The sequence below is a fragment of the Lonchura striata genome, chromosome 3, assembly GCF_050655825.1.
Source record: "Lonchura striata isolate lonStrDom1 chromosome 3, ASM5065582v1, whole genome shotgun sequence".
NCBI classification, from domain to species: Eukaryota; Metazoa; Chordata; class Aves; order Passeriformes; family Estrildidae; genus Lonchura; species Lonchura striata.
Genome location: NC_140705.1, coordinates 64146479 through 64279950, shown reverse-complemented (window position 1 = coordinate 64279950; position 133472 = coordinate 64146479). Strand labels below are relative to the sequence as shown.

General features: G+C 36.7%; 2 long non-coding RNA genes across 6 annotated transcripts; one reads left to right on the top strand and one right to left on the bottom strand.

The window, feature by feature from the left end:
- The first annotated feature begins 37440 nt into the window (after positions 1 to 37440).
- LOC146767923 (uncharacterized) lies at positions 37441 to 92330 on the top strand. 5 transcript variants are annotated; one of them, XR_014953804.1, is made up of 6 exons: positions 37441 to 46263; positions 46466 to 46567; positions 52645 to 87309; positions 88131 to 88229; positions 89305 to 89365; positions 92193 to 92330. It is a non-coding gene; the product is annotated as an uncharacterized LOC146767923 (long non-coding RNA). The 5 variants fall into 5 exon arrangements; XR_014953803.1 differs by having other exon boundaries at positions 37441 to 46567; XR_014953802.1 differs by lacking the exons at positions 37441 to 46263; positions 46466 to 46567 and adding an exon at positions 46585 to 52527.
- Positions 63134 to 133171, bottom strand: LOC110483304 (uncharacterized). The gene is made up of 7 exons (XR_014953800.1): positions 129633 to 133171; positions 118648 to 118823; positions 115956 to 116263; positions 101889 to 102050; positions 93688 to 94069; positions 63829 to 92616; positions 63134 to 63427 (listed from the first exon to the last, which is right to left on the bottom strand). It is a non-coding gene; the product is annotated as an uncharacterized LOC110483304 (long non-coding RNA).
- Positions 133172 to 133472: the final 301 nt, after the last annotated feature.

Genomic DNA, 133472 nt, shown 5'->3' with positions numbered 1-133472 from the left:
CCAAATCACTTTCTGATTCTTTGATTCTTATGTGTGTGGGAAAAATCTTGTCTATCAAAGTGTCATAGTTCATACCTTTCAAGCTGAGCAAAATAAAGAGTACTCTCTTTTGCTCTGGAAAGGATCAAAGCTGTTGCTAAGGTCGTGGAAGTGCTCTCAGTATGTCTCGTGTCTTACCAGTTCAGGCCATGTGACAATGTTACTTTTTAACTAAAACCCACAGGCTTTCATGTCATTGTGCTGAAGGATGCAGCTCTTTTTTTTGAATGTCCTTCTGCTAGATCACTGGCAAGACAACATTGTATCTAAAACATTCAGGCCTTTAGCTGTTACTTCTCTGATGTCAATTTCTTAGAAAAACCATAGCATGAAACTAATAAAACAAGTTAAAAAATACCGAGGATGAAAGCTTATGTGGCACCTGCCCCTGCTTACCTCTTTTGTGGAAATCATCTTCACATTATAAGACTCAGAAATGCAGATTTTGATGCAGATTCAGAACTTTATATTTTAAAAGCCTAAGAGTGTGTTTGGTATTATCAGACCACTGTTTGTGATGGTTCAAGAGATGGCAATAACTGGGAGAGCTAAGCTCACTGCTTCACCTGCAACTGCTCCACAGTGCCTTTTTGGGGCAACTTTCTGCTCTTGGGACTGGATTCTGCAAGGTACCACTGGGTCAGACTTGGCTGAGCAGGGCCTCCTTGGGCTATCCTGAGAGTGTGCCAGACTGGGAAAGTGGTCTGTGCTTTGGGAGAGCTTTGGGACTTTTCTAGGCCTTCATACACATATTGTTTAAAGTAGATTCTGCTTTTCATTGCTTGTTAAAAAGTTTTCCTCGTAAGACACTGATTCTAAGACAGATATCTGCATAAAAATCTGTGAGCTCTGCTGCTGGCCTGGGTTGAGCCTGGGACATTGCAGTGAGGGAAGGCTTTGGCAAACAGTTCCCCCAATGCTCCACTTTGTGATTTTATTCCCAGTATTTTGATTGCTTGTTTATTATGAGGAATTAAAGGAAAGAGACTATCCATATGCTCATCAAACAAGTCACAGGAAGCAAGTAGTTCTGTAGGATCTCAGCAGCAGGATGATTTTCTGGGTGGAAAGTGAAGACTTTGCAGAGCAGTGCATGCTCACAGGCTGACCCTATAAAGCCTTGCTCCCTTGCAAGCTGGGATTTACCAACCTGCTGAGCATAGCACTTGAACATTCAGTCTGTCAGTCACCCTGGCCTGGATTCTGTCCAGCTTTCACCATCTCATCTGGAGATTCTCATTGAATCACAGTGTTTAACCACTCAGTGTCTCCCTTTAGCTGACTTTTCTTCTCTGCTGAGGCAGGTTTCTACCCTGCCAGGTACTTTGCAAGCAAGGGAGGAGCCCCAGTAGGGCCTACAATCTAGTCAGAAGGAATGTGTATGTGAAGCCCAGTGTAAAAGAGGATCCCTAGGAAAGCTGATGGAATAATGTCCAGTGACATCTCTTTCTAGATGCATACCAAAGTTTTGTGGCTGTTAGCTGCAGAACATGGGCCTCATCCTTCCAAGAGCATCACTCTGAGATGCCGCTCGCCTCTCAGAATATGAAGCGTGGTGCAGATGAGACAGTGAAAAGCCAAACTTAAAACACTGAAAACTAGTTGAAGCAACATTCCTAACACATGCACTGGTAAGACTGCCAGCACCAGCAGAAAGGTGGGCTGAAGTCAGCAATGTACAAGAACTGTATTATCTGTTGGACATGATGTATGTTTTCTAGGAAATGAGGCAGCAGCATTGAGGGATCACAGTGCTTAATAATTCTTAGAGGAAGAGATTTATCCTTCATGCTGCCCTTATGGCAGTTAGCTGTAAGCCTTTTTCTGAAAGCTTATCTACCCCCCCCCCACACTTCTCCAAGGATGTTACCACAAAAGCTAATGTCATGAACCAGGAACAAAGCATTTTTCTTGGCAAAGCTGAGCAGGGAGCTTCAGGCATTGTCTACACAAAGAAAATAAGGGAAGATGTGAATGCAAAGTAAAATGCCTGTTCCTGGCTATCACTTGTGAGGATGGTCTTTTCGTGCAATAGAGATAACTTAAACTGAAGATAAGAGCTGAAGAACAAGTTACTTGTGGTAAAGTGACAATGAAGACATACCTACTGCGCTGCAGATAGTGGCCATTGCACATCCTTTCTTTAGGGTCAAATATGGGATCTTCTTCCTCTTTCTTGGAGGAACTCCCCTTGCATCACTGAGGCACTATAAGGAAAAAACAGGGCAGAAAAAACTCCCTCCGGCAGTTTCCCCAAAGTAGGTAAATAGTGTGCTCCAAGTTCAAACCTTGAGTTCCCTGGCTGCAAATTCAATGCCTTTGGCATGAGCCATTAAGGGAATCAGTTGCAGTAACTCAGGGTTAAGTTTCTCCTGCAGAAGGGTAGAAGTGCCTTGGCAGACTGGAGAGCAAAGGGCTGCAGAGAATTTACCAGAGCTCTGTGACTGTGTCCCAAAGCACAGGGAATGGCAGCCAAGACAGGAGGGTGTAGTCCAACAGCACTGTGACCATCTGTGGGTCTCCCCCATCTGTGTGAACAGAAGCACTGTATAAAATCAGAAAGGTTAAATGAAAATATCTTCTGCCAAGGGAAACCTCTTTAGTCTTGTGAACAGCTTTCTTCTTTCTAATGTGTTAACTCCAACTCAAAATCACATAATGGTAAGAGATGGTTCTTGCCCCTTACAGGAAGTGCATATGTTCCAGATAGAAGAGCTGTTTCAGATGCTTGAGGAGGATGAAATATGAGTCTGCTCAGTCAGTTGGAGAGAATTTTACTCTGAAGTTTGAAAATGGCACAATCTCAAGTTTAGTTCTGGAAATACCCTAACACTTAGGCATTTTCAAGGCAGGATAAATCATATACATGAAAGAAAACTTTCAGGGTTTCTGGGCTTCCCTCTTAGCAAAGATGACATCCAATTTTTACTTCATCTGTCAAGATGGCTTTGCAGCCAAACATAGCTCAGTAATGAGTAAACTCTAGGCTGGTTGTTGTATATATAAATAATCTCTGTGGATTTCTGGAACTGATCCTCATTACTTGTTTGCTGTACTTGTACCTTAAAGTATAGGAATTTACACAGCACACAAGCTCCCATCCTGGGCATCTCCTCCTTTGCTTCAGAAAAAGATTATTTTCCTAGTTTGGCCAGAAAATTTGTGCATCCATTTTCCATGCTCTCCCTCAGAATAAAGGCATGACAAAGACTAGGACTGAAGACATTATTAATTTATGTAATACTTGCATTAAGATAGTCCTCAGTCATGTTGGGGATTGTTAGAATTATATTATTTCATTACAGTCAAGCACCTAAGTGTTTGGTTTTTTTTAATTCTGAGAGAGAGCAGGTCAGTGGGTTTGTTCTTGCCTTTAGTCTGAGCACTGCCTGGCAATGCAAGGGAAGCAGCACTCGGGAAAGGCTCGGGGCTGCTCATGCCTTCCCTGCTGAGGTGAGTACTGAGGCCTCGGAGCCTCCATCCTGGGCACACCTGTCCTGTCCCCACCCATCCCATTCCAAAATGCCCTGTGCCTGGACTGGGCTAGGCCAAGCCCACAGGAGCCTGGACCAGGACAGAATTTGCTCTGCTTTGCTTTGCATTCAGCTGTAGATACCCTTTTCATCTGGTTGAGTCTGGGGCAAAGTTTGGCAGGGGAGTCTGCTTTGAACCCTGTGACTCAACAGGAGGCTCTCCCTTATTCCCTTTAACCCTCACCCTTTCTTATCCTTACTCTTGCCTCTGTCTCTGCATAGATAATTTTGGGGTTGAGTTAATTTTTTATTTGATTTGATTGATTTCAGATTTCAGATTTCAGTTTGCTTTTTCTCTGCGTGCTTTTACCATCTTGCAATCTGTAGAGCAAACCTTGCCAATGAACTCTGTCATGCTTTCTCTTTTACCTGTTTTTACTGATGAGAAATTTTGGGGATTTTAATATAAAACATTTGCTACCTTCTTAGTAACAGCCATACCTGGCACCTGTCACTAAGAGATAGTTTGCAAAAATTACGAACCTTCAATTGTGTGATACTTAGGTGTGATATGGAAATTGCTCAGATAAAGGGACAATTAAAAATCACTATTCTGGAGTTAAGAATATTCCATATAGAAAGCTACTGTAAGCCAAGGTTTGATATGCTGGTCTGAAGAAGACTTTTTTTCCTATGTTACTTCTTGTGAGGGCCTATGTCTTACAATTCTTCTGATGTACTTCCCATAGTGCATAATATGATCTGCTGATTAAGCTGTTCCTGAGGTTTATAATCACACTTTCATTACAGCTAAAGATGTGGCAGTATATATTTCAGCCTCATTGTCACACATCTATTTTTTTCTGTTTCCTGACAGTAAATTTTTTTTACAATATTTGGGCTTTACTCATCATTGCAAAGGCATCTAGAATGATGAACAATAGATCAAGGTTTTTGTCACAGCCTAACTTTCAACACAAGGTAAAATCTGTCACATCTGTCACATGCAGGGACAGCCCCTAGGTGTCACTTGAGTATGCAAAGTAGGAACAAGGTTTGGGATTGGATAACTAAGAGCTTTCAAGCTACAGTGCTATTTTGGTAGAAGTTAATTGTTTAACTGATTATTTTCTCATGATAGCAAAATATAATCAAGTTTCTGGTATTTGGTATTCTGAGCAAATGATCTGATTGTTTCACATAAGTTGAAGCTTGAGCAATTTATGGGGCTACCAAAAGAAGAATTTTAAATATGTGATATTGATAAGAAAAAGAAGCGTCAAAAAGTTAAAGTCAGTCACCAATTTCTTTAATAATTAGAGACCAGTTGTGCAAGATGTTTTGCATCCTGAGATTACTGCATTACTTTTAGTGCTTTGAAAACAAGTCATAAGGGCTAACCATGCCAGAAAGTTGGTGTGTCCCAAATATGTGGATATTGGCAGTAGAAATGGCTGTATGTGGTTTTTTTTTGAAATCTAAATGTCTGTGGCAGGTTCTCAGAGATCTGAAAGTCTTTGACCTGAGAAGAGTTCCGTGTTAGTTCAATCCTTGACTCGTTTCCTACTCCTTAAATGAGTGTCAGTTCAGGAGGGGTGTCTAAGCAGTCCTTCAGAAAAGAGTTTTGCATGTGTTTAAGAATGTCTTTTATCCTCATGGACTTTGTTCAGCCATAGACTTTGTTCACTATGTCAAAGTGTTTCCTGGAGTAGGTACAAAACCAATTATGACCATGGGTCTTCTTTTTCTTTATCACCTTTGTGTGAAGTGTTGTTCTTCATTGTTCTCATAAATTCTGTACTGCAGAAAACTTTTTTCACAGTCTACTGAATTTTTTACTTACAGGCCAAATGCAAAAAATTCTTACATTACAATTCAGCAAAGCATTTAAAGAAACCTACTCTTTTCCCTCCTCCCACCCTATTTGAACATATTTCCAATTCAGGGTTTTAAAATCTTTTAAGGCAATCAAGTCTTAGTCATCTTATTTATAAGTCATCTTACTTATCCATTGAAGCAAGGCTGAAGCTATGAGGTGGCACAATCCTAGGATCTGGTATTAATAGGAAATGTAAGACTCTTTTCATTTTAATTGGACTGAAATTATTAGTAAAGTCACATGAACACTCCCTTGTATCTCAGATGGTATACCAGTATTTTCAACATACTAGAACATATCTGTTTATTTTGCAACATGGAGAAAAGAAGGTAAACTCATTTTATTTAACTGCCAGAAAACTAGGTTTCAGAAGACATGGGTTCAAAACTTGTGTCCAGACAATGAGGTCATGAACCCTCTGAAGAAAAATTTTATTGTGTTTTCACTAAAGTTAGTGCTTCTTGAGCAGCATTTCCTGAAGTATAGCTAAATCTCTACTGATGTTTTCCTGTCTTCAGGAGTAGAATGTTAAGTCTTTTTGAAAGAAGATTATCATTTGGAAAACTTATGTTCACAGAAACCTTTGGGTACTCTGCCACAGGATGGCAGTGTAACAGCATATGATGTTAAATCTAATTTTTCTGAAGTGTTCTCAAATCATTGAAGATAGAATTTGTCTGTAACTAAGTGCAGCAGTGCTGCTTTTTAACTTTTCAAAATACCATTGTTCCCCTCGTATGGTTAGTGCATCTTTACAAATGTTTCAATTAAATTGTATTCCTTTTGTGCTGTTTATTAGCCATACAATAAAGAGTAATAAATAAAGAGTAATGAATCTCCTGAATATCCCTATTGTATCCTACAGTTAATAGTATTTTATTTGTAGACTACTTCCCACCATGTTTTTTTCAGAACAGTAATTTATTATTTAAAATCTGCTTGTTTTGTTTCAGACTGTAATTGTTGATGTAATTAATCTCGTATATTTTTTTTTTTTTCAGGGTTGGGGCTTTTTATGAAATCAGTTTGGAGACTTTTGTTTGTAGTCCTTTGGTAGGTTCTGATAACTCTTCTTTTTCAGTCTTCAAGCCTATCTTTTTAAACATTATTATTTATCTCTCTGGGATATTTTATTCTTCAGTATTTTATTAATGTTCAGTTCTTTCTATGCTTTCACTGCTGTGGATTCTTACTTTTGTTTGAGTAAGAATCAGTATTGTCAGCAAAAGAGTGGCCATATTTAAACTTGGGGAATACTTTAATAGTTCTATTGCAAATATGTTGTGAATCCTTGCTGTTATTTTAATCAATCTGTTGTGGAGTCATGCTAGACCTTCACTGAAGATAGTTGAGAAGTAAATGAACCAATGTAAATTTGTTTGCCTTCATGACAAATTTTCAAGCCATATTTATCAAAAACATTACTGTTTTGTGCAATTTATGTTTTTATATCAGAGCCATTAAAATTTATAATCTTTTTGTGATTAGCCAAGGGGTAACATAATTTTGGACTTGTACTGAAATCTGAGCCCTTTCTAGGTGGACTCTGGGGATCCACTTGAATGTGTTGCACTTGGCCAATGCATAAGATGGAGCTGGTGTTTGTAGAGAGCACTTTGTGCTTGAGCATGTCTAAATAGCAGTCAAAGAAAAGACAGCTTGAAGCAACTTTTAAAATTTATTCAGTCTGCAAGAAAGATGGAATAAGTTTTGACTGGGACCAAATAACCTGAAAAATCTCATCTTTGTTTTGTACTAAAATTTTGCATTCAACCTAACATGCAGATTATTTCTGCAGTGATGGGCACTGCATTATGTGGTAATTCTGCCTCTGCTAGGATGATGTGCTGGTACTGTGCTATAGTCACTTTTGGTATCTGCCAAGCAAAAACAAAAACCTCAGCTTTAATTTGTCTCACTTAAATGAACTGCTCTGTTAAAGTTTGAGGTTTACATATGAGGTTACATATGAGGTTTATCAAGATGCTTTAGAAGTCAGTGCAAGTTGACATTTAGAGTAATTTCTGAGTAATATGAACTCAAAATGAAAGTTAGTGAATTACTAATTAAACATGCAAATGGTTTGATGATTGAAAGCAAAAGGAACAGAACACTACTTTTCATAAAATGTTTCTCTTTAACTACTGTGCACAGCAAAAACACAAATTGCTTGTAAAGACGCTTGTAGTTTTAAAAAAATTCCTGCAATTCATATACTCAACATAGAAAACACCTAAGACTCTTCTACCTGTTCTGTTGAGCAAGAGATGAGGAATTGACTGAAGATACTTTTGTGCTATTCAGTTTTCAGTGTTACCTAACCTTACAAACATCTGTTGCCATCTCTAGAGTACTTTAAGAATTCCATCTGGTCAGGGAGTTTTAATATATCTTCACCCTGTCACAATTCATAATGAGTATCTATTTTAGCTATTGTTTCTATCTACATTTTATCAACTGTACACTTTCTAAATCCTACTTACATGCCTGTCTTGATTCTGTTACCTTCTGAGTACAGGCGAGACTTCATTTATAAAAACATTTTTGGCAAAAAGTTTTCCTTTTGTCTGTTTCTCATTTCATTGTGCATTTATTAATTCAGTTATTTTTTTCTGAAAGCAGAAATCTAATAGCTGTCCTTGATCCTTCTTATTTTCCTTCTGTTTGATGTTTTTCTGTCAAGGTTCTCTGTCTACTCTTCAAACACAGACAGAATTTGTACTAAATGTAGTATTGCCTCTTTTCTTTTGTATTTGTAACATTTTTTTCTTTCCTGATACAATTACCTATAGCCTTTTTATATCTTCTTGCTATTAAGCCATGTAATCTAAAGGCAGTTTGTCCTTCTTGTTACTTAAATTTTTTGCTTCAGGATGCAGAATTTAATACCTATATGTTTTGCTACTGTCACTGCAAAAAGGCTTTTCAAATTGAGGGCATAGCAGCCTGACCACATCAGGGACAAAGATCTCAAATGCAAGTACATAAATCACTCAAATGGAAAACCTATTATATAATACCAATGTATTAGAAAATAGCAGGATCAATGTTAATTGATTTACTCCTGAAATACTTACTAGATACTTCTACCTATCTCTTTGGTATTTTGTTTCTTGCTAGGTGTTTTTATGATTTTGCAAACTGCTTAATGGCTAAGGTTATTTTACTAGCAGTCTTTTCCCAAGATCAGGGGTATCTGGTTCTACCTATAAATGCAGTAATTTTCTATCATTCTCCATTTCAGCTCTTGATTCAGTTATTCTACTTTTACATGGCAGATCTCTGGTCTCTTGATTATTTCTCTTACCTGGGCCTGCAGATCCTCAAAGAGCTAAAGATTATTTTTGCATTACCTCAAGTCTCTCAGGCTTTCATATACAGCTTATTGAATCACCTTCTCTAAATGGTTTTGGTTTTCTATTTCCCACTGCAGTTCACTTCTCTGCATTATTAGATAAAGCTGGAATACACTTGAATCTTCATTCTTATATACATAAGTCCAGTTACTAGTGAATGGTTATGAAATTGCTTATAGTTCTCACTTTGCTTTTTACTGTACTTGGAATTATTGTGTAATTTTGATGTTTCATAGCTCTCACGTTTTGTTTGCACTACCCAAACTTATTTATTTTTTAATACACTGGTAGAGCCTGCCTTTCTCAGCCTCACTGTATTAATTCTACTTACCTCTTTTAGTAGTTGCAGCAATTGGTACAAATCAAGTGAGCAGTGGAGAGAAAAGTCTATTTCATATGCTTGTGCCAGAATCATAGAACACAGGACTCCAAAGTGACCTGCAGTCTCTTTGTCCTCTCTAAGGCAAGGCAAATCATGTACATATCATCATAGACTATTCTTAAAAATTTTCCAGAGTTGGAGTTTACACATCCTCTTCACCCACTGTTTGCTGCTGCATTTTTACTTAAGGTCTGAAAAAGTTCATAGAACAACATGTGTTGGAAAAGATCTCAAAAGATAATCTGGTCCAATTTTTCATGTGAAAGGAAGCCTTCCTAGATGGGCTTATCTAGCACCCTGTCCAGCAGCATCTGGAAAACCTCCAGCAGTGGGGCCTCTACCATGTCCCTAAGGATGCTGTTCCATTGATTGACAACTTTCACAATTTCTGTTTTATTTAGAGATGAACCCTCTCCCAGTGCAACCTGTACCAATTGCCCTTTGTCTTTTCCATGCGGCTCTTTGTGAAGAGAGGTCCTCTGGTCTCCTTGTAGACACCCTTTAAGTACTGTAATACTGTGATGAGGTTCCTCTGAGCCCTGTGTTCTCCAGGGAGAAAAGACCTAACTCCTTCAATCTTTGATCATCATTCTGTCCCTTCTTTGGACCCTCACTAGGCTGTCTGCATCTTTTCTTTGTTTGCAGGCGTAGCCTGTCAAGTGCTGAGTAGAGTGGGACAATTGCATCAGCTAATAATGCCTTTTATGCTGCCATGCATATGCCTATTACTCCTATTACCTGCAAATAGAGTATATTATTGCTTTCCTCTATGCATCAGTTAGGAGGAATGTTCTTCAGAACTTGAACACTGAAATTATTTTTCCCCTTGGTCTTTTCTTCAGCCCGAACAATCTTGGTGCTTTTGGTCTATCCTCATAGATGATGTGTTAGAGATTTTAGCCATGCCTGTTGCTTTTTGTTAGACTCTGGAATTTGTCCAAATCTCTCTTAAAATGTACCTGAATTAAGCACAGTACTGCAGGTAAGCCCTTAGAGTTGAAAAAGGTGGAATAACAACTTTATCAATCTCCTTCGTGGTAATCATGTGTGCTTTTTATCAATGGCATTGATACTGTTGACTCACATACAGCATGTCAGTCCTGGAGTTTCAGATCCTTTTCAGCCCAGCTGCCAGCTAAACATTTCCCAACTTGTATGTAGGCTTGTTGCTCTGCATCTACATCTTGTACATGTCCTTACTGAATTACAGTGTCCTTTTTCAGATTTATTTCCTGTTTGTCAAGATCACTTTGAATTATAGCTCTCCTGCTCAAAATGCTTGCAGTTCCTCACAGGCTGGTGTGTAACTGCCAGTTTAAAAAGCTTCCTCTTTACTTTACAACCCATTTCAAGAACTAATGCATCAAACAGTATCGGCCGTAGGGCAGACTCCTGCAGATTTCATATTAGTAGTGAAATAATGATACTTCTAAAGCTACTTCTAAATAGGTTTTCTGCAAGTTTTGTACCTTCAGTGTGCATATTTCCTCCAGAGTATGTAACATCTGCATGAACAGACTAGAGATATATGAAAAAGTGTCAAAAACTCTACAAAAGATGGATATATGGCATCTGCTACCTCTTCCTTATGCACAGTGTTACCCTCTCAAAACATGTTACTCATTTCACAGAAAGAAACTATGATCTGACCCAATGTATTTTCAACAGAAATGAGTGCTACTTCAGTCACACAGTGGTTTGATTATTCATTCCATGATGTGTTTTTCTTTTTTAATAGGAGTTGCTGCTAAACCGATGGTTAGGTAATTTCCAAACAACACTTTTAAGCTTTCCCCTATGCTATATTTGTCCTTGCTCAGCCCTGAAGTTCCTTGGGATGGTTCAAAGGTGGATCACAAAAGCAGAACTGCAGAAGAGTTACAAGGTAGGACTAAATCTCTTTTTTAGAAGGAAAGTTGTGCTGAGGTACTTTCAAGGCTGAGATGTTTACTAGGCTCATACTATTACGTGCAGAACTAGGAAAGAGTTTTGTCTCTGGGTAAACAAGAACTTTTGCTTCCTTCAGCAGTTACTCAAATGGTTGCTGCTCACATCATCCATCTTGGCTTAGCTAGCATCTGTCACTACTGAGAGCCAAACCCTTGTCTATACTTGGGACATGCAACATAGTTATCTGAGAATACAAACATTTTTATGAACAGATTTATTTACAGGTACCTGGGTAAAATCTAACATAGGATCAAATTAAATTATTTAATGCTATTTCAATAGCTTCCAGCTATTAAATATTATTAAGTTTAAGAGTAATATAGCTAAAAAAAATTCTTCAGATTTTCTGTTTTGTTTCATTTCATGGTGCTACCAAGTATGCCCCTTTTGATTATTTTACTCCAAATTTATATTAATGCGCAGTTCTGAGTTTCGTGGGAGACATCCATATTTCACATAATAAAAACAAACATTTCTTTGCAACCCCTGATATGAAGCCACATACTGGCAAATTATAGTTGTGGGTTGCTGATTTAGAAATTCTTTTCATACACTTCAGCAACACAAGATCCATGTCAGAGGCAAATAATAATTTGGGTCAAATTCTGCTGGTTCAAGTAAATGGAGAGACATTCTTTCTTGCTTTACAGAATTAGTCTTTTACATATTAACTTCTTAAAATCATGGATTTTTACATAAAGCTGAATCACAGAGTCTTAATTGTAATATTAAATGCTAATATTTCTTTTATGCAATAAAAAGTCTGGATGCTAAATTTTCTGAATTCAGCATTCAGAATTTTCTGAATTTTCAAGGTAGCTGAATGCTATTCCCATTTTTACTAATTCATAGACTGTCTAAAAAATGCTGGGAAAAGAACTCCAAAAGTATGCTTTGCCTTCTTGCAACCACTGCACTGCAGTTCCACAAAACCCTTTTTGTGGAGTAAGAGAGTTGGCCTCATCTCTTAAACGCACCTTGAAAAGGAGAATTCTCAAGATTGCATACATAAAAATGGAAAAATGTATTTTCTATGTTTTAATTAATTAGATGCTGATGCGGAATGCTAACAATAAGATACTCCAATTTTGCAGTCTTCTTTGTTCTTAAAAAAAGAAACCAAACCAAACCTATACTCAAAATATAACCATGTTTCTTAGACAGAGAAGTACTAAATTGTCCCCTAGTATGCACCATTGTTCCAGTGACCCACACGTACTGTGGAACTTCATAGTCTTTTAAGTAGTTTGCAGCTGATAGCATTTACTTGCTTCAGTCTTAAGTTTCTCTCTGTTGATAACTGATAAAAATATTATTTTCAGACAAAAGCAGACTTTTCAATAAATACACTCCTTATTTTCTTTTTAGTAACTCAGAGTTATAAAATTATATTAAAAATAAGGGGGGGGGTATTGTTCACTGGAAAACCTTGCTCTTTTAAACTTACTTTAGTTGTATCTTAACATATTTATCTCTTTTCAGTTAAAAGACTTCAAAGAATTTCTGGTTTTCTTGTGATTTTCTGCCCTGTTTTACTCAGCTGTGATATAAGGCAACTTGAATGACAGAAGCATGGATGTCTTGAGCCCTTGTGTCAGATTGGTTTTATTGGTAATACATTTAGTCAGACATTTCATCAGCTTTGTGCTCAATCATACAAATCTCATGCTGGTCCAAGACCAGAGAGGGAAAAGAGCTTAACCTGTTATCTGTATTGCTGTTTAAAGCTGTTTTCTGTACTGCTGACTGTCACAATGTTTTAATGAGTTGCTGGGTTTCAGCTGAAACTGTGGTGCCTGTTCCAATGTCTTCCCAAGCTGCCTGAAAGAGCAACCTTAGCCCCAGGCCAGGCTTATCTTGGTCATCTCTGTGGTGTTTACAGTGTCTCAGGAGACAGGCCATGCTTGCTCCTTACCACTTTGAGACCTGGATTGGTCTCAGAGCTGGAAAGGGATAAGTGAAAGGGCCCATCTGCCTGAGGGAGTTGTTTTTTTTTTCTTAACCTGTAACTGATAGAATGATTTTCTTCATCTTTCTTTTTAATCCTGATATAGAAGATGGAATGTTCTATATGATAGCTTAGAGAAAGTAGAGGTGAGACAGAGAAGAGTAGAAAGAATTTGGGGGCAAGTTTGGTTTGGGTCCATATACTTGACAACTACAGAACAACAACTCTTGTTACAAAAACTAAAATTTTCTTGCTGAGGTCATATTTGAAATAAGACTAGCTGTGATTAAGATACAGCTAATAAAGGTGTGCCTTACCTCCACCATTTTCTCATTCATGATCACATGTAGTTGTTAGAAAAAGCCAATAGAAATATTATGCAACTATACAACAGCTCAAATTGCTTAAATAACTCAAGTGTGTACAACTTAGAAAAATTATGTAGTGAAATGACCTTGTGTGTGCAAATTCTAAAAATTTGCCTGTCATGCCCAGTTTACACAGAAAAGCCAGTATAACCATGTGTTTCTTTGTTAATAACTAAAGTATTAAACCTCTCTAGGACAATCCAGCAACAGGCTGCACTTTAGGGAGCAAACTATATTTCATTTGCAGAGAATTTGAAATTTTTCTCTATTAAATTAACTACCAAGATTAAAAATTACAGGAAAAATACAATGGTGTATTTACACTCAGGTTTTCTTACTATTTATTCCATTAATAGTTCTTACTCAAGAAAGCTGTGCCAGTTTTTTCAAGAGCTGAAAAATGTCAAAAATATTCCACTAGTTTCATGTCTTGGTTCTGCCAACTAACCAGAGAAGAGACACTCTAAACAGAGCATCTAAGGAGCACTACGTGTATTTTTGTAATTTTTCTTTATGTTTTTCTCCAAAGGTAGTATGTATTCCTTTTAATATAATCTTTGTAATGTATTGAAATAAATTTATTCTTAATTTTCTCTCACATCTTTTCTGGTCCCTGGTTTGATTGCATGGTGAGAAGTAGTAGATTTCCAAAGGGTGACATTCATCAGCAAGTCCTGACTCCTCTTAGACATCATGCCATTATAGAGGTTGAGAAGTCGTAAAGAATCTGGTGGAAACATCTCAAGTGAACTGAAATGCCTTTGTTACTGCTGGCAACTTGGGTGCAGATTTGGAGAAAGAAGCTTCTTCATGAGTAAGGGTAAATGTGTTTCTCTAGGGAGAGAGGTCCGATATTCTGGGATTGTCTTAGATTGTCCTGTTCATACTCTGTATAAGACTTACAAGTTAATGAGCAGACATACATCTTCCAGAGAAAAGAAGCTGAGAAAAAGTGGATTTTCAAAAAAATAAAAGTTTTTTTTTTTTTCTCCTGTAGTGTTGGACCACTTCCACTGTCCATAAATACTCAGACATGCTCTGTCACTTTTCCTTGTGAAGGATGATATTGTGGAGACTGTAAAACATAAGCATTCTTCAGGAAACAGAAAAGGAGTGATTTTTTTTTTTTCTGAAAAGAGAAATCAGAGTATTCATGTAGGTTTCTCTGAGGCTAAGAAAGGTCTAGAAGTGAACCAAGTGGGTATTTTAACCATGTGAAAATTGTTTATGAGAACCTCAGGACCTCCCTGAGGCATGAAAAGATCCAGAAAGGAACTAACAGGAGGAAGAACAATTTGTAGTTAGTCCTGGTTTTGATGTTCACATGGCACTGGGGAGATGAGGGGAGGTCTAACCCAAAGCCTTATAACATCTCCTTATAACATCTCAGAGCAGTGAGAGGACATTTTGGTGGTTGTAGTTCACTCTTCTCATATGAGGATCACACAAAGGCTTTTAAGTCTGTCCCTTTCAGCTGTTTTGCCATAGCTTTGCCTTTCACATTTGGTGAATAATACACACATAGGGATTTAAAATTAATTCACAAAAATCCATAAAGAAGTTTCTTTTGGAGCAAGGAGAATGCTAAGCCATAATTTCTTCTTTTTCTGTTCAAAATTGCTGGAGTTTTAACAGAAACTGAATACAATATTCTTAAATTTACTTTTTGTAGAGTGGTGTTGTCATCTTAGATTCTCTACACATTTCTTTTCTCAGGGGAATGAAACCAAATTTTTTTTTTTTTTTTTTTGTAACTATGACTGTTTTGTTCAGCTCTATCCAGTACTAAAATGGATGGTGGAAAAAAAAACCCAACCAACTGACCAAGCAATCAAACAAAAACAGCAAACAAAAAAACCCGCAAACCACCCAAACATACAAAAAAACCAACAAAACCCTCACTCCCCTCCTCAAAAAAACCAAATCCAAAAGTGAGCTAATACCTCTTTTAAAGCAAATAAATTTTATCTGACTGTTATATTCTGAATGGAAGCAAAAAATCATAAAAGTAATGATCCTTTTCCAAAGAAATAGGAAATGGTTGAAGTTAAGAAAACAATATTGTTGCTCTTGTGTACTTAGAGTTCTGTATGAGCAGTAATTTAAAAAGACAATGTATTCTTGTTTAAAAAAGCAATCTATTTCCAACTTCTATGTGTGGCAGTCAAGCAAAAAGGATTGTCACCTTTTTACAATTTTAAAATGCTGTTTCATATGCATCCAGCTTTTGTTTAAATGCCAGCCCTTCTCAAGTGCTGCATTATTATTCTCTGAACAAAAGTGTGTTGATCAAGTTCCCGAATAAATTTTTGTCCTGTTTCCTTGTGATTATCATATTAATTTCCACTTATTACTTTCAAAATTCACTGAATTGAAAAGTTGAATAAAAGTTTATGTGACACCTTGTTCTTGTCTTCCGACAGACATCTATACTGTACTGTAGAGAGAAATTAGCAGGTATTCTATAAGGTGATGAAAGCTGTCTGATTTTCCTATTTTTTTCTCTGGGTTTAGGTTTGTTTTGAGTCCTTTCTCTTCTGGGGCAAACCACTGAATACTAGCACCTTGGGGAAAACATAGCAGGTTTAATGCAGAGATGAAATATTTTCAGCTTAAAAATAGTAATAATAACTTTTTTTCTGTAAATATATATTACGAAGTGGGACTAGGTGTTAATTGATACTGAAGACTAATGATCAGTGGTGAATCAATCCAATGATAACCTGCTGGATGCAGTTATTTGTTAAATTTTTCATATCAGTTTTGTCACCTTAAACTTTTTAAAAAATAGGTTACAGGTGTAAATTCATACATTATTTGGTTTTACAAAAGCTTTGTAAAACAGGTTTATGAAGCTTTCTTCTTATCTCTTTCCTAAGGTGCAGTAGTGATCTATTTGCTCCCATGGTCTTCATATTTGGACAGCTTTGCAGTCCTACAGGGTGAAATAAAAATACCAACTCCCAAGTATTTTATTAAAAGGAAATGGGAAAACTGCTACAGAGACTTAAACCTTGCACAGTGAAGCAAAGCAAACTCTTACAGCTTTTCTGCCCTACATCCTAAGCATAGCACTCATTTTGCTATCTACAGCCTGGCGAGCACCAGCTACCAAATAATCTACCATGACTCTTTCATTTCTGCTGCTTGCAGCAGCACCAGGTTCCTTGCAATTCCCAGAATAAATATAGGTCTTCAATCCTTACTGTCATTAATTCAAAACCTGACCCAATCAGGCCTGAATCTTGGCCTCAACTGCAGGCCCACAACCCATACACTGTGCCAGATGAATTGTGAGCCAAAGCCCATTTGCCAGCTCCAGCCTCCTGCCCAGCCTTCCAGGCTCTAGCAGAAAGCCTGTCTTTTCAGTCCTCTGCTTCACTGGCAACAATGCCTCCAGCTACATCCTAAATCTGACTTTCAGAGGAAATTTCATGTAGTGTTTGGTGTCCTTTGTACTTGAGGAACTGGATACTGATTTTGGTGAGAAAAATTAGACTAACTCTCCACATTTCCATAATTCTCATTTTGAATAGTGCCAGTAAAGCAGAATTCTTTCCTACCACCATAGGTTAGCTGGAGTATATTCGTACTATATTTGAACTTCAGGCCCATTTAAAGTAAATGGAAGCAGCAGAGGATACATGTTGTTAATACTTACCCCATATTTTATTCTCTTAAATTAACAAGTTACTTGTCTGCAAAATTTCATTCTCAAATTTGACAAGCAGGTGCTAATTTTTTTAAATTTTTTGCTATGTATACCTAGAATTAGTTTTTATAGCTTGAAGCTATACAGCTCATGGGAAGAATAACTGGTACAGAAAAAAAATTGAATGTCATCCTTTATGCCCACCGGTACTTGCAAATAGTTTCAGAACGGCAAGATTAGTAATGTCTTTCTAGCTGTAGTGATTATACAATTGCACCTAGGAACTGAAAAAATAAGCAGGTACAGTAGTACTTGAATTGTGATTTTTAATTATTAGTACTTCATATTTTCAATGATTTTTTGGGAGGAAATTGAAAGTATCAAGTATTTTGCTTCATATATTTTCTTCTGCAGAAAAGCTGTTTTGCTCCATTCTTGGGATCTCAGATAGGAAGAGTAACTTTAAAATTATTTACTAAAGTTGCTTTTTTTTTAAAAAAAAAAGTTTTTGTCATCTTCTAAGTACATCTATGTGCAGTTACAGTTTCACTAGGTGAAAGGAAAAGCTGGTTGTTAATATTTGGTAATGTGCGTTAATAACCACATACAGTAGCAATATTAAATGATGCTTTATAGTACTGATGTTAATACTCTGACTTACTGGGAGACTTTACAGCCCACAAAATAAGAAAACATAACAGGTTTTACTGAAGTCTCATGGTGCTGTGTTATTCAATTGATGTTGCTCTTAACATACTGACCTTTATCAGAACAAATATGTCAATACACACATACATTGCTTCTTGAAAAAATCATCCTAAAAGTATAATGGTGTGATGACAAGACTTCAATTTTCAAGTTTTACAGTGAATTCTTTCAGGTGTATACAAATTACAAGGGGACTGTGTGCCATCTGACAGCTCCAGGCAGGAAGAACAATCAGCCAGAGCCAGTCCAGATCACCTAGCAGAGCCTGAGCTTAGATGAGGCTCCTGAGCCAGTGGTCAGGGGGTGTGTGAGAAGTCCCCAGGTGAGGCCAATAAAAGCTATTAGGCCCTTTCAGAGCACTTAGGGTGCTGGCAAAGGCATCATCTCCCTCTCCTGAGCCAAAGCTCTGTGCTAGCAAAAGTGTTTATAGCAGTTAGTTGTGTGCAGTATTGCCCCAAGAATCTCCTTGAACTCAACAAGCAGCTCATAGGTAAATACCTATTACACACTCAGAGTCTGAGAAACCTCAAAGGTTTTCACTTTATTGACATTGGAGATGTAGAATGGGCCTTCAGAGAGCTTCTTCCTTCCTACATTCTGCTATGCAATGAGCCCATAACAGGAGTGATTCCAAGCACCGCATCTCAGTGCACTTCTGAGCTCAGTACGTGCAAACAGTGTCCAGACCTCTTAGGCTCACTCCCCGTGACTATGGAAGTATTTGTTTGTTGAAAAAAAACAACTGAAGTTTGCTTTAGCCCTTTGTGTTCTAAAATATGTGTTGTTGTTCCTACTTACATCAAATAGTTGTATTTTCTTTTGAAATTGCTTTTGTGCTAACTAGTGCAAGATGGCAAACCTAATTTCAATTCCATGAAAATTTTCAAGATTTGGAAATATTGTTCATCCCACATTGGGACAAAATGTCTAGATGGCACTCATTTGCGAAGAACAAAATTCCCCACATATTTTGCTTTGGAGAAAGTATCTCAGAATAGTATGTTCAAAACTGTTGGATGCTTAAATTCAAGTTTTTTAAATCTTTAGTGGCAATAAACATAGATAGATAGATAGCAGATCCTCACTGCTTCTATTGTCTGGAACAACCCCCCTGTTTTATCAAAGTAAGTTTTTTTGTTTGTTTGGTTGGTTGTTTGTTTGTTTGGTTGGTTGGTTGGTTGGTTGGGTTTTTTTGTAAATTGAAGTTCCAGTTTATTCTGAATTCTAAAATAAATCTGAGAGGATGCTGTGGCAATAGTTTTATCTGTCATGGGCAATTCATTACTACAGATGTGCCTCCTGATAGTATGCCAAGAATATTAGTTCAGACTCATGACACAGATTTTTAGTCCCATGTAAACTAGACAAAACAATGCCCACCTGTAAAGTCAGAGGGCTGAAAGTATGTAAAGGCAAATCATTGCTCCTCATTTTTCTGGATCTTGTCTTATTATTTCTGAATTGTATACAGTGAACCACATTTTCTCTGATATATGTACTAATTCTATCAATAGCAATGAGAACTTCACATTCCCCGGTCAAACACTGTTTCTCTTTCACTGTCTTTTCATAACCTTTCACATGGCATAGTTTAGTTAATTTTAGTTCTTCCTTTATTATTAAATGTTCAGTTTATTATTCTACTTCATTTTAAACAAGACTCTTCTTGTATTTAAAGTATTTTTTCTTCCTTATCATATGTGAGAGTCTATTTGGCATTCTGGATTAGAAATATTTTTCTTACACTATTTTCTCTATCTCATAGTAGTTTGTAACAATCTAAGAGTTTTAACATTTATTTTATTTTATGAGCAGAACTTTGAAATGTTGAGTTTTATTTTGTTTTGACCCTTTTGCCTGGAGAATTACGTGAGCACTGTAAAAAGATACAAGAAAAATATTTGGTCACATTTTTACCCTATCACTTCTGACGATATCTGTCTTAGTCTAAACAGGGTGTCAGTATTTTAAGCCAAATTCTACCCATCATTGTGCAGGCAACCTTTTCATTGCAATGGGAAAAGTATATGCTTATTGAAAGGACATGGCATAACCTTATATATATATAACTTTTCTTTTATAACATAGTTACTTTTTTGAATGGCTGAAATAATTTTTAAGTCCAAAGAAAAGAAAAGTAATATTTTAAGAAACTTACTGTCTTTAAGAAACTTTTCTTTTGCATAATATGATAATTATTAAGGACTTGAATGTCTGGATCCTTACACTCTCCACCAAAGGCATCTTAGGAATTTAAGAGTGACACACCTGAGGTGCTAACAATACCATATAGGCTCTTTAAAACCAGCTGCTGATGGAAAGTAAAAAATATGAATCTGTCATAAACATTAAGCGATGACTTCTACATTAATCCTATTGGGGTTTGGATGTTACAAGGGCAGCTGCAGCCATGAGCTAAGTGAGACCTGCTCAGAATGTGTTCAAGCAGTTTCAAGGTCTCATTAGCAGAGGTTCTTGGTGTAGGACCTTGGTGAGGTGCAGAAGAATTCTTCACCAAGATTTCTTCTTTGAAAGGGCTATCCAGCACTGGAGCAGGCTGCCCAGGGAAGTAATTCTCCATCCTCAGAGGTATTTAAGAGAGCTGTAGATTAGGTGCGTAGGGACATGGTTAGTGGTTGGCAGTGTTGGGTTAATGGTTAGGCTTGATGATTTTAGAGATCCTTTCCAAACCAAGGATTCTATGCCTGTGGTGGGTTTCCAGTTGCTGTAGATGTGATGTGTGAGTAGTGATGGCCTCCACAAGTGATCAATGCTCTAGGATTGGTTTGCTAGGCTTGCTTTGCAAGAAGGGACACAACCAATGAGGTTGTGAACAGTTTCATCATGGAGAGACAGCTGCCTGTGCTTGGCTTCCAGCTGCTGTGAGGGCAGTGCAGAGGGGGAGATTGAGTTCATCAGCACACTGCTGTCAGGATGTCCAGCCTCATGAGGAGATGCCCCATGCTGGAGCCAGGCTAATTCTGTAACAGCAAGGTTCTTTTGGGAATGCAGTAACAAGGAGCTGCAAACAGGAACTTGGCATTCAGAGTGGCAAGTCATGGAATTGGCAACATGCCATGGAGCTGGGGTATTTCTTGGGCTCTTCCAGTGCTTTCAGCTTGGTGAGCTGCTTTGGACTTCATTCCTAGCTCTTCTGGGGTATTTTTTTCTGTTGTCCTCAGTTTCAGACTCTACTGCTGGGAAATATTGATCTTGGTTAAAGATTCAAATATCCATTCAGATCATGTTAGCAGTCCCAGAGCACAGGTCCCAGGGCACAGCTCTCAGAAGCAGCACTTTGCAAGGCACATAGAGAAGGGGGCCAGAAATCTGCAGAAGGCCATGTAGGACTCATCAGCAGTGTTGCAACACAGGGCATAAGTCCCACTACCAAATAGAGTAACTACCCCTGGTGATGCTTCAGAATTTAGCTTTTATATTTTTCAGATTCTGTACTGTTTTAGTGTGTGGTTCTGAGCTTCATGTTAGAGGATATTAAGCTCTCTTCACAAAGTAGGTAGACAAAACAATTCCTTCTCTAGCTGAGGACCAAGGAGAAATGATCCAAATTTCAGGCCCAAGAGCACAGACAATGTGAAATGAAGAGAGAAAAACAAGAACAATGGGATTTCACCAGCAAAAGCTATTACTGAACAATTAACTCCAATATGCTAATGGACCAGAACTTACAAAAGTGAGAGACGTCATGACTGGTCATCCAATTTGTGACCATTTTGTGTTCATCTTGGGTGTAGCTCTGGCTGCGGTCTTGTACTGCCAAGCTATATCCATCAAAGCCTTTAATTAATACCTACTTTATTCTTTAACTCCATCTAGCTTCTGTTCTAGGTCAGCCTTGACAAGGCAACACTGGCACAGCAGGAGCCTCTATTTGTGTCACAGCTCCAGTGGAAGAATAAAGCTTTTCAGATCTCTGACTGCAGAGCACACCTGGTATGTCTCCCCAAGGCTGGAGTAGGAGAAAAGAGTCCTTGCCTGCTCAAGGTGTGTACTAAATGGGGAAATATTTTGCCAAGACAGGGAGCTGTGGGAGCAAGGACAAAATGCACAGCAGCAGGGAGAATAAATGGCATCACCATAGACATCCTGCAGATGCAAAATCCTGACCTGTAACTTCACAGAGGGATGGCAGCCAGAGACCACAGTCAGTTGTGGGAGTGAAGTCGAAAGCCCCAGCCTGGGAAAGGCAGGAGTCTGGTGACTCCTGGTGAGGGGAGGATGGCCAACCTGCATTTGCAGGGCTGGTTCAGTGTGCTGGTAGCATAAAGGTTAGAGACAGCCTCCTGGTGAGCCATGCATTAGCAGCAAGGGGAATCCATGACTGATGGTAACGTAGGACTCACCTCTAGGGGTACAGGAGGCTCAATATGTTTATCCAACTTGCTGTCTAAGAAGTCTGGTGCTTGCTGGGATCTCAGTTCCAGCATGCTGCAAAGAAACTGCCAAGGCTTGTCTGGCCTGCTATTTCTCATGCTGCTTAAGTACATTGGCAGCACTAATACATCTGGAGCAGGAACCTTGAACATATCAGGAGGGATCGGACAGCTGTGGCAAGGAGGGCCAAAGTTATGGAGATCTAGGTGATGTTATGTGAGCCTTGCCAGTGCAGAGGAAAGGCTTGGAGTGGAGGCTGGATTCCATGGGTCAATGCCTGGTTGCACAGCTGATGTCACTGGCAGGAATTTGGATTTTATGAGCATAAGACCTACTTTGGACAGTAGGAACTACTAGACAGAGATGGTCAAGGCAAAAAAGGCCATGGGAATGTTATCAGACAGCAAGCTGCACATGAGCCAGCAGCATGCCCTGGCAGTAAAGAAAAACAACAGCTTCCTTTGCTATGCTAACAGGATCAAGAGAAGTAACTAACCTTCTTTGCTCAGTACTCATGAGATCTCTAGTCATGAAATGAAATCTGTAAGGCTATGTCCCGTTTCAGGCCCCTCCATTTTAGGAAGACATTAATAAACTTGAGCAAGTTCAGCAGAAGGCAACCCAGATGGTCAGGAGGCTAAAGCACTTGCTTTGCAGAGAGGCTGGAGGAGCTGGGCTTGTTCATTCTGCAAGAGAGAAAGCTTTGGAGAGACAAAACAGCCTTGCTCTTGCCATGATCAAATTATTATGAAAAAGTAGACAGATCCTTTCACAGTGCTGCATGGTGGAGGATCAAAGACAGAAGGTATAAACTGAAGCAAGAGAGATTCAGAATGGATATAAGAAAAAAACTTTTTTGCCATGAGGACAATCAAACACTGTCATAATTTTCCCAGTGGGGCTGTGTCTTCTCCATTGTCTGGACAGATAAAGCCCTGAGAAACTTTGTCTGACCTTACAGCTGATCCTGCTTTGAGCAGAAGAGTAGAGAAGGTTATCTTGTCATAATATGAATATGCTATGAGCCAATGGAAATTAATGGCCCAGTAAACTTACTGAGGAACCCCAGAGTATTTACACATTGTAGCTTTCCCTTAATATCTTGTTGCAGAGTTCACAGAAAAATAAGGTATTGGCTGTTTAGATTCAGCCTGGAGGCTTGGCTTTAACAGCAGGGAAGGGGAATTCACTCTGAATGGATGGATTATGCACAGTAATAGTTAAAAAGTGCATGTGTCTTCCAATTTACCAAGTCTGCTAGGCTTCCATCAGGGATGAGAGAGGGATGGGTAAAAGGGCTAGCATTTTAAATACCCTGTTTATAGATACATCATAAACAAAATACATCATAAAATACAGATACATAAAACATCATAAAATACAGATACATCAGTATTTCTCTGCTAGAAACCCTTCCTTCTGTGTACAGGAAACTAGTTTAAATAAATATTAAATTGAGAAATACAGATGGCTTGAAAAATACTGGTAGAGAGCAGCATACTCTGTATCATTCATGAATTTTATAAAGGTGCCAGAGAGACAACTGTGATAACTTACATTAATGTATTCATTAAATTAAGAATTTGGGTAAAAATATGTATGTGTTTACACAGAAATATTAATATGCCTTATTAATATTATAATTCCAAGTGGTGCATTCAAATAAACATAAGCAAGTAAAGGCACTTGTATAGTTTCTAAAATTTGATCAGTTGATTTGAAAGCGCTTTGCTAAGAATTAAGTTGCTTTGTTTAATTTGTAGGGAAATTGTGGCACAATGAAGTGATTTGTTGAAAGTGTCTTGGCACAAGCTTTTCTGAGCCTCAAACCTGTGTTCTGTTAAACTGTAAGGGGAAAGCAGATTGAATCTTTGACCTGAAGTGGTCACAAAGCTAGTAGTTGGATATTGTAATACATTAAATTGTGTTTTTATTCAGTGATTCTGGCACTAGTTAAATATGGAAGTTGAGCAATAACTGCATTACAGCATTTGACACTGCCTTAAAATCAGTTATCCATTCATCTGATGAGTGTCATACTGACCTGTTTACATATTTCTCACAAAACTATTCTCTGATTTGCAACAGCTTAAAACCATGAAATTTTGGACAAAATATCCCAAAGGATGCCACGTCTTTGACAGGCTGTTTAGCAAAACTGTATTTTCCTTCATATTCTCACTCTCTCATCTACAGTCATACTGTCCCTGTACATATGGCTAGATATTTCCTCTGGGAGAATTTTTTGCTTGATATGGCATGTCCACAAGCCCCCCCACTTTCAAATCTTTGGAATTAAGTAGGAGATACTCAATCTTTTTTACTGTCCTCCATGTTTTTTTAATCTGGATGCTTAAATATGTGACATTCATTGTTTTGGGTGAAAAATTATTAGTTCCATTTGAAGTTATCAAATTCTCTTTGCAGTGTTATTCTTAGGGGTCTAGTGTGAACAATATCAAATATTCATTTTTATGGACAGTCCATGTACCGAAGTGGGTTTTTACCTACCATCAGAGCAGCTTTCACTGGTGACAAGCAGTGACTTTCTTGGACCAAAAATGGCTTTCCCCTGCCTTGCTGCAGCTATCTCTGTCATGGCATAGTGATGCTCCACAGTAGCTTCTCTATCACATTATGTAACTGTACTAACTCTGCCTCACCCATTCTTACCATGTCGGTTACGTAAAACAAGGAGTGTGAAAAACTAAGGTATAAGACTCAAAAAACATTATGTACACTGCAATTTACACTTGTTTATTTCAAAAGCAGTTACTTGTCTATTAAAAAAAAAAGAAGCAGAACATATACACCTTTTCCCTACAATAATTATTTCCCAATGCTGAAATATCTGAAGAAATAAAAATGTAAGTATTAAAGCCAAATTTTAATTTTCTTATGTTCTCAGTTATGGAGGATTGTTGGACTAAAGGACTGACTTAGCTTCTTATTTTCCAATGTTGCTACATCAAAGTAAGTAACTAATAGCCAGAATTGACAATATGCAGATAGTCAAACCTTTGAACTAAACAGAATTAGTTTAAGCTGTCAGCAGAGCACCAAAGAGGACACATCCTTCTGTGTATCTTATTCAACTAGTATCCACTTAAACAAATTGGAAAAAATTGTTGTAAAGCTATAAAGACAATAAAGGCTTGTGCTTTTGACATAGTTTTTCAGTTGTCATTACAGGCAGGGCATGTTGATTTTCTATTTAATTATGGGTTCAGTTAGAAGCTTTGGTTTCAGATTTCCCCCTTGGTCATTTAGCTAAGTTCCTATGAAGACCTGCAGAAGGGTGTTCATGTAGTAAATATTTTTGCAAAACTTCCTTTCCGAATTTCTCTGACTGTCTTAGTGGCATACTTTGGGGCCCTTCTGCTACTTTTAAGGAGGCCTGAAAGGATTGAATTTGGGAACCACAAAAGCTCTCTGGGATGGCTGAATCAAAAGAGACTTGAAAACATGGGGAAGTCAAAACTCCTGACTTACTGTAGTGGTGAAGAGCAGAAGGCCACCCAAAGGAAGTAGCCCCCGTGTGGATGAGGTGACGGTGCTCTTTGGTGCACAAATCCACTGAAGATCACAGCCCATCCCTTTTTTGTTCTTCTTCCCATTCTCTCTGTGCTGGAGTTGGGCATCCAGGGAGTTCTGCTATCTTCAGCACAGTCCTCATACACTAAACCATGGCCAAATTACTCCTTATTGTTCCTCATTGTTCTTCCCTCCTGGCTGCGGGAGCCAGCAGGACCAGAATTCCTTAAAGCCCAAAGCCTGTGGCACAGCCCTGAAACCACAGACCTATTCCAGCTAAATCTCTGGCTCATTCCTACTCACCAGATCCTCTGGTGTGGCAGATTTCACCAGCTCTGTTAACACTTTGCAATGCTCCTGGAACACAGTTCCAGAACAGAGGAGTGCTGATAAAGAGGAAGATGAAGAGATATTTATAAAAGCTATTGAATTAAATCAAAACTCCTTTGCTTCTTTCAACTATGTTTTAACACGGATGACTAATAAAGACTCAATGAAAACTGTCTCTAGTATTTGCTGTTGTATTATACTTCTGAAAGTAGTATAACAAGTCTCTACAGAATCTGCTATTAACTTCAAAATGCAGGTCAAACTCAGCAAACCAAGCTGCCATGTGATAAATTTCTCTTTGACACCATATGTTCCAGCTCCTCTTGAAAGAAGTATCTATCAAAAGTGATGACTGCAGGTTAATACCTTGTCAGTCAGGATACAGTATGATGTTTTGTGTCAACATACAGGAGAGGGGGAGAAAGGAGAAGTTCCTCAGGATGAGAATCTGTGCTTGGACAGATATGGAGGTCAGCTTTTTTACTTCATAGGGGCAATACTGCACATCCCTCCAGGAAATTATACTCACTACCAAATGAGTTATTCCTGCATTGTAGAATATTTTGAGAAGTGTAGAGCTGCTTCAGCATCTCTTGTGATATTCACTTCTATTTTCTGTGCAAGCAGCAGCATTATTTCTGTACACATTCTGCTGTAGTGAACCAAATGATTCTGAAAAATTTCTCTAGACTATACAGACTAGGAAGTGCTTTTCCCTGGATTGTTCCTGGACCCAGTGTCTAAAAATTGGATTATTGTTCTTTGCAAGTCTTTTTGCTTTGGTGGGTCTTTCTGGATTCACTTGGTAGTCTCTAGAACAGCAGCTCCTCAATCTAAAATATGGTATATTATCAGTATAACCTAGGGAATAATCCTTCTGCTCAAAAATTCAAGATTTTAAAATCTGACTTCATCTCACAGTGGGCAAAAGCTAGGTATTTTGAAATTTTCAGAAAGAAAAAGAGAAGTAAAATATATTGGTCAAAAGATTTTAACTGTAGTATTTTACTACAAGTAATCTTAATATCTTAAATTTGACCAAATTTGTCATTTTTAAAACAGAAAACCCACGTTTTATATAAAGGAACATGCTTTTGAAATATTTTGAAGCTCTTGGAGCTGCTGTTTCTTATGGGAAGTTTGCATAAAGCAAACATGGCTTTGAAAACATTTTATTTTGTCTTATGAAATATGTCTATTAAGTTGTATTCTCTTTGTTTGTTCACTAGACCTCCTATGAACTATCAGAAAAATAGAAAGGATTGCGAGGCTTTTTTTTCTGGAAGCTTGAACAGAAAATATGAAACAGAACCTCACCTGAAGTAAAATATTTATTGAAGTCTGCCCTCAGAATTCCAGTAGTCCCTGATAAGTGTTTTGAAATTTTTGCATCTGGAATAGCAAGAAGGCATAATTCCTGCAGCATTCAGTTAAATAGGTATTTTAATTAGGCAGTTCTGTATGTGTGAACATGTGCCATCTAATCATGGGCACAAAGCTTAAAGTGTAACTTTGACTTCTGTATGGGCAGCCTATGTGGTGAAAGCAGAGAATCTAAGTTATATTGTGGTCAATATTGCAAATGGTCAGAAGTTAAAGCTTAAATATTCAGGATTTACTTTTTAAAATTTATAATGAGCTAATTGAAACTACAGCTAAAATATTATTTTACATCTCAAAATAAGAAATTTCCCTGCACAACACAGTAAGTTTGCAGTGGCTCAAGATGCCTCTACTAAAAACTTAGAGGAAATGAAGACATAAGGTATTTTGATTCCTAGAAATACACACCCTTTAAAAAAATATATGCAACTTTTGGTAGCCCTAAAAATATGTAGTATGCGCTTTCTTAGTGCTACATTTTCCTATTATCTGAATTAAAAGCTGCTTTGCATCAAATCTAGAGTTCACCTCTCCTGGCTGCCTGCAATAACTTCTTAGTAGGGTTGTGTGCGGTGTGTATGCTTAAGAAAACAACATTAGGCTGTGCTATCTGATCTTAGCATGCTGTACTGTTGTGGTGAATTTCTTAATGCACCAGGGTGTCCATCAGGCCCCAGATACAACCACAAAGCCAAGCCAGTGACGCAAATCAGCAGCTGATATAAACAAGTTGACACAAACCAGAAACTAAGCTAGCAGTAAACCTCCGGAGATGCTTCTTTCTTCCCTTCTCTTCTTTTTTTTTTTTTTTTCCCTGCTGTTTTTTCTGAGGGCTTTTTTTAGTGAAGCGAAACATTTCTCAGCAACTGAAATATTTTTGCATTTGTCCCCAGCCTCACTACTAACCTAAATTTGGCCCTGTAATGTGCAAGTTTATGAGAAAGAATGTGATGCAGCCTGCTTGTAATTAGTTTATAGACAGGCTGTGTGTCCTAAACTGTTTGGTGATTTTTTAAATCACCCCAATGACATCTTTTCTAATTTGTATGCCACTTAGTAATTCATAAGGATACTCACAGAAGAGACCATAGTGCTTTATTTAAGTCCTATAAACTTTTCTTCATCTCCTTAATTTAAGTTATTAAGAGTGTAAAATCCTATTATTTATATTTAGAAATATCTCTCTCAGTTTATTTCTTTCCAAACTATATCCTTCTTTTAAGGTTATATTTAGCACTTTATTGTTACTATTTACTTCTCACTCCTAAGCATAAGCATCATCTCATCTGGATTTACACCAGGCATGCTTTGCCACTGTATTTACTGCAGCTGTATGTTAGTAGGATTATGTGTCAATTCAGCTTTGAGTAGCAGGAGTGCTTTTATTCCTTGATGTACCTTGTCCTGCTTTCCTTCTCCATCCAGGCAAGTAGGGTCTTCCAGCCCAGGTACAGGTTTGTCTGTGTAAGTGCATCTGCAGCCAGGCTCTGCAGCTGCAGTGTTGCAAACCCCTCACCTGGCAGACACAGCCAAGCTGGCAGGAGCACAGGGGAACGTGGTCAGAACTATCCACCTCCTCTCTTTTCCCTGTTTATTCTGCTGTGTGTTTTTATGAAGTTATGCAGCCATCTGATTCTGTATCAATAAATCATTATTAGATGTGATTATAACACTAGTTTCCACCGTTTTGTGACTTATGCTAAGAAAATTCCCTCCTGGAAAGCTGTGGTTTTATTGTACACGTTTTTCTGAATGTGCAACACTCTGGACTTATTTTATTAATCTTCAAGTTTTGTTTTCTCTTAAAGAGTATGGGACAAACAAAACAGAAGATGCAACCTGATCTGAAAGACTGACACTATCTAAAGTCATGGCAGCATGATATGTATCAGAATTTTCCAGTTTATTTCTGACTGACACTCTTGCTTGGAATGACATCAGTTTAATTGATTAGCCTTTGTTTGCAAACTAGAATAATTGTATTTACAAAGCTTAAAGACTGTACATATATTAAATAAAATATGTGTTTGTTATATTTGTTACAATTATATTTGTTACAAATATATTTGTTACAAAAAAATTATTTTCACTTATAAAAATGATGTGTGTTAATATAAGTTCTAGTGGAAAATAATGCTTGTCTCCTGCTAGGGAAATGCATATATGACCTTGCTAATGTGTCTCATCATGCTACAGATCTGCTCCTATTAAAGGGATAATAAAAAGGATGTAAAAGGTCTGGTCCTCAGAGCTTCTGTATCATGTATCCAGGTCCTCTGGAAAATATAGGAAAAGTTGTCCGTCAGGCCTCCTGGAAATGAATGCCTTCTTTTTCAAAGTCCAGATAATACTGTAACAGGAAATTGCTTCCATGTGTGGCACACACATGTTAGGAAAAGCAGGACATTTTTTGTATCTATTAATAGAGAGATGTCATCTACTGGATATTGCAATTTACTGAGGAGTTCCCAAGGTTAGTTAGGAAATGTTGGCTGTTGTTGCAATTATGACCTTTTGCAAAATTGCTTTTAATGCTTTCCCATAAAATTTAGGCTTCTGAGAGAAAGTGAGTTGATATACAAAAGATAAGGAAACAGCAGTTCATATGTCTTTTTTCTTATGACTTGTATCCATTAAATAAATTACAGATAATAGTGCCTGCAGTTTTTTCTCTTCTGTCGTTATTGTCCCTTGATCACAGTGTAACACAGAAGATGATGATAAATAGGTATCTTTAGAGGCAAAAGTGAAGTCTGACTTTTTTTTTCTTTCCCATCCAACTTTTATGGGTTTATTATCAATTTAAAAAAGATTCCCAACAACAACAAAAAAAAGACAAGAAACTAAAACTTGAAGCCACTGTCATTAGCACTGATCAGCTTTGGGAAAGGGTTGCAGGGGCTAAAATTCAGGTCTACAGATTATGTATTTAAATTCCAAAATCTACTCTTTTCTACTTAAGCACCTATTTTGCCTACTGCTCAGTTCATTGTGGCATTTGTAATACACAGTATAGTACCATCTATTTATTGAATAAAAGAATAACATTATCCTCACTGTGTTGTTGCTTTTAGCTCTGGATTTTATATTTTATCTGTTCTAAGAAGTGCTCTTGCCATTTTGGGGAAACTGCTTCTTGTGAATCAAGAATGTTTTCATGTGTGTGGACTCAGCTGGATGCTGTCAGGCTCCTTTGCCAGACAGACAGAGTGCAGGATCATCGATTTTCAGTCCCTCAGATGCTGATGGGAGGACATTGAAACTGTGGCTGGGTATAAGCATCATCAGACTAGAGCTGGAGTCTGCAGAGGCAGACTAAGAGGAGTGGCCAAATCATGTGGTTAAATAAAGGACTGAGAGGGAGTGTCACCTTGAGCTGCAGTTGTTGCAGTTTAGCTCTGTGACCATGCCATTCGCTGGGGCAATAGCAGCAGCAGAGCAGTTCTTCTAGACAAGGTTCTCACTGAGCAGCCCCAGCAGAATCTGCATTACTGGGTGCTGGTAGCCCTGCAATGTGGGCGATCAGCCCTGTTCTCCATGGTCCTCATCTCCACCTCTCGCAGCTAAAGGAGAGGTGGTGTCGTGCTGGACAGGATGGTGACAGGATGGGGTATGGAGCTGGGGGCAGCTACCCTGCCTCCTCTATGTTCAGTTCTGGCTACAGTGATGAAAAAGCTTGAATTGTCCTGACTTACAACAATGAGGTAGCCACATCCTTCATGAAGTCAGTCTTCTCCAGAAGCTCTGCTGGGGACAGTGGTTTGGATGTGGAAATCCCCCAGAAAGGAAGACAAAGAAACTACGGTCTAATGCAGAGTCTTAAAAACTGAACTGCTGGCAAGCTCCAGTGGATGGGTGGAGGGGCAGCTAAAATTTCATCTGGCCATCTTTTGACAGTTGTCCTCAGCACAGCATGTTTGGTCATTAAGGACAGCACGCCACCAAATGCAGTCCTCGAGTCAGCAGAGGGACAGCAGGATGCCAGCTACTCCGTGTGTGAGCTGGGCTGGCCGAGCCAGGAGGCCACCTGCAAGCAGCTCTGTTAGGAGGTGGGTGGGCTGCAGAGGGTGCTGTGCTCAGGACCATAGTTGCAGAAACCTGTCCACCCTGTGTTGACTTGTCCATGGAAGCTCTCAGGCAGGAAGCTTAGGAAAGGCAGAAAAGCAGAGATAATATTTTTATTGTAATAGGGACTCTATGGAGTCAGTCAGGAAAGAGGAAAGTATGCTGCATGGAAGGCAGATCCCATGATACAGAGGAGAAACTCTTGGCAATATTAAGGATGGGTTTGGACAGATTTGGACAAGAGTCCTATGATCTCACCTGAAAAAATGCCCAATATCAATCTAAAAACCATCTAGAAAAAGGAAGCACATGCACATAATGGCTCAGCCTCCCATGTTCTTGCAGGATGAACCCTAACAGTGAAGTCCCCAGAGGCTGATGGAGGACATGTATCCTGTCAGCCCTTGCCTGGAAGTCTTGCCTGGGGGACATGCAGAAAATCTAAGTACGGGAAATATTCTAGAGCAGGCAGGGGGAAGCCAAACTGCAGTTCCACAGCCTGCAGGGATCAGGGGAATATTGACAGCATGCTGGCCTAATGTGACTGTGTCTAATACAGTCTGAACAGTCTGCAGCTGAAAGGACCTTATCAGCACTGCCTGACAGGATTTGTTACAGGCTGGGATATGTGCTAACACCGCCGTCTTGCACCAGGGACATTATTCAGATGACAAATGATGCTGTCAAAATGACAATCTGTAACAGTGCTACAAAAAGGTATTTAGAGTTGTATTTTTGTGCAGGACTTGTATAAACTGACAGAAAAAAGTTACATTGTAAAATTCTGCATGCTTCTGGAGTGGAAACAATGTCAAATGTGAACATGAACAGGAGAAAAATGAAGGAAATGGACCAATAGGAGAGTACAGAATAGAGAAAGGTGCTGTGTAGAAGCTTAGAGAAAGTGGATCATTTCCAAAGTCTAATTCGAAAGTAATCATCCAGATTCTATGTTTTTCTAAATCTGGTTAAAAATATCTGAACCAGTGGACCTTTAAAACCCTGAGGCAGAAGTGTTCAGAAGCTTTTTTGTAATCTAGGCTAACTTGTAGTCATTAGTATTTCTGGGGAACTCAAATTGTCATAGAACATGTTGTACTAATGTGTCTTGTTCCAAAAACCAAGCTAAAAACTGAATGCAATGAAATTAAAATCATTAAATAATAATTGATTGAAATTTAGCATGTAAATTCATTAGATTTAAGACATTTTAGATAAAAGTAGTAAGTGAGATAGTTACATATTTGTGTATCTTCTCTCAGAATATAAACCCGAGTATACTAATGGCATTTTAAGGTAGTATATTTTAAATAAATTTTAAAATAGTAACAGATTTTAAATTTACTATGTAGAATGGATTTCCACAAGGCAGAATAGTCTAGAATTAATAAGGATTCATGATAGTATAAACTAAGAATACAAAAAACTTTCTAAATGATATTTAGAAAGTTAAGATAATGAAGTTTTGCACTTTTCTATAGTCTTTTATTCTGAATCTGCAGCATATCAGCTGAGTGCTACTGCAAATAGAATAGTAATCACAACTCCTACTCTGACCACATCTTCTGATTTGGTAAATAGGTTCCTATGTTCTGTGTTCTTACTCCAAAACCTCTTTAGGAGTGAAAACCTTAGTATCAAAGAATTTGAACATCTGTCACGATTACAAAGCTCTTAGGAATTTTAGGAGCTTCCTTTAAAAATGTATTGATGTGGTAGTGCTGTCCATCTTGAGTGGTTCTTTCAGTGGGATGAGGATAGAAGTTTTTCCTCTACTTGCTGCTTCACTGAAGCTCTCTACAGACTGTGTTAGCTTCTTTTGTCACTGACTAAGCCCAGCTTAATCTTTTTCTCAAAGATACATAATTCTCTTAAGACCTAGTCTAGCTGCTTTTGTGAGAGTTTTCATCTTCATGTTTTAAAGTCATAGAAAATGGTTTTACCAAGCTATCCATATCAAATCCAGTCTCTAGTAGGGGTGCTATCAAGAAGCCATGGGAAGATGCAGCTCTGTAGGAGAATAGCAAAGCTATCTATAGGATTACATAGTTAGGGAACCTGTAGGGTTGTTTTGTTGGTTAGGTTTTTGGTGGTGGTGTGGTTTTTTTTTGTTTTTTTTTTTTTTTTTAATGCCAGTGTATCATTGTATTTAAAAAAAAAAAATTAAATTATGGGTAAGAGTAATCATCTTACCAGAGCCACTCTGGAGTTTTAAAAGAGCTCAGGTATTAAAACAGTGAACTAAGAACCGTGTGTAACATGCCACTTGTAGCAGTTACCCTGTCTGAAGAGGTTCAGGAGGAAAATATGACAGCACACTTTAGAAATCCTTCAGTGCTCTGGCAACCTACAGTCTCTGTCTTCATTACCAGCATTACCAGCCAAATCTTTATAAATCATAATGAACAGAACTATTACCCAACACCAAAACCCTTTTGTAGAGGGAAGTCACTCCTGCTCATGTATTGAGCTTCTTAGAAGGAATCAATACCAGGTGAATGGTGGTGGGCTAATGAGTCAAGCATACTTGTATTAAAAATAAGTGTTCACAAAGTCCATCACAATGGTTTGTAAAAGGCAAAATTTCTGCAAAAATAGATCCTTTCAAGCATAATGGTCAAAACAGGAGTAAGTTTTTATGGTGTTGAGAGATTTCCATTGGAGACTCACAAGAGTATGTGCTGGAAAACTGTCCAGCTATTCATAAGGAGACCCAAAAAAATGGAGGAACAAGGATATGAAGAAATTTCCCAACAATCAAATATTGTTCAGGATGGCCAGAACTAGGGCTAGTTGCCAGAGGACTTTGTGATCCTTAACAGTGGGTAAAAATATTATTCTTGAGTCTTAATATCTGTAATGTACGAGGGTGGGGGGAAACCTCAATTATGTTTGCAAAGCAATCAATTGTAAATGAGCAGACTTCGAAGGAAAGACATCTTGGACTCCTTGGTCAGTCCTCTGAAAACATCAGCTCACATATTAGTAGCCAAGCCAAGAAAAGAATGAGGAAAGCAGCGGAGAACAGAATAAACAGAGTCATTACACACAAAATAAATCCAGGATATTCTCACATGTTGAACATTACTTGCAATCACAATTACTGCATTTCAGAAAGTGGGTATTAGGATATAAAGTACAAAAGTAAGGGGTATGAAGCATGGTAAGGAACATGGAACATAAGGAGTTAATAGGTTAGGAGAGATCCCCTCTAGTATGGAAAAAGACCAGAGGTGAGTTGAGAGGAAAAAGCATAATAAAATCACAGAGAAGGCGCGTAAGGAATCATTATGCACTTTGTAACACAGGAACTCTGAAAGCAAAACAAAGGAAGCACTCTTTCACACAATGCATAGTTAAGTTGTTGGATTCATCACCACCAGATTCTGAGGCCAAAAATATGATTGTTTTCAAAATGAAATTTAAGATTTATATTGCCAGTAAACATAATGACCCAAAAACGCCTTCTGTCTCAGAAGGCCCCTTACTAGATTGCCAAAATCCTTTCTAGAGAAAGGATCACTCTGTTTGTCTTTTTTATACTCTAAGCAACTGCTGTTGGCTGTTGCCAGCATTACTTTTGGCACCAGCATAGCCACTCAGCTCATGAATTCTCTTGTTGTTAATTGAAGTTGAATACCTTTTGAGTTTTAAAACTTTTAATCAAGGATTTGAAAACTGGAGTTCACAGAGGCCAGGGTTTTGTATGCTTATTGGTAAAATTTGAAGGATTCTGCTTATCAGAAAAGGTACGAAAAGACACCTCTGAAAAATCTAGTCCCTTGAAGCTATTGCAAAGTAAAGACATGAACAAGCCCCTGTTTTAAAATATTTATTTTTATTTATTTGTTAAAGCATATTTTCAATATCTGTATATAGACCTGGAAATACTTCCATTCAATGTTAATAGTAAAGGCTTGTTGTAGCCATGTCAGATAAATAGTATTGTTTCACTATGTGTTTATGAATGTCTTAAAATGATAAAGCTCCTGGATTCTGCTAGGATTTTTTGCATCCCACAATTTCAAGAAGTTTTCAGGCTCAGCTGGGTTTGTGCAATAATCCCCACTTGAGCTGGGGATCTGCAGAGAACAGGAACTCTCATGAGACTGCTGGTATTTCCTGTTTCTCATCAGAGCAGAAATACAGTAGCAGAGGAAGAGCTCTTCTCTTAGCACTGTATTTGAGCTTCTGCTAGGAAGTGCCATAGTGCATAAAACTGAAAGAAAACAAACAAGCAAATTTAGTGTAACCTTTTCAAACCCCAGAAAACATTCCTATTTGGCTTTTGTTTGGACAGCAGTGGTTCACCACTCCCTACTCTTTTGTTCAGAATTAAGAACTAATGTGCCTGAAGTTTATGTTTATGAAGTTAACTATGTGATTTTGGCTATAAAGCTCTGACAAGTATTTTATGTTGTAAAGAGGTATTGTACAATGGCACTCAACAAACGAAACATAATGTAAAACTATTTTGTATGACTAAAATTATTTGTCTATAGATATCACCTAATAAGTTATGCATTAAATTAAAAAAGGGTGTAATTGATTTTCATTATAGCTGTCTAGCCATGTTTTTATAAAATGTGCAGTTATGGATATAAATTGATATATATGTAGATTTTAAACCCAGAAGGTCAAACATCAATTTCAGGCAGTTGGAGAGTAGACAAGTTTGAACAGAAGGTTTCTGTTGACATAAAGGATTACAGTATCACAGAATGACTAAATTACATTTGAGTTCTTCTAGAGCTCAAGTGCATTTTACATTGCAATGATTTTTAAAATTCACATTAAAATTATTGTAAAATTCAGGGGCTTTTTATAGTTGTTTATTTTAATGGTATGTTTGTGTATCTAGATTATATATTTATAATAAAATGCAATAAAAGATAACTTTTTATAGAAAAAATAATGCTAAGGAGTAGGTTGTTTTGTCTTTTTATATTTCAAATGCATTCCAGCTGCATCAGGCTTCAGTTGTTATTTTCACCTTGCCGACCATGTGATTTTGCTGTGGTGAATATGTGCGTAAGTGAGGTTTTTCTTGTGGGTTTCCTGCAGATACTGGGGAGCTACAGATTGTGCAAAGGTAGCAAGACAGTTTATTATTCCGGATGTTAAGAGATGTAGAAGGTTTCTGAAATTTAAAAAAAAAATATTCTTCTTTGGGTATATTAGAGGAAAACCTACTGTGAGACCCAAAAATAAAGCACCTAATTATCCTATCTGTGGTGTGTTGCTATGCTTTAAAGCCATTTCCTGTGAATAAATCAGTAACAGAAGCAAATTTGTACTGCTACTGCTAAGCTGAGACATTTTAGAAACTTTATTCAAGATCTTTTCTTTAAAAAAACATAAATACGTGGTCAGATTCTTAATTTTCTTTTTCACTAGCTTTACAAAATTGGAAAAAAATTATCTTAGAGTTAATAATGGGAAGACGTAAATTTGGGTGAAACATATTGTTCTAAATCAAAATTCAGATAGCAAAATTTTGCTATACTGTGCTGTTTTTTTGCCTCGATGATAAAACTCCTTTGGCTTGAAGAAGGTAATTCAAGTCAGTAATTACAGGAAATGACAAGGGAATCTAGAGAAGATGAAGGTTCTTCACCATCTGGAGGTGGGCCCTTTCATGCTTTTAGCTGCTTCTCAGGTGAATTCAGAATTTGCACCAGCCAAACTTAGATCCATCTATCTAACTTATCATTTTCCAGTTTATCTAACTTTATCATTTTCCAGTCCATTTCTCTTGGTGAATTCAGAGCACTGAATTGGCATCATGTCTCCCTCTGCGGTATTTCTGACAATGGAGTGCACCAAAACAAAATTCTAAACCTGCATCAGTTTAAGAATGTGACTGCCTAAAATCAAGAGACAGGTGCCTGAAACTAGAAAAATGGTCAGAATGCTAGAAAAAGAACTGCTGAGAGTAGACAGCTTTTTGAATGTCTCCTTTTTCTGGAGCCCAGATATATGCTCTGGGCTTCCAGAAGGATCTCCTGCTCCTCTGCAGGTCCCCTCTCTGAGCAGAATGAAACTTTGCTACCACATTTGTAGAGACCCCAGTGCTCCAGGACAATTTAATGAATGCTTTGAGAATTCCAGCAAGACTGGTCACCTCACATATTTTTGCAGAAATAGATGTCTTCTGGATCCTGAAATTGTTCTAGGCATCAAATTGTGTTCATTGTGACTCGGAAAATTCTCATCATCCTTAGAAGAATGCAGATGATTCTAAGGGAAAGTATGAAGAGTGGAGAGTACCTGCATTTGAGAACCAGATTTAAATACATAATCACCATCTAAATCCTAAGTCCATGCTAGGGACCTAAGTTTGTTGCATCTGACCCACAAAGCCATTTTTACTTGCTGCTTTGCTTTCTTTTTTTTTTTTTTTTTTCAGTCTGTTTTGCTATATGTCTGTTTCCTCCATTTATGATGGATTACTGCAAAGACTTAAAAATCCTCAGGTCTGCACACATGTGCACTCGTGTTCAGTCATTGTACGCTCCCGCAGAACTTCCTTACACGGGATTGTATGGATTTTATTTCATCAGCTCAAATTTATTAGATAGAATACATACAATAATGCTGTAGCTTAAACTGCTTTATCATCATATCATGAGTGTACTGCTGGACAGTACTTTTAGTGATTTTAAGATGGCTTCATTTGTTGCAATACTACAGGAATGTGAGGCCTTTAGAGGGGGAATTCCCGGTCCCAGCAGGTTGAAGTCATATGAAATCATAACCAGATATCTAATCTTTAAGTTTTCTCATGTGACTCCAGGTGCTCAAAACCAGGTAATATGTTGCTGCTTCTCTGGCAATCCTTTGTAGGCTTTTAGCTCTAAACGCAGCAGTGCTGCCTTTGGTATCTTCTTTAAAGGGCACAATATAACCTCTTTTAGCAAAGTGTCTCAATTGTGGTGCAGAAGGATGATGCAACACGTAGGCCGTATGCATGGACTAACTGTATCAATCACTATATGCTTCATTAATTATTTTTACTAAACTCTTAGATTGCCATGCCTTTACTCAAAGTTTGTCAATAAAAATGATACTTGCAAATATCAGTCTTCACAGAAAATTTCTTTGCCCTCAGTTAAGCGTGATTCTTATTCTTATTCAATGTCTTATTCTCAAGACATTGCTACATGAAATTTTCAGCAGGATTCAAGATTTCATATGTGGCAACTCTTCAGCAGCACAAAAGGCTTTTAACATTTATGAATTACAAAAATTTTTATCACCCTCCCTACTCCTCTGCACCCTCAAACAACTACAATTCCGCCCCCTCCTCAGTACTTTAAAAGCAGCTCTAAGGGTTATACTGATATGAGTCTTGGAAGAGACTTTTAGCTAGGGCAGAGTGTGGCAGAAGTTTAGGTTGTTTGCTTTGCCATGTCAGCAGAACACTGCTTTACTCAATAGAGCCCAAAAACAGGATCTATTTTTTAAATGGAAGTACAGCTCCCTGTGCTCTGTGTTCCCACCAGTCCCATGGTGAGCATTTGTAAATCAGTGTGTTCCTGAAGTGGAAGAGAAATGAGATTCCTTTGTGAAATGTATGTCATAACCTATGGGAAAATGAAAACTTCCTGGTTTGTTTTATTCTCTCTGATCATGTTTTCTGTTCCTGGCTAGAACTGTGAGTGCAAATAGGTGGAAAAAAAAACAACAACCAAAAAAAGAAACAAAAAAACCCCAACCAAAAAAACCAAAAAACAAACAAAACAAAATATTCCAGGAGTAAAATACTGGATTGTTGAAGGCAGAAGGAATGAGCTGAGCTGAGCTGAGCTGAGATGAGCTGAGATGAGCTGAGCTGAGGTGAGATGAGATAATGCTCCAAGTGGAGGTATGCTCATTTATATGTTTATGTAGAGAGGGGATAAGGGAAAAAGACCAAAGCAAAGAGGGTAACAAGAACACCAAGAAGGTAAAAAGCACAAGATAAGTGATATTTTTAGTATTCTTAGAAGGTTTTTCTCCCAGATCATCAGTTTGCAGCATAAGCAAAATCTCAGTAATATCAGCAAGCTGTACCCACACCCAGCTCATCCACCTCTGGAGACTGGGATTGAATAGAAGGATTTCCTGGAATGAAATGTGGAGAAATGTTGACCAAAACATTAATAAATGAGTGCCAGGTAGTTATCAAACATACATCAGTTGTCAAAGCCATCATGCACCCTGTAAACTAATTAAAATGGTTAGTGTACATTTTCATTCTTTTTATGGTAAGAGAAGAGACAGTAATACAATAAAAGGAAGATGTGCCAGAGTAAGGTCTATAGTTCAAGCAAAATACTTGAGTGTACTCTGTTAGCCTCAGCTTATCTGAAGTAGTCCTAAAGATAGTCTGCTCTCAATGAGATGAAAAAAAAAACAAGAGAGAAACAGGGGGGGACATCTAGCGTGGACCAAAGATATGGAAGAACTGATTTTTGTTCCTCTCTCTCCTGTTATCTTTTGGTGGACAATAATGATGGAGGAGTGAAAACGTTTTCCCAGCAGCACAGATGGCCTAGCAGCACAAGAGTAAATACATAGTATAACTTTCTATCTACTAAATAATGATATGCTGCATAATAATATTTCCTTCTGTACACACATTTATAATATTTTCTTTAAGGGGATAATGCAATGAATTCTGTTTTCTACATTGTAATATTCCTCTTTCGATATTTATTAAAAAAAATTTAAACTTCTAACTTTCCAGGAAAGAGTTACTTCATTATTACAGAGTTACTAGCTGTTGCTGCACATCTTGGCCTGTTTCCACAAAAATAGGAAAATAACTTTACCAGATGCTGAGGAGTCTTTTGCACAGTGGGAGCAAGTCTATCTGAAATAGTGGAACAACATGAAGAATGATGCCATCAAAAAGTGTTTCCTTAGGAAAACACTGAGACTCTTCCTTAGGGTTCAAAATGTAAATGCACATTTTTCCACTTCAGTTCTATGAAAGGAATGCTCTGTTCAAACAAGGTGATGGTATCATTTAAAGGTACAGCACCAAGTAGTTAAATATGAACTAAATTATTTTTGCTAGTGCTGATTATGAGTGGAAGGTTACATCTTCCTTCTCTACTTTATTCCCTTTACATCCTCAGTTTTTCAAAGAAAAATTATCTTCCTGTAGCTACTGTCTGGAAGAGGTCAAATGGCAACAACCATACCACTATTGCTACTGAAAGATTTTCAAAATATATGTGAAGGAATATTGCATTCAGAGGATTAAATCTTCAGCTGACAATCAGTGGTATTTTATAACCTTGTTTAAATCAATAGATAATAATAGTGGATAACAAAGACTAATAATAGTTACAATAATAGTTACAAAATTTGGCACATTTTGTGTTACTAGTTTATTATGGCTGTGTAATTTCTGATAATAAATTTAAATTAAAAGGGGTACATTGGGCCTTTAAAGTTTTGTCTCTGCAAAAGAGATTTTTGGTTTTAATCTCCTACTGACATTATTTTGAAACAGCTTTTGTTCCCACATTTTCTTGCTCTCATACCAAAACTCAGTCTGGATTTTAATGCTTATGTCAAAAAATCTCTCATATTAGTCTGTAAGATGATGTTTAAATTATCAAAAACTGATCCACGGAATATCACAGAATTTTGTGACAGTCTGAATGGAACCATATAAATTAATGTCAAAATTGTATTTTGTAAGATTGAAGGACTACTAACGGAAGTAGTAATAATGAACAGAGCACTATAGGTTTCCTACAGTGGGATAACTAGGCAAAAAGAGGAACAGAAAGACATTCATGCTGGATTTACATTGCATGAGTTTGTGACTTCTCTAGGTTACGTGAAGTACTTTCTGAACATCTCTTCCAAAGCTGCCAGTCTCTAGGCAGAGTGACATTGCTATTCCGAGACTGTCCTAAACACATGTGTGAGTGGTATGCCAGTATGTCAAGCCTGGCTTCTTGAGATAATTGGAGTCAGCTTGGAAAAAAAACTGTCAGTGGAAAAGGAAGTTATTCTAAAACACATATTAAGTGCCACTACTATTTAATACACACATAATTAGAAATACTATAAATAGACACGTTAGTCTTCTGGTTGCTTCAGCTGTAGCAGAAACATTTACAGTGAATGATTGTGTAAGTCCCTTCTTGCCTGGCCATATGATGAAGGTTGGACATGACCTATTCATTAGCATGCTGACATTTGTATCACGAGGTTAGAGTAATGTGAGATAGATGATAACTTACGTAATGATCTCCTGAAAACCTTTTTAGAAAGGTTGGCTTATTTATTATGGAGAATCCAAGGCTGGGCCCACTGGGGAATTTGAGCAGGGATCCTGAATATGTCCCCCAATCCTCTTGCAGAAAAGAACCTCAGGAAGAGTGTTGGAAGATGAGAGCAGGATATCTTTGGAAGATTAATTACTGAATGTGGAAAAAGAGTCTTGAAGAGTATCAGTTCTTCCCTCCTCTGAAAAGTATTTCCCATGACCATCAAGATTAATCAATCATAAGCTCTAGTTCCTCTGTGTTCTGTCAACTGAAATCTTGGAGCTTTTATTGTAGACTGCATTATTAGAAAGTATATTACTTTGATAGTTTAACAGATTCCTAGTAAAAATATAATAAAAAGTGTAATAAACAAAATTTTGGAGATAGCATGAAACAAAATCCCCTTTCTGCTTCACTGTAAAAGTTTTGTGAGATTTTTCTTTTTCTATCTTGTATTAACCCATTTTCCTTTCAATTTTTTAATCCATGGTTTATACTGTGCATAACAGAATGTATTTCTAATTACTTTAGAGGTCTCAGTGTAGTTATATACAGTCATGTTTCTTGAAAACTATTTGTTAAATCAAGTTGTTAACAATGTAGTCATTAAAACACACTACATTATTTCCTTTCTTCTAATGATCAATAGTTAAATATAGCACAGTTACAACATCAAACATCTGAAAAATAAACTGAGATCTAAATTGGTAAACTAAATTATACAAAAACATGGAAACATCTGTCTTCTATTGTATAAAGCATACTTGCTTTGAAAAAAAGAGATCTCAAATCCTTAATTTGTAATTTGGGATACAGTGCATTATTTTTTTACACAGTATAGATGAGCTAATAAAAACAATATGCATATTTTTCTAAATCAGAATATTTTTTGCTTTCAATTAAATATGATTTAAAAAATAAATTTAAATCTGAAAATACTGTCCTGTAATTATACTTAGGGCTTATTTACTTTTGAATTACAGGATTTCCTGCAAGGAAGAAAACAGTATTCTTAAGAAACATTTTTGATTTTGAGTAACAAGTCCAAACTTTTCCAGCACCTATAGGTCTCACCTGGAAAATGGTACAAAATTATTCAAGGGATGTATAAGTAAGGAAAGAAGGTAAAGAAAATTAACAATGAACATGTACCAGGTCCATTTTCCCCCCTTCTCATTCCCTAACTGATAAAAAAGTTGGATCTTGAACTGTTCCCACAGGTTTTAAATTCTTTACAATCCTACTGTTCTTGTCCTCGAAAATTATTTTTTCTTGAGCTTTTCTGAAAATTTCACAAACTTCTGAGTGTTGAATAGTCAAATTGATGTCTTAAGGCAAGATGAAACTCAACTTTACAGTAGGATTTATCTTATTATCTTTATAATAGGATTTAAACTCTAATGAGCATGGAGTAGAAATGGGTGTAGAGCAAAGTAATGTCTCTGCAACAATAAGTCACACAAATTCTAGGACAAGGACTAGTCCTTGATCTTATGGCTCAAAAACATGAGTTTTTAACTAGACAGGTTAATGTCATACCTTGGTAAAATGTTGGTTTCAAAAGGACTCTTGCGTATTCTGAAGGCGGAAGACAATCACATGAAAAAATCCACCAGTTGTGTGCCACCTAAAGGTGGAGGAGTCCTGAAGAGAAAAGCTCTGTTTAATTGTTACATATTTGCTTTACACATAATGAGCAAGTAATTGTTCAAGAAATGAAGCTTTGTGGAAAGTTTGAAAGGTTAATAATTGAGTTTCAGCATTTCAAAAGAAGTCAGGGAAAGAGAAAAGAACAGAATCTTAATCTCTGAAACAATAACCTTTGTGTTACCCAGGAAGTCTCAGTGCCTTCTTGCTAATTGCTTTAAATCTATACCCATGCTAATGTAAAACCAAGCTGAACATAATCTCTTTTCTCAAAGTACTTGAATTTATACATTATAAAATAACTTTTTATGTGGAAAGAATTAGGAAGCACAGGGGGTTTTAGATGTGGGGTTTCTCCTAAACACTCATCAGGGTAATATTTAAGCAGCAAACCAGTATTTTAATGAGTAGTCTCTCTGGAAATGTGTAAATAAGTTTGGCTTGCTTTTTTTTAGCTTGTAATTTTCTTTAAATAGTTTTATAAATAAATGTTTTGATTGTATTTAGTAAGCTCAGCTTTTTGTAATTAATAGTATTTGTCCATGTCAGAGCTTAGCATGTTATTTTGTTAAGACAGACTGAGTTTTAACCCAGAATTTAATTTTTAGGATCTCTCACAAAAGAGATCACATCTGTGATACATCATCCTATATAGAGACAATTGGCCTTTGTACATCAGGAGTGAAAAAAGAAAGTGCCTTTTTATTTATTTATGTTAGCTGGAGTTCATAGTAGTATGTCTTAACACTACTAGAGTGTGAAGGAAGGAAGATCCAATATGCATTAACTACAGGAGCCATATCTCACTCTTCCTTGTATTATATCAATGTCCATAATTATGATAAAGGTCAGTGTCACATGAGCACCATGTCAGTTGGCACTCAGAGATGAAATGGACTTTATCACCTACACCCACAATGTAGTTTGCACCTAAGTCATCTTGGACTTTCTCTGCTTTTCAAGTAGCCCAGCTGCATGTAGTAATCAGTAATTTAATTCATAACTTTTATTGTTGTTTTTTTAGTCTCTTCATAGGGAAGAAGTTGCCATCCATTGTTTTAGGCATAGGATTTTCCCCATCTTGCCATGATCCTCCCTTTTATTAGAACAAGCTTTATATTTCATCTGAAGATGAAGCAGAAATTTTATTGATGTGTGATGTATGATGAGTGATGGTTGGCTTGCAGAAAATATATTTTGTTTCATTAATGGCAGCTGCATACAAGAACAGAATATGACTTAATCCCCTCCACAGTATAAAACAGTTTACCATAACTTAAGGATAAGTATGCTTAACAATTTTGCTTTCAGTTTGAAGGCAAAGTTTTCTCACCCCTGTTAGCATTAACTTCTAGCATTTTTGATACCTCTGTATTTCAAATACTTCTGCACAAAAAAATTTAAACTTTTAAGTTTAGTTTCTCTCAACTTCAGAGAACATCTTTTCCCCTAGTAGAACTTAGTAATTATGATAAATGGGTGTACTTACATGTACTCTCGTTTAACAGAAGGGCTTTCTAAATTCACTTCTTCACATGAGCAATTTACTTATCACTGTCATCTTCAGGTTTATTTAACTGAAGTTTAATCTTTTCAATTGTAGGAATAGCTGCAAAACTTATTTCTGAACTTGTAGTGTGGGATTCAGAGATTCTTTTGCTAATAAAGAGCATTTTGCTTTGCAAATCAAGGGCAAATAATCTTGGGGACACAGGCCTCAAATAGATAATTCTAAAGATGAATGTGACTCTGACTTTTGTTAGCAGTTGAATTTCATCCACACTGAATGTTAAGAACAGCAGTAAGACAATTTAATTCTGAGGGCTTGTCATATTTAGGAGTGTATCTCTTCAGCACAGTGCAGCATAGTACAGAGATACTTCTACTTTCTCACGAATGCCCAGATTCTGGAACGCAGTTTACCACTACCAGATTGTTTCAGGACCTTAGCTCTTCCTGACTCTAGGCTATGTGGATGATTTAGATCAGGTTTACACTGGCACTGAAAGGTCTCTATCACATGGTAGAGATACTCCTTTAATCCTTTTGCAATTGCTGTGTCACTGAGCAAACCTTATGTAACACACAGATTCTACTGTCATGTCCCTTTTAACCTGGAAGGCATCTGACATGTCTCTAGGGGTTGCCTGGGACGTTGACCAAAACTCCCTTGCACTGAACTCCCTTGCATTTAAACACTGAACTGCACTGCTGTGGTTACTGGCTGATAGGATAGCAAGTACTACTTTAATTAATAGCTTAAATTTAAAAATTTGTGGTAAGAGTGCCTGGTCTTACATGAGAAACTTTAAGCATTAACAGTGATTATCAGTCCTCATCATTAGATACCTGATGCACTACACAAATAGTTTTTAGGTTACACAATGTTTCCTTTTAAAATATGGATTCCATTTATATTCCATGTTGTTGTCACTTCTACACTTTATGCTATTTATATTTTTTATACTTTTGATAGGGAAATACACATCATCTGAAGGAAACACTGAAGGTCAGCAAAAGAATTAATCTGGTAGTATCAGTAAAACTTCCTTTGTTTTATATCACAGTGTATTGACCACTAAATGCCCTCCCTGCTGGAGGAAAAATTGCTGAATATTGCAATATCATCCTTGTGGGGCAGCAGGAAAAAAGACATGGTTAATAGAAACATGCATGTGGCCAGTGAATCGTTACAAACCCCAACAGGTGCTGGGCTGTTTCCAGTGGAATAATCTGGCCAGCAGCTGAGGTCCTCCTATTTTAAGGTCACCCAGTGCTACTGGCTTTTCAGCCAAGTCCTCTTGGTATGGTGCTTCTCAGGGGAGTTGATTGAAAAGTTTTATAGGCTAACAAGGGCCTGAAGGGGATTATCATTTACAGGTGACTAGGGGCAATATGGTAGATCAGACCACATCTCAGTGTCTCAATTAGCTAGAGATTTTTTCAACAACTGTTTGCATTTTTGATCTGTGAATGCTTTCTTTCTTATATTCTAGAAAGAAGAAAACATATATTTTTATGATACATAATTATGCTGATGTGAAAATTTCTCGTTTGGAATTTGCTTTTTCCTGTATGCTAGGATCTGCTTGTTTTTCTTAGAACTGGAAAGAAAATATAGAAGCCTATATTTGTGAAGATCTTGCCTCTCTATGTCAACTTGCTCTTCTGATCGGCATATAAGGTGAAGTTGTGGAAATACTTTACAGAATAATTAAAGTGATTTTTAATAATATATATGATTGCAGAAGAGATAAAAATATCAGTAGCTTCTTAGCATACAATAATTGATTTTCACAGTCATCCAGAGGTAAGGGCCCAAATCAGTCAATACTGTTTTAATGTATGCTTTATTTCTGTATCTATTTTTCCAACAAACCGATACCTGCTAGACTAGCCTGGATAATATTTTAGGGTGTTTTTTGAGATATTTATTTGATAGTTCAGTTTGTAGCCAAAAAAGAGACAACACATAACATCATTCATTGAAACAGTGGCTAAAATATTTTCCTCTTTGGCCTAAGAATTGATAATTCTTTCAATTTAAATGATATATCCTTAGGGCATATTATGTTCAGAATAATTTTTTCTTGTAAATCTCTGGTATATTCTTTGACACACAGTCTAGAAAACTCTGTAGGGATTGATAATAAATGTTATTCTCTTTCAAGTACTATATCAGAGCCTCTGCAGGGGCAGTGTCAGTATTGTATTAAATTGCTGCCACTATTGACACATCCTACTTTCTTCCGTGGGCAACTGACACAGAGGTACCAATTCTACGTCACACCTCTGAAAAATAACCCCAGAATAATATACACTTTTGAAGATGTGTATATACTTTTGAAGAAGATACTCACTGTTAGTTATGTCAAAACTACTACAGCTGCTGCTGTATTTGAGCTTTCTTCTGGGATAATGCAGGAGACCTTTGGTTACTTTTTGGACTTGATGATCTTGGAGATCTTTTCCATGTCTTTTAATGATTATAATGCTGTCTTTGTAAGGTGCTATATTTGTAGCTTTATACTCAAGAATAAATTATGAAACCAAGCAAAATAAGAATAAAAATATGCAAATGTGTGACTTGTTTTAAAAAGGTACACATTTTTTTGTAATATAACGCTAGGTTTTTGTGTCATGTTCTTTTCAGCATCTCCCGTAGCCTTTCTCACTTTTCTAACTAACTCATTAATCTTACTGGACATTTCAAATTTAAGCAGCTCAGTATGAGGGGGTGCAGTAAAAACTGTCCATCCACTCTACTGCAAATTACTAGGAGTGCTGAGTTCCTTTAATATATTGAGGCAGTAATTTTTGTTAAAACATTTTATAAAGTTGTATATGAGTGAATTACTTGTTTGAGATGGCTTTGTGGCTCTAGTATCACTCATTCCTACCACTTTCATTTCATAGGCACTGATTTCATAAATGCTACATCTGTCAGTTAAGAAAGAGTCTGAAGGAAAAAATAGTTGTTTATCACCTTTAGCTTACTGTCTTGCATAACATAATCTTTTGTTTATCTATATTATATCCATATCTTAGTTGTAAGGACCACAAAGCCCTTGTGAAAGAAAGGCGAATCCATGTTTTATCACTGTCATGGGATACTTAATCCATATTTTCTCCACCTTTAGAGGCCCATCCCCTCCTTTTCAAATTGCAGAGAGCTTTCTGACTCTTTACGTTTTTAACTCATCGTTCTAAAGCAGCTGTTTCAATCAAAACACAATTCTCAAACTTGTGTTTGCATTTTGAGGGGCTCATAGGGAATACTTGACCTTGAAGGGTGTGTGAAGGAGTGAAGGGCCAGGATTTCTAAGTATCTTCTAAATAACTTCTCTATATCACAGTCTTCAAAATGGAAAATTTCCATGTCTTAGTAGTCCCCTAGACTTTCATGATTCCCTACAGTTTGCAACCCCATTAATATGACAGGTTTTAAACTGTAAGTCTCCCTGTATTTAGTAGTCATTAAGCCTACTTCTTTGCATGCCTGCTGCTGATATACCCTTTTCCCCTTTTTCTTAGTGTATTTTTTAGTACAACATCTCATTATTTTTTCCATTGAGCATTTATTATCTTGAAGCCAAAGCAGGTAAATTAATTTAAACAACAATACTTCTTGATGCTACTCCTCTCTATAGAGAGACTCCCACACAGAGTATTGCCTGTTTCCAAGTCAGTTTCAGACCTATTTCTGGGCATTTCTCTTTGAGAGCATAAACAAATCTCCTTCTTTCAGCTCTATCACCATCTGAAGGGAAATCCTGTGTGTGCCAGCATTGTGAAGCAGTGTGTTGTAACACATTAGTGAGTACCAGGAGGAGCTAGAGGTAGCACAAGAAACATGAAAGACTAACCCACCCCTCTGGAGCAGAAGACTCTGATGTTCTTTGCAAGGCCAGCTGGACACCATCTGATCATTTATTGGAGATGCATCCCATAACTGCACTCCCTTCTGAGACTCAGGGAATAGCTGGAGATTTTGGAGGGTTTTAGCAGTGGGCTCAGTTCCACTGAATCATGATTGTTCTGATCAGGCATCACGGTCTTGGCCAACACCACATATCCACTCCCAAGGTGCTGCTGATTACCAGTCATGGCTCAGTGGCTGAGTAGTTCAGCATTGCCAAGTCCTTCTGAATGGCCATCTCTCCTTTCATGGTTATTCTTATTCAATATCCAAGACATATGTCTCACGTTCCAGGGTCATGTCACACCATGCATCCCCACCTGGGTAGCCACAGTATAATTGTGATGGGCACCTTTGCATCAGATATCATTGTAGGATACTGTAGGGCCCAAATCAGTCAATGCCATCAAAATATGTGGGGAAAGGCAAGCTCCTCTTTTTGGGAACTAGCTCAAATTCAGTACTTATCACTAGAAGTTATAACGTCTAATGAGAGGTGTTTGGTTTATGCCCAGGAAATGTCTGGTTGTGTCTGGCTTGACATAATCAATGTCTGGTCAGTCATTAGCTTGCCTACCAAAATAGGCTCTGACCTTTGCCTGGCTTCTTTTCTCTGTTATTACCACTGCCAGTAGAATAAGGTGTACTTATGAGGCAGAATGTATACAAAACAGTAATTTTTCAGAACCATTTGAAAATACTTTGATTAGGTAATGTTTCATAATAAACACTATTTAGTTATGATTGCATCTCTTTACAGGAATGGATCAATTCTGACTCCATTTTGATTAAGAAAAATTGAGTCAAAGCCAGATGAAATTGCCTCGCACCTGAATAACCAATTTATTTTTGTCCAATAGTGACTTGCTCTGTGGCAAGATAGCGAATAGAAAATGGTCTCTCTTGTCTCAGATTCTGTCAGCTGAAATTAGATAATGTTTGTGGTTATTGAAATATTTAATTGTTTTTGCTATAATGTGAACTGTAGCAGTATTGTATACTTTGGCTAGTGGCAGTGCTCTGAAATGAAATTGCTTGGGAAGTCCATCCCTAGTTTTCTGACAGATTTGTAAAAACAATTGTAGGAAATTTTCCCTCACCTTGTAGCTAGATGTCTGCATGCATATAACAGTTGTTCATCTACTTGGACATCTCAGTTATAGTTTGGGGCATTTTATCACTCCTTGTATTCTGACTACAGGCTTCTATATCAGACATAATCTTGTTTGCAATGCTCTGGGTCTTCAGTCTTTTTGCTTCTGGCTTCTTTATCTCATCTTTGTAATTGCAGCATTCTTGTAAGACCTGTGTAATACCTTTACTATTTTCTGACAACCAGAACTATGCAGATGTCAATTTATTTCAGTACATAATTGCTTTGCACTTTTTCCCAGTTCTTTTTAAATTTAGGTTTAATTTAATACATAACTTGGCTGATGCTTCAAAATGAGTTGAGAATCCTGTTAATCTGCCATATTTTCATGCTTAAAGACTGGCTTTGCCTAAAATGTAGCTGTGCATACTAGTGATTTGCTTAAACTGTATTTGTGTAGTTTTGGTATTAAGATCAGAGTGTGTGTGGCTCTCAGTAATCTCGGTGGTCATGAATCACTAATGATCTCTTTTTCCTTGAGCATAATGCTTAAACATTTAACATATGCAAACATCATTCCATATTAGTTTTTTATATCTGAAAGGCTCTGGTAGTTTAAAAATTCCAACAGTATCTTCATTAATTAGTACCTGTAGACCTTTACATACACTGAAGTGCCTTTGGCTTTTGCTTGCTGCTTTCTCTGAGGGGGTTGCCCATTTCAAAACACAGATTACTTTGGTTTTGAAAGTTGAGATTCATTTCCTTGCCTCTTAATGGCACAAATAAGAACTTTGTGCTCATATACCAGAAATTGAAAAATATACCTGAAAATGCCTTTAGAATGTGTCTTACTGTCAGAAACAAGTAGCCACACTATTTGATTGTAACATCACTATATTGTCAGTCACAGAAAATAACAGCAATAGTGCTATTGTTCCACTGCAGATTTCTAGAATCCTCTTCTGTCTCCTGAAATAAGATGAGGAATTATGTAATTATGTAATTGTCACTTATAGGCATGTAATAGACATATCTCTATCCAAAATAGCTTACACTATTTGGGCTTTGCCTTGTTTCATGGGATGATAAGTAATCTTAGAGGTTTGTTGCTCTAGACAGGAAGCTTTATTTTCATGTGGTTATCTACTAAAATTATATTCATTAACTCCTAATGCATTCATTGTATTCATTAACTGCTACTCCTATTACATATATATTCCAGAATTCATTAACTGAGAAAATAGTATTGAAGGCAGATGATGTTCTGGGTCAGTCAATTTATTCAGTTTGAGATACAGGATATCTGAAGATTGAGTTCTTCAGAAACACCTTGACAAATGTTAGCTATTTTGCTGCAACTATGTCAGGCTGAATTGTTCTCCTGGATAATTTTTGGTTTGTTTGCATATCTATTACAGTAATCATTTCTCTCAGATTTAATCTTAGGTTTCTACATTTTCTGGTTTTTTTTTTTTTTTTTTTTTTTTTTTTTTTTTTTGTGGAGATATTGACTATTGTAGTTTTTGCGCAATTTTCGTATTCTTCATACTTGTGATTAATGTTGCTCCTATGGACTTAAATTTGATTTGCCATTACTATGCATAGATATGTCATCATGTTAGAATGTCCTCTTCTGGAGAGATTTCTGCCACAATACTGGAACTGGAATATAGCTCATATGAAGTTTATTATGGCATCAAGAAATTGAAGGGAAGTGCTTTTTAGAACCCTACCAAAGTTGATTTTGAACCATGTTTGCTTTTAAATATTGTTGATGAAACCAGTATAAATATATACATATTTAAGTATCAAATGCTTTATGTAAAACTGATAATCTGCATTTCTACATCATGTCATACCACAGCGATGCAAAAATATTATTGATAGATGTAATTAGTATTTGTTACCAAAATACAGGTAAGTGCTATCACGTCTGGAATACATGTAGCTGCTGGGTTACCAAAAAGTTACTGCAGCTTGTGATTTTAGCTAGCCTTTTAGTTGGTAGTTTAAACGTGAACTTGTGGAGTATATATGGGTACATCATTAATTAATCTGGTTTCAAGTGATTGAAATAGCATAACCAAAGGAGAATTGTTCAGAAACATTTTGGCATCTAAAATCACAAAATATCTATTCAATAATAATTCTGGTACTTTATTATTGGCCATAGTGTATTGCAAGAGGAAAAATGCTATCACAAATACAAAAACACTCCTCTAGATACTGAGAATTTCTATATGGCAGCATTTAATACCAGTTATAAACATTCTGCCTGTTTGGAATGTCAGTGATATAGACTTTCTGTAGGAACAAACAATACTTATTTTGGGTCTGCATTTAGCAAACCTTAGCCTGGATAACACCTACAGATATGCTATCTTAAAGAGGAAAACATTTAACAGGTGGTTTAGTGGTGTATTTATTTGAGAAAAGTTCTGGGGAGAAACAGTCTTCAAAAGCCTTGCATGTTCTCACAGACAAGAAGTGGTTAAACTAGTTAGAGAAAACAAACAAAAAAAAGAACTATAAAATTTTTTCCCAGGTGCAAAAGCCTTTTAAGTTTTGCAAAGACAGCAAGGAGGGTATTTTTACTTGTTTCCAACGCAAGAATGGAAGGGTTTGCTATGTAAGCCCTTTCTAGCTGGGCAACTCTATTAACAATATTACTATGCAAAAGGCATTTGTTTACTTTGCTGGTGTTGATCTCTTTTCTTTTGTATTTGTTTTTTTTTTTTTTTCCTAGGGTGATGGGGTTGAAGCAACAGGATGAGAGATCTCAAGCATGTTGCTAAATATTTTAGTCTGACAAAACTGTACGGCTTCCTTTATCAAGACAGCTGTGTTTTTACATAAATAATCTTAATTTGGCCTGCTTAAGGATTATGCCTTGTACCCAAGTGCACAACCTTGAAAGGTCACCTTGACTTCCCCAAGGAGTTTACTTGGAGGCATTCAGGATGCCAGTCCAGAAAGCCTCACAGATTGAGGTATGTTCTTATTTCCTACTTAAAAGGATGGTCCTGGAATGAAAAGGACATCTTCCAAAATAGCAAAAAAAGTTATTTGCCTGTCACAGAATCACTTTGAAAGAAAAACTGCTGAATGTGCTGCTTCATTTTGACAGGCATACCTGGTATGTATCCCAAGGAATAGTTAAACTTTCTTAAATTCTTAAATTAGGCTCCCATTAAGCAGATTTTTATCTTTGTTAACTGGCTTCCCATTGTTCACAGGAGCAAGATAAGGCTGGGACAATGAGTAATTCACAGTAGTTATATGTACAACACCACAATTTGCAGCAATTAAAGAAATTGGTATTTTATTTTAATTACCATGTATTATAGGTAATTTGGCCAATGCTCAAAAAAAATCATTCTTAGGAATGTCAAAGATGAAGATACTGCCCTGTTTATTAAAAATCAATGCCATTAATATAATTATTTTATACTTTCATACCAAGCTCTATATTCACCACATAATACAAAAAGGGGATATTTATGAGAGGAATGGATCTATTGCTATTTATGGAAATATATGCTTTTCTTTGTGCTTCTGTGCCAGGCAATATCTGTAGATAACCTTTCATGTCATGAAAATTTTGATGTTCTCTTAGATCTAAATGCTGAAAAATTAATTAAATATGCTCCTGTGCCCTCTAACTACAGACTTCCATGTCCTGTGATTTGACTAGGTAAGATGCTCACAAATCATATGCTTCAGTGGTAGAATTCACAGCTGATCATGAGATCAGCAGTATTGAGGCTTTTATCCAATTTGGAACCTGGCTGAGGCTGAGGCTTTAACTTCACAGTGAAGGGTGCCAAAACGCGTGAAAGTTGGACATGTTTTTAATTTAGTGACCTTAGCAGGATGGAGAGGCTCACAGTAACCCATTCAAGTTTTCTTATTTCCAAGTTGAGATTGAATATGGGTGTAGTGAATTAAACAAAGACAAGCCATGTCCCAATTTTTTTTTATTTCCAGTTGTTTGGCTTGGTTTTTGTATACTGCCCAAAATAGTATTTGGACACTAAAGCAGTAGTTTTGAAACCTTCTAGTCTGGGTATTTTTTTTTTGCTTTGTTTTGTTTTGTTTTGTTTTTTTTTCTATGTGCATAACAACTATAAAAGACAACCCAAGTTTTTACAGTCAGATGCATACTTATTATTTGGAACAAATTGCTAGTACACTTGATGAAAGTCTTATTTTTCAGTGTTATTGTTTCATGTTTCCTTAAATATGATGTTTGTGTGGCAAGAAGCAGGAGGCAAGATGTTTGAAATGTAACTTGTAAAGTTTTCAGTATCTTATGCTTTTTTTTTTGCACAACCAAGCACAGAAAAAAATGCCCAGAAAAACTTTATGAAGTTGTGGTTAATACACCAAGCACCGTGATTAAGATACCCATGAGTATTGTGTAGAATCAGATGCATGATCACAAAACAGAAGATTATGCAATATAAACTTACACCTAAAAGTAGATGTAATGTAGCATAACCACAATTATATGCTTCATTATTTTTTCTTATCAGTAAATGTTCAAAAACACAGAGTAGGGGTTCCTTTCTGTAAGAAGACTGCCTGAAATGAAACACACGAGTTGGAATTCAATTATCCTGGTGGATCCCCTCCAACTCAGAATAGTCTGTGATTTGCAGAGTCCCAGAGAAGGGCTCTCCAATGAGACAACACCTTATTTTAGTGAGTGTTGATTTCTAAGCAAGAGGGAGTAATTTGTGTCTCAACTGAAGCTTGTGAACAAATCTAAATAATTTAGTAAAGATTATTAATATACATACTAGAATGTGCATAGTGAGCAATTTAACCTCTTCTTCTTCAAAATGGTGTCCCGAATCTGTTAGGAGCATAATTATTGCTGCAATATCTGTCATGAAGTCTTACACCAATTTTCAAAAATTTGCAGCTAGCTGAAATGGAAAAAGTGTTCTCTTGAGTATTCAAAGATACACCTGTATGCAAAATATAACTTTTCAGTCTGCTACCACAGGGATTTTATTCTTAAAATCAAAATAATTACTTTATATGTAACTAGATGCTTGTCTACAAGAACAGAAAAAGATGAACCATTTGTTCTCAAACTTACAAGTATTTCTATTTGTCCTACAAGGAGAAATTGTGTTTGCATAATCTCAACTAAACAGAAATTTTCAGAGTGATCTTCAGAGAATAATTGACAGAATAAATTTTAAATGAAAACATTTATCTGCCTTAGTTATATCTGTCAGTAATACTTCAACTAGAGCTACATTCAGTGGTTCAGTTCAAAGTATTTCTCCCGCACTGTCTACCACAACACTGTCCATGACCTCCATTATGCCCTAAGTTTTGTGTAAATTTCTACAATATGTTAAATTTGCACAAAATTCATCAGTGTAGAGTAATACCATAACATTTTGTTCCAAAAATATTGACTCTGTTATTCATTCTTCATGATGCCTTCTTCCTGATGAATAAACAATCAGGAGAGACAGTAACTACATCAAGGAAAAGCGAGGATTATTTTTATGCACATATACAGATTAATTAATTTTTAAATGTAAATTAAGTTAATTTGTAGCCAATTTAAAAATTATTTTACCAGGAAAGATACTGAACGGAGAATGAGGAGACAATAGCTTATCATATCACTCAAGAGGCTTTGGCTTTTTATTGATATATATATATATATACTGGATTTTATGGTGTTTCTATAACAGACAAACAAGACGCAATTCCAGAATGCTTAATTTTACTGAGTTGTTGGTAACTTAAAATAAGTAATTAAATTGGAAACCTTTTAGACATAGTGCCACTTAAATCACAAAATCATATTATTAAATGTCTTCACCAGAGAGAAGAGAGATCCACTGTAACTGTTCAGCAGTTTGAACTAACTCATGGAAAATTAAATCTTCATTATGGTGAATATTAAATGACAGTTAAGTGACCTGAAGTCTATTTTTCAATCTCCTAATGTTACATGTACTTTGATTAGAATATAATGAAATATAATATTTTCATAATCAACCACTGGATTGTCTTGTCAATGGAAACAAAAGGGATTCTCACATAAACTAGAAAATTGTAAGTCCTATCTCCTCTATAGAGAAAATATAACCATGCCCCAACAATATGTCTTCCTTGGGAAAACTGGGCTATGAAACCATAGGCCATTTAAAGTCTTACCAGTATTAGTCCCTGTAAGACTTCATATTGATCTTCCTCGGCTCATCAATGACTAAATGATCTGGAAAAATTTCACTTTTTATTAAGTATGCGTAGGCTGTAAATTTGGGCACCTGTCTTTGCATTTGAGATAGAACTAACCTATAGCAGTTTTCTGAAGCATTTTCACTGAAAAACTGAAGAGCTTCTTGTTCTGTTTCTGTAAAGCACATCTGCCTCACACATTTAGATGTTGACAGCAAGTGACTGGTGAAGTTTCAATCTAGGTTTCATGGGAAAACCTCTGCTTCTTCGGATGTGATTGAATCTTGCAGTACTAGAAATTGAGAACTTAGAGTCTCTAAGAGTTGGCTAGTATGCCTTTTAATTTAGGTACTTGCAGCAGAGATATTTGAATGGCTCTTAATGTTCCTCTATCATATGAGATAGAATTACAAAATATCCTCAATATAGTCCTTATCATCTGATAAGGAATTTGATAGAATATGATTTTTTTCTATGTTTCTAGAATTATTTTTTTATGACTACATCAAGAAAAGTCTTTCATCTCGACTTGCCAGAATCTGATCCAGTCAGTATCACAGATTTTACACAAGTAAATTCTTAACTCTACCTGCTGGTTTCCATCATTACCTCTCTAAGATTTCTTCTAAGCAATACTGCAGGAGACCTAATAATGGTATGTAATCACATCTCTTCTTCAAGTGAATAATTGCTAGGTGTGAGACCACATTACAAAAAAGCATCATAGTTAAAGCAAGAAAAACATGGCAAAACTGAAATCATAGGACCTCTGAATTGTTTTATTACTGAGCAGTATAACAATTTTTTACCCATTCTTTGCAAATAGTCACATAGTGTCACACACTGTTAAGACATTTCTTTGGCAAATAGCTGTGTTTATGTTGTGAAAAGGGAAATTGGAATATGAATAGGTAATTACTGTGTCATTATTCACTTCTCTAGTATTGGACAGCTTGAAATATTTCAGATATTTTTCTGAGATTTATAAGGAGATAAGTCACATAAAATCAATAGCTACTGCTTTTCAGGAGCTCAGGCCATATCATTATTAATACGTTAGCCTTGTTAATATGTTACTTTAGAACATGTGTAAAACCACAGTTTCTGAGTGCTATATTCAATGATAGACCTGAACATCAGGTATAACTACTTGACTCCTTAGCAGTCATGATATGATTTAATTTTTACCAGATGCCAAGAAATTAATTGACACTAATTGCTGATCTGTTTTTTTTAAGGACTGTCAGTTCTGTTTGGAATGTTTTAACAACATGAACAGGCAAAAATAGCTCTGATATGGCTAAATAGAGGTTAAATTTATTTCCCAGTACTTTCATTTAAACTCTTACATGGTCAGTAAGTTGATTTGATATATATTTTTTTAAATTAAGGGGGAAAAATGCTCTAAAGCTCATTTTTGTATTCTGCTATGGTTTGCATTATATTGATGAGTCTGCTGTTTTGTCTTCAGCAATTAAAAGGTGCACACAAAAAGATAGGATCATGGTACAGCATAGCTGATTTTCATGTTCTCAGAGCACCTTTCAGACCAAAAAATTTATCATAAAATCAATGTTGTCACTAAGCTACATAATACAGAAGTGTGAATCAGTGGTCTGGAAATAGAGCAGAAATCATGCAGAGGCACAAAGTAATCATAGTCTTCCTAAAAGACACATGGTGAGATCCAGTTAGCTTAAATCACATGCAGGCTTTGGCTAACAGAATTGCTTCCAGTGATACTGAAAAACACCTTCTTTCTTGACTGTAGAGAAAGTGAAATGCTTCATTTACAAAGACTGCATCAATATATATTTATCCACACTGGGGGAGAATAGACAGCCACTCGTTTCTCAGCCTACACAAGGCTAAGAGACCAGCTACTTAAGAGGCAAACCAGATTATAGGTGACCTCATCAATAGTCATGAAGGCTAAAACTAAGGCAGAATCCATAATAAAGAAATGTAAAGTAGAAAATACAAATGTAAAAAATAAGTTTACAGAACCAGAAGTAGAAAAATCAGTCAAGTTTTAAAACAGAAGTTCATCAGGATCTGTATATAGTGCTCAGATTTCCAACCACCCTGACAGAGAACTGGACAAGGTTGTAATATGTAGTGCAGAGCCTGGGAGTTTAAAAAAATCCCAAATGAAGAAAACATAACAGCAAATAAATGCATTAATAAATAGATTATGTACCTAAACCAGATAGGCTTGTGTCCATCAATATAGCATAAAGACCATTACAGTGCAAAATGTTTTCAGATTCCTAATAAATTCAATATGCAACTATTTTTGACTTCTGTGCTATCAAGATCAGATGGCATTTTCAACAACATAAAATTAAGCCTGAATAAAGGAATCCTGAGATGAGACTATTTAGCCTGTGATTTCTAGGATCACATGACCTGGTCTAATAATTTCTTCTGTTCTAAATCTAAAAGTGTCACATCTTTAGGTATAATACATTCTGTTTTGACTCATGGTTTGTTTCTTTATGCCTTTAAATCTTAATATTTAATGTATTTTATTAGCATTATGTGTATTTATTATTGTTATTTTTCAGTCGTATCCAGTGAATACACAAATAGCGGTGGGCACAAATTGAAGCACAAGAAATTCCATTTGCTCATAAGAAAAAACATTTTTTACAGTGAGTGTATTCAAACACTGTAAGAAGTTACCCAGAGAGACTGTTCAAACCCCATCTGGTTATGCCTCTGAGCAACCTGGTCTAGTTGTCCTTGCCTTGAGTAGTAGGCTTGTACTTTATGGTCTCTAGAGATGCTTTCGATGTTTAGTTGATACTAATAGTACTATTATGGGAGATTTGTAATTATAGATCTGTGTGGAATTAATGGCAAGAAAGGTGGAAAATAATGAAAATGCAATTTCATGTTAGACTTCAGAAATACTCTTTATTGCAGTACTCACAATAGGTCACTCTGAATTTGAATGCTTTTTGAAATTATTCATTTATGAGGCCAAGTTTGGAGGAAGGTGTGGGGTGGGGGGGTTTGTACTCAGATGAGAAACATCTCCCCTGCATTGATGTAGCAAGAAATCAAATTCCAAAAGTAATTAGGGAGGGTTACACAACAAAAATGTGGTATGGACTTGCATCAAAAAATGCAGTAGAACAAAGGAGACAGGAAGGACGTAGTCTAGAGCAAGTATGATCCTGGCACTGCGGGTATCTGGATATTATGAGCAAGTGATCTTTCTCAAGATAGATTCCCAGACTAATTAGTCTTGTTTCCACCATTTGTACCTGAGGTCAACATTTCTAATTTTCAAGAATGCTCCATTTTGGGAAGGATGGCAGAGTGTAAGAGTGTATATGCAACCCTGATGGGCCGCCAGTCGGAAGTGGCTGCAGTGTCTGAGCGCCTGTCAGTTCCTGTCGTGCTCCTCCATCACAGCTCTTGGCTGTCTGTTCATGGCTGTCGAAGAGTCAAACGTTTCCTGCTTGGCAGCCGCATGGAAAGGAAGTCCCATCTGCTTCCTGGTGCTGGAGGTGGCATGGAGAGCCAATAAAAGCAATTGTACAAAGTGAGACAGGATTTGGTGACCTCTCAGAGTGAAGCTTTGTGTCATCCTGCTGGAAGGCAATCGTTGTTCCTGTGTATAATTAATTGCATGACTAAAACCATATCCATGGTCCCCAAACAAAGCAGATTAGAGGGTTTAAATATTTAGGTATTCCTGAGTCTTGTTTCCGTTTTCTTTCGTAAATGTATCTTATGATGTATTACTGGACTTGGATCAGTCAGAGTTTTATCACTTGCATATTACCTCAGGGAAAAAAAAAAAAGGATTTTACTGATTGTTTAAGGTAATTTAATGCTTATGTAAAGTGCCAGACAACTTGATAGCCTTAAAGCCTTCCTCTTCTGGAATGATTATCCTCTGAATTATGTACAGTTCCTTCAGATGCTGCTTGAAACCAGTTTCCTGCATCTTAAATCTGTCTCTTTATTTTCTGACCAGTCTTGGACCCTATATTGATTGGTGTAAGTCTTAATAACACTGCATCTTGACTTACTTTTAAAGAGCAGTAGAAGTAGATTGATTTTTGGCAGTCTTAAAGTAGATAATTTACTATATTGCTCTTCATTTCTTGTTAACTTCATTCTTTTTAAAAGCTAGGGATTTGGGCTTGGGATCTTTTGTTTGGTTTGAGGTTTTTAATTTGGTTTGGTTTGGGGTTTTTTTTTAATTTCTTTGTTTGTTTGGTTTGGTTTGGTTTTTTGTTGTTTTTCTCTTCTTTCAGTAGTCTTCTTCTGGTATGCATTTGAAGATGATTTTTACCATTATCTTTGATTTCACTATTATTCTTCACATCAGTACAGTCAACAAAGCATACAGAAAATGCTACCAATGTCAAGTAACCTTATGCTTACTTTAGGGAGTTCGTTTTAGCTTTTCCCAGGGAAAAAATGAAACAGATAAGTTGGCACTGTGAATAGTTTTTAAGCTAGAAATTTTATTGTTTAACATTTTTGCTCTCTTTCTCATAAAAAACAGGTCACAGACAAAACCATGGCAATTAGCCTTTTAAAATCTACATCACACAAACACTTTCATAGCCATTAATTTTCTGTTACAAGCGCTTTATCTGAGTGTAGTGTCTATTTTATTTGGTTACATTTTATCTGACACAGATGTTTTGCTCTGCAGTATTTAACAATATAAGACTTAAACAGTGGGGAAGAAATATGGATTTGAATTGCAGCGTTCTGTATTTCTGCAAATACTGGCAGCAGGGTGACTTGGAAGAAAAGAAAACCTAGAAACATCTACCAATAGGGCATAGGTGATGATGAGCAGTATTCAAACACCATATAATTGCTACACCTTAGTGAGGTCTTGAAGTGGAAGACATGGTGCAATACGACTTAACCCTTCAGTTTGCACTGTGGTACAATGTTCTTCAAGAACATGTTCTCCATGATATATTTGGAGGTAAGGGATGTCAATAAAAGAAGAATGGAATCTATGTTCTTCTGGAATTCCAGCAGCCACTTTACCAACAACATTTAATAATAGCAAAATACTCAGTGGCATCATGCTTTTTTGGAATCAGTCTTGTGAAAGGTTGAAATAATACTGCCCATCATTTGATGAAGCTGATACCAAACATGTCCAGCAACAGTTTCTGAAACTATGTGTGGGGAGGTATAATCATGGCCAAATTGCTTGTCAGAACTCCTTCAGAGTCCAAAAACTGATCTTCCTGATATACGATGAGAAGAAAGAAACTATAAAAAATAGTAGAAAGAAAGACAATAGAAATAGTAGTAACAGTAGAAAGAAAGATAGTACTTAAAGATACTTCTGGGAGCAGAAACAGTGATTGACATTGGGCTGACTTATAGGCAACTTTATTCTCATACTGGTGTCACTTGGAACACTTGAACCAGTTTTGGCATAGACTTTTATGTGGTGAATAACTGAGGGCTGAACAGCAATGAGATTTTAAATCAGGGCCATGCAGTTTCTCTTTCTTAAAGTATGGAGTATTTCTTGGTGCAGTCACTATCTGAACTTGAATCCATTTGAATTTTGCTGTCTTAGACTTCTTGTTCTGAAGTTGCTTGCAAACATTGAAGTGTTTCTGTTCTTTAAACCTGAAGTGCTTGGGATTAAAAGTTATTTATATAATTCACAGTACTTGCCCATTTTCAATTATTGAAATAACTAATTTACAATGGGTATTACTGGGAGATTTCAAGAAGACCTCACTTGAGGTGCTCAGACTTTGTACTTGGAGCACAAGTCAGGATAATATCATGTGCAATCCCTTACAGATGGCAGCTCTGAGGAATTAAACTGTTAAAATCTTAATCTGTTGAACAGGTGTAAACTTCCTTCTCCACACACACACACACATACACACACACACCCCACCCCCCAACAGTATGAAATTTAATCAACTAGGGTCAGATTTCAGAGGGATGCCAAAAGGCACATCCTTGATATGAAGTGTGCTTACTCCTCCCTCTGTCCCAGGTTTTAATCTGAAATGTGAAACACTCAGTTTAAGGTCACTGGAATCAGTTCACATGGACAAAACTTCTTTTTCCATAACCTTGTCCTTGAAAGCAGTCAAGGTATTTTTGCTGTAATATACCCAAAATAAACAAACAAAAAATTTAAAACTCATCCAATGAAGATGGCTAAGATGGAAAATTTTATCTAAAATGATTGAAGTTGGTAATGATATAAGTACCTGGAAAGAAGAACCATTAAATGGGAGGTGTCAGGGAATCTAAATAGGTTTGACTGTTATCTTTGGCTTTGAAGTATGTATTAAAACCGCTACTTTACAGTTCCCAAGGTGTTAATAAAATGCATTCATTTTCCTTCACAATTGACTGCAGACACAGTAACCTAGGCAGCAGCTCTATCACAGGTAATGGTGACTAAATATAAGTGATAAAACAGTGCCTGTGCTTTGTTTGGTCTTCTGGTTCTCTCTAAGAAGCTCAGCACTATTTCTATGCTTTGATGACCTATGGGATCCATATAAATCCTTAATGCATATGGTGAACTGAACTGAAGTACAAATGCTTAGCTAGGATGTTAAGGTGGCCAGAGGATGGAGAAGTACAGGGCACAGGTAGAGCAATCAAAATTGCCTGCTGTTGTCACTGAAGGCCACTAATAAGAAGAAATCCTATGCACTAGTGATAATTATCTTGAATAGATTCATATCTCTGGGTTTTCAGGCATCCTTTGGCCTAAGATATGACATAGAGGGTTAAATGGCAGTGAGATCAATGGAAGTGGTCAGTGCTATAGAATCACTGAGTTTTAACTATTGCTCATGCTAAAACTCTCAGTTCTGCAGCTACTTCTGCCTAAATTCAGTTTTCTCAGGCTTTGAGCACCTTTTGAATGGTTCGTTCCAAAAATTCTGTAAGAATAAATTTAATTCTAAAGTTTTTAAATAAATAATGTTAACCCATCCCCACCCCCCTATTATTTACAAGAAAAAGAAAATCAGTTCTAGTCTAAGTTACTTTTAAAATTGTTTTATTTGAGGAACTCGTGGATATGTGAAATTATCATTTGCTCACAACATGTGCTAATACAATTAAATCAGAGCATCCAAACGTAAATGCATTGCTCTTTTAGAGTTCAGAGGATATTCACATTGGCTCCAGTTCCCTAAGACAAGACCCATACAGTTTTTGCTTTCCCTCAGCACAGTTGATATCTCAAAAGTACTGAACAGGCTTCATTTTTGCTTCTTTTTGGAATTTTTTTTTTCTTTTGGCATGGTCATCTGTAGATATGGTGGTTCCATTACCTTTTTGAGAAACAAAACAAAGATACTGAATTTTAAACACCAGTCTGTTTCCTTTGTTAATAAAACAAACAGCCCAAGTAAAAGATTTTCTAAACTCTGTAGGAATAATTTCTGTCTCCATGAAAAATGGTTGAAAAATCAGGTGCTGTAACTCAGTATTAACATTTCCTGTGTCACCTCCCTCCACGAACTGCTGGGCAGAAACAATCCCTGAAGTGTGTAAATAGCAGCTAAGATTTCTGACAGCTGTAGAGAATTCATTTTCATCCCAGGATAATTTGTTGGAACTATAGAAAAATTACCATACTTGCAAAATGATGCCATTATTAAACTATTTAAACCCTGTATAATTTACCTGCTAATTTAGTTCTAGTAAAAACAATTTAGTATATTTTTTATACCAAAACTGTAGGCCCTGAAGACATCAGGAGGTAGGGAAAGTCCAATTTGCCCAATGCTTGTGGTTTGCTCTCCACCAATGTTCTATCACAGGGATCCCAAAATCATTTGAGTAGACTGCATTCAACTCCAATGCAGACAGTGTTTCATGATCTCACTTACCACATGATCACTGAGACCATTTCACATACCCTGTCATCATATAACATTCTCTGGAAGGAATGATTTGTTTATATGGGAAAGATCTTATGTATTTTAAGGGTTATTTTTTTTTTTCATGTGATATAACAGAGGAAAACAAAGGTAACAGTAAATTTTCAAAGAGAAATACAAACAGGCACCAAGTAGCCCTTTAGAAATACCTTTCCTAGCTTCAATACCATCAGAAACATTTACTTTGGATTTTGGGACATTTGAGATCAGATCTCCCCTTTGCAGCAAGAAATCTGAGAGTGGCATATACAGTCGTGCCAATAGCTGGTAGTTCAGCACGCTGTTTCTGACAGGGACCTCTATCAGCTGTCTTAGAAAATGTTTCCGAATCAACTAGCCACAGCAATGTTTTCCTTAACCCATGTTTGTTAGATGTTGATCTGTCTTGAAGCCTAACTCCCCCCACAAACTCCTTTGGGCTTTTAGAAATGCTTATTTTGGATGTTCTTCTTACCCACACATGTCCAAGATTTTTTTGAGTTCTTCTGGACTCTTGACCTAAATCATATTTCATGGCATGAATCCCAGACTGATTACATGTTCTTGCTAATTGTTTCATTCATAGTCCATTCCCCACACCACAACTGGGAAGCAAAGTTTAGGTTAAGAAGTTAGCTATGTATGCCAGAGCTGCACTGTTGGATTTTTTTAATGTAAAAGATTGTTGCCTGCTTTGCACTAGCATTGCAAGTATCTAATACTTAATATTTGGTTTATGTCACTTGATTTAAAAGAAAAGTTTTTCATTTATCATCATTGCAGAAATCCCCTCTATTTTAATAGCTTTGAAACCTTCTGGCGAGAGTCCAAAATTTTGCACCCACTCTGAATCTCTTAAGTCTACCGAACTGAAGTAATGTTCTAAGCTACAAATTAAATAACTACTGGTAAATATCTACAGCATAGTTAATCAATATATATATAAGATTTTATTGTGCCTTTGGCCTGAAGATTTTTACAAATGTTAGTTTTGAATCTTTCTGCTTAGCAAATGTTGAATAACACTGAATTGGTATGATAGTAATTTACACTACATCTGCATTCTTTAATGTAATACAAATATGATGCAGAGTACAGAATGTGATTACTGTAGTCATCTGTATCCACATATTTATTTCCTATTTGATTTGGAGACTGATGCTGCCTCTATATCCACAGAATGTAAACTGCTTATAATGTCACTGCTCTACTTGTAGGGGTCATGGGGACATTTGCAGTAGAGACACCAAGACCTGTGTGACATTTCCTTAGTGATGCATGAACAGGTAGATTTTCAGGGATGAAAAGTGCAATTGGAACATACCCGCAACTCAGAGTGGCCATGCAGCTGCAGAAAATACTAATTTCTGGACTACTCATCTGACAGGGTTTGCCTTCTGTAGTTTCTGACTGCTTTTTCCAGCTCCACCTTCCCTGGCTCACCCATTTTTCAAATTTATCCCCCTCTAAAATAAGCCCATTTAAACATTTTGTAAAGCCAGAGATGAGTGGGTTAACCTGAATGTTTCAAGGAAGTTTCATTTTCTCATACTTGGTTCTGTTTGTTTTTCCAGCTTTAATTTTTCAAAAGGGCTTCAAGATGAAAACATTAAGAGATTATCTTAATGCTTGCAAATTATCTAACACAACATATTAGACTCAATATTTTTGTCAGAATTAAGAAGCAAGATATTTTTCAGACACTACAATGCACCACCATTGTCTGTGCCTACTGAAACATGGGATAATATGCAATTTAAGAATTGTGTAAGGAGAGTAGTGTGTATCCCTTTTTTTTGTTAATTATTCATCTGGATGGTGATTCCATTCAAAACTGTATATAAAAAGATGCCATCATAGCTTTGCTAATTAGTCTTAGTCTGAGTAGAGTTTCAGTGTTTGGAATACCCTCCTATTAAGTTGGCCATATGTTATAACATGACATCTGTTCGTGTGCAGAGTACCCTGTACTGGCTGTGCAACCCAGGGTCTGCACTCTGCAAGTGTGAATTCTCACCTCGTACACCTGAGGTATTTCAGAGAGACAAGGAAAGGACCAAGAGAAAATGCTGGCCACATAACGTTGACCCAGGGCATCCCAGATAAATGGTCCTCAAATAGAGAGGGCACCCTCAAAGCAAAAGGGAAGAATGAATGCCCTGACAGAGACTCACACTAGTACAGAGCCCATCCTTCCTTTCACAAAACAGGATCTGACGCCGGATTGTGAATCATAGTGAATGTTGCCCATAGCCAGCTCTAGACCTGACCTGGAGTCTGCATTCACTGGGCTTGGGTGTGGAAAGAGCTAACGTGGAAGTGGTTATCTTCTCCTAAGACTGCTCAACTTGACTTTCTTGGCTGCTTCCTTTTCTCCTACGAGGTCTTATTTTGTGTGATCTTTTCTTCACTAAGTTTGTGTCACCTTTCATGCAGAGAGAGAAGGAAAGGGGAATGCAGGCATGACTAGATAGCTAAGGTTGCAGACACACACCCCCCTGCAGGACTGAGGACTGACAGCTGTGCTACCAGTGTGTCTGGAAAACAACACATCCATGTGGACTGAGGTAAAAGGAGCTGGCATCAGCATTTCAGTGTAAGAGATAGAAGGAAGCTCTTCCTCACTATACTGGGACAGGAACCTGAGGTCTATATGGAAAGGAAGGTGGTAATGTGACTACAAAGTTTAAAGGGAATAGTTTCCTAATAAGAAAAAAAGGAAACACTCATCCTGAGGTGTGATTCTTTTCATCTATGTTGGTGGTTGCAATAAAGTATTTAAATTATTGGATGCGATGTTTTAAGTAGTGGATATTGTAAAACTGCCCAAAGAAAGTATTAATGCTGCCTGAATTTCTGCCCTTCAGTTTTGCATTACGCACTGCTGAAATGCAGACAATTACATCAAAATGATTCAATAAAGGCTCTTGGAAGGAGCCAAGCTTGGAAAAAAGATATGCTGCATCTCAAACAGTCTCAGATAATTCACCTTCAAAGCAACTCAGAACTGTATGAATAGTGGGCAGCTCCCTCCAAACTAGGATAATAGTGTACAGGTTTGGACAATAGAAGGAGGAGAGTGAATCAGGGGTGAGGCAAATGCTAGGCTAAATATATTGTAAGAGAATGGGAGACTGATTCAAACCACTGTATATTTTTTCCAGTTATATCAATAGTACCAAGATTACATAGAATTTGTTTTGCTTCAAATATTTATTTTTCCTCAAAAGATGTTTGTATTAGTATAGCATTTAGGAAATATGCCTGTTTGATCTCCAGAGCACTAAAGAGGTTTACTCCCAGCACAAATGCGTCAAGGGCAGCAAAAGATCAAAATGTTTTATAATGACATACTTATGGTCTACTTAGGATCCGTTGTCCTTTTTTTGACAAATACTCTGTTTTTCATGTAATCCTTTTGAAGTCATGGGGCTATCCATTGTTTCAGGGATTCAAAATCTGACAACAGGAGATTTCCTTCTAAGGGGAAAATGCTGATTATTTGTTCCACCCTTGTTATTTTGGATAGAATACCTCACAGCCATGCTAACTGTGATGACTCTTGTTTTCATGATGTTGAAACTGTTGGCCAAAGCCTTCACCTGCGTAATTCAGTATTTGATTTTTCATCTGGAGGAAGGAGAGGAAGGAAGAAAGGGCAGTCTGATTTTCTTTAGCTGAAGAGTTTTTTTTCACAAATAATAACAAGTGTATTAGCTTAAGAGTTAAAAAATAATTAGAGATTTATGTTACTTTCAGAATTCTTTTATAGTATGTGTTGTTAAAAGCAAAGAAGGCTTGATATGGCCAATGCACAAAATTAGTCTATGCTTGATGTAAACATATGTGGTATCAGTAGGAATTCTTTTTATATACAGAAGGATAAGCAAATCTCTCCGTTTATATATTCTAGGAAAACATTTATTTGCTGAGTACATGCTGAGCATCTTTCCTGCCTTTTCTCAGAATAGGCTCTTGTCTCCCTGTGGTTAGCCAAACTGAATACATAGTTCATGTAGTTTAAGGATTACTTAATTTAACAAAATTCTTTCCTTTGTAGTTTTCATTTGTGTTGCTGGCACATCACTCCAATGGCCGGATGTGCATTACTAATACAGTGTTTTTCATTTTGATTTTGCCAGCTTCATCTGATTCATATGTGCAGCACTGGATTGTTACTGAGCCTGTACATATAGAAGGAAATTATTTTTCTTCCTTTCTTATTAATAAAGAGAGTCCTGATGGGAATAGCACCAAAATAGTTTAGTAGAAGCAGAGATAGAGTAGAATCTGGTCAAAAACCCCAAATTCTGTCTTTTCAATTTAGCTCCAGATAGTGGAACTGGCTGGCTGACAGGAGCTGCAAAGCTTTGCCAGCAAGCTTGTATCTCCTAAGGTAAATGGCAAGGCAAGATCTACACGATTAAGAGTGGCAGCAGCAACATGTGGGTGAAGGTTTTCTTGACCATTTCCATGATGAAGTTTATTAATTGATGTCAAAACAATTTGTGTATCAGTAGTTACAGATTGCTACATTAACAAATCATAGAATCATTGAGTTTGGAAGAGACTTGTAAGATGATCATATTCAACTGCCAACCCAGCACTGACACTGTAATGCCCAAACCACGAAACCACATCACCCAGCACCACATCCAGACTCCTCTTAAACACCTCCAAGGTTGGTGAAGGAACAAGCAGTGTGGAATAATAACTGCACATAACCTCTTAAAGTTACAAAGGTTTATTATCAGAAAAACAATGTACCTGGAACCCAAGTCTAAACCTCAAATGTTCATCTTCCTCTATCTTACTCCTTGCCTTTAGCTCCTCTGCCCCCAAACAACTAAGTTCTGTATATATCAGGACTTTAACCCAGAAAAATGTTTATGACACAACTATTTAAGTTACCTCTCTTGTGAATGTTCTGCATACACTTCAAGTACACTTTCCTGGGTCTATCCATGTTTCAGTTATTCTTACCTGGCAAATTCATAAGCCACAGCCTGGACACCTGAGGAGCCATTCTTCATAGTTTGCAGTTCCAGTTCAGTCATAGTCACAAAATTGGAAGTGAGATTTATTTAGGAATGGGAACAAAGGCTCATCCATCAATTTAAAAGCCACAGGGCTTCAATTGATTCAGCTCTTAATTTTCATAGTGAGGGAGGGAATGATCCAAGAGACAGACAGAGTAGCAAAATTATTTACTTAGAGCAACTGGAATTAGATTTGCTGTTAGGAGATGTTGACCTGGGACAACAGCAGGTTTAATGACAGTGCTATGGGAACATAACTACATTGATAGAGGCATTACGGAGAAGTTAGAAAAGACTTTTAAAAGGCTGTGAAAGGGATTATATGAGCAGGAAGACTGTAGCAGGTCTTCAGAGAGCACCTTGTTCTGTAAATTTGGTTTAACATGTCTTCATACCCCACTCTTTGGAAAGGTAGATACAGGAAAAAAAACTGACAAGTCCAGGAGCTGGATGTGTTCTACCCATGAGCTGGCCTTTATACATTACGTTTTTAAGGTCTTTCTTAGCAATATTTCTTTCATAAAGGGACTTATCACATAATATTTGGGCAAGTTCTACTTTGAGTGTGTCGTGCTGGTGATCATATCCTGTGATCAACTCTCTGAATTCAGGGCAGTTTCAGAATGAGTCTGATGCCAGCCCTCACCCTCCAGAAACTTGAGGAAGTTGCTGGGTACGTGCTGCTTACCCATCTCCCTGGTTATCAAGTTGCTCAAGGACACAAGGGTTCAGAGAAGGACTATACATGGACTAACATTCCTTGGGCACTAGGGAACAAGAAGAGAATATTAATATCAGGAAACCCAATACTGGTTTGCAGATCATCAGCTGCCATGTACCTATGCATGAACTCACTTGATGGCATCTGTTATGCTAATCCTAAAAGTTACAGATATCTGACCTAATTTCATCAGTCTGGTCTTCATTACCACTGCCTGACTAAATCTCTGGAGAATGCTATAACGTTCAGGAAAGATAAACCACAGGGATAGGAAAGGGAATGGAAAATGGAGAGCTGCCTGCAGTGCAAGATGAAAGGGAAGATTACAAGGCCTTCTTCACTAAAGGGACAGAATACATTAGAGACCAGCCCTGGTCTGTCTAAGGAAACAAATCCAGGAATACACTGCATAAGAGACATTAAGGTTGAATAGGAGGAACTATGTGATAGTTGCCTGCTATACAAGAAGTAGATGTGAATAACTTTTCAAGAGAGAGTAAGAAAGATCTTTCAGGTGAATAAAAGAATAACAAAGTGGTGAGTGCTTAAAAAAGACACCCCAAATATAAAAACTAATATTGAAATCAGATGAAGACTAAAATTTAATAAGAATTATGCAGTTGCCCTAAAACTGTCTCAGAGGAAGCTCTGATAATCAAATTGAATTTTAATATTTGCTGCTTTTTCTACCTTCAGCTCTGACCAATTTACTTTGAAATTACTGACATCCATCCCACCAGATTTTTAGGTTAGAACTCAAGAGGCAAAGTTAAAGTTCTTTATTATTAGACTCAAAGATGTCATGCTACCAGCACTGCAGAGGCCATGAAGGTGCAGTGATATGTGAGAAGCCAAGCTAATACAGAGACACGTAGTTTCCTTGGGTAGCTGAGAAAAACAGACAAGCTTTACAGTTCACATGCCTTTCCCAGCCAGTGCTCCAACAGTCTAGCTGGTTGAGGGTGGTTCAAGCATTCAGTTCACATTGCTGCCTGAAATTGCTAAGCAGAATTCTAGAGCCTGGTTTCTTGCAGCACTGGCTCCCTCCACCTGCTGTTTGCTTTGTCTCCTGCAATGACAAGATAAGCCACCACTGAAGTACTTATGCACATGAGCAGGGGGCAAATGTGGCAGCCAGTGCTTGTCTTTCATTGCAAAATCCATGAAAGAAGATCACTATAAAAGATGTTGGTATTTATTTTATGGTATTAGTCGTACAGCAGCTGCTAGATAGTATATGACATCATTTGAAATGTTCTCAGTCAAAGTTGCTATTTGTTCTGAGCACTGATTTCTTGGATAAACCTTGTGAGAAGTTTGTGTGGGCAGTATGTGTGCAGTTTGATCTGGGCAAAAACACTTGTTTCATCAAAAATGACATTAGTTTGAATAGAGCTATAAAGTGTGCTAAAAGTCTTTCCTTGGAGGTTTCAGGTCAAATAAACTGCCTAGGCTGTTTGTCTTGAATTTATACCTAAGTGAATGATATATTTTGAATAATTTCAATGCTACTTCTTTTTCTCCTCACAGGATAATCAAAATATATCCCGCCTCCCTCAACTGCTTTTTGGAAGTATTTAAACATTCTGAACTTTAAATCCTATGTGAGCATTTGGCATTTATTTCAGTATGTTATTTCATTGTTAATGTAAGATGTCTTATGGATTCATTATCACTCTCAAACAGGTTAAGTATAAAAATTATTTATTGCAAGTATTGTGGTCTGTGATTGTAAACCCAGCAGCTGTCAGCACTAGCACATTTAATGCAATATATTTAGATTTTGTACTCTTCCAGCCCTAGCTGCTCTTCTCCCAGATGACCCTACAATGGTGACAAATTAGAAAAGCAGATCCTAATCTTAAGAGAGCAGATTTATCCAGCCAATACATACTTTCAGATTGTAATCTGTTATTCTACAAGTTACTTCTTTTGAGTCCTTTGGAGTATTCTTTCTCAGACCTCACAAATTGACAAGTCTGTAAAATTCCCTGTTTGTGGATCAGGTGAATAATTTTACTTTTCCAGTGCTTAGTGAGGGTATTGTGTACACAAATTGTCAGAATCTACCACCGTTTACTTTGCCATTTACCAAAGGCTGTGTTAGAGCAGTGATTGCAAACCCCATTCACTATTAATTGCAACACTAAGTTCTGCACAGTGTCACACTTGTGGGGTGAGATCTGCCCTGGTCCCTACACTCCTCTGGGAGAAAAACTGGGTGTATGTTTTAATTCTTACAGATTTCCCTGAAATGGGATCAGCTGCAGGAGAGGACTGGCCATTGAGACTTAAACAGTGCAGAGTTGAGCCACCAGCACACAGATAGTAGATTTGAAGTGAAGCTTTCAGACTTCACCTAAGGTCGGATGGGTCAGCTTTGCCATAACACACTCGATGAGAACATTGCAGTTCATTGTGGAACAGTAGTACATAAACTGCACACTCCATAAAATGAAGTGGAATAAGGTGAAATTATGACATCTCTAAGTTATTGTCTCTGTTCAGTACCCATTAAAATTCCATTTTGGAAAGTGTTTTTCAGGAACCAGGGCCTGAAAAAACACACTTATTGTATAACTGTGTATTGTATAACTGTGTTTTGTAAATTGATTTTATAAATCTACTGCAGGAACACATTTATGTAAGGGCCTACAGTAGGTTCTCTTCTTTTCCTCGCTATAGATGTATGATTGCTTTCTGAGCTCCCAAGCTTGGCACAGGCAGAGGCCTTGAGACCTATTGTAGGTCACACTGCTGTCTTCTCAGAAATGCAAATGGGGGACACAGTCTCTTAATTTTTCCAAAAAAATCTGTAAATGCTTGGGGAATGGTACTGACATTAAAAAAAAAAATCTGTCTAATTAAAAATCTGGTTTTAGGCAGGGCCATCCATTGTGGAGTTTAAATGACCCCCCCGTGTTTTACAGCTGGCTTTAAAGTAGCTGAGCTAAGATGTGCAGAGGTTCAAAACAAGTAAGGCAGAAAAGGGAGAAGCTGGTTGAGAGAACAGGGGTGTTAGGGCTCTGGGTGACGTCAGAAAGTGGCTTTCAGAAGAGAAGTATAAATGCAGCTATTGAATACACCATGCAGACTTATTCCTGCTCCCTGAGAAGGTAAGATGGCCTTAGAGTCAGCATTGCCTTACCACAACCCTGGCTCCAAATTAAATTTCTGAATTTCTGTAAAAGTGAAATATTTGGAAGCTAGAAGTGGTAGTAGATGTTGATTATTCATCAGACAAAATGTATAAATCTTTCTCATAGTGTGAGAGGTCTTTTTAGGAAAACCAAAACCTTTCAAAAAGGTGCTGATTAAATTCTGCTTGTTCATGCTAGTAGATGCAGCTCTTTAGTCCCTGCAGGAGCCAAGACAGGTGGTAGCTTTCCTCTAGGGGAAGTTAATCCCAAATAGGCTCTCCAGGAACATTACAAGGAGAGCCTGGTTTAGGCAGGCAGCATTCATGGAACCACAGAATCATTAAGGTTGGAAAAGACCTCTTAGGTCATGAGGTCCCTCCACCAAACTGTGCCCAAGGTGCACCATCCACGCATTTTTTGAACGCTTCCAGAGCTTGTGATTTCACCATTTCCCTGGGCAGCCTGTTCCAATGTGTGACCACCCTTCCTGTGAAGAAACTTTTCCTATCGCCCAACCTCCCCTGGCACACCTTGAGGCCTGTCCCTTGTTACCAGGGAGAAGGGCAGACCCCCACCTGGCTACACCCTGTTTTCAGGCAGCTGTAAAGAGTTATAAGGTCACTCTTGACCCTCCTTTTCTACAGGCTAATCTGCCCCAGCTCCCTCAGCTGCTCCTCACAGAATTTGTGCTCCAGACCCTTCCCCATCCCTGTTGCCCTTCTCTTAGACTTGGTTCAGCACCTCACTGTCTGTTCTGAAGGACCCAGAAGTGGACCCAGGATTTAAGATGTGGCCTCACCAGCGCCAATTACAGAGCCTGCTATGGGTATGCCTTGTAGTTCTGTCCAATGTGAATCCAGCAAAATAGTGAATTCAGTTTTAGGGTTTTTAGTGTGGGTCCATTTTAATGAGGGTCCAGATTGGAGGATGCAATTTCCATTTGTTGTGAGCTGGGAACGACAAGGGAAGCTTTGCCTTTGTAAGCCCTGCTGAAAGCATGACAGAAACTCTACAAGCACAAAGGATGTGACCCTGAAATCCTCTCCCTAGGTGCCCTGCCCGTGGGAGGGCTTGCTGCCCTGGAGTCTGGCCATCACTCTCAGTTTGTGGGTGTCATCATTAGTTGCTAACCTTAATAAAACTGAAAATACATTTGCACTTTACTTTTCTTAGAAACCCAGATACAAGAGGCGCTGGCTTTCATAAAGTGCTTTGGCAATATGCATTCCCTAGTTTATCCCATCAGATTGGACTACAGCTGTGTGGGACATGCTGTACTTCCTCAAGGGCACTCTTTTACACAAGCCAACAATATCAAAACCTCGTGAGCAGCATGAGCCACAGCTGCACATGCTTTCAGACTGCACAACCATTTAATCAGCAAGTGCTGCAGTATCTCTGATTAAAAATGGTACATATAAAACACTTTCTGATTTTTTTAATGCATTATGGGGTCCCCTTAAGAAATGCAGGTTGTCTCCCAGGGCCTCACATCACAGGGAGGAGTGGGTATCAGCAGTGGCTCTGACCTAATCAATACCCAAAGCAGCATAGGTGTGATGATGTAAACTGTCCTAACAGTTTAATTTATTTTGCTTCTGCCAAGTTTTATGTTTGTGCTCTGAAGTTTGGAGGCAATAGAATTCACCAGTGAAACATTTGCAAGTGTTGAGTAAAATAAGAAAGTTTACATTTCTTCAACCATATTGAAACAAACAGCTAAACCTTTTTTTTTTTTTTTTTTTAATGGGAAAAAAGGTCAAGTATGAAGAAATGAGAAAAAGAAAATAAATTTGAATAAGATCATTAAGGTCTTAAATTCTGGCTAAATTTATAAGCAACTTGATTGGCTCCAATTTGACAATTTTTTGGTTGTTAGTGTTAGTCCATATATTAAAGAAAACAAAATCCTCAGTGCACTTAATAGGGACACTGTGCTTAAGGCAACAAGGTAAGTCCAGGCAATTACTGCAGATCTGTTTATCAGCAGTAGCAACCTATGTGTAATTTCACATACAAATCTTGGTTTACCTAATTGCTAGCAGATGCTGCTGTCTGGATAGAGCATCTTCCCTGTTTAGGCAGCAGTCCTGTAATCTGAGCAGCCTGAGGAAAATCAAGATTACTGGTTAATCTGGTAATCTCCCTCCTTGAAGGCATCTTTAGATAAATTCAGGAAGCACAGGTATTTCCAGACAAAGACAGTAAATATTAAACAAATATTGAGATTATTGCAAGGACTTTATTCTTTGTGATAGACAAACTTAAGACTTTGTTTCAGACTTGCAACTCTTGAGCACTCTCGATGGAACAGTTCCTGACCTCAGAATGAGTAACCCTTTGGGTTCCAGAATTTTTCACATTTACAAGTACTCTTGTCTCACTGTCTCAGCCCTCTACTTTTGTTTGGTTATTGCAGCATTAAAAGAAAATAGTCTTGTCACTAAACTGACATTAATAAGTTGTTTCTTAAAAAAAAAAAAAGGAGATTTTTAATTCAGACTTCACAACTGTTTAAAAAATGTACAATGACTTGTTAATCAAAAACCGATTAATTTGCTTTTTATATGGAGAGACGATAAAATGCACTCACAGCAGAGAAAGTGGCAAGATACAGATTAACTTACTGGAGATGTATAACACATTGCAATTTAGACAAGCAGTAAGTGTGACAATACTGAGCTTTCATATGACGTGTCCCAAGAAAAATATAGTTCACAAAGAAAGAGATGAAACATATAATTGAGTTGACATAGTACACTGAATAAATTTAACAAAGTTGTCATATTCAGTAGAATAAAGAAAATGTAATATAATGGGAGCCAACCATACTGAACAGGGTAAAAAGTCTTCATGAAGCTGATATGGAATTCACTGCACCAATACAAACTAATGAGTCAATAAACAAAGAAACTGAATAACACTTGTAACAAGCATGTGAAAGATACTGACTCAAAAGGACCACAGTAACTGAGGAGCTATGCAGTAAAAGATTTCGCTTTGCAAACTCTATAGGTGTGTTGGTTTTGAACTGTGTATCAGTTTCATGAAGACTTACTCTATTCAGTATAGTTGGTACCCATTATATTGCATTTTCTTTATTCATGTTACTCTGCTGTGGCAATAAAAGACATATCTTTGGAAACTGTTCTAAATGAGGGTTCTTACAATGTCAGATGGTGAGGAGCATTTGTGCCCCATAATTTCACTTGAAAAGGGTCTGAAGGTGTGTGGATGCAGTGTTCATAGAATTTAGGAGTAATTCAGTGACCATTTTTCTTTCCACCTTGTTACACTGTTAATTGTGCAGTAATTACTTTTTTCTGTCCTCACCAAGATGTCAGTTTTTTTCAGCACTATATTTATATTTTTACTCCTTGTAGGCTACTTGTCATTTCAAAATTTTAATAAAAATAACCAAAAGAAAAGTTGCTGGTCAGTGTTTGTATTCATGGTTTTCATTCCTTTGAAGACAGTCAAAAGGTGTGCCTGTGTTAGACAAGCAATTTCTACCGCCATTCATTTTAGTTCTTCTAATTTTGTCTGTCTAGATCTTCTAAACAGTGTTGAAAAAACCATGTGACCATTCAGCTTTTGCTAGCAAGACAGAATCCTGGAGCACAGAACTTTTATCTCCACTTTCAGCACTTCTACCACCATCAGAACAGGCTGTATCTCCACCTTTAAGCACTGACTTTTGTGAACATGGGGAGAAGGTTTAATTGTTCTGTGTCTTTGTTCTTCCACCTTTAACATGGAAAAATCAAAGTATCAACAGTTTTCTTAACATTTGAAATACATAGATTAAAAATTCTGGCTAGAGACATGTTAAATTCTAATAAAACTGCAATTCCAGTGTGCTGGGGAGATCGGCTTCTTTAAACATCCTTAAAAAATCTAAGTAGTTTTCCAGAAGGAGGCTATGTGACTTCTGTGGAAACTGACTATTCAAACTAATTTTGTTTTTTCTTTTTGTGTTGATAATTTCTGTACTTCCATTCTATGTTGACATAGTTCTTTGCATTTGGTGTGAAAATTTAATTTCATTGTCAGTACTGTACAGTATAATCTAGAGTGTTCTAATATATAATCATTGTTGGAAATAATCTAGAGGAAAGCCTTTTCTTAATAAATTCTTTGCTTTATACCTTGGCAGGCATTTTAGCAAGATTTAGTCATAAAAGGTTTCTGAAACTTGAAAAAAGTTCTCAAGGGCAGTATACTTCAATGGAGACTCCTGGAAATGGTTCATAATTAATGCAGCCCTTAAATCATTATGGGAAGGGCTGCTATCAAAATGAGAACACTTTGATATCACTGTTATATGACTGTTACCTGGTTTACTGCAGAAGAAGCTTAGAGTGAGAAGGGTGGCTGAATGACTGAGAAGTACTTTTGCCATAGTCACACAATTAAATTTCAGATCACAGCAGAACCAGATCTAGAATTTCTGGCACAGCGTCCTGACAGGCTAGAAAGCTGCTATAAACTTAAGACCTCCTACCATGATCTGATTTCAGACAGCTGTGTTAGTTTAACACTTCATTATTTTTTTGTTGTGGAATGTGATAAAATAGAGGCAGTGTATTGAATTTTCTCCTTACAAGAAATTTGTAACACAGAAAAATGACTCAAATTTAAGTATTTTCAGATAAAAACCATGTTTTACAGATGAAAAGACAGTTACATATTTAAGCCATTGCCTCTTGATTTTTGTCTACTCCATTTGCACATAATATTTGCACTACAATATTTAAACCTTGCAGAGTATTCATCTTTGCTAGGATACATATTTGAATAAATATATGAATGTTCATAACAGAAAGAACTCCGTCTTGATAAAATATTTTTCTTTTCTCTCATGATTAAGTCCAGGAAATAATTTTATAGGACAGAGAAATTTAACAAAAGAGAATTTACTTTAAAAAGAAAATTCTCCTCACCCATGAAGAGTCTGAGGCTGAAGTGTCTGTCAAGATTATAATTCAGTGTCTGGAGCAGGTCAGATCTGGAGTAGATTAGGAAGAGTGTCAAAGAACGAAACCAAGCACAATTGCTTCTTGTTTAAAGAGTGGTAGCCTTTTGCCTGAAGCCTCTGTGTAGTTTCTGACAACTTGTATGCAAGAAGACATTTTCTGAATAAACAAATTACACAACAAAATTACTTATGATTGCTCATAAATGATTTCTGTTCTGAATGCAAAATGCTTTCCCAAAACATTCATGCTACTATTGTAAGCCTTACTGCTTCCTTATTCATTGTTGCTTGCTTTCTCTCCTCATTGGATTCACATATTTGGAAATGTTCAATGGCCAACAGTGAAGCAGAAGATGAATATGTTAACAGCCTAAACAACCCAGAATCATTAATCCTAAACTTGGCTTTGGGATATGAGTCAACATCATATATGAAAAAATGTTTTATCAAGGAAACTAAAACAACAGCTTCTAGAAGTTCAACAGCTAAAATGGAGGGCCCACAGATAGAGCAGTTCTCCATTAAGAAATTATTTTAATTAAATATACAGATAAATAGCAAACAACAGCAGACTCAGTAGATCAAGAACAAATTACAGATTCCATCAGGTGAAAATGTCTTATTTACATGAAGATTTTACTGACTCAAATTCATGCCTCTGAAAAATTCTGGTTGTGTAGGAGAAAGTAGTGAAAATGCTGAACTTTTTATGACCAGAAATTAAGTTTTTCTAAAATTAAAAAAAATATTGTAAAAAATTTCCTCCATGTAGAAAAAGAGGAATTTTTTATACTGCTAGATAAGTATTCTACAATTTATCTTCAAGAATCAGGAATGTGCCATAAAAGGTAATAAAGACAAAAACCACACATTTATGTACAAATAAAAATATTTTATGGATATAATATTTTGTCTTACTACTGATAACGAGGATAACCACTGTCATAGGGATAGGCAGTATCTTGTTAGAAGAAAGTAGAGAAAAAAAAATCAGCATAGATTAGTTACTTGGACTGCAAGTCCTGTACTTGTCGTGGCTATGAAGAAAAGCCAAACAGCATCCCAAAATATATCCAGAGAGGTATCTCCTGGAAAAGATAGCATGTGGAAGACTTTATGTAGAAAATTTGGTGCAGTTTTACTCCTTATTTTTTAGGTACATTTGTTCAAGTGAAATACAGATGTAAAGGAGGCCTGCAGTGGCAATCAAGGACATGGAGAGATTGTTAAGACAAAATGAGAAAAAAAGACTTGGCCTGTACACCCTAGCAAAGTGAAGACTGAGAAGAAATAACAGGTTTTCTCTATAAATGCATGGGTGGGCCAGAAAGAGAATACCTATTAAACTTGTCATAAAAAGCTTAGGCGGGAGATTAGAATAGAATTTCTAACCACCAGAGGTACAAGACTCTAAAAGAGGATCCCAGTAGGAGTGGTGTAGGTAGGCATTGTAACCACTTTTTGATTTCTTCATGAAAAGGACAACATGACATGCAAAAGTAAGAGATTGATATGCTTTTATGCTGTCAGATATGTAAAACTAACTGTATAATTCCACCTAAATTTCAGTTATAAAACTTACTTTTTAGAGAGAGATGAATATTACTTGTTTGAGTAAAGGAGGAAAATTCCAGAATGCTCATGGTTTAAAGGGGGAAAAAAACTGAGAAGAACTTACTTCATACAATTTTCTAGGTGAATGCTTTCATGGACTATTTGATATTTTTGAGAAAATACATCTCTGGACACATCTCAGGATTGTGTATTCAATAGCATTTTCATTAGTTTCATAGAAACAAATGGTTTGGGTTTAAAGGGAACTTAAAGAGCATTTAATTTCAACCCCCACTTGCCATGGGCAGGATCGCCTTCCACAAGTTCAGGTTGATCAGGTTGATCTCATGCAGCCTAGCCTTGAACACTTCAAAGGATGGGACATTCACAAGGTCTCTGCACAATCATGTTGCAGTGTCTCACCACCATTACAATGAGGAATTTCTTCATAATATTTAACCTAATTCTCTCCTCTTTTGATTTCAAACCGTTCCCTTTGGTCCTATCCCCTTGGAGGAAGTCCCTCTCCAGGTCTCTTATAGGTCCCCCGGGGGTACTGAAAGGCTGCTGTAAGGTATCCCCAGGCTCTTCCCTTCTCCAAAGTGAACAATCTGAGCTCTCTCAGTCTGCCTCCATAGGAGGTGCTTCTCCATAGGAAAGGTGCTCCAGCCTTCTGATTGCCTCCTCTGGATGTGTCCCAGCAGGTCCTCATCTTTCTAGTGCCGAGGGCCCCAGAGCTGTGGTCTCAGGGGAGCAGAGCACAGGGGCAGAACCCCTCCCTCTCCCTGCTGCCCACACTGCTTTGGATGCCACCCAAGTCTCCCAGTCTGCGCTTATATCTGGATTTGTCCCAACTCAGGTGCATAACCTTGCACTTGCAGAACTCTTCAATGTTCTCATGTGCGAAGTTAGTTCTCATACTCACTTCTCAAGTGTGTCCAGCTTTCTCATCCTTTCTTCACAGTAACAAATAATACAAAAAAATAGTTTCTAATTAGCTAACCTGGGTTGGGGTTTCTTCATTCATTGTTTTTTTGGTTTTTGTTTTTTTTTTTAAATTACCCAATGCAGTTTGTTGCTTTGTTATGCTTTCCATGAGAAAGACATTATGATGCAATGAACTGTCTGAAGATTATGATTTATTATAATATGTGGAGAATATTTCAGAACTTCACATTATTGGTTCCACTCATATAATTCAAAATTGTTTTATTTAGAATTTTTCTGGAATTTAATATAAGATAACAATAAATTAGTTCAATGCCAATGTTTGTAGTGTTTGAGAGTGATCCTAACCATCCTTGTGCATGATGTTAGCTAATTGGCTGGCGTTCAGTCCAGTCAGCCTGAGGTAATCTTGGTGAGCTGTAGGAACTGTGTATATGGAGTGACCCTATCTCTTCTTATTATTCAATGTTTCTGTTTTTCATAACTTATGTTTACCAAATACTCTAGTGTTGAGGCCAGGGTGCTGTAAAATTATCACATTCCAGTATTTCTGGGGAAAGCTATTCCCGTCTTTGGCTTACAAATGGCTTTGGTCTGCTTTGAACACAGACAGGACTTCTTCCATTTTGAGATAGATTGTTTGCACATTTTATGAGCCTTTGAATTTAAATCAATCCAGAACCCACAGCTGGTACGGAATGTCACACCTGACACTTAACCACTGCATTTTGGCAGCATAGAGGCCAAAATGAATTCTCACAAATGACCATGTGGGTTTCCAGATGCAGTTGAAGATATGGATTATTTTGCAAGAATGAATTGGAACCTACACATTTCAGTTTTATGTTCTCAATCATCCTGCCACAGCTCTGCCCAGTTGAAGCATTCAAGCTGGATCAAGAAAATAGAAAAAAGGAGTAAGTGAAAAAAGAAAGAGAACGTTTCTTTCAGGAACTTTCAGCTTTGAATTTAGTTTTTTCTTTCTCTTTTTTTTGGTCCTATAGTATCAAAATTTAATTTTCTTGTGTGTTCATGAGAACATTAACCTCTTTACCCAGACTGTGAAAAAGACAAAACATAAAAAATTGACGTTTGTAAAAAATGGAAGTATTGTTGGATTTCATTTTTATAGCAGAGTTGTTTTGTTGGTATGAGTGTATAGAAGGAACGTTTAAACACCAGGTTAAAGATTGGAATACATACTTGGCTTTTACATGTCAGCTTTTACAACAGAAAAATATGTGTCTGCTTGCATTTTAGTAGGTAATGTGTGACTGAATCCCAGGAGACTCAAACTATCACTTCTCTTTTCCAGAATACAAGATTTCAGTCATAACTTATTTTCCCCAATATCTTCACTACTGGTACTAAAAACACTTATTTATTACACTCAGGATATGAATGATATGTATAAAAATCTAATGTCAAGGCTTCTTCTGTTTGTTTTTAATTCCAAAGAAAGGCTCTCATTCTTTCTTGTGTGGGGATTTTGAGGAAGATGACAAATAAATTACAAAGCTTGAGAAAATTGCTTCCAGACAACAGTAGAAAAGAACAAAAAGCCACTGAAACCATTTGACTCAGCCTTGGTTTCTTCCAATGTTTAAAAAAATTCATCTGGTCTCAGAAACAGAGGATTAAGTTTAGAGTAAACTGAGATTGTGATGAATAAAATACAGGTTAAATAAAAAGCTTTGCTTGTGTTCATATGGGTGAAAAATATAGACATCTAATTGCAACCTTCCAATACCTGAAGGGAGCCTACAAGAAAGCTGGAGAGGGACTTTTTACTGTCACTCTGTCATGTGGTGACAGGACAAGGGGAAATATCTCCGAACTGAAAGAGGGGAACTATAGATTAGATATTAGGAAGAAGTTCTTTGAGGGGAGTGAGGTGCTGGAAGAGATTGCCCAGGGAAGCTGTGAAGGCCAGGTTGAATGGGGCTTTGAGCAGCCTGGTCTAGTGTAAGATTATCCCAGGCTGTGGCTGGGGAGTTTGTACTAGATGATCTTTAAGGTCTCTTTCAATAGAGGCTGTTCTATGGAACTATGGTTTTAATCAAATGTTGAATTTTCTGGGTGTTTTTAAAAGTGTTTATAGTCAGTTCTTCTAGGAAAATATATATAGAGAAAAATCCAACATTGTGGTACGCTTTTCTGTATGTGGAGAGCTCTGTTAATCTCTCTCACAATTGTCTCTTTATATGTTTTCTGTTGGCAGCTCTGCATTGCAAAACTTACAAATTGCATCAGAGCATCATCAGATCACATAATGAAAGTAACAAAACAACTCATAGGGGAAGGGTTGCACATCTCCTTGCTGCATTTATGTGCCTGGGCTTCTCCTTGTTATGACCTAAAAATCTAAATGCATCTAGTTAACAGGTTGCCAATGTGTCTAGCAGATGGCTGTCAGAATATGCCAGAGATGCTTCAGAACTGCACAGCATAATGGTACAATGTAAGTCTGGCTGGGAGAGTAGTCCTGGGAGACAGTGGGAGTCTCATACTCTATGCATGAGGCCTGACATCCTGCTTTCAGATGAGAGACTTCTTCATGAGCAGGTGATCATATCAAGAAAGGTATTAGTATGTTCAGTATTTCAGTGATAGCCTCTTCAGAGAAACTGTATTAACATTTAGTACAAAAACATTGGTATTTTTAAACTAACCATGCTGAACGCAGTACAAAATTTGTTTATTTGAGAAAGTGCCCACACTACCCAATCCACAATAGAGCTTCCAACAGAAAGGCATCACTCTTGGAAGCTGGATACACAATGAAGTGAAAGGCCTTGCCCAAGTAGCTGGTCAGGGAATACCACTGCCTAATGCTACTCTCCAATGCTACTGAATATGGGACCAGCAGTTTTCTAAAACTTGTTCTTGCTAATAAATGAAATTGTGAGAAGCTTTCTTACTCTAAACATGTTCCAGTTTATGAAAACATCAATTTGTCTGGGGGAGATTTGATTGTGATTTTCAAGCATAAAATTCAAACTCTTGCCATATTTAAAATAAATTTTCAAATGAAAAATATATGTTGTCTCCTTACTAAGCTACAAAGGCAAATGAAAAATGGAAGATTTTCCTTTTAGCCAATTCTTCTCAGACCAGAAATAAGCCCCAAAGAGAAACAGCAGGGCTGACTCTTTCAAAAGCAAGGGCCTGAGGCAAAGCTAGAGCCTGGTAGTGCTGCTTTCATCTGGCTCAGCTCAGGCAAACAAACGCACTTCTCAGCTGAGGAATGCAAGGTCCTTGCCACTGGGTCAAGTCCTCGGAGAGGAGCGTGGGCAGTGCCCTTTCACTCCACTTTAACAATGCAGTGGAAAAAAAGACATCCACCCAGGGACTCGCACGCACGTGCCCACCACACACGTGCACTAAAGTATGAGCATGCACATGTTCTTCTCAGTGTTTGCCAAGATACCCAACCTGCTGCACTTTCCTCTTGGTTTTTTTATGTAATCCAGCTAAGGCAGACTTCTCTGAGTCGGAAAGGAAGTATCAATAATGAGAGTTTCTGTCTCACTGGAACAACACCTGACAGCTTTGTATGAATTGCCTGTGCTGCTGGGTAGCCACTCCTACTTCACAAGGACATTCTTCTGGCATTTCTATTGTTATGAATTTTTAACCATCCTCCATCACCATCTGAAGTGAACTGACATTAGTCGTGGCAGAAAAAATTACAAGGCAGAAAAAACACAGTTCAAGTAAACCTATTTGAACCTTCAAAACTATTTGATGAAAAATCAAAACACAAATTAAAAAAACCCATATTTTTCAGGAGAGGTCCAGATTAGATATTTGCAAAAGAAAATCACCAAAAGGGTGGTTTGGCATTGGAATTTGTTGGCCAGGGAGATATTGTCTCTGTAAGTATGCAAGAAGTTCTAGGTTGATGGTTGGACTAGATTTGAAGGCCTCTTTCAGCATTGATGCTTGTATGATTCTGTGATGTGTAAGAAGGTGTTTTACAGTTTCCTGTGTGATCATAGAGACACACATCCTATAAATCACTGAAGCTGCAATGGGGATATGACAAGGGCAGTGCCAAATGACACTGGGATGCTTTTAATCATGATTCTCATCTAAGCCTATGGATATTTTTGAACTGTGGGATTTACACTGAAAGAATCCTTAAATACAGTTATTTCTGTGATCTACTGCAGTGGGGCACTTAGAAACTTAGGCCTACATTTTGTTGAAAATCTCATCACTTTCTGGCCAAGAATTCTTAGGAGAAAACCCCGAAGTTGCAGATGAGGACTCTGTTTCTGGTTATCAGTGGTAATAAATCAGCAAGTACAAGGTCAGAAATGAGGTATTTGGATTGAGTGAGTTTGACAGCTGATTCTGTGAAATCTTGTTTCCCAAAACAAATATGCACACTTATTTCTTTAGGCAGAAGATTTGTATCCTCTCAGCCCCATCTCCTTTATTTCACCAGCTGTTCTCCCTGCTTGTGTGGTCCTAGCATACTATATATTGTTAGTTGTTTTGATTGTCCCTAAAGCAGAAAATCTTCTCTTCTTTTTGGTTTAATTTTCATTCAGGACTTCATTAGCCCTCCTGGAAAGCAGCAGAGTACAAAACTGATGCCGTGTGACTGCTTTGCATAGTCACTCCATTCAAAGGCTGCAGCAGACCAGCTGTACCAGAATGCAAATGATCGTTCCCAGCACAGCTCACTAAAGCTGGAAGCAAGCTGTTGGTCATGCTTTCCTCTGCCTTCCCTTTGCCACTCAGTGTACGGTATGGTATCAGCACAGCAGCCGTTTGGAATAAAGGAGGGATGGAGTCAAGATACCAACATTCTCAAGAGGATTTTGTAGTGGACTTGCAAGATCTTCTAGTATTTGATATTAACTCTTGGTTCTGAAGCCCTTTCTCCTTCACTGTTTTTCATTAGTTCTTTCTGATTCCAAGTGAATGGATAATAACACCTAAATAGCAGCATTAAGTCAAGGACAGAGTGCATACCATTCCTTAAAAAAAAAAAAAAAAGAGCCATTGATTTTGTTAGGATGATAGAGAACTGTACACATTTTTAGAAGTAGGTTTTTCCTATAATCACTGGCTTATCTCACAAGACATGAAAGCAAAAAACAAACCTGGTCTTTGTGTGATCATATTATAGCAGCCAGAGCATCAAATACTACCTTCTGATAAAATGCAACCATGCAACCCATAGATATTCTTTCATTTCTGACCTGCATTTGACACATTTTTTAAACCAGACAGCGCCACTAAGTTGTCTTGTTTGACTTCCTGCATAAGACATACTAACTCCATCTTTCATTCTCTAACTCCAGTAACAGGATGGTTCTATGGTAAAGCATGTTCTTAAAGACACACTCAGATATAATTTGAAGACATCAAGAGAGCAATTGTACGTTGCTGAAAAATTATTCAGTAAAATTAAATATTTATTCTTTGCAATACCTATGAAATTCTGGCCTGGGCTCAAACCTCATTATGACAGGTTCCACATGCATGTAGTACAAAAAGAGTGAATGGATGGCCAAACAATGCAATTACTCAAAGTGCTAATCCCTCTCTTTTGGCTAGACTCCTATCCAAATTGACTCTAAATTCTCTTTCAGGCTGTTTTGCTGGGCTTACTTATTTCTGTTGATTTAGCCCACAAATTCAAGTTTTAGTAATTCATTATTTTGTTGCCAAATTGCACAGTGTTATAAGATGTTTTCTTCAGACTTACAGATTACATTTTGGGTAAAGCAAACTGTAATATGGAAATTTTCTGTAGCTGTACTTACCCACCTGGATCTATGTAACCTAATATTTGAAAGAATTCAGTAGAAGAGATAGAGATGATTGTGTTTCTGGTAAGTAAAAGCTAATGAATTGAGTGTATAGTTCAACTGGACAGTGCCAATCATAACTCTTAAAACACTTGCAAGTTGCTTAGGATAGAATGTGCTTGTGTTTGGATGGGGTATAAGTTTTAAAAAGAGGAGATCAAACAAAGCAGTAATGTGTATTACCTTTGTTTACTTTTCAACACCTATACATTGTACACTACAAGCATTTTTGCCTCTTCTTCATAAGTCACTGTATTTTGAATATATAGTCAATCACAACCCCCTCATCTGCTGTTCATATATCTCAAGTCAGAGTTCACTGCTTCATTGTATGTGAGTTATTTCATGAACATTTTTTGCAAAGGGAGATAAGACTACAGTGAAAAGAGCAGTTTTCAGGACTAACAGTTTGTACAAATTCCTTAATAAATTTAAGAAATAATGTGAAGATTTTCTTAGACTAAATATTATATATAGTGAGTGTCAATTGCAATGGAAAACTTAAAAAAAAGCAGTTTTGATCTTTTATCTGGAACTCAGACGTCTTCCAGCTTTGCCTTTCAGCATGTTATACTAAGTATTGGCCCCAAATGATTGAACAAACCTGTACTAAGACATCTTTTTAGTTTTGAAAAACATAGATTTTGAAACCTCTGAATGTTTGCTTTAAAAATGAAATCAAATTTCTGTGTGGTGTATTGTGAAAGAAAATTTTTGCCAAATGCCTCCTATGTTTCTCATTCAGTTACTTAATTTGTGGGTTTTGATCTGTGCCACAGGCTGCCCTCAACCTTCTCCTTTGCTTTGAATATTTAAAAGGAGAATGGATTTAGTTGTGCTGTAATGCCTGCTGAATGAGAAGTATTTACTGATGGAAAACTGAAGTAGCAAATCTTTAAATCCTATTGGAGCAAGAATATAGCCAACAACATTTGCATACAAAAATACCTTTTTAAAATACATGTATCATTTTTAGTACAGTCTAGCCCTTAAATGTCTTACTTATGCTAACAGTTAGTCTTAGATGGATACATTTTGGATGTCAAATTGGACAAATTCCATAAGCCTCCTCAACTGAAACATGTAAGTAAAGCAATTCTCTGTTGAATGTTTTCTACATGTTTATTCATGTTATGATGTGTTTTTATTTTGAAGGTGATTAAGTCAGACCCTGTTTTGCTTTAGATATGCCTGGAAGGAGCTGTTCTTTGTGCACATGCCTGTATCCCTTGCACCATCTAAGCTACTCAGCTGAATTAGAACACTTAGACAGTGGAGAGAAATATTTTTGACAAAACAAAATTCTTTCTATATTATGTCTTTTTGCCAAAACAAAATGTTTTTCATATTATTTTGTTCACGGGTTTTGGGGTGGAGTTCTTTTTTTTTGTTGTTCTGTTTGCTACTAATTTTTCCAGCTCTGTAAAACAAAATTAAGGTTGCACTCAGCTCTTACCCCACAGTAACGTTTTGTGCCCTTTTTGCTTATTGTAACCTGAAATGTCCATTCATGTTAATTAATATTTTACCTCTATATTTCTATCATGATCTTTCCAGTTTCTGCAGCTGGTTTCATCTTTCATCATCACCCTTTTTTGGAAAGATGACGTAAGACATAAGAAGACATAGACACAAGTTTAGGTTTTGAACAGTAGTTACTGTTCTTTTAATTCCTAGGTACAAACAGTGTGATCTGCACATGCATAAGAATTTCTTGCTTGGACACAGTTTTCTTTTTAATCTGGATAGTCAATAGACTTTCAAACTGTCAAGAGGCTTTGGTACTCCAGTTGACTACTAATCCATCTTTATTGTCAGTTGTGGAGAAGACTGATGACCTCAGCTCTGAGAATGTCAGGTCTTCTAAACTGATCTTGCACCTTCATTCTCCTTCTATTTTCCAGGTAGATAAGAGGACACTTCCCTTCAACCACAGGAGCACATGCAGAAGAAACATGGACAGAGCTCTGAAGAAAAGTGCAGAGGAGCCACAGTCACTGAAAGTAAGTTTTCTTTCTCCTTCTGTACTCATCCATATGCATTAACACTGTGGGTGATCCCATGCACTTCAGATACTTGCTAATTATCTAAAGGTAAAACTCGTGTTATAGCTTCTTCTGAAAGACAGGGTGGGGGGACAGGAGTCAAAACACCCATTATTGTGGAGATCCATAAAGTGTATTCCTACACAATAACAATGCCAGAGAAGAGATGAGAAAGGGAGGATAAGGTTCTGTTCTGAATAAAGAGAGAAAATAACTCACAAAAGAATTTGATGAACTCTAGCAGTGGGGGAACTTCTCAGGTCTTCAAACTAGTTCTAATTCATACTAGGAGCAGCAGCAAGGATGAGCATGAAGTGATATGAGATGAAACTGTTCCTTGAGTAAGAATGTTTTACATAATCCCTCAAGGCTCATTGTGTAATACTGCCAGGTACAATCTATAATTACTTCTTTTTTTTTTTTTGTTTTGTTTTGTTTTGTTTTTTTTTTTTTTTTTTTTTTTGGTTTTTTGGGTTTTTTTTGTTTCCTTCACTTCTATAAATTTCCAGTCTTGAAACGAAGAACTTTAGCTATTGCTTTCCTTGGTTAAAATTTAGTTTTTGTTTCTAATCTTTGTGGTGAAAAGCCTGACTCTGGACAAAAATTCAAAGAAAACCATCTGTCTAGAGAGAAACTAATCCAGTAAAACTGTTTGTGCAGGGAACAGCCTTCCTCCTGTGATAAGCAAAAATATGACTTCAGCAGGGTATAAGGACAAGTTTGAAAGTGCAATGAGCAAATATTCGGGTTTAGTGGCAGAAAGACGATGTATAGCAGCAGATGCATCTCAGATCATCATTGTGCTAATATTTAAAATTAAAGTAGCATGTTATTGAAAATTTCACCCTAAATCTTCATGATTTTTTGAAAAAAACCTTTTAAATCTCATGGTTTTGGAAAACAGAAGAAAACTTTGGAATTAGGCAATGTTAATGAATTACCAGAAAGATTATGTAATCAATCTTATGAAAAATGACCTGGTAACAAGCTCTGGTCTTGTTTTTCAATTGTTGTGTAATTTTTTTTCCCACAGGTCCAGTAGTATCTCATTACCACTATTTCTAAAATCATCTACCATCAGGAATGGAAAATAGGTGAATAATTTTTCTTCAGTCCTATGGTCCTTCAGGACAGAACTTAGTACATAGCTGGGAGTGCATTACTACTCTGATTAGGATTTGCTACTATATTCTTATTAGGATGAAAGATTATGCTAGACTGAAGCCACAGGTGATCTGATTCCAATGACCACAAAATTAAAGGTCAGCTTGAAGAGCAGGAATCAAATTTCTTTCCTTATAGTTTACTTCAGAAATCTATGAAAGTGTTGTGCATGTTTGTTAACATCTGTTGCACAGGATTTTTTAATCTGCTTGATAATGTAGATCAAATGTCCCACATTTTTCTCTTGCTTGACACAAACAAATTAATTTAAATTCAGCAAATCATACTGAAAATCCTGAATTTAGTAGGCTTATCTGTGGTCTGATTGAAACTAAAATAATTGAGTAGTGGGTGAAAATTAAAAAAAAAACTAATAAAAAACAATCACCTAATAAAAAACAATCACTAAATTCACCTTTTTCTCATAGGAAATAAATGTTTGGCATTTTTTAAGTTTAGGCAGAATAGGATGCTTGTAAACTGAATTTCTCGATCATGTACAGATAATAAATATTGGGCAACTGAGAAATTCTGGGGGAAAATATTTGATTTTCAATAACTATATCCAAGATCCATTCAGCCACAACAACATTTCTATTTGTGACACTGAATATGGCTTTGAGCTCTGTACAGATGAGCTTGTCGTAAGATTTTCAGATTTCAAGCCTTTTGATGGTAGCCAGTTGTCCACAGAGTCTGTGATACCTGTTTGATGCAGCTGCCTGTTGAACTGCTTAGCATCATCATTTCCTATTCCTCTAAACATAATCCTAAAAGCAGCTTAATAACAAATGTGTTAGCAAAGCATTGTGGATATCTGTGTCCTGATATTCCAGCCTGGGATTACTCGGTACTTATTCCTCTCTCCTGTCTCAACACTTAATTTGCTAAAATCTAGAAACAGAACCACTCTACTGTTTTCCTGTCATATATTTTTAATGTAAGCTACAAAATCTCCAAATTCTAATACTACTTGTGCCATTAGCACAAAAGCAAACACAGTTGGAGAATATGGCTCAGACAGTAGGGAACATCAGGGCACTGGATAAAGGAAGCATAAAAAAATCAACCCCAACCAATGTGTCTTGCCGGATGAGAATCCTTTCACCAAATCCTACCATAATCAGCAGGTGCCAGTGACTTTGTGGGTTGAAATAAAGACTGAAACCTTCTCCACATTCCTAGGAATTGTTCTCTGGTCTGTTTTCTCCAGAGCTCAGCTTTGAATCTGTAGGGAATGCCATAGGCATAGGAATATCCCAGTCTGTAATCATGCTGCTCACCATTTCTCCTGTTGTCTTTTCCATCTGCTTTTAAAAAGTTCTGCAGAGCTCATCTTGCTCTTGAGAAAAAAAACAATTCCCACCTTCCTTCTCCTTTCCAGAAGCTTCCATTTTAGAGTACAGCAGCCAGAGTGAGGTAAACAGAGCCTTCTTCTTGCTTACTGTCAACACAACCTCTTTAAGATAACAAAAAATATGACTCTTGATTCATTCAATAAGCTGGAAACAATCTATCATTTGTAGACACAGAATTAGAGGAGCAAAGAGTTCCAAAGTTAGACAATTTTTAGCAACAACTTGGATTTAAGGAGACCTTATTTCACTATATAGAAATTGAGCTTTGTCCACTATTATTTAACTAGGTCCAGAAAATACTAGTTTGTGCCTTTCAGCATATAGGACACCTATTCTCATTTCTAAATATATTTTTCTTTGGTTTCACAATGGATAGAGCTTATTATTAAATAAAAGCCATTCAGTTTAGGTTTCTTGCAACACCTTTGGTCCTCAACAAGGTGTTATTTGTTCTATAAGTTTATTTTACACAGGTTGCGGCCAACGTTGTTTTCTGTTGTGGTCAATTCCTTTAACACACAACTATCTGTATGCATCTGGACAATTTCTAATTATTTTAAATCACCTGAGGATTATGAAGCCCAAGGATTTCCTATTCCTGCCATTGGAAAATAACATACTAGGGAAATTGTTCTTCCAGTGTTTGTGATACTCTCTGCTAGTCTGTAAATTATTTGATTCAGATTTTGTTATTTTGGATGTGTTTCTACACATTCTATCTGGCTCCTGCCTTCATTAGGATATTTAAATACCAAAAATTAATATAATGGAAGTGTCTTATTTTTCAAATGCTCAAATTGATAGAAGGACTCGGATTTATTTTGTTTGCAAATCTGGATTTTAGGATGAAGAAAGTAATGTCAGTTGTTTTCAAACACGGGAAGCAGGAAAGTTGTTACTAATTTTAACTTTAGTAACTAATTTTAAGAAAATTTGTGTTTCCTATAGTTAGACAGAATCTTGTGTACCTCTATAAAGAATTTAATAAATTGAACTGATCCCATTTATTTCTATTGTGACTATATTGATATGACAACTAGTACATTCTACACAAAAGCTTTTATACCAGCAGTTTTGTAGTCCCACAATGCCAGTAATTTTTGGAACTTAATGCAAAACTAATTTCTCTGAATTAACTTCTTCTCAGTAAATATTTCAGCAAATGTCTCAGTTTAACTACAAAACTGATCGGTGGTAAAAGTTAGAACTTTTAAATATATGTTTCTGTTTGAAGTGTCAAACAAATTAGAAAAATCTGTTTCAATGTCATTGTCTTACTAATAGTTTTTGTGCTGAAACTATTAAATTAAATAGAAGTTATTGCTGTGCTAGGGGTATTTTAATCTATTTATTAGGAAATTAGTGAATATAATCTAAAAACCTCTACAACTCCTTTCAGCCAAGTGTTGCCTTCTACGCTGTCAAAATGGGCAGCTGAAATGAAAAAAGCAAGACAAAACTGAACTAGAGTGTGAGTGAATGCTTTAGAAGAAAAATGGTTTCCATGAAAATCCCTGGTCATCAGATGCACCTGCGCATTGAGGATAGGCAAGAAAACAGTTCACCTTGTCAACATTGGGTTCAACTACTCTGTCCCACTCAGCTGTACCTCAGTTTACTTGCTGAGTGAGGAAGGAGGGATCTTCAGAGCTCAGAATCCTCATTGGAGAAATGGCTGCTGCCTCTCAGCACTTGGCTGGCCACATGAATGGGTCTGGAGCAGCGTACAACCTTCAGGCACTGTTTTGTGTGGGCTTGGCTGAGAGTACATCAGTTCTTTTCTTCAGAATATTTTGACTCCTTCAGTGCTACTGATTACCCAACTGAGAGCAAAAAATAAATAAATATAAATTAAAAAAAAAATTCTCTTACCGCTGTGTCAAATATTTCTTCATTTATTCTCCTTTATAAGTTTTTTTGTTTGGTTTTTGTTTGGTTTTGGGGTTGGGTTTTTTTGTTGTTGTTGTTTTTGGGGTGTTTTTGTGGAAAAAAACAGCCATCTCAAATATATCCACTATATATTACTGCTGAAATCTGTACACTTGCAGCACTGAAACCTGCAATTCCTTGTTATATAAATGTACTAAACATTACTTTCCAACACCAGTTCCTCGTATCCTTAGCAACACAGGCTGCAAAGAGCTCACCAGCCTGGTGTTCTGCTGCATGTATGAGCTTCCAAGTCAACTGGAAGAGTTTTGGTTTAGGATTCAGAATCTTCCTTTGACCAGTTCAAGCTATAGGTGAGGGAGACTCTCTTGCATATGGTCTCATGAAAGCTATAATTTCAATGTTTATCAATGGAGTATACAAGCAATGAACCAAGAGGAGCTTCTGAGAAAATAAAATTTTCATGGCAGAAGCCTGAACAATTTATTCTGTCCCCCCCACCATGACCATAGAGCAAAATATTTTAATACTGAAACTAAATTTTTTAATATAGCTCCCCTTAATAACTTATAAGCATGCACAAATGTATGCAAGATCAATATTATATCTTTCCCAAAGCTTCTAGAAACTAATAATTTTCCTTGTATTATAAGGCAGAAATGTGAGAAATCTTATTACAGACACACTTGTCTGTGTCACTGTAGTAAGATGCTGCTATAAGACTAACAGTTGACATTATTGTGCCTGGTTTTAGCCAGTGAAGATTTTAATTGGTTCTGGAATGAAAATCTCCTTTTAAATCATTCCTCCCCTGGTGCCTTCATGTTAGCCTGAGGTTTTGTCCATTTTCATGCTAGTTCTGTACACACACAAAGTAACAATAACTTTGTTTAGAGTTAAGATTGAGTTTTGTTTCAGCAGCTGTCGCTGGACTCCACTGCATTCCATGATGTCAAAAAATTGATGAGAAAATCACTGATGAAGGCAACATCACATGCACTTACTTTCAAATATCATATTAGGCAAAACATTCATGGTCTTCTTAATTTTTTTTACGCTGTGTTGAGAACCAAGAGAGGAAGCCCAAGAGCCCATCAGTTTTTAGGTCAGGTGGCTTTGAGCTGCACACACCAGGATCCTGCCTCTGCCTCCAAAATAGACTGGTGAGAGAAATGATACAAACATGAGGTCATTCTGTACTTCTACAGAAATCACTTCTTCCAAAGTATACAAGGAATAATCTCTCTATTAAAGTGAGGCCTGCTACATGAAGATGGGCAAAGGTTCAGCTGGAGGGAAAGAAAAATATGTTCTTATACCAGGAGATGTTCCTGCCTGATCAGTAGGGAGCAGCTTGGTGGCTCATTTGCTGGAAAGCCTTGGGACCTGGAAGAACAGGTAAGCATCTGTCAAACAGGTCACACATTTCCCTCGGCAACATGAGTAGGGATTGTTTTTGTTTTCCTTCAGGGGTTTCCATTAAAGGAAAAAGACTTAAAGGTCTGTGAATGAGGACTTCAAGTGGAGAAGTTACACTGCCCAACTGTGCTGGTGATGCCAGGTTAGACATCCCCCTAGCCAAGGTCTGGGAGCCTGTTGTGTCTGTACTCTCTGCACCCTGATTTTTCAGCAGCAAAACATGGCTGGGTCTAACACAGCTTTTTTAGCATTTCTGCTCCAGGGCAGCACAAAATCATCATCCCCAGAAAACAAAACAAAACAAAAAATTTAAAAAACCCACCACCACCACCACAAAAAAAAAAAAAAAAAACAAACAAAAACCAAAAAACCAAAACCAAACCAAACCAAACCAAACCAAAACCAAAAAAAAATCCCAACCAAAAACCCAATGTAATTAGATTTTGCCACCACATTAATTTTGACCCAGAGAACTTGCTGAACATTGTGCTGCCTGCAGGTAATACAGGAGAAGGACTTCTCCAGTCTCTAACAAACTCTTGCCAAGAGGGGTTTACTTCTGTTACTGTAATGCTCTTTAAAATAAAATTTAGTCTGACAAAAAGCAGCTGCAAGAGAACAACAATACCAGTTTCTGATGAAAATTTGAATGACTGGATTGTATGCTGGGTATTATTTTAAGCAAAAACATTTCTTGTGTATAGCTTGTGACTAAATTTGGCTGTCTTACAGCAAAAGTTCAACTGAAATAAAAGCAAATGATTTTACAAATGGACTTTATAGCCTCATCACTTACAGGATATGTAGTACCTTAAACCTAGAAGAGCATATATAATTTTTCATCCTTAATCTGTAAGTAAATCTGAGTTAGTGAGAATAGCTCAAATTGGAAAAAGTAAGATATTTGAGTCTCATTTTTCCCTCTTTTCATCAGATGAATTCAGAATAGGAAAAGTGGTTTGCAGTCATTGCAAAATAGAAAACAAAAGAAAGAATATAGGAAGTCTTTCTGTATGCTGTTTGTTTTCCAGTCTCTTTTACCAGCTTTTGACCTAAAGTAGTTTCCAATGAGGTGTACCAGTGAAAAACAGGGAGAAATTTTGTAATGCAGCAAGATAAATGTTAAATCAGCATTGATAGATATTAAATCATCATATTGATTGTTTTTTGCCAGTGACAGTGCATTGAAGAGATCTGCTCATTTTCATTTAATGTTTTGTTTGAATGAGTGATCGTTTCATAACCACCTAGCTGCCTGAAGTGAAGCAAGTCCTGATTCAATTGCCCTTTGCTTATGCAAAATACCAGTTTTGAATAGTTATTTGACTCAGTAGTAAGTGGTACCTTAATGTATTATTCTGCAAACTAATTTATTAAAGATTTTTCAAACAATTCAGATTGGCTTTGTGTGTTCAGCCTATGTATGAATTAATTTGGTTCGCACCTTATATTTATGGATCGGCTGGTTTCAATAACAAAAAGCAGAAAAGCACCTGACATTATTTTGGGGAGGTTCAGACAAATCCATACCTATGACTAACCACACTGAAAAAACTACCTAAATTTGAGAGCATGCCTAAACCATGCAGAAAACCAATTAGGTTTTACTCCATAAAAGCAAAATCTGAAGAGTAAATGAATACGCACATGGAATTAGAGACACATTTCCATGTGAAATTTCACCTCTGACACATCCTAATTTTTGGGTACTTAATTGTGCTGTTTCCATGTTTTTTTAACTTGGTGTTTTAGCTTTTTTGAATTTAATGTTTATTTGTTCTGGAGATGGATAATGATCAAACATCTGCCTTTGGATGTACTGGTCAACTGCTTGCAGGCTTCACCAAGAGAGGAACACCCCAGTTTTGGGTCCAGAAACATTAGCCCCTAGTCAATCAGTGATTACTTTTCCATAAATTTGCTATAGGATTTATTCTCTCCAGCAGAGGGCAGTGGAATGGTAGGTGTATGTATATGAGACAGAATTTTAATTTAATTTGGAGAGAAAATTCAAATATTCAGTAAAAAAAGTTGAAATGAGATAGGCAATAAGCAAAAGAGATCATCTTCATTCCCCTTCAGGCTTAATGTGATTTTGCTTTGGCTTTATTCCAAGAAATACAGAGGAGACCTCTTGATTAACAATGGTATGACATTATGAAAAATATTCTAGTGCTTAAGGATTAATAAAACGTGAATTTCTGAACGAGAAAAAAAAGTGTTCTGAATTCCTTAATTACAAAAAGTCTCATTTAAAGTATTTGAGAAACATTTTTTTCTCTGAGGAAAAGATGAGTATTTCTGTCAAAAGTATAGACCCCTTTGAGATATCCACAGCACTACTGGTTTTAATAAAAAAATATGCAGACACATAAAGGGCCCAAGTCTTTAACTATTTATTGTGAGATAAGGTGCTGTTTCAGATTTCTGACCTTTGCAAAGCTGAAAATGCTCCCAAAATGTCAAGACTGTGGCAGATTGGAAATGGCATGGCTTGAGCCTGCAATTGCCTGGTTAGGAATAAGTAAGACTCAAAGCTTTTATTGATGGCTATGAACCACCTTTTCCCCTTGCATTTTCATTTGTAGTATCTGCTCCAAGGGTTGGATGCTCAGCATCTGAACCTTAGCAGCTTTGGTGGCATGTGGCAAGAGCTAAATAAAAATGATTTTTCCTGTGTATGCTGAACTTCTTTTCTGTTGGAGCTTCCCTTAGAAATCTGGTAAATGAAATTGTTCCTTCTTATGGCTACCTTAATTTAAAGCAAAAGAACAGCAGAATTTTCAGTTCAATTGACAGCAGGATTCAAGTAAAGTAGTGCCACAACTAATAGCAGTTTTTGACAAGAATGCATGAAAAGAAAATAAATGTAGTTGCCTGAATCTTCATTTTCTAGTCTCTTTTTGCAGGTGCCTGATTTAATGCCCATTTTTTTTTCTATAAGTGTAGAGTCTGCTTTTCTTAACCTATTTTTATTGACTAAATTTTATCTTGGCAGTTTGAACAGTAAAATTCTGTAAATAATACAGTTATCCTGAAACAAAAGAAACTGAAGAAGGAAGAGAGGTAATAAAAAATGAGAATTTTCAATCTGAAGTGAAAAGAAATATTGGCATGATATTGAGCTGCCTGTTTTTTCCCTTAAGTCATTATTTTGCAGAATAGCTACATTCCACATCTTCATGAGTCGAACCAGTTGCTAGGTCAGGGTGATACACAGTGTTGGTCTATCCCTAAAGTTGAATGACTTTGCAGAATAATTGCTGAATATCCCAAAGTTTGCCTTCTAAATATGCTATGATGTCATCTCATATCTTCTTTCATTTACCCTCATGATACTGTTTTTTGTGGGTTTACATGGTTGTCTTTTGCATTTTAAAACATCATCTGAAGGCATTTTACATTTTAAAAATATTTTCTAACTTTTTTCTATTCCATTTGCATTTGTGTGAAAGACATTGATGGCAATAAATAATTGGAGTTAGGAGAAAGATAGTGAGTTCTAGATATGAATATAAAATATAAATTGCTGTGTGTATGTTAGGTTCTGAGCTAAACTCCTGAAAAACACTTCAGGTTTGAGATATTACTGGCAAGCAAAGAATCAAGTTTTCAATTCCAGTTATTTACTTTATGTAAACATCCTGGTTGCAAATGAACCACGAAAATGTTGGATGAAATCATGTCCTTCATCTAAACCTACAATGAACCTACAAGCCAAAAGAAGTATGTTCTTTACAGCTACATCTCAAAACTCCTGATGAGCTTCCAGCCTGTTTGGGTTTGCATGCCTTACAGTTTCAGCCATCCATAAGCATTGCCCTTTGATGTATATCAGTACTTTCTACTAAAGTAGCTCTGGAGCAATAGCTCGAGCCTCCTATTAAATAAATAAATCTGCTCTTAACTTCCAGAATTATAAATAACATGAGGAATGTCAAGGCAACCTTGGGGGTTAGCCAAGTCTTGGAACAGCTGCTATGACCTTGCATATCAGCATCTCAGCTTTTATTAGTGATTAGTTTGTGCACAACATGGAATTTCTTGGATTTTACATTAATTTAATTTTTTTTTTTTTTGCTACATATTAGGAGAATTTTAGGAAATAGCAAATATTTACAGGCTGCACAGGACTTCCTAGGAGGTTTGCTTGGTAGGTCTCTAACTCTTTGTTATTCATAATAGAGAAATGTCACCAATTTGCCCTGGTACAAAGTAATCACTGTGGCTGTACTGTAAGATTCTGTGAGCTAAAGCCACTGTCCTTACTATAAAATTTTATCCTCTGTGACCAACCACACAGGATGCAGGACCAGAAGAGAAGCTTTGCTTATATAGAGAGCTGTGAATAGTAGAAGTTTTGTAGCAACAAATTCTCTTCCCACTGCAGAAAGACATTAAAGTGTTCTTTAATTAATGTCTAATTTTAAACTTGCAATTAGTCAGAGTGAGAACAATAGACATACCTATGTTAATTTCCTTAATGTGTCAAAGCTGTACTGATTTCAACAGATGTATAATCAAGATTCTACAGTTCAGTAGCTGCTGGATAAAAGCTAAAGTATGTGCTCAATGAAAGGCTGAATTGAACTTTTCTTTTACAGTTCACTAAGGTTTTATGAACACCTCTTATTAGGTATGTAGTAACTTATTTTGCCACTAGACTTTTCTAAAACTGAAGCATCACCCAGATGCTTCTCCCAGTATCTCCACTGGGCTCAATTATTCCAAGCAGTAGAAAGCACACTGCCTTAGTTTTATAGTTCTTGAGGCTTTTCTGAACAAGAGCATAAAATTTTGAGGCTAGAATATCTGTAGTATTTAAAAAACCCACTGATAAGTATATAATTTTGTCTCTGATTTTTAACATTATTTATCTAATTTCCATCACTTCTATACTATATAAAGTTTTTTGCCTGCTGTGTCCACTTTATGGTTACAACAGAGGTACTTTTGCTGGGAATAAATATGTAGATGCTACATAAGGACTAGGAACACTGTCCAGTCAGCAAATTCTATGTGCCAACAGCAATATGGATTCAAGGTGACATCCAGAGAAATTCAAGAAGATATTCAAGAGAATGGTTTGATTTCTATGTCAAAACTCTCTCTTGTGAAGAGGATCTTTTTTTTTCTCCATTTACTTTCGATATCAATACTTCCCATACATTCAGTCTAGACTTCTGCTTGTACCGTATTTGACAAGTCACAAAATTTACAATCTGAGTCAAAAGTTCAGATTTCCAAATACTAAGAAGGATACTTAAATAATTAACCCATGCATGCCAAGAATTTATGAGTACACAGAAACCTATTTTTTGATAAACTTCCCTCTTATGACTGCTGAAGGACTCATTAAAGAAAGAAAAACCATAATTAAACATGGCCGACATGCCTATAACATGGTAGATCCTAAAGCAGGATCTATAAAATAAATATCAATAGACTGTTCTTTAGAGATGCGTTACCCTTTGAAAACGTAGCCATGCAATGATTCTGCTGTTGTTTCCTGGGAGTGCAGGGATGATATTTTCCAAAATATTCCTTGACACTTTGTGCTTAAGTTAAAGATTTGCTCATGTTTTGAATTATACACATGGGGCTTAGCTTTACCTTTGGTTTTTCTGATTGTCATAGGTCTGAAACAATGGACAGGAAAATGCTTCTTATATTCTTTTCAATATATTATGCTTTCATCTTAGCTCAGATAGAACAAGAGGAAATCCGTTAACTCTTAATTTTATGCAAATACACTGAAGTTTAAGTTGTAGGAGACTTCATTACAGTGCACAGTTTTCTAGTACTTTTGTAGCATTTTCTCTTCTCAGACTCTGCCTGAAGGTGAATTTGTGTACAATCCATTCAGCTATACATGGAAGTATCACAGTGCAAAAGTCATGTTACCTTCAGTGAGGGAATTTTTCCTTTGATTTTCTTTCTGTCACTCCTTCCCCTATCCCTTATTTCTTCAACACACATGTTCAGGGAGTAGTTTGAAATGCAATATTTAATGAGAAATATGCTTTCAGCTGTGCAAAAGGGGATGTTCACATCACTGTGGGCAAGCAACCAAAATATGATGTATTTTCTTTGAGTATTTGTACTAGTAAAACTGAAATGAACAAATGTTCACCTAAAGGTATGCTCAAAAAATGCATTACTGTGAATGAAGTAAATGTACTTAACATTCCAGGCTGTTGCCCAAAGACTATGTAACCCTCTCTTAGTCTGCACTTGGCTTCCAGCAACAGTACTTCTCAAGGAAGATGCCAAGATAGACATAAGACTGAGTGGCAAATATTTTTACAGGTTGTCCTAAGGTCCTGGCCTCATTCAAATCCAGATGCCTGAGTTTTACTCCTGCAGAAAACAATATTCCTAAAGACACTTGCTTGAACACCTCTCTGGGACTGGGATACAACTGGGGTATACACAAAGATCTGAGACCTTCTCAGCAGTGCAGCCCAGGCTACATTCATTAAATTCAGGCTTCCAAATACTTCTCAGTATACTTGGCCTCCCAATGCTGTGAAAGTCTTTCCTAGTCCCCAATAAGGCATGCATTGCTTTTTATTGTAGGTGGTTGTTCAGGTGTAAGTAAGGAAAGAGTGAGATTTGATCAGATCAAAAATATTGCATTTTGGGCTACTATTACACATATTTGTGTGAGATGGTTATGTCAGGCAGTGTGAATGAATAAATATTCATTTAATCTAGCTACTTTTTTTAACTGTATGTTTGGATATTGCCAGCTAGCTCAGCTACATGGAGTGGCCCATGCAAAGACAAAAAATGACAAAGAGGAAAAAAGAAAAGCAGGCCAGCAAATGTTTCTTTACTACATGGCTTTTCTCTGGTAAGATGAAAAGCTGCATTTCAGCCACTGCTTTTTGCGTGAAAGCACAAACAGGGTGCAGAGGTTCAGTGCCAGCACATCGACAAATGGAGCAAAACACGTGGAACAGTAGGTGTCAAGCCCCAGAAGAGCAATTAATCATGTGTGCTGTTGCTGCACACTCTGGAGAGGTGATGAGGTTCATTCTTTTTCAGCTGGGCACTTTCAAGAGCACAGCTAATTCAGCATGAGCACAGCAGCTGGACATGAAGCCACATTAGTGCAGCATTGTGGCCCACTGGAGTAATTGAACAGTAAACTAGGTTATTTGCCCACCTACTTTTCCTGCATATTAAATGGGAGATAATGAGTAATTGCTTGTGGTCTGTTTGGAAAAAAATGACTGTTTGTTCAGCACTTTGAAATCATAAATCAATATATGCTGCAAATGCAATATGCCACCTAACAGCCTCATTCAACAGAGAGCTGCGCTGGAGAGGGAAAAAGCTGCCCCTCCCTGACTCTCACATACTGCCTTCTGCAGAAAATGGTGATGGGAGTGATCCCTTCATCTTAATTTGAGAACAAATATGTCCAAGGGGGCTTAATCACCACCTTGGCCTAAATGACAAAGCCTAAGTGAGGCAAGAGGAAGATAGAGATTGTGGCTGCCTGTATCACTTTGACTTCCATCAGCATGACTCTTCAGTTAGCAATCAGGTGGCCTAAGAATTTCTTTTGGCACTCCTAAAGCATTTCCAGGCACATCAAGCTGATTTTTTCAGTCAAGGCTCTAAAAAGAAAGGATATCTTTATGGAACTAAATCTGAGGGTTTCTTCCAATGCTGGCTTTTGGACTCCTGATGCAGGCTGAGGATTCCTGGTGAGATAAATTTCTCTAGCTCATGTTGATGAACCAAATAAGCTGGTGCATTCCCTGAAAAGGCTTACATAAGCTTCCAGGGCTCCCTGACTCAGTGGTTTTCTTGAGATTTTTCACAGGCACAGCATTTCTGACCTCTTTTCAACACCACACTGCTCCCTGTTTCTAGTGGTCTCCTTTTTCTGCACTCCAGGGATCTTCTGAGGGATCCTCTGGAAACAGGATTGCAGCTGCAAAGAAAAGAACTGAATTAGGTTCCTTGAATTCACAGCATTCCAGAACTATCTAACTGTTCATACCACTGTACAATATTCTGTCAAATAACTGGCAAATCCTAATGACTTCATGCACCAGTATGTTTTTTTACTATAGACACAAAAAGCTGTAGTCGGATTTTCATTTTCAAGATTAACTCTGCCCTTCTGTTTTCTGCCTATGCCATAACTATAACACTCCAACTCAAGGAGTTAAACCAGTCTTTATAGTGAATCTAGAGCATATACTGATCTGTGTGATTTTATAAATATAATTATGATCTATGGGGTTTTTTTCTCTTCAGCTTGCAATAATGTACGGGCATGGAGACACGGTGGCTGAGATGGAAATTCACTTACATTCAGTCCATCACACCTTGTCCAAAATACATGAATGACTGTTGCAATACTGCAGTTATTCATAACAGAGACAGAAAGAGGGAGAAAAAGAGTGTGATTTTTAAAACTTGTAACTCAAAAAATTCCTTGTGAGTTTATTATATTAACTTGATATTTTTTACTGTGTGACCTACACTAAGCAATCCTCACAGCAAAATGGAAGGAATAAGGAGAGACTGGTTATTCAGGAACAGCTGCTTGTTTTCAGCAGCATCAGTTGAGAGTTTTTCACATTCTCCTTCTCCGCCTCTCCCCAAATGTTCAGCCTGCTGTGTGCAAGCTGGGTGTTTACAGTTCAGGACTATGGAGGAGGAGGAAATATTTTGCCTATTGTTCAGTGACGTCAATGGCTTCGCTCCCAGTCACTTGAGGGACGCTGGTGCTCAGCAAATGTCAGTGCACTGCTGCTACTGCATGTGCCTCACAGTCTGCTTGCAGGGATTTAAGGTCTCTCCTTCAAGATAGATCCAGCTGGCAGACGAGGCGGGTGTGAAAGGCAAGGAGCAGTAGCCATGGAAAGCTGCTCTGCTGCTTTTTGCATGCGAAAACCTCCATACTAGTTTCTCGTTGAGGCATTAATATGGCATCTTTATTAGCATTAAATACAGAATTCAGCTTAAAAATGTATTTTATTCTGCACCAAGGTCTTTCTTTTCACATTCTTTTCCTCTGTATTAAGAAGAATTTTCAAACCTTGTTGTATATTAAAGACCTAAAAATCCCCCACAGGATACTCTGACAATTTTAAAATTAATCAGGATAAATAATTAGTTAACTCGAAAGCTCAATTCAGTGTTTTCCTGCAGCATTCTTACAACTATTTTGTTGCCAGATATTGAAAACTGAATGGAAAATGTATTTTGCTGAAGATTTTTTAAGCTCTGGGCTGAATTTTTTTTTTTTTAATGCATGTTTTTTGAAAGCATGCTACAGTTGATGTTCCTAACTGCAACTGGAAAGCCATTCTTCAATCACTTTATTTTCATTAAAACATATTCGAAATAATTTTTTTTTAAACTTTGTTGCTAATATTTGAGATTTAAAAATTTATATCTGCATCCTTTGTACATATGTGCAGGAAAATGGGGTTTTAGAAAACGCAGAAATTTTTCCTTGGTGTCAGTGTTTTTCTGTTAAGTTTTTGTAGCTGATATCGGACAGCTTGGTTTTGAAGAAATAATTAATTATATTTATGAACAGAGATGTGATTATGGACCAGAAGATCAGCTTACTAATTATCTTGATGTAAGACCCTGGATTTATTTCACATTAATATAATAATCACCATGAAAATGTCAAGTATTTTGAGGGTTCATCAAAGCTTATAGTATCGCGTAGCACTGTACTGATACCTTAAGATAAAGGGAGAACATAAATAGATACTGCCATTTTGCAGGAAAAAATGGAAAAGCTAAAAGAAAACATCAGTGAACAAGGAGTCTAGCATCAGGGTTACAGTGGAAAATAAAAGGGTGAGACAAACTATTGTCAGTGCCTTTCAGGTCTTGACTTAGCCAGGGATCATCATCCATTGCTGACAAGTGTATACAGTCACAAAAAAGATTTAATAGGTAGCCTGGCTTTCTGTGCTGAGAAATAACTTTCGATGTTTTGAGATAAAATGTACTTAAATCTGCACACTTTAGATTTTAAGTTGCTCATATACATAAACCATTCACTGATTAACAGACAAAGTCCTTACTCCATAATTATTCCACACAGTAGATGACTGAGGAATGTATGAATGGCTTTTTTTAAATACACATTAAATTATAGGAGCAATTTTTTTTTCTGGAAAAAAGACATATACCTGCTTTATTTGTTTGCTTGCAAAACCTTAATCATCACTCTTTAGATTTTCCCAGATCCCAGGTGGGGTTTTTTTTGATTCATTTTTATATACTGTGATTTTAAAGCAGCAAGGATGTGCAGAATGTGACCCTATAGAAAACTGTTTTGCTTCTATTTCGTCAAACCACCCAGATCAGAACCCTTCTTCAAGAGAAGGATAATCAAAAAATCAATTATGGCTTTTTTTTTTTCCTGATATACTGTGCTGGGTTTGGTCAAAATGATAAATACCTGGCAAGATTTCAAAGTATTCTAAAAAATATGTTTTAAATCCGTGTTGAATGTTGGCTTCAACATCCAAATATAGAGAAAGGAAAGCCTATTATAGTCTCACTGCTTTTATTCCAATCACTCTATAATCTTTCAAAATGAAAACAACTGTTAAAGGCAGATTTGTTACCACCACCTCTCTTTCAAAGAGAAAGATACTGAATTCAGTCTGTAGATTATTCCTGGTGAAGAATGTTTGGTATGGCTTCTGCAAAGTATTGCCAATATATCTGTGAATCCTTCATCAGTTTTCATACCAAAGGCAATAAATATTGAATTCTGCTTTATCTGTTAATTTCAGAATGCCCTTCCACTCCACTTAAGAAGCCTTTTTTATAATATTAACTCAAAACAAATAATTATTTTATAGAGAAAAGGCACACCTTTCTTATTTTCTATGTAGTCATTTTACCTCATGGATAGAAATAGGGGAATAAAATGTCTTCTGAATTTGGATCACAAATGAATTACTGTTACCACACTCCCCCAGTAATGCTTTCCTGACTTTTCAAGAAGTTTCAGGAGCAGATTAGTATCACCTAATATGAAGGAATATAAAGATTATAAGACATAATATACTGCAGAAAATGTAGTACTTTGTTTTCTTGAAAGATTTTTGCATAGGTGCACATATATATTAAAAATCAAATTAATGTAAGATGATGTATCAAACTAACATAAAATACTCTTGTGAAAATATAGTTATAATTATCTTATCTTTACAGACAAAGACTATAAGTCTCAAAAGACCAATCCCCAAACTATAGTTTGTACTTAGAAATCTTTTCATAACAGACATGTTCAAAGATACATCCAAAATTATTTGTATAAATAAGAGATGAATGTTGAAATACTCTTCACTCAGCTTTGTTTTCTAGTGCCCCATTAACCTGTAAACAAACATATTTTTGCCTTTCAAATTCTAGAGGAGTTTCAAAATCTAGAGGATTTAGAAATCAGGCTTACATTTTCTCTATTTGTCTTATAGGGCTTTTTCTAACACCATCAAATAGCTGTTTGCCAGCTTTCAGCTGTAACAGGAGGGAGATCTGTCATCACCCATAGGAAAACAATGAATTGTGTCTAGCCAGAAAATAAAGTGAGCACTTTCTTCACATAATAAACTAGCTCTTGACAGAGCTAGTTTTTCAAATAGATAATACAGAAGTAAGAATATGTAATTAATTCTGTTGTTATAACATTCTCCTGTATACCAGGTATAAGAGTTTTGGAAGCAAAACCTACTGCAAGTTTTCTGGGGAAAAAAAAAAATAGTAAGTGATTACATCACTTTCTGCTTCAGTGGGTATGGGTAGGGACATAAATTAAGAGGGAATTTCTTTTTCTCCCTTCTTCACTCCCTCTCTCCGCCTCCTTCAACTCCTTCCCTTTCCATCTGCCTTCCCTCCCCTTCCAGCAAGACAGATGTCTAAATCTGTTCTTCTTTGTACTGTGTCTCCTTAAACTCCTGCAAAACAGTTAAAAAAATCTTCTTTAAATTAGTGTATAATGGCTAGGTACATCAGTTGTTAGTATGATATCCATATTGTTAGAAAAATAATTTTGGAGTACATGAAAAGTATGAGATGTGAAAATTTCATCTGCAGACAACACAAATAATTTACATGGTTGTTTTATTTCCTGTGCTTGTAGTCTATGTTTTGGAGAAAATCTGAGCTTGTGAATTGATATTCTTTACAGTATTCTATCCACCTCTTGACCTTTTCTAGTGGCTTGGGCTTTACTCTTCAGACTCCTTGAGAACTGCTTCAGGGTAGTTGTTTCTGAGAAGATTTTTTTCTGAGCTTCACTATACTACACATAGTGATGGCTCACAAGCCAGACTTGCCAAGAATGCAGAGGACCATTCTAAAGTGGGCATTTCTCTCACTTGGGCTCAGAGTGAAGACAAGCTTTGCTTTTTAGGCGTAAATCATATTTTTACACAACATTTTTTTCAGTAAGAGAGCAGTCACTAAGGAATAAGTAACTAGCTGTTTTCATGAAAATCAAACTGAAATGAAATGAAAACATAGTGAACCTCTTCAAATAAAGGAGGAAAGTACAGTCCTTGTGGTGAGCAATAATGTCACTATTTAACACCATATATGATTCCTAAATAAACATTATCATAGGATATTAACATTAAATATATTTATAATAATGTCTCAGATCTTCTGGGAGTCCCATATATTTTGCAGACTATTTCTCAGTCACAACTGCAATGCAGTGGGTGGAACATTACAGCTTTCTGCATCCAAAAAAGTACACAGAATCTTTCAGGAGCGTGCTGTGTGCAAGAAGGATAAAAAACCAAGCTAGCAATCAAATCAGAAATTTGCAAGGAAATACAGATGGGGAGGGAAGAATTTATTTTTTTTTAAATTTCTAAACAATAAGATGCTGTTTCATTTCTCCTCTGCAAGATTACATGTCAGCATGACATGCAAGTCTCATGTCAGCATATTAGCCAGGGCATCTTCAAGTAGCTGCATATTTGATAATAAATGGGAAACAGATAGAAGGAGGCTGGAGGAGGGGAAATTTTGCATATTGTTAATCCATATAAAAGTTTGGGAGAATGGTGCCTGTTGGAAAGTACCTCCTCCCCTTTCCAGGATAGCATGAGAAATGGAATAAACACCAGATGCACTAATACCTAGAGGGAATTGTGTCACTTGATATTTGGAGGGGTAAGTGGTCTGGAAGGGAGAGAGCAGGGAGGAATAAGACACAGAACCACATTCAGTAGAGGAGCTGTTATGGGTCTAGGTCTAGTGCTTGGCAACAAGAGCTGCTTAGAGCTTAGAGGGTAGGGATCTCACTCAGGCAGGGAAGTTTATCACAAGAAAGGATCTGACTCCAGACTTCACTTCAGAAATATCCACTAATACAGAAAGGGATATTTGTGTCCAGGCTCAGTCTGGCTTGAATGATGAGCCCATTGTCAGCATGATGAAAATTCAACTTTGGAGAGGCAAAATATTATGGCAGTTTTTTGACTGGTTGTGACTCTGCTCTATCATTTGCAGCAGTCAACATCAGGCTGCATTGCTGAACTGCTTGGACATGCTGAAAACCCAAGAATCAGCATGAAGCCATGCTGAAGAGCAGAGATCCATGCAAACCCAAAGTTGAGGCACTGCTCTTACTCACACTCCCAAGGCTGTGCACAAAACTGAAGGGGTAGCTGTCAGGATTGCAGTGGAAATTGTGAGATGGCTATGCATCTGTGCCATATATAGCATGTTAGCCTGTGCTGAACAGATCACTATTGATCATAATTTAACCTCTTCCCATAGTAAAATAGGTGATATAGATCTCATGATAATAGAATCAACATTATATGTCAGTCCCCCTATCTGCCATTCTATGCTTAATTCAGCAGTTATCCATAGGAGACAGAAAACTTAAACAGCCAAGTGCTGTAATCTCAATACATCCCATGTAACTTACAGCCATTTTTAATTTCTTTTCCTTCACAGAAGATTTTTACCAGCTTTCTGTTTCTTATAAATAGCATTTACTACCATAGAAATAGTATTAGAAGCAATAATATTTGTGTTATATTAGTCTCCAGAAATTCCAGTGGTGGTTGTGATATGTGTAAATACAAAAAAAAAAAAAAAAACAAAACCAAAACCAAACCCATAATGATCTTTGCCTTGAGCAATTCACATACTGAATCTTGTGTTTCATCTGTTCATCACCAAATCAGAATTCTTAATAGTGAAGTAAAGGAGTAATCCTGTACATACAACAGGATTCTTGTAATGCATTACTCTTTTTCAGCTCTTTTTGTCCAGGTAATTTATTGTCTGCAGTTGACTTACTTTGCTTTTTCACTCTGTGCCAAGAACAGGTAGGATTCTCTTGATAAGCAGATCAACATAGAAAAGCTTATTTTATTTTCCCCTGTGTGAAAGCTCTTTTACCTGAATGATGAATGAACAAAATTCTTACACTTAAAAACACTTTTAATTTCTTTCCTATACAGAAGACATGCTGTTTTATCTTGACAGTCTAACATGGGAATTGCCACTTTGTTCTGTTTTCTTTGGCAAGTAACCACCTTTGAATATTGCCTTATTTTCCTAGGGAAGGATGGTTAGGCCTAAAACAGCAGTGCTGTTACAAAATGCTATTTCATGCGGGTTTTTGATGCAGGTGCTCTACATGGGAAGCCAGGCTAGGGTGAATAACCCTATCAGGCTTGCAAAGAGGATTAGCATGATCGGCACAAGGTAGAAAAGATTGTTGAACTATGTCAACACGAACAGCACATCAGTCCTGTTGCCTCCTAAATTGCCACATAATCAATATTCTCCCAGACCTCTCTTCCTTTTCTGATGGCCATTTAAGGCACCCCTGTCTGCTCAGCTATCTTCTGCTTCCCTTTGGTGCCTTTAACAAGGAGCATCAGGATCGTTTTCTCTGGATAATTGAGCCCTTATCTTAATGTATCTGCTCATGGTGGGTGTGTGAATGGCACAATTTTTCTGTGCCTCCCATCAGTATTTGGAATTAAAGAAAGGAAAGGAGTGAGACAGGGTAAAGATTAAATTTTGCAGACCTGTAATGACTATAGGGCAGTGTTGCCATTTCACCTCATGTCTCTAGCTGCTCAAAGAGGAAGCACAGGTGAAAGATGCTGGCGGGCAATTGTCCATCCAAGTGCATCTGCATGCAAGAATTTCTTGCAATAGAATATGTCCTTTGGAACAGTGACCAAATATATGCAAACTGAGGATAGGATGGGCGTTTTCTAAACAATATGAAAGGATGGAAGAAACAGTTATTAAGGATGGAGGGCAACACAGCCAAGCGAGTAGCTGCACTGAGGTGAGGCTCAGCAAAGCAGAAAACAGATTGGGCTTATAAGACATTTAATTTTATTTTATTAATTTATTTTGTAAATAAATTAATTTAGTTAAACTTAAAAACAAGGAAGAAAGATGTACTGAAGTCCAGTCACACCTTAGCAAACATTTGAGTACAATTAATGGCAATGACATAAGTGTTGGGCTGAAAGGGTTGGGCTCAGTGTCCTCATGAACCTGATGAACAGGTTTGGACAAACAGAGGCAAAACCTGACAATGAAGCAGGGCCGAGGAACTTTGGCTGGCTGAATATGATCTCTCACTGGGAGAGAGACACATGTAACAAATAAACTTCAGCAGGGTGCTTGTAGATGGAATAAAACCACCATTCTATTTGTTTATTGTCTTCCTATAAATGCTTTGGTTTTAATTTTAGATGTTAACCATGTTCAAGGAAAGCTGAACAATAAAACTGTCAAATTTCCATGTTCACCTCTTTCATACTTTCCAAAACCAGGGGGAAAGAGACTTGGTGGTTAAGTCCAGTGGACAGGTGCTGTGGACTAACCTTAAACTGTACAGTAACTACAAATTCCAGCCCTGGTAGAGGCATAAGACTGAAGAGAAGAGAGGTTCTTGTAGCAACACTGGCCAAAGTAGGCAGTGAAAGCTAGATTTGTGTCAGATAACCTAAATTAATGAGTTCTGTTGCTTTTACATTTTAAAGAGGATTGTGTACTTACAATTAGTTAAATGCCCATCCGAAAACCAGCATTCTCTTGGTGGTACAGTGCAGCAGGATGTGTTTCTGAAAACACCCATAATGACTAGGGAGCTTGATTTGACTCTAAGTTCAATGTAAATTGTTGTAGGAAAATAAAACCTACTCAGGGATGTTGAATAAAATTAGGATTCCATGCACTGCTTCAGATGGATATGTTTTTCTGTAGTTTTTTGATTTTGCTGGTGTGCAGGTGGTGTGTAGGGTTTCTGACACCATTATTTTAATGACTTTCTCCAATCCTATAGGCATATAGACTACATTTCCAAAACTATTTCCAAAATTATTTCTACATGTATGTGCCAATAGTGAATTTTTGAACTTTCTTTCTCTGTACATTGACTACAGCTATAGCTTTATTATCTATAGTCTTTATTACAAATCTTTTTTGACAGCAAGAGTCTGAAGGAAGTATGACTGGACAACACTTTGCCTTGTTAGGCATGTACCAGTTTGTTTGGTTGCTATGACAAATGCTCCAAAGCCACAAGTGATGCTGAGCTCTCATAGGACAAATGATACAGGGCAACATTGAATAAAATAAAACGTTCAATGGTCTTTGCCTGCTTTCTCCATTTTCTAAGGTTTCTTCATCTGACCACTGTGGAACAAAACTGGAAAATTTTTGGTGTGTAATAAAGAATGAGCCAATGTAAATTTAAGTTAATGCATAAAACCAGGCATACCACTCTTTCCCTCCTCACAACCTGCTGCTTTTTCTATCCAGTACTGCTGGAGGAAGAATTTTTGTTGTTGTTGGGGACACATTTTGGGCCATTCTCATTTCAATGTACCAAATGTATGTCTTCATATAGTCAATTGAGTTAACTTATACAGAGGGTTAACCATTTTTTTAAACACTGAGAAATTTTAGGAATAGACTGATGATCAACTCATATATTCATAGTCTCAGTAAACACAAGTTTATTATGTTAATAGAAGGTGGAGAAAAAAATCCAGTACCTTCACTTAGACAGAAGTTGTTCCATGATTTTAAATGAAACTAAGTTGAGCAAAATTGGCCTTCCAGGAGGCAAAGTTAAGTATGCAGAAGAACTCCTTCAGAGCAAGCAGACATTCATAGTGTATAAAGAGCAGGGTGCTAAGGAAAACAAACCAAAAAATCCAAGCAGTCATCAGGTCTGCAGGGTTTGAATGTTCCAAAACTCACAGACAGAGTTGGCAGTTGCTGCTCATAAGGTAATTCAAGAGTGGAACATCATATGGTGTTAACTGTCAGGACTGGAGCGCTTTGGTAGCAATGTGTGTGGGAAGCCTGCAGAGCCTGCCTGCAATGTGCCTAACAACCAAATTGTTTTGCATTACATTCACCCACAAATTGAAAATATATGCAATATTTATTCTAGTATAGTTTTTGGCATAGGTTGCACCTCTAACACTTTGAACAATTTAAGCAGGACTGGGGATCTTATCAAGGGCAGTGATTTAGAACATTTTGTTTGTAAAAAAAAGGATTTGCTGTACTCCACTGCAGAAGCCAAGCTGAAGTTGAACTATGTCCTTTAAAAAACAAAATAAAACATTTTTATAGATAAACTGTCTCCATCTAGAAAACAGTTAAATAATGACCTTATTGACAGCAGCTGAACAAACTTGCCATAGAAAAATGTGTCATTTTCAACACATTTGGATTAAGGGGTTTTTGTCCCTGTTTTGCTTTATATAAATATATTTATATAATGTATACAGACCCTCACTGGCATTTAAAAAACAAACACAAGTCTGGGAAAGATTTTATCATGATTTCAAGTTTGCTTTTACAAAATCCTAAAGTACATATGAACTATTCTGTCCTTATACAATAATATATATAAGGAGGTACAGACTATGATTTAGACTGTGAAAATAAAATATAAAAAATATATTTCTATGACTGAAATCTTGTAATTTGCATGGACATGGCCACTTGAAACTACTGACAACAACCACTGCAAGCTACATAAATCCTCAGTGAGACTTTGAAAACAAACAGGGAAATTAGGTTCAGTCTACTTCTGAATAAAATTTACTGAGGTCCTTTGGTACTAGCCCAGAAGCAGCTTTTTTCTCCTCTGTTTTTTGTCCAAGCAGTTGCCTATCTTCTCTCTACTGTAATTTACATTAACCCCATACTTTGGTGCTGAGTTTTATGCTGAATTTTATGAAGATTCTGTGAAATAAATACTTTTATAGTCTCATTATAAGAGAACAGAAGCATTGTAGATCCAGAGTACTTGCTGAGTTTTCACAATAAGTTTTGTAGTAGATCAGTAAAGCTCACTCAGCATCAACCAAATCCCAAATGGAGTAAGTCAAACATTGCATCACTCAGGGTAATTTAATGAAAAAGCCTTGTTTTTTTCAGGAATGCTGGACATCTTTTTTATTCAAAATCTTGTTTGGTACAAGGTACAGTGATTTTGTAGTAGAAAAAAAAAAAACAAAATTGAAAAAAAAAGACAGAGAAAAACACAATTTGAAACTATAGCTCAAAACTAAATCACCGTTTTAGTAGTATAAACTGGTCAGCCATAATGCTAAAATTCAGAATAAAAGTTGGGCAAGCAGAGGCTTGAGTGGATCTCAAAGTGGATCAGATTGTCAGCATTTTTTCCTGGCAAGGAGGCCTTCTCAAGTGGAAGCAGACACCCAGCAGAAGATGCAGTCTTTAATATTTTTTATCCTGACCTAAGGCTGTATTAGTCTTATGCTCCATGAAGTGAAAAGTTAAGTAATGTAAGAGGAGCTTTGTGTTCCATTTAAAGAACCAACATCCATAGAATTTCATTTCTATCTCTACTTTATGGTGTTAATATAAATATTTCTATTTTCTGCAATTGCTTTCTTTAACTGCCTTGTGATAACCTGTGGCAGAAATTGGGGTATGGGATGTGGGGGGAGGTAGTCTATATAGAACCCAGCTAGACCCCTCATTTTCTCCAGATTTTTCTTCCTATTTTTAATTAATTTCAATCAGAAGAAGAAAATGGCAGTGTTTTTCTTCAATAATGTGAAAACCAGGCTGAACATTTCAAATTTATTTGGATTTATTACATGTATTTGATTTATTTGGTTAAATGGCAACTTCATGTGGGAAACTCAGCAGGACATCACATAGCACAAAACTGTGGTAGTTCCTTCTAAATCTAGTTATTCTTTTGCCATTCAGCCATAGGGAAACCTAGGCAGAATGAGAAAACTGGAGAAATTTCTAGCAGCAAATTAATTCCTTGTCTTACTTTGCATGTTTAAAACAAGAGTACCACAGAGTAAAAGTAACTCACATATATGAATTTAGTTGGGTTTTTCCTATGTTTTCAAACATTGGTCAAACATTTGTTTGTCTCTATGTTGCTACTATGATTAAACATGTTAATTAAAAATATTTTTAAAGTGCATAGTAAGAAGTGACAGACAATTGGAAACTGCTGGAGTTAGTATGTATTATTAAACTGATGTGTTCTGAGGTTTTGAATTGTTTGAATAATTTATTGTAAGTGGTTTATTTAGACAAGACAGCAGCAACTTGTAGCAACTTGAAGTACTCAAGCCAGCCTGATGTGATGCAGCTTGAAGACCAGTGGCAGCTCAGCCGTGGCACTACAGAAGTCTGCATGGGATACTTTGTCTTGTTCTTGGCTGCTTTTCTCATTGCTATCTTCTGTGATGGTCCAGATTTTGTTTTAATGTTCTTGTTAGTCATAATTATTCTGCAAATAATTTATGCAAATTAATTTCAGTTTTCAGATAGCATTTTCTGTGCTCACTTACATGAAATATGGTGTCACTCACCGAGTGACATTATTGTTTTTGTCCTCTGAGTCGATACATGCCATTGCTACAAGAAATAATAAGAATAATAAGACAAAATGCAAACAATGCTCATTTGTGTAAACTTTTGAATTAGTTTGGGACTTACAACTCTACTATGAATAAAACACTGAGTTTCTGAATAGTACCATAGTATAAATAAAATAGAAATACTGAAAAGCAACAAAATATTCTGTTTCAGTGGAACTTTCTCATGTTGAATGGTAAAATTCCCACTGATTTCACTGCATTCAGGAGTTTAATGTTATGCATAATATGTATCCTTAGGGCTTTTGTACCATTCTGCCAATTCATTGATATCATGATTCATTGGATTTTTAGCATTTGACTCTACAGCACTATCCTAGTTCTAGCCAGGACAGGATAAATTTTTTCAGCAACCAAGAAGGGGCATGGCCAGGACACAGAAGTTATTCTATAACACCTCACTTCATTGCTGGGGGTGGGGAAAAGAGAGACTTTTCTAGCAAGAAGGGATTCCTGCTTGTTGAGGAAACATGGCAGAGGGAGCCATACAATGTTTTCTATTATCAGGTTGGCTTTTTTCTGTTTTTTCCTTTCTTTTCCCCTCTCTCATTAGTTGCTGCTACTGTTCTTATCTCATTGCCATTTCCAGTAAATTGTTCTTATCTCAACCTGTGATCTTTGTCTTTTATGCCTCCAGTTCTTGTCTCCAGCCACACTCAGGAGGGAAGGGAGAGGAAGCAGCAGCATGGGAGCACTAAACTGGAGAATATCATCCCTAAACCAGGTCAAGCACCATCACTTCAGCTGTAATATTTTTACTTGAAATGAAAATTAAGAATGTGCTAAGAGTCCTTATTTTTCTAAAAATTACAGTTGTTAATAATAAATAGGACTGGGTCCTGTAAAAGGCAATCTGGAATTCTGGCTCTGTGAGTTTGTTTGCTTGATTAATTGTCTCTTATTTACTACAATACCAACATCTCAATGTAAAGGAAGATCTGACCTGAGACTGGTTCAAAACCCCAGCAGAGCCCTGTGAGGAATGCTCAGCTGCTTTCTTACACATTATTGCAAACATGGGATTAACACAGCTCAACGTCAATTATCAGAGCTAGAAAAAACTCTCTTCTGTTTTTATTCCATTTGTGTTATAAAATCATAGGCCAAAGCGAGAACCCTTTTTTAAAACAATGTAAGATAAATAACTAAAGGACAAAGCCTTAACTAGAATTTAGGCTAAATCAAAATCCTAGGGCATTCCTATTATCATTGAATGGTCAAGGATGAAAAATTGTCTCCTCAGCATCTAAGGTGCTTTTTCTAATTTCTTTGAGATTATGCTCTCAGTTATATAGTTTAGTTTTAGGTAGTCCTGCATGGAACAGGGACTTGTACTCAATGATCCTTAGGGGTTCCCTCCAACTCAAGATATATTCTATGACTTCAGATGCCTAAACTGGTGTTTTAGCTCCTCAACTCACTGTCAGATCTGTCCCTAATGTCTAATTCATTACATAACAGTAGGTTCTCAACCTAAGATTGCATTATGCTTAACAGGCTGGCTTGACAACAGGTCAGGAAGACATAACTTCTGTAAGAAGATTGGGAAAAGAGAAGATAACTGAAAAAATCTGTAGGCAATTTGGTTTCAGCATGGCTTTTTGATTATAGTCAAATAAGCAAGAAGTTGACTCATTATGAGTGCAATATAGAAACAGATAAGCAAGGAAGTTACAAAGGGCAAGAAATATTCTTAAATGAAGAATGTTTGAAAACTGTTTGGAAAGTTTCTGCTGTTACAAATTAATTAGTCATTGCTTATTAATGTAATTAATTACTCCAAATAAAGTGTTAAAATAATTATTTTAAATCATATTAGGAGCAAAAAATGAAACTAAGGACAATATTCCGTTTGCAAAGCCCCCCAGTGGGTGAAAAATACTGCAGCAAGGATTACTCACTGTCTAAAATGCAGTTTGAGAGAAATAGATTGGCAAGTACATGAAATTAAAATCTTCTTAAGTCAGTTTGAGGCAGATCTATCAGATCAGTCTAGACCAAAGCAAGCAATAGTACTTGCAGCTTGAGGACTTGCAGCTTGTTCCCTTAGTGCTTTGGGTGCCACTGTGGTATCCAGAGTGAAGGATCTTGCCTGTGCACAGGTTTGGCTCCACAAGCTCTGAGTCAGGGGTAACTGATTTTTAATGATATAGCTCACATCTCAGGCACCTCTTCTTCAATGTTGAAGATCGCATTGTCCAAGTCAAACCTGTAAGTGTAGAACATTTTTTTTATCCATTCAAATTGTTAGCAATAGTGATGGATTAAATACTATTCATGGGGAAAAATATCTAGCAAGAGATCATTTTAATGAGAGAGTTTGGAAAGAGTATTACTGCTTTTGGAGGATGTGATCTAATTCTCTTACTAGGTTGCTAATAGACTAGAGAGGACAAGAAGGGTTGTGATTGATTACATGCGATAAATACTTCTTGCTCTAAATTGTGAACCCACATCATTTAACCTTATGGTGTTTTATAAATTAGCCCAGTTTATTCCCATTTGCACTGCAGAATTCCTTAATACTTTTACCTTTTAGGGCTTTGTCTTGTCCACTTTTCTTAACTGCATAATGATATACTGTGAACTGGAAATAGAGAATGCTCCAGTGTAAAACAAATGAGGTTTATCATGATGCTCAACAGACACCGGCTTTCTTTAAATGTAAGCTTCATTCTCCCATTTTATCTCAGAACAACAAGTCCTCTTGTTGATGGGCTCTATGTCCTTCTATTGCCTTTAATAATAATTATTAATTTATATAATGTATAATATAAAATATACAATATATAATATACAACATATAATATATAATATATAATGTATAATGTATAATACTATATATCTATAATTATATAATATATATTATATAATTTAAATTATAATGATATATTATTATATATTGTATATTATATAAAAATAATATAATATATAGAATAGATATTATATATTCTATCTAATTTAATTATTATTATTAATTTTTAATAATAATTATTAATGATTATTAATATTGCCTATTAAATAATATTTCCAAAGAGTTTGCAGTCAGCCTTATTATCTACCCTAAATCCTGTTTCTTTGCTGCCTTTGTCTATAGCTTCTAATTTTTTGTTATAGCAGAGTTCATAGTGTTCTCAACATCTAGAAAGCTTTTGAATTCATCAATATAAATCCTGGATAACTTCACTAACAGTATGAGTAGTGTAAATTCTCACCCAAGAACAGGCTAGCCTGATGCACACAACAGTCTGGAAGACTGATAGGACTGAAAAGATGTATCAGATACTTGCAGCTTCTTTTCTCATATTGTTATGTGTGCTGTGAAATTTTGCAGGGGAGTTGGCATTTGCATTCATCCTTTGCATGTAAAAGCTATATGATTTCTTTCCAAAGATGGGCTGTAGACACATGTACACTTATTTTCTTGTTTGGAAATTTGCTGGCTGGATATGGCATTTGACTAGTGTTTTTCTATTACAGCAAACTTGGAAGGAGCAAAAACATTCATTGACTTTGTCCAGTTATATCCTGTGTTAGCCTAAGTCTTCTTTTAGCTTTTTGTATTGAAACACATACTTTTCTTTCTGTCTCACCCCAGAGCCCGATGACATCAGTAGAATTGTTCTGGATTTACGGCAGTATAACTGACTACAGAACTTGGATCTGTATCTAGCTCATTAGGACTTTCATTGTAACAAACTTCTAAGTTAATAAATAATAACTCCTCTGCAAATCCTCACCACTCGACTTACTGAAATATTCAGAACAAAATTTAAAGCAAAATTAATTGAGTATTATTAACTTTAAATACAGCTTAATTAATTAAACTGTGTGGAGTTATACAGGCACTTAAAATGAAGCACTATTTAAATAGCCCAGACATATTAGATCTCTTGACTTTGCATGTGTGTTTATTTTAAAGAAATTCTGAGTATTAATACTACTAAAGTTATTGCAAAATAAGATCCTCAACACTTCTATCTATTGGAGCACTGGATTGAGACATTTCATTGTATCTCTGACCCCAGTACCTAGCACATGAAGTCTAACTGGAGATTTTTGATTAAGATCAGTTTCACTTCATCTGTTCATAATTCTAGATAAACTGTTCACCTATGATTAATAGTGGCACATAAATCTGAAGTCATACTGCCCTCCTTTATTTCTACATTATTTCTGGTTATGATCATTCATTGTTTGGCATGATTCTTAACAGTTGTATTCCACGTTTCTCTCTCTCCTATTTGTGGCATTTTGCTTTTTCCTTCTCTAAATATGATTGTATTTTCTTCTTTGCATCTATGTATTTCTAATTATTCTTTCCCTATATATTATTTATCTTTCCTTGTAATATTCATTGTGGTTGAGTGTCCATTGTAAGAATTGTTTACCTTCTGTTTTACCAAACTTACTTTTGTCTTATTTTCTGTACTAATCTTGTTTTAATGACTCTTATCCATTTCAATTACCCTTATTTGAACATAAAAATTGCCCGAGTCAGATTGATCCCTCTATCTTAATGCCCTAATGGCGCTGGAGTTGCAGTTGTTAGGGAGAACACCCAAACCTGGTGGCTTTCAGTCACACACTCACCTTCTACTCCACCATTACTCCAGTTGTTGTATTAGAGACATCAGAACTTTGCCTCTTCCTGACACTGTTTATAGACCTGTTTTCCATGAGTTTGTCTAATCCTTTCTTATATCTGCTGAAAGCCTCTGCAGCTTGATTATGTGGCCTCTTGCAGTAAACTTTATTTACTACTTGATCTGGTAAGAAAAGCAGAAAGCAGAATACATCTGATTTACTGTTTGTCTCAATCTTGCTGTTTTGATTAAAGCAAGATCTTTAAGCAAGATCTCAAAGAGGAACAAGTAATATTTGGTCCTTATACATGAAAATTAACCTGACAACTGAAATAAGTGATGATATAAAAATGTTTGATTTCACAAAAACAGAAAAATAGTGAGTCTGAAGAGTGATTATGTGAGCATGAGATTCTAAATAATACCAGCATGACTAGCCAAAATACATTATTAATAATTTTTTTGCTTTGCTTCTAGACCTGCTCCAGTGTGAAGCCCTCAATCTTACTAGATCTTAAACCAGTAATTTTTGAAATAACTGGCATATGTTTATTTCCTTCTCCCCTAAAAATGATTTGGCTTTTAAATTCATAAAAAGGATTGAAATAGCAAAGGGAATCTACATTTCACAGTGCACAGATGAGGAAAAGAGAAAACTAATGTGTGCACTTCTGACATTCACTTCTGCAGTCCTCCCAGCACAGATTTTGCCATTATATGCTCCTTTAATCTGGTATTGTGCCAAAACTAATCAGAATTTCATGGCAATACAATGTCCTCTCTTGGTAGTTCATCAATGTGACTTTATTTACAAAGCCTAGTATTTAAACTTCATAAACCAGTTTTACAGGCATTCTGTGATTCCATGTGCGCTCCTAATCATTACTGTTGCACTTTGTTTGGTGTGTGTTGCAAACACAGTAGCATATCAAGCCCTTGGTAATTGTGTAGCCCATCACTTTTTTATTTTTACTGCAAATCAGCACTTGAAGTTTTTTGCCATACTGCTTTTTTAATAGGTTTGGAAATGTATTCTTATAATTTTCAATTGCATTGAAATCTTTGCTCCATGTTCTTTGGCCACTGTTATGAGGCTAGAATTGCATTAATTTAATAACTAATTCAATACAAGGTAGAGCGTCAAGTAAGATAAATTCAGCAGAAAAGAAAAATGAGTCATAGACAGAGGGGAGTAGCAAGAATTCAAGTATTACAGAAATTTCTACAGAAGAATTTGTACTTCCTGAGTCACAATAAACAACTGCTGTAATGAAAATGAACTGCAGAATATTTTTCCAATATTTGAAGTAATTTATTTTTATTATTTGTTTTTTTAAGCATCACTTCACAGTACATGATTCACACATACTCTGGCAGTCAGTCCTCAGAGCTAATAGGATGTTCCAGGATCTGAGCCCATTCAAAAAGGGACAGTTTGGTAGATGTGGCTCAAGGGTCTATCTAAGATGAACAGTTCATAGCAGTGGATCACTAGATTAATCTCTTCCTTGTCTTTGGAGTACTGTTATCATTAATGACACTGTGAAAGAAGTCTGAAGACAGACAATAAATAACAAAGTGATCTGGACACGCACTTTTTGTCCAGTTTTACCTTAGAGATAAATATTTCAATGTTACACTGACAAAATACCACTTTCATAGTACTTTCTGACTTCCAAGAAGATCAGCTTCTGTCTTTCCTTCCCTGAAGTGCTTAATAAGTGTTCAGAATGTGTGGACCAATTCCCACTTCCTAGAATAGCCAGAGCATCTTATGTTTCCAGTTTTAGAATGAAGATTTAGGGACAGGAGCAGCGACTCATTCCTGTGCTGTGGGAGCTGCTATTGATGGAATAAGAGTAAAAGAAAATAAGTTTTTTAGGAAGACAGCATTATTTTCACCAGTGAGGAAGGGAGTCTGAGCCTTTCACATCTCAGCTCACTGTTGATGGAATGGAAATGTCCAACTTTTTCATTACTGCTGTTGATGGCAATTTTAATCTGTCTCTGTTGGTAGAGAAGAGAATAATTGGAAAGACTGGTCACAGGTTGCAAGAGGCCCTTGCAGACACCAGCAAAGAGGCTCTAGAACTTGTCTTGGAATGCTACAAAACCTCAACAGGGTGGGAAGAAAAACAAAGTCAGCATTTAACAGACTGAAAAAAATTAATTCAGGCAATAATAGGTCTTGCAGATTGACATAAATCCTGGAGAAAAGTGAAAATCCTGATAAAAAAATCAATTCAAAGAGGCTTATATAAACGATACTAATTTATGTAAAATTGTATAACATTTATAAAAATAGAATCTGGACAACTGGACATGTCAAATTATGTATTTTAATTAGCTTTTAAGTTTTACTTATAATGTTAATGCTGTTAGTACACATAGGTTTTTGTGGAACATTAAGACTTGAATAGAACTTTCTGCTAACAATTCAGAATTGTACAAAATTAAGGTTTTACATGTTAAATACATTAAAGCTGACTAATAGATGTATAAAAATGAAGTCAGAAAACCCATGTTCTTTTAATACAGCAAGTAAAAATATCTGATTCAAAGACCACACATGAATCTGAAGAGCAAAAGGACCTCATGTCAAAATCACCAGAGATATGCAGCCTGGAGATTCTGCTTTTGATTATTTGTCCATAACTGTACAATAGGCACTCTTCCAGTCAGAGGTATGTCAGATATATCCAAAACATAAGTCTAAAATTATGCAGCACTTCATAATGGGTGAAAAAGTAATGACCATATTTTAGTTAATGCACCCAACATGTGCTGCAAAATTGCTTGCTACAGTCCTAATGTTGCTCATTCCTGTTTTCTCCTGTTTCAGAGAAAGGAGACGCTACAGTTACTGCTTAAGATGGCAGCTAAATATATCTAATGAAAATATTTGAAAATGGCTTTGTCTCTTAGACCCCGTGACCTTCACTGCAGTAGCATTACAGGCCAGTGAATATGTTGTATGTTTTTAACGAAAGTTAAGGAAAGGGGACTGAAGTAAAAAATTTCCTCATAATGGTCCTTTACCATCAGTGAGTTCAATCTACTGAAGTGACATATTTTTCCCAAACCACAGCATAAACAGAAGATACTCCAGAAGTCAATTCTAAGAAGTACAAGCTAGATAAGAACAAAATGTGGTTTTGAAATATTTGCACATCATCCTTTCTCAGTATAAGGAAAATTCTGCAACTGCCTTTTAGAAGTAACAGAAATCCCAATATATATCAGGAAATGTAAAAGTAACATGGGTTTTAAGATGTCTGTGTGCACGGGCAACTGCACAGTTGATTCAGTATTCCACCATGAGATTGATTTACATAGCAAAATATCCAAAAAGATTAATGCATTACACACAGCACAGAATATAGCAAATGCAGTTATTGAGCCAGTGATGGTGATGAAGCCAAAGGTAAATCATATCTGCTCTAAACAAGGCTTTGCAAGGCTTTGTAATAAGTCTGTATTTGTTAAGCAATAAAATTGTTCTGGTATTAATGCTTGGCAGTTGCAGTAACTTTATGTAGCACATTATGTATTTCCTTTTTCCTATATGTGCAGTTGATTCCAGTGGTCTGAATCTCCCTTACCATTTAGCTAAAACAGACTCTTGCTTTAACTCCGTCTTTGACAAGAGCACATTCAAAAGTTACATCTGGCTTCTTTAGAAAAACTTAAAAAAAATGAGTAAAAATGAAAAAAATCCTCTTTTACTGTGTATTGTTAAAGGCTTCTCTCAAAAGTGCAGTTCTCAGAGCAAATTGCATGAATCTTCCTGTTGTAATTCCCATCTGTTTTTAGATGCTTTCTGTAACAAAATATTTAAGAATGCTGATATTTTAAAATACTATTTACATGAGGTAACAGTCTTGAAATGAATGGGGCTGTTCATGCCTCAAACTATGGTTTCTTTTTTAATCTCTCTGTGAATTCAAAAACTAGTTATGTTGCATACACTGGGGTCACACTGGAAGTATTTAATTTGAAAACCTGAGAGATACAAACTAGACCTTTACCTTTCCTCCAGAAAGCAAAACAGAGCCAACACAGAGCTCTGATGCCCAGTCAAGTTATATCAAGACTTCATCTGGTAGACAAGCAATGGAGGAATGCTTATAACTCAATGCTTATAACTTATAATAATGCTTATAACTCAAGTTACAAGCTTGTATTAATTTTACTGGTTCTGCTCTGAAGTAACCAAGGGTAATTTTCAGCAATTCAGAAATCAGTTTGTTTCTCTATCAGAAAGACTTAACACTACTGACACTATCAATAATGTACTTGTCAGACTGAACAAGAATGTAAAACAAGTACTGGGACACACTTGCTGTTTATATTGCAAAACCTTACCTGTGAGACTGACCCATAAAAAGGTAAAAAAAAAAAAACTTCATGTTGAAGATGTGATGCTTTAAACTAGTTATTCTAGTTAGTTATTCTGAAATATTTGTGAGAATACATGTGATAGTAATAGAAAGCAGATTAAAAATGCTTCAAAAATAGAGTAGTACTGTACTTTTACTGACAGTTTGTTGTCAAAAGTAAGTATGATTAGGCCATCAGTTTAGAATAAATAGTTAATTCTTCAGTGAACATATTTTTTAAAATATAAACATAGAGGAAATAAATTTTGTTTAAACCTGAATCTGTGTCTGAAGTGATATACATGGCATGGAACATCATATTAGAGCTACCAGAATATCTTTCAAAACAGCGACTAACAAAATATGTATTGTCACAATATTATACCTTTTGTCATTAATTTGTTTACAGTACTAAATAATGGGAAAAGTATTTTGACTGTAAAGGGTATAAGAAGAATAAGGCAGGCTTTTTGACTGATAAGGGGTTGGTTATCAAGCACTTGGTGACCAAAAGTTTCTGGAACTCACACAGTTATTAAAAGAAGAAGTAATGGTAGAATCTGGCTTTCGTCAGAGAAATAACTGTGTCTAACATTTTAATATAATGGCAGTACAGGGAGAAGGTTTAAGGGGAGAAATGGTATTATGCAGCCAGAAAGTAGCCTTATTATTTCTCCTATGAGATTACACGTCTGGAGTGTTGATATCTGAATAGAAAGATTCAAACAAAGGAATTAAGCAAGATAAGTAATAACTTCAGGATGCACAAGTTGCAAATTATGCTACACAAAAGCACAATATAAAAATCAGCCTATGGAAATTTTGTTTTAAAGACTGTTTATAGCAGATTAGCAGATTAATATAATTTAAATATGCATTAAGACAAATAAAGCAGTTCAACAATTCCTTGTGTGTGCACTTCTATATAGAATTTTATATTCTGACTAGACCAGAGGTTTCTCAGACTTTGTGCTAAGTAATCTATATATGTTCAATTTAGTTAATTAGCATACAAATCACCTAGGTTAAAGTCAGAATTACAAGTTTGTGATTTCCCAGATATGTGACAAAATACTAAAATATATGGGCAAGAAATTCAGGCTTAATTGATGATATATTTTGTGTCATTTAAAATGAAAATAGCAAGTATATGGAAAATTTTTTTATCAGAAACAGCTGTTCTAGATTAGGCCAAAGGGCCATCCATCTAAATTAGGACACAAAATTCTCCATCACTTGAGCAATAATATACCTCTTGCCCAGTTAAAACCATTTTGCTAAAGAAACAAACCCCAATACCTCGTACCACATGTATCATATTCCTTCTAGTACCAAGTTGCTCACAACTTTTAACTAATATCTACCAATGTGCCCAAACCTCAAATTTACAAGCTTGCAAACCCTTCACCCCAAGCCAACCCTGAAATCACTTCATTATATAGTTGCCTTGCTGATTACCTTCCACTCTTTGTGCACCAAGCAGCTCTAAGCAGGAGCTACACATCACCACCTGGATCTTGTGATTTGGTAAAACAAACATTAACAGTTTGTTCTGAAATCTCCTTTAATGAGTTTTCAGTTTGCATCAGATAATCTAGTGTGCCTGCCATATAAAAACTGTGCAGCATGAAGGGACACTCAAGCTCCTCTATAATGAAAAAAGCTAAAATGTACTGAAGTTTTTTGTTTCAATGACTATTTTCTTTGAGTACTTTAGGAAGTGTTATAAAAAGTTGTGGGGTATTTTTTGAGTTCTGTTTTACAAGCTGGTTTTCAAACTGATTTTTCTTTTAATCATCTCTCAGCTGACTATGATACAGCTGCTTCCAAAATTATACAGGTATGCAGTCTCTTCTACAAAAAATATGCTTGTAAAGCTACTTAGAAATCTATTGACACACACTATTTAAGCATCACTTTTATACCTGCTAACAGTTTCATGCATTATCAACAAGAGGAATTTTTTTCCCGGTCATGTGGCCATTACAAAACACTGGAAACATTTTAGAAATTAATTCTGATGGTGCAAAGAGCAATTATATGTCTCTTGATATTTCAGTCACAGAAAATAATGCCTGGTGGGAAAAAAACCCTTAATTTATAAGGCAGAGCACTTGAGTTTAATTTCTGACTGCCTGTGGTCATTTATTCTGTGCAGACAGAATATTATTTAGAAATACTCTCCTAACCAATGGCCAGGCAGGATGCATCTTGTGTCACAGCATGGCTGGATACAAGTATGAGGCCACTAACAACTCTCATTATCAAAAATCTGTCAGATAACTTCCTCTTCTTGGTTGTTACTTTGTTTTGGTTTTTGGTTTTTAAGAACAAAGCTGAGCTAGTTCCTCTTCCCTAGAATGTTTCCATTGGTACTTCCCCAGAGAATGAGGATGGGCCATCCATAGTTGAGGTCATCAGTATTACCAAATGAGTTATACTTTAATCATTCCTGTGTGTAAGAAAAAACACCAATTTTTCTCTCTCCAGAATTGTAATCTGTTGCACAGAGTATGTGTATATGCATACAATGAAATACGGTCTGCAATATTGCCAGCATATCTGTAGGACTTGGAGGCATTTAAGTTTGGGAAAAGGAACATCACTAATGTTCTCCCAGTTTTAAGTCCCACATAAAGAATCTTTAAATAATGCAGAGGTAGGAAATACTAACCTTGCAATAGTGAAGGCCAATGCTATGTCACTTCAAAACAAACATAATGTATAAATGCAGTTTCTCACTTTTTGGAGTTCTCCATAGATAGAGAGACTTCTCTTTTTTCAGAACAGCACCTCACTAGAGATGTTTAACTTTTAACTGTAAAGAAGAAAATAAATATTTTCTTCCTAAATTATATCTGGGAATTTAACAGGGAAAAGAAGGGGGAAGAGCCCTGCTATCAGCAGAAGCTGTGATGGCTGCCCTCAACAGAGTTGACTGTGTTTGGCTTGCTCAAAGTACAGCCTACTGCTCACCTGGGGCCTCAATATCAAACCTTTGCATGTAGAATGTAAAGGTGGTTTATCAATCACAGAGTTACCTTTTGGCACTCTGGTCATGACTTACTAAGAAGAGCTGCCCATCAGGACAATGTAGGTTTAAGTAGCACTTGTCCATCATTTCCCTCTGACCTATAGTAATTCATTGAGAAAACACATCTAATACCTATTTAAAGACTCCAGATGATAGACAATCTTATATGCTTAACTATCTATTCCATATCTAAATTGGAAAATTACTACAGATAACCACTAAATTTAATTTTCTGTCCAAACTTAATTGTAACCCATGTAGTTTATATAGGGAAGACAGGGATTTTGAGCCATAACTTTGAGACCTGTAATAATTGTTTAAGAATTAGTCTGAATTATTTTCTTATTATGAGCGTAGAATTAGTTTTCATTTCAGTTAAAGGCTGAAAGCCTGTGAGTAATGCAACATAAAAAGACAATCATAGAGTGGTTTGGGTTAGAAGGGACCTTAGACACCATCTATTTCCAATCCCAGTTTGTTGAAAGCCCCTCAAAGATTTGTGCTTACTCAGTTTCATCAGATGGTCTAGAACTGGCTCTTAACTCCAGCCCAAGAGATAAAATGTGATCTCAGAATAGTTGAGTAAATTGGAGTGCTTTGAACAATATATGATACTTCACACACTGAAAGGAGTTTGAATTCCTATTTGTTCACTGGTACTATTGGTGAAATTGTTGAAAATTGATAAATTTTCTTTTATTTCACTTGAAGTAATTTTTCCCCAGTCTCTCCACAGATTCCAACTTATACAGCATTTATACTGTAATTTGGAATAAACCTCATGTTCAGATGTTTTGGGGGGATGGTGGTTTTAATTTTCACTTTTTTGTGTTTTGCTGCAGTATTTCATACAGAGATGGATTTCTGATTTCAGTAATTGTCTGTGAAATGTTTCACTTTGTGCCTGTGTGTGGCTACCAACACAATTTCCTGAATAGAGCACACATCTGTATGTCTCACCTTGTCCACTGTCTCAGATAAATCACTGGAGTGCTGTACCTCTTACTCTGTAAATCACAAGGGCAATAAGAGAGATGGGGTTCATATATAAACACCTCTGAATGGCACTGAATAAAAGCAGCATATAAAAGCTAGATAAAACATGTATTGGGGAAAAGAGAATAGACACATATAAAAACAGGGATCTAAAACAGAAGTATGGCAGTCAAAACACTGCAGAGCATCTCAAATTTAGGTATTATCTATAAACTATCGGTGACTTCCTAGTAGAAATGGCTTTCTTTCTATAACAGAGTTGCTGATGCTTTTGACTTAGGAATCCATCCTTGTGTAGCTCTCTCTCAAATGTTCTAGTTGTTTTCATAGGAGCTTTGCTGATTTAATCAAAATGGTTTAAGTAGTTCTCATTGTAAAGATCAGCTTGGTTCAGCATCTGATAAATCTAATTTCTACATAAGAACGTCTCATATTTGTGAGCCATAACCTGATGAATTGCAGGCTTACTAGGAGACTTAGTCTGTGAGATAAGGAAAGGAAATTTTTCCTCATGATTTTCCTTAGAGACAGGATAAAATCACAAGTTTTGCAGCTGTATTCTACAAGCTACATTCAGAGTTGCTAATTACAAGGCAGGATTCTTCTGGTGCTGTGGGGATATTCACAAATGCAATTCTAAATTAAAAACACTTGTATAAAATGCTCTAGTGGTGATCCAGGGGTGACTGCTGTATGTTGGGGCAGCTGGTGCATTAGATATAAACGAAGGATTTATTCACTTTGCCTTGAGGTGGGTGGCATTTTTTCACTCCAGAGCTTTTTTCAGTTTACTGAGAGTTTGCATTTTGAGATTTAGTTATGCATTTTAACTATTGTCCAGAACTTAAGCAATGCCAGTATGCGCTGCCTGGTGAGTGATATGTATGTTACTCTGTTCAGAGAGAGTGTTATAGCAAAGGCAACAAGCTTTCTGCTGTGACATTAGAAAAAAATATTATTTAAATTCTCAGCTGTGGCCTTCATACTTCACTGCAAATGACTAGTTGGGATGTCCACAGAAAGCAGGTTTCTGTCTCTGATATATCAATAACTGTCACGATGGCTGTCAGATGTATAAGGTTTATGAAAAGACCACCCTGTGCTCTCTGCTTTGCTCACCTGTGCAAGGGAGGAATTGGTTTTGCACAGGCGCAGTTATTAAATCAAATCATATACATCAAAAGGAAGCAACAGAATGAAAATTAATGGTTTTCTGGTTTGTTGATTGAGCTACTTGAAGTTGTATTCCTTATGTGTGATATGTACTTTTGTTAATAAAGATACCTGGCTTATCTACAAATGACAGTGAAAAAAAATCTGTTTCTAGTTCAATTGAAAATCTTACCTTCAGTGTAGTGTATATAGTAAAAAAAAATGGAGTTTACGGTATATATTAATTTGCAAGTCCATCTCAGATATTTGATTGCATTTTTTAGACAAAATTAGCTAATCTTATCAGATAGTGGGGAAAAAAAAAAAAAGAAAAACAAAACCAAACAAAAAAATCAGCAGGAAGGAAAGTTGGTTGTCTGTACGCCTCTTCTTCCTTGGTCTATGGTCTGCCAAGTGTGAATCATGGTACCCATGAAGTTGAGTCCATTGCAGTTCAAAATTAAGGTGCTGTTGGGCAAACCAAGTACTTGCTCGGTACTAACAAACTTCTGCTAAGCATTCATTTACCACAAGTTAAAAATGGAAAGTCTTTCAACACATAACAGTACAGAAGTTGTAATGTGAGCATTTGATATGAGCTCTGCAGTCACACACAAAAAAGGGAGCAAGAAAGGACACCATTCCACTATCAGTGTTTCTTCCCTTACAAAACATGTTTGGCATCTGCATCTTGCAGTTTCCCCTGGCAACTCTCTACTATCACAGAATAGAATGTCCCAAGGCTACACTCCATTACACTGCACCATCTTTTCCTTTTTTTTCTTGCTCCACAAGCTTTAATGAAGCCCATCAAATTTGCACAAGTGCCCTATTTACTGTACAGAGATTACGTCAAAAGAAATGATGTTGGCTTCCTATTAATGCTTGAAGATTGGCAAACAGTCACGAAAGTCGATTGCTGTTCAGTTTGCTGAGTGATGCCATGTATTGCTGCCTTGCCTAATTACAGCAAATCAGATGTTTCCTGTGGTGGAAAACAATGCTAACAAATTACTAACTCTGTGTGTTTTAAGGGGAATAGTATATCTCAAGACTCAATTGAAGCAGAGCATTGGAACATGAAAATTCTGTAGCTGTTTTATCAGTTTATTTTAATGTGTATTTATGGTTAGGTAAACTAGAATTCAGGAGAAATATTACATCTTTAAAATATACGTGACTAATTTACTGCACAGTAATAGCTTCAGTAACTGATTCAGAGCTGAACTGTATTCAGAGCCAAATTCTTTACTTTTGGGTTTTTTCATAAGGTTTTCCCCACAAATCTGTTGAGTTAGCAGAATAAAGGAACATGTTATAAGCAGTGAGGTAAGCATTAGTATGCAGAATAACCTACAAACAATTTTCAGGGTTCACAGAGATTAGAGAAATTGGCATTTCCACAGGAAAAACAACAGGAATTTACCTTACCTCTATCTGAGATTTTTAGTTCTCACATCGAAGGCAGTAAAGATACAGCTGGCTTTGTGCATGTGCATATTCACTCTATTTTTCAGTCAGTAGTTCCCCAGGATGTGTTTTTACACTGAGGGATTATTAGAACATCATGATAACTCCTACACACAGTCTTAGCCTAACTCCAGCATGTAATTTCAATGCCTGCAGCTCTACTTTGAACAAAAGCAGTTGGTGTGACAGCCTTTGCTCTTTGTAAAGGATGACACTGATTTCCTTCACTTTTTACTTCACCAAGAGAAAGGCTGCATCAATCAATCAAATCTTTGGAGTGTAATATTAAAGAAAACAATTGTTATTTAAGCCCTACTTACAGTATAGAAGTCAGCCTGAAGAAATATCTGCTAAAAAAATTTTAGCTAGAAAACTTAATGCTTTTTATTTTCTTGAGGCTGAGCTGAGTTGAGTAAGTGAAATAAAAATCATGTTTGGGATTTCTTGCTTTAGAAAATGCCTGTTAAGTCATGACTTTGCTCACACACCTCTCATTTTGCTTTTGCAGCTCAGGGAAGGAAAAATAATTTTGTGAAGAAAGCTTCAAGGAAGTTTCTTTAATACATATGCCAGCAGCAAATCATTGCTACATATGAATGTAGTGAATATTGTTTTCAGGATTTATCAAAACATGTATCTACTCCTGTTGGAGGTTTCTAGGCAGATGCCTCCCCTGGCCTCTCTGGAAATTTCCAGTTGGATGCAGCAGCACACGGGATGAGAAGAATCTCAGTACGCTGGGTTCAGCACTGTACTGAGTTTCTCTTTTGCTCTGCTGATCAGAAACTGTTGAAGAGCTGCAGGAGGAGGGGGACCTTCAGGCTTGATTGGAAGGAGTGGAAAAGTATTCTTCTTGAGCCTAAGGGAAAGATCAAGTAATGTTTTGTTGGAGCGTTTGAAGAAAGGTCCCTCTTACTGCTCAGTACCTTAATTTATAGCCAGACTGATGCAAGGTCCCTTGAAGGACTGAGAGCTATAATGTTCATATCCATTCAGAGGAATTTGTAGTAACAAAGTCAGATCTCTTCAATTCATTTTGTTCCCATCAGTTTCCCTTTTTGCCATCTTGCTCATGATCAAGTTCTATGTGTTTGAATTCAAACATCTGTGCTTTACTCTAAAATGAAATTACTATAGTTCTCTACAATTTTCATACATAAATAATTTCAGTGCTACTGAAATGGAAAAATTCTGAAGCATCTTCCTGGCTGCTCTTGTTTAAGGCAGTTGTGACGTAAATGACACAGACTTGCTGTCTTTTCGCTCTGTCTCACATTTCCTTCCTTTGCACTCCCCTTTAACATTTTCTCCCATCTCTTTCCCTGCCCTTCGTCCAGAGAAGTCAGTGTCTCATATCCTGTTCTCTGAATGTTGTTCATTTGCATGACCTTTATTACTCTTGATTACTATAATGAGTGTTTTTAGTAATTATCTTCATCCTGTTCTATTTTTCCACAGCAATACCCACTTTAATGGGTTTCAGATTTATAAAACATATGTTATATTAGCAAAAGCTTAAGTATTACCTCCCTTCCCCAGTAATGCTTGTACACATAGTATAAATAGTAGCTTTCTCCAGTCCTGAATAAATTTACAGTTGGCCTTAGGGAAGGGTATCAGCTGAACTAAGCCACTAAGAGTGTCTTGCCATCAAAGTAGTTCATGCTTCCGTTTTACTGACATGCAAGGAATTTTTCTTTGCTTGCACACTTTCATGAGCACCTCTGCTTTACTTAATAGGTATTGATAATAAAATATTCAATGCAAAAAAAATTGATAGTGTTGAATGTGGATGCCTATCACACATGCTTTCTAACTAAAATGGTCAAAGAAATCCCTGTCCTCTCAGATCACATTGCAATAAGAGAATGCAGCAGGGAAGTGCAAGAAGAAATTTCTGCTTGTTACTGGTGCTTTGTGTGTTATGGACCAGGATTTTACAGTGACAGGTGCTAAGCAAATACAAGCAAAATATGGGACCCACTTTTTGAGACAGAAAACAGTTTCATGTTGTTGTTGGTAATGCTAGTGGGATATACTTCTCGATTTTAAACTATTTTCCAGTATTTTAGTACACTATAGACAAAAAATTGTATCTCAATTACAGCCATTTGCTATTACTAATACTACTGAGTGTAGTTACTGCTGGGTCCAGCTGCTCTTTCTGGAACGCAATGTGATTGTGGATTCACAGCAATGTGAATGCATTGTCTGGAGAACTTGAAAGAGCCACCAATTCTGGAGCTGGATTCTGGGGAATTCCCCCCTCCCCCAGCTGGGGGACACAATGGGTCCTGAGGAGCTGCAGTTTGTGCAATCATCCAGGAAAAACATCCAGGGACTCTATAGGCAGCTATGTGGTGCTGTTCTAAGTGGCTTTATGACTTACCACAGTAAAGTTTAAAGTCCCACTTCAAGGGTTTCATACAGATCTTGTCTACCTGTATGCATTTCTGTGATGCTTATGTCTAAGCTGGCCCATTCAGCAGCAGCACACAGTATGGGCAAAGCCATAACAGGCAGCCTGAATCTGCCCTGGATTAACATAGCCTAGCACAGACCACAGCATTTCCTTTCCAAACTTGTCTGGAAACTTACAAATTCCTCTAGAGCTGTAGTCAGGGAGAACCAGAAAACATTGTTTCTCTTGGAAAGGGGGACAGCAAACATCATGTTTGGCGAATTTCTGATTTGGAAGCCTTGCCTTGGTTCTTCAGAGCCCTTCAGAAGCTGTTTGTATTTCAGGTAGGGGAGGATCTCTTTACTTTCAGATCTATACAGAGACCCGAAAGACCTGATTGCCCATTTTTCTTATACTTTGCTTTTTCTCCTATAATTCCTTTTTACCCAAATTCATTTCCTATAGAGCTCTGGATCTGAAGGTAGAAATGCAAAGTGGTGCAGACAAATGTAAACAGCAGGGTCCTAAGTTTTGGGAGGTGTCCCCCCCATTTGCATTGCAATGCATGGACACGGCATCCAAAGAGAGAACTAAGCCATGTTATGATTTGATATATCCAGCAGGAGTAGGGGAAAAACCACATGGTGAGATCTTCCTGTAGTCATGTAATGGATAAATTCAAGTCCTAGGCAGAACCTAACCCAAGCCAGATTTTGCTTTCTCTGCTTACTGCTTGGTCTCGTTTCTTCTCTCCTTTGTCCATTTACTGCAAAATCTTTTAACCTCCTGCAGCAGCAACTTACAAGGGTTTCACTGTACACAGTGGAACTAAAAAGTTCAAGTACAATATGAGCACAAGCTCTGGGATGGTAGCAAAGCTTGGATGAGCCCTTCTGCTCCTATAACTCTTTAGTGGGGTAGAGATGACTGACATGCAAAAACCCCCAGTATCCAGGGTTGTTTCCCGGACACATGCTCATTATTTATAGTGCTGTATCAAAGTTCATCCAGGCAAGTCTCTCGGGCTTTTCATGACTGGGCAGAAGATGCCTCCTCAGGAGATTTCTAGTGCTTCCACACTCTGTCGCAGTGGAAAATCTTGCTCATAGCTGTACAGTCCCAACAAATAATAAACAAATTATTGTTTATTTTTTGTTGGGACTGTAAAGTTACAAGAAAGGGTTTGCTTCATGCTGTGAGTAAAATGTAAGTCCCTGAGTCCAAATTCCCATGTTTTACATCAACCAAATCTTCATATATCTTCTCTAATAACAGTGTTTCATCCAGTACCATTTCTACTACTTAAGATAATAATTGTAATTGCTTGTTGCCTCTATCCATCTTCATGTGGCAATTACAAATGTATCTAAGCCAGACAGGAGTGAAAACAGAAGATTCAG